Source organism: Lepisma saccharinum, chromosome 12 (assembly GCF_977018435.1).
Source record: "Lepisma saccharinum chromosome 12, izLepSacc3.1, whole genome shotgun sequence".
Classification (NCBI taxonomy): domain Eukaryota; kingdom Metazoa; phylum Arthropoda; class Insecta; order Zygentoma; family Lepismatidae; genus Lepisma; species Lepisma saccharinum.
Genome location: NC_139240.1, coordinates 44,194,416 through 44,338,594, shown reverse-complemented (window position 1 = coordinate 44,338,594; position 144,179 = coordinate 44,194,416). Strand labels below are relative to the sequence as shown.

At 37.6% G+C, this 144,179-nt stretch overlaps 1 protein-coding gene across 5 annotated transcripts; it reads right to left on the bottom strand.

Annotated features, from left to right (window-relative positions):
- Positions 1–29,801: 29,801 nt before the first annotated feature.
- Positions 29,802–142,755, bottom strand: LOC145996455 (uncharacterized). 5 transcript variants are annotated; one of them, XM_083132942.1, is made up of 7 exons: positions 103,435–103,536; positions 86,343–86,398; positions 79,694–79,809; positions 72,484–72,944; positions 69,140–69,264; positions 63,684–63,789; positions 29,802–29,907 (listed from the first exon to the last, which is right to left on the bottom strand). In XM_083132942.1, exons 1-4 carry the CDS (start codon positions 103,473–103,475, stop codon positions 72,813–72,815), a joined length of 345 nt encoding a protein of 114 aa, XP_082989068.1. In that variant the 5' UTR covers positions 103,476–103,536; the 3' UTR covers positions 29,802–29,907; positions 63,684–63,789; positions 69,140–69,264; positions 72,484–72,812. The 5 variants fall into 5 exon arrangements, with proteins under 5 accessions (XP_082989068.1, XP_082989072.1, XP_082989069.1 ...); XM_083132943.1 differs by lacking the exon at positions 29,802–29,907 and adding an exon at positions 62,669–62,726; XM_083132946.1 differs by lacking the exons at positions 29,802–29,907; positions 72,484–72,944 and adding an exon at positions 54,538–54,771.
- Positions 142,756–144,179: the final 1,424 nt, after the last annotated feature.

Sequence of the window (144,179 nt, the reverse complement as noted above, 5' to 3'; positions counted from 1 at the left end):
AAACGCACACGAAACTAATGTATACGCACTTGTTCTTCAAAGCAGTGCTGTTTCATCTGCATCTCGGTTGTAACTGGGGCTCTCAGAAATGATTTGAAAATAAAGAAATTCACCTGTATTGCAAAGCTTGGGCAGGAGAAAAATGTAAACATGCCGTTGCAATTCTTTTACCAAAGAGGCACACTGGTTTAATAACAACACAGGATAATAATAATAAAAACAATTTCATTGAAGCTATCTTCAGTCTTCACTGAAAATTAGCTTACTGCATGAAACAGCAACATTAGCATGTCAGTTTCCCTTTTCTGACTTACCTTTACCATTACAGACATTAATTAATTCTCAAACTATTTTCATCTTCGCACGTAATCGATTTGCATCTGTTCCAAATTACATACATACTACATTGTTTTCGAAGAAAAAATGTATTCATAAAGAACAATTTAAAACTTACTTTCATGGTAACAAAATCATCTTTCGGAAAATAAAGTGAACAGACTCGTGCATTCTTCGTAATTTCCTTGCCGCATTTCAGTTATGCCAATCAGTTCTGTTTTCCCTGGTGTATTTACAAATTTCATTTTGTTCATTGCACGGGATGGAAAACACATGTAAGATTTTCACTTGTCCTGACCCACAAAACGATTTAGAGCAAAAACTGAACAGTAGACGTTACTTTTTCGCATGTTCCCCATGCTTTGAAAGGCTTCAACACAGCTAAGCATGCTACGTGGAATGGTTCCTCAAAATCTCATAAGATGGCATATCGGATAATTTTAATCGCGAATGGGAGATCATGTTTGATTTATTGTTTATGATGTATCATTTATGTGAAACTGCTTTTTCAGGAAAGGAGGGGGGGGGGGACTGATCCTCTTGGGATGTCCCGTTCTTAGGTCAAACTATTATGGTCACCCTATAATGCATATTATAAAAAAGTGTTGGTAATAAAAACTTTTTCCAGATAGTGAAAGAGTAAAACAAAATTTTTATCACAAATGCATTAATTGGCACTAGAATTACGGCAGTTTAGTAATTCGAGACTGGAAATCGAATCCGGGGCTTTTTGATTGTGTTGTGGTCACAAAGCGACATGATTGTAGATCAAATATTTCCCACATTTGTGGCAGTTTCGCCCAAGAAAACGAATTCTCAAGCTTATCCATTTGTGATCATTGTGATCAAATAACGCAGAGCTACTTCACAAAAATCACTTATGCTATCAAAATGCTAGTAAAGGATATTTGAGTTTGTTTCCTGGTGGAGGTACTACAGTGCTTAGGACTCACTTTGTAGGTCCAGTCCCGATCAGTCTATCTGGCCACAAATTGGACGCAACTGTACGCCAGGCACCTTTTTTGGTTAAAATAAAAACTAACATTTTATTTTTATGAAAGAAATGTGTGTGTAATTACTGTACATAGATGCATGATCATTTATGAATATACCACCACGAGGGCCGGATTAATCTACGGGCAATTGGGGCAATTACCCCTGGGCCCTCACCAAAAGGAAACTGTGAAGGGCTTCCACCAGAAAAGTCTTTGAACCAGCTGGCTATGCTTGTGAAAAATTACTTAAAAAAATTAAAAAATAAATTAAAAAACTTCAATATTGTCGCATGTCTACTCTTCTGGATCCAATTGTAGCACAGCTCTCAGTCGATCTGTTTGTAGATATATGAAGCTCAGTATACTTTACACCATGCATTGATTTGGCTGTGGTGTGGAAATAAGACACACTTATTCAAACAATCAATTCTCAGATACGATTAAGATAATAGATAATCCTACGAAGTACATAACCTTCTTTCGTTAATAACATCGTGCAAATTTTAAGGCTTTTTTGTTTCCTAGTTTCACAGTTATTTATAACACCATTAAGCCTTGTTTCCATGATTATGAAAAACTAAATATGCTGACCAAGGCAGTAATTTATTTTATTAAAAACATAAACTAAACGTAACGTTTCAACCTTCTAGCAAGGTCTTCTTCAGACTCTGTATCAAGTACAAAAGCAACAAGATACAAAAACAGCGTATTATATATACACAAACATTACTCCCTCAAGACTATTTAGAAAGTTGTTTGGAACTTTCTAGCAGGTGACTTTCACTTTCCAACTTTACTTTCACCTAAAAGGCTAAACACAATTACTTCCATATAGAATGTGGTTGGACTTTTAATCTCACCTCTTTTCCCTTCATTTTTCTTCCTTCTCCTCTCCTCTTTCTCTCTTGTCCTTTCCACTCTTTCTAACATCTTCTTCCATTCTTTGTTTAACTTCAATCCCCCATTCCAGTTGTGTCTTCTTCACCTTTTTTCTCTATTTCTTTGGCTTCCTTCCATTTTCTCACTAGCATTCTCTTCTCCCTTCCTATCTGCTTAGCCTCATCCCACTCTATGTCATGTCCTGTTTCTCTCGTGTGTTTAAATATTGCATTTCTTTCTCTCTTAAGTCGTACATCATCCCTATGTTGTTTCAACCTGTCTTTCAGCCTCTTTTTCGTTTCTCCTATGTACACACTCTGACATTCTTTACATTTCACTTCGTAGATAATCCCTTCCTCTTCCTCTTCTCTGTTTTCCTTTTTCTTGTTTGCATTCCTCGCTATTCCTAAGATGCTTCTCCCTCCCTTCCTGTAAGTTTTAATTCCCGCTTTCTTAAGCACTTTGCATATCTTTTCTGTGGTCTTCCCCATACTCCTTATTCCAAACCATCTCTCTCTTTCTTTCTCTTCCTCTTCCAATTCTTCCCTGCCCGTTTTCTTCCTTCTTCTGTTTATGTCCAGTCTATCCTGCTTCTCATAGCCATTCTTTTCCAGCTGTTTCCATAGGCTATTTATTTTGCCTTCTTTTTCACATTCTTTCATGCATATTTTCTTGATTCTGTCCTCCATATTCTTTATAAAATTTATTTTTGTCACCTCACTTACATCACTTCTTTTGTGGCAGAACACCCCTGCTGCACACTTCTTCTGATGCCAAGCGGTTTCAATTTCTTGTCCTCTCTTCCTTTTCATCAATATATCTAGAAAAATTAACTTGTCTTCTTCTTCTATTTCAAGTTCCAATAATATCCCTCTCTCTTCATCTTGTATTTCTTTGGCAAAGAAATACAAGATGTTTTTGTATCTTGTTGCTTTTGTACTTGATACAGAGTCTGAAGAAGACCTTGCTAGAAGGTTGAAACGTTACGTTTAGTTTATGTTTTTAATAAAATAAATTACTGCCTTGGTCAGCATATTTAGTTTTTCATAGTTTCACAGCACTGATTATTCATATATCATGTTCCGACATAATTTCTGAGGTTAAGATGAAATTAAACTTGCAATTTAATGTAATAGCAGCACGTTCAGCATCAAATTCCCCATGTTTGCTTGGACTAGGCCCATAGCCATCCCATCGCGCTGCAATGTAAAGCTTAGGGCACCAAATGACGAACGAAATTCTTTAGGGACACAGCAGGGGTGGCGCCGCCACTGGAATAGTTTGACAGCCCCATTACCCGGACCCAATGGCTGAAATTGTCTACACCACAGCGGTGAGTGCCATCTAGACAGACAACTACAGGAACAAGTTGGGCTGGGTAACACTGTTTTCGCGCTTTGCATTTCTCTTTTCAATAGTGCATTTTGTGGGACGTGGTAAGGAATACGCATTTTTAGGTTTAGATTTATTTATTTTGTTTTATTTACTTTATTTAGAGTAAAATGTATAATGCAGAGTCGTTTTGGTTCGAGTTATCATAATTTCAGTAATACTGTCCACGTACGTTGTAACCGCATGATCACGTGTAATTGACACGTCAATTTTCTGACATGTCATTTCTTTTAGTTAGATGCTTGTTCTGGGTTCAAATATGCACGGTCCATCTACTGGACAATTACCGACAGGTTCATTGTGGAAATTGTAGTAACTACACTTCCTTCAAGAAAATTCCCAAAGGCTTAACACTTAAAGACACCCTTTTCTTGCCTTTTTCGCCGAAAATTCATCTACTATATCATCGAAGTCCAATTCACGAAGAAGTTCATGTTCAATGCTTAATAAACAAAGCTTGGATAAGCGATCCTGTCCCATGGCAGCACGAAGCCTGTTTTTAACTAATTTCATTTTTGAGAAAGATCTTTCTCCCCTGCAGTTTACCATTAAGACGAAATGCATTCTAAAGAGAATTTCGACATTGAAAAATGTACTGCAGAACGGGTCCTTACATTCAATATTATACATAGACAGTTCCATTTGGGATGTCTTCCTGATGTTTGATATTGCTACTGCTTACTAGGTGTGCAAACTGTATCAGCTCATTCTCTAGCGAGGGTTCCAGATACTCCTCGTAGATGCTCACAAGTTTGAATAACTGTGCCTTATTTCCATGCCACAGCCAAACCAATCCATGGTATCAGAGGTGCCCATAGGGGGGATAATGGCGCAGACTGCGACATTGAGATTTGGGGAGGTTTCCCCTTTAAATAATATAAAATTCAACATTATATGTTTCTCCAAAATATATGTGCAAATTTTACACCTTAAATGCACCGTATTTAATCCATTAGATGAAGAAAAGAGAGTGTTTAAGGGTATTATCGAGGGGGGGCAAATATCCAACTATGACATTTTAGGTATTAATTGACACGTGGGTTCTTGGGGGGGGGGAATCTGATTTAAACGTTTGGGTGGACAGTATCCAACTCTAGGTTTTAGATTATGGCGAGTAATTTATTTAGAGGAGGATTGAAAATTAAATTGAGGGGGGGGTCCAATTCTTGTATATTACTATTGTCTTAGGCTGTTGCGGAAATTCTGGTGTGGAGACTGAGAATATTTTTTTTTAGTAGGTAATATTCACTCTTCAATATAAACAGTAAGTCTAAAATGGGCATTGAAATTTTGTTGGTAGAATTGAGTATTAAATTTAAAGGGGGAGATAGGAAGCTCTTGATAAAGTGTTAATTAGATCTTACATTGTCAAGGGATTTCTGTAGTGGAGAGAGAGTTCGAACATTAAATTTTGGAGACTGTATTTAGCGATATGGAATCCACATGTCGAAATTGGTTAACTATCACTGATATACTATTAAAACCTGATACTATTAGTACTTCATACATGGTGTCCACAATGTCTACAAAATTGTACGTTTATTATGGACACACTGTACGATGTAAGTTCATGGTATTTGTTATAAGATTACCGGGTCATTCCATGTTAAATGATCCAGAATTTTGTGAAAATGTCACCCATCATCCCCGATTTTGATGAAATTTGATATGCTTATAGAACTTTTGATGCTGATTACAGAAATGACAACTTTTTTAAAATTGGTCAAGGGGTTCAGAAGTTATACGCTTTTTAAGATCTCCTTGTACGCCACATGCGACTCAACTTTGAATGACACGCATTAGGTTATAAACGATCGTATCTTCCCTCGGGTTTGCCGTAGAAACTTCAAGTTTGTTTTCTTTTGTTCAGAATAGTATCAGCTTTCATTTAAATAACGTTTCAGATGAATGCATCAATAAACATGTATTTTATATATAGTTTTATGTATTTTTTTAGAAAAATAAATGACTTAATTTCAAGAACGAATTTCATGCAATGCCCCCCCTTAAATTTCCCCCCAATTTTATATGTAGGTAGCTCAGAGTGTGTACTAACGCCTGATGGAAAAATTGGGATGGGCGGTTCAGAGACAGGGTGATAAAAAATCATTTGCATAAAATGACATTAAAAGTAAATTATATTAAAAATGCTTATGTATTTAGCACAAACAATATGTTTCAAGGTACAATATTAAATATTTATGTTCACTATGTGTGAATGTAAGCATAGGCGTAACCTGGCAGGGGCAAAGGGAAGCTATTGCCCTCTCCCAAATTTATAGATTAATTAAAATTTACCAGTTAAATATATTTTGTAATTCTCCTGGCACTTGAGGAACAAACAAATAAAGAGTAATAATTGTGATTTTTCAAATGTATTTATCAAATAATCCTGGACACTATTTTTATGTGATGGAAAACTTTGTGATTATCTCAACATGAAGATAGTTTCCAAGTGACATCCATTAAGATAGTACCTAAAAATTGTAGTCTAAGCATTGCCAAAATTTCATGTACTATAAATTGTGCCGTTCACATTTTAGATGGATATTTTGACTATTTCAAACACACTAAAGTATTTGACTTACCACTAAGTACATATGTCCATCCATTTGTGTCGTTAATGTCCACTGGACACAGCATACTTTTCGGCCAGTAGTAGGAAGTTGATGGACCAAGTGGATGCAAGAATTTAATAGCTGCATCTCCATTTTCACGTGGACTTTTGAAGAAATCCTACAAACAAGTTTGAGTCACGCACACACATGCTACTACGTACATAACTGTTTACAGTTGGAATTCGGAAAGCCACTTCTTCACAAAAGTCAAACCATACAGTTATACAAAACATATTACATCAGCACTTACTATTTTGGCTCTGACTGTTAAACAACTAGGTTTCGAAGTAAATAGTTACAAAGTTACAAGTACAGTTACTTTTTATTTAGGAGTTCTAACTGTAACTAGCTACTTTTAAAAGTAAGTATGTGTAACGTTAACAACGGTAACAGAGTAACTTTTTGCAGTAGGGAAATAGCTAAATTGGACAATTCTGTTCCAGACTATAAAAATAAAATATGTACCTTCTCCGGATGCTACGTGCAAGTATTTTCTTGGAATTGCTGTCAAGGAAGCTATGCTTTGTTGCATGCTAAATTTAGAACATCCACGCTTTACTGTAATTCATTTCTAATTGTATGTGAAAACTCCATTGTTTTTGGTAGACTGCTGCGTTCGTTTGGAATGTTGTTGTCCAGCTAGGAAACAGTCATTGTCGAGGGAGTGGATCTTTGGATCTTGTTGAGCTTGGAATGGAGGAGAAAGAAATAGGTGCAAGTGGAATCAATGACATCATATTCAAAATGCCGTGGTCAGCATACAAATCATTTTTTAAAATTATAATCGTTCAAGCAAAGCTGACTGTGTTTTCCTTAATTTATTAGCAGTAATAATGTAAATATATGAATACATATTATGTACTAGAAACATAAGTAAAATACGGAAGTCTTCATGATCATTGATTCTGTATAACTTTTACACAAATCAATGATCATTAACAGTACGTTACTGTTACAGTAACTGTAAAAGAAACTCAGTTAATTTCAAAGTACCAGTAACAATAACTGAGTTAACTTTTTTAATGATTGACTGTAACTCAGTTACTTGTAAAAAGTAACTTACAGAACCTGTAAGTTCAAAATAGTGCATACTTCCTGGTACTGTTGTGGTACTTTGCAATCGCTGACACATTGTACTGCGGGTTATTGTCATTTCACCCTAGATGATTACTAAGAAATTTATGCCTTGAATACTATTTCTACGGAATTGGTACATAATTGCCGTACTTGTTGCTTTATACTATAGAAGTCTATACAAGTATTTTTTCTGTTCCAACCAACCCGTCACAAGGATATTTTATGTGCTATGTGGCGAAAAAGCTCAATTTGAAAAAACTTTAATCAGCACAAATGTGTAGTATTACGTATCCCCATGAAGAGTAGCCAAAAAAGAACTTCCATATTGAGATAAAATGAGATAAAATGCACAAAAAGAATGTTCTCGAAGATAAATTTGCTAAACTTGGGAATGTTAATAATGATTCTATATATAATTATATAATATATAAAATTTTTAGAAAAATGAAGACTGTTGAAACTAACTTAGATACAGTGGAACCTCGATTTTACGTTACCCAGGAGACCAAGCTGAAAAACTTAATACGCGGGAAAATGTAAAATCTTGGAAATTTTCTAAGAAATTTGCTATGTTGGGACCACCAAGATTGAATGCAAAATGAAGAAAAATGCAAAATCGAGGAAATTAAATCGGGGTTCCACTGTAATTATTACTTGCAAATTTTAAATTAATCTATAAATTTGGGAGAGGGCAAGAGCTTCCCTTTGCCCTTGCCAGGTTACGCCTATGCTTACATTCACACGTAGTGAACATAAATATTGAGTATTGTAGCTTGAAACATATTGTACTTCAGGCTTTGTGCTCAATACATAACTAACTAACTCTCTAGCCTTCTTAAACCCGAAGGTTCATGGCTGCAGCAACCCAGGCCTTCCATCTTTCCCTATCTTGAGCAAGATCTATATACTCTTTTCCATCCCTATCGATTTCCCTTAGGTCCATCTCAACGTTGTCCCTCCATCTTCGTCTTGGCCTTCCTACAGGTCTCTTACCATCAGGTTTCCCAACAAGTATCCTGTAAACTCCTCTTTCCTCTCCCATTCGTGCCACATGGCCTTCCCACCTAAGTCTTCTTGATTTAATTATTCTAATAATATCTGGACATGAATACAAATTATGTAGTTCTAAATTATGTACCGTAACCTTCTCCACTCACCTGTCTCCTTCATCCCTTTTAGGTCCAAAGATTTTTCTAAGGATCTTATTTTCAAATACTCTCAACTTATGTTCCTCTTTCTATGTACGGGACCAAGTCTCACATCCATATAATACTACAGGCAAAATTACTGTTTTGTATATTTTAACTTTTAGTTTCTTAGATATTAAACGAGAAGACAAAAGTTTATGAAGAGAGAAGTAACATGCATTTCCTGAATTAAGCCTACTTTTTATTTCCTCTTTACAGGGTTCCCACGCAAACTCCAAATCCATTTTCCCTGAGATTTCCCTGAGTTTTCCAGAATCCTCATTTTTTTCAGAGTATTGAATGCACAGTAAATTACTACTATAATTTTACAATGGCCTCCTCCATTTCCCCTCAATCTTCTTTATTACTGTTGTTTTCTGATGCAAATAACAACAAAACTAGTTCAATAATATAATAAAATTACACTTCTTTGCATGTAATTAAGAACAAAGATGACCAGTTTTCTAGAACTTTAAACAACTCTGAAACAATTTCTAACATATCTGATATAGAACACTGAAATATTTTCACACTTTCATGGATGTTTATAAATGGATACAATATCAATTAATCTGTAATGCGTACAATAATAGTTAAGACAAACAAATTATTGGAATTTTTAAAACATATAAAAATGAAGTGACAATTATTAGTACCAATTTAAAAAGGAATAATAAGTTATTGAGACCGAAATATAAAACAAGAAATGTACTTAATGTCGGATACAGCAAATTAAGAAACTTTACTTCTCAGAAGCTTCAAGTTTTTATTAATTGTTCTGCAATAGCCTTTGCTTCTTCTTGCATCTTTTGTTGTTTGGCTTGTAAAGCACAGATCTCACTTGCTTTACGTTTCATTTCTTTCCTTTTGTCTTCTTTGTGATCACATTTCTTTCTCGTCTTCTGCAATGCTTCTTCGTATCTAATACGTGCACCTTTAACACTCTGGATCATATCTTTGCTTACTTCTACATTTGACACTCCTCCTACCACTTTCACTGCATCATAAACTTGCAGAATAGCCACAACAGACTCTTCTTTCAAGTTTTCTATTAAAACCTGCTTATTTACAGAAAACCCACTTTCCACATATGCATTATCATGTGATAAAATCAAAACCAACTTAACAGTGCTCCATAACTCAGAGAAGTCATCCTTGCCCTTCATGACACCTGTAAAAAAAGAATCTAGTGCATCAGTTTTGATTGAAAAGTTACAAAACTTCTCTTCAATTCCTTTTCACTACTGACATTGTGCAACAATGTCTTAAACTGGCGAATTACTTTATCACCAGTTACAGCCTTCATTCTCTTTCTCCTGAGAAGTTCCTGTATCACGTCTTCCATGCGCTGAGCACATCGCTTTGGAAACTGAGTCATTTGCTTCGGAACTAAACAACTGGCGGCTCTCACCAACCTGAACTTAAGGGACTACGTTCCACAATCTTCTCTGTCGTTGGTTGCAAAAAAATTCTACAGCTATTAAAAAACATAAGCTTCTTCTTTTCATTCACCTCTTTAGCTTCCAAAGCAGCTTTGGCACAAATTCCAATATCAATCTTTGTTAAAGGAATCAAGTTGTCAGAATTCCTGACATCAATTTGCATTAATTTAAAACTATTTTTTGCATTGTTCAAGATGTCACTTTTTATGAATCTCCCCATTACATCTCTAACAACACTTTCTAGGGAGTCATGAAGAAATGGGAACATAGGTTTGGGGGTTTAGAACATTGTCAAATATATCATTCTGGCATATCTGTTGAGAAAACTATTTCACTACATGATATTAATGTAGATCTGCTGGTCCTACAAGTAATTTCATTTTACACATATGTGAGCTATTGAGGCATGTAAAAATTCACGTGTCATGTCATGACTATAACAATAGTTGAACATGATCAAAAACTTAAAATATGAACAAGTATTTATGAACAGTACACAATTCATATATGGCACTAGTAAGTAAATATTTAAAATTCTGTTCTAAATGCAGTAAATACACAATCAACAATATTGTGCAGTATATGAACAGTACCTAATTCATATATGGCACTAGTAAGTAAATATTTAAAATTCTGTTCTAAATGCAGTAAATACACAATCAACAATATTGTATACAAAAGATGGCAGAAAATAAATATTTCCCTAAACAGGACACTCCATTTTTTTTTACTATTTTGTAAAAAAAAAAAAAAGGACGAAAAACTTAAAATTACTCCCTAATAAGGGAAATAAGATGAACACTGGTTAACTTTAGACATCAGGTTATCTTAATTATGCGTTTTCCACATCTTGAAATATATTTTACACAGTGGCGTATGCTGAGACGAAGATCAGGGCTATCTCCAAATATAGTAGTGTTTGAATTTTAAATGAAAATGTGTCTGGCAAAAAAGGGGGAGGGGCTCTTCCTCATTCATTTTGGATTTTTTGTTTACATCGAAATTTTGCCATTAAAAACAACAATAGTAGGCAATGGACATAAACTATTTCATGCTTATTTATAAAGAGGAGCGGTCTATAACATGCAATATGTAGGACCTACATGCGAGTATGAAAAAATAAGTAACTTCTTACCTTACTTGAAGGTAAACTCCATTCTCCTCTCCTTCTCCGTGAATTTTTTTGTCACTTTATCGAAGAATGTGTCCTCACATGAATTTCTGATGTTGATTAGAACCCCTTTCTCAATAGACATTATAGCTAAATTACTAAGCCGCGCTTGTCCCTGTGTTGCTCTGAGATAAGTTTTAATTCTCCTTAGAGAAGAAAAACTCCTTTCGACGGTTGCTGTTGTCGATGGAAATGTCAATATTAGTTCTGCTAGTTTATACACTTCACTAAACACTATGTCCAAATTATTGAGCTTCATATAATTTGTAATTTCATTCACTGATTTATTCTTGTACTCATCCAGAGAATAAAGCACACTTAGTTCATTTTTGAGGCGGACTCTATCAAAATCTGAGGCATACTGTTCACTCAGTTCTGCCAAAAGAGTTTGAGGAAACATTTCACGAAATGTATGAAATTTGTCTGAATCCAACAGAGACACAAATTTTAGATCGTTTTGAGATTCAAACGCACGTATATGACTAAGTGATTTTTGGTGTTTATCGCAAGCAGTTACCAAATAGTTTAAGTTACTAAATCCTGTTGTATTCCAAGGACTTTTGTCGGTAGAAAAAAGCAAACATGCCCAGCAATACAACTTATTAAGTGCACTCGACCCAGTCAACCAAAGATATTTTTGGTAGCTGGTCTCGTGAAAACGCCTTATATATATCTTATTTTTGTCTTTCTGCACGACTGTAAGGTCCGGAAGAGGTGGGAGAGGCCTACCTGTCTCTATTATTTGTATCCTATCCTCGTAAGGAAGCCGTGAGAATGGCGTCTTGGAGACAAGTTCGGCAGCGGCGTATTCTCTGGGTCATCTAGGTAATCTCAGATGACCCGGCTGTATTTCTTTCTTTTTTTTTTTAAAAAAAAAATATTCTTCCAAACCAATTTCGATGCATATTCTTTGCTTCCAGCGCGCCGCGAATGCTTCCAACCGTTTGCCGCTGAATGTCCGGGAACCTTTCTCCAGCCGGTGGAATGACGTTAGGGAATCTCACCATGACGTCATTCCACCCGCTTCCTTTTACAACCCTTGGCGAGGAGGGAAGAGAAAGAAAAGAGGGGGAGGAAACTCTGCTTCTCAGCTCAGGCGCGGCGATTCCGTGGCCAGGGTAAGCTCCTTCTGGTGAGAGTCCACCGGTCTCAACCCCTAGAGTTTGCCTTTCCCTCCGCTGGCGACCATTGACCTCCTACAACCCTCCTCCACAATTCTCTCCCGAAGGCTATGTCGTCGCTAAACCATGTGTTTTTTATGGCAGGGACATTTCTCAGGAACGGGAATTTTGGGTTCACAAATTGCCTTCTGTAAGGGAAATAGGGAAAACTTACCCGGTAAAGTGCGAAGAATAGGAAAATATGAATAACATAAGCAAACCAATTCTACGCTAATTTTCACTATACATTTACTTCTGTCTTGCTGATGTCTGTTACATAGAAATTTATCAAAAGGAAAAAGCTTAAATATTGAAGATGAAGCAAACTAAATTAAAATTCAAAACTTAAGCAATTAATGCACCTATAAGCTGACTCCCCCCCATTCTTGTATTTGCAAAAATAGTGATTGTTTCTTCTCTCTAATCTTCAAAAGCAGCGAGAGTACTTCCTTCACGGAACTGAATATTTTTTAAAGGAAAAGATATAAATAAATTATATATATTTTAGTTAATTTAAGTTACTATTCCACTTTTTTAGATTAATAGTGATGAAGGTGAACGACTAAAACATATAAGGAAAAAACACATCAGGCACGTAGCCAAGTGGAGGACTCCCCTCCCCGAAATCCTACATATATCTAATTTAAAAAGTGTATTGTGGTAATTAATTTTACTTCATTTGCAGAATTAAACACCTTGCATAATACGTTGTAATTATCTGAGATTTATCTTCAGAACTTCTACCCCCACTTTTTCAACTTTATGTGGCGGCTGCTAATAAGGGATGAGTACCCTCCTCTCCACCCCCACCCCGAAATAAATTTCTGGCTCAGGCCTGCACTGATTCGAACTTTTAAAACCTGTCAGCGCAGGGAATTTGGAGCTCGGAAAGGGATTTTTTTTATCATTCATAGGGAATTTCATTCTGAGCCAGGAACACAACAGAAGATTGGCGCGTGAAACTGAATGCGTGTGGTCGTTGGCTTTGTGCTGTGCTTGGTGTTTATTATTTATTTAGGTGTTATTTTAGTGTTTGTCGTGATAGTGCTGTGTTAAAGGATAATGGATGTGATAGAAGATTTGCTGGTGAAACCTTTTGGAACAAGATCTTTTCAGGAGAAGTTGCAAATTGTTAATACAGGTAGGCCAGTGCCATCGCTTGAACTTACTTCTATATACAAAGACAAAAATCGGGAATATGTGAGACATTTCTCGCAAGCAAATTATGACAAAACACCATGGTTGACAGGAAGTACAAGTGTTAATAAGCTTTTTTGTTGGCCGTGCTTACTTTTCGGGGCTGAAAAGAATGTTTGGACAAGTGGCGGATACTGTAATCTAAACAATCTTTGCAACGCTTGTGCCAAACATGAAAAATCAAAAAGTCATATAACTTCCTTTGTCAAGCTGCAATCTTTCGCACAGACACGTATTGACGTGCAACTGGACAAACAGCGTGCTTTGGATGTGGTACGGCACAATGAAATGGTGAAGAGAAATAGAGATATACTTGTGCGCTTAATAAATGCAGTGTGTTTCCTCGCAAAGCAAGAACTTCCTTTTCGAGGCCATGGTGAAGAAAGTGACTCCTTGAACAAAGGAAACTTTGTAGAATTGTTGCAGTATACAGCCGAGTATGACTCGCAACTTGCCGATCACTTGCAAACTGCAACGGTCTTTAAAGGCACGTCACCTCTAATTCAAAATGACCTTATTAAGGCAGTTTGTAGCGTGGTCAGTGAAGCTATAAAAGGCGAAGTAGACAAAGCTAATTTTGTAGCTATATTATTAGATGAAACAACTGACATTACTAATAAATCCCAATTGTCAGCATGCATTCGTTATGTTGACGAAAATGGCCATGCACAAGAAAGATTTTTGTTTTTCGCTGACGTTAGTGCTGACCGAACAGCCAATGGTTTGTTCACGCTTGTCCAAGATGTGATACGAGACTACCGCATTAGTAATAAACTCTGCAGTCAGACTTATGACGGGGCATCAGTAATGTCTGGAAGCACTAGTGGACTGCAAGCGAAAGTTAGGGAAGTCTATCCTCAGGCGCTGTTTGTCCATTGTCAGAGCCACGTACTGAATCTTGTGCTTCAGCAATCGGTCTGCAGAATCAAAGAATGTAGCATCTTTTTTACAACATTATCTGGATTGGGTTCTTTTTTCTCTAAATCGACGAAAAGAACCCAAGCATTAAAAGAATTTGTCGCGAAAAAGTTGCCAAAAGTTGCACCTACCAGATGGAACTTCTCTTCGCGTCTTGTCAACACAATAAAGGAAAGCAGAAGTGAACTAATAGAGTTCTTTGAGAATATTGTCGAAAGTGCTGGGGAATGGGATTCCGAGACTATGCTACAGGCGAATGGGTGCATTTCTTTCTTAAACAAGTTCCAAACTTGTTTCTTGCTCGAACTGTTTTCCAAAATTTTTTCCTACACTGATGTGTTATACAACACATTGCAAACTAAGAGTTTGGACATAGCCTATTGTTCACAAAAAATTCATGACGTGATGCAAATACTTAAAGAAATGAGAGTTGATGGTTTTGCGCAAGTATGGTACTCGACTAAGAGTGAAGTTACAGACCTGGAAAGGAAACGAAAAAATGAAGACCCAGAAACTAGTTACAGAAGATTGTTTAATGAAGTGATCGACACATTACATGGTCAACTTTATGATAGATTTGGCGATTTTCATACATTGCACTTTGTTTCCCTCTTGGATTCATTTCAGTTCCCAGTGTTTAAGAGTAACTTTCCAGAAAGAGCTTTCATGTCTCTATTGGAAAAATATGGTGCAAACTTTGATTCTGTGAGGCTGAAAAATGAACTCACCGTTCTCTATGCATCTCAAGATCTCAATTTTACTGGGAAGCCAATTTACGAGATAGTTTCTAATATGGTAAAGAACAAACTAACTGTTGCCTTGCCAGAAGTATATAAGTTGGCAACACTCATTCTCACTATACCATCCACTACAGCTTCTGTTGAACGTTCTTTTTCGGCTCTCAAAAGAATAAAATCATTCTGCAGATCAACCCAAGGACAGGACAGGTTAAGTGGACTTGCTCTGCTATCAATTGAAAAGGAGTTGCTACGTAATCTTCGGAACAACCCCACCTTTCCATTTCATGAAGCCGTTATTGGGAAGTTCACCTCTCAAATAAGAAGACTGGAGTTCAACTACAAGTAATCGGGTCCTGGGGTAAGTTGAATTTTGCACTTAAATTAATAATGAGGGTTTCTATTTCACTAGTGCATGTCTTTCATTTTATATTTCACAGGTTTTTTTTTTATTTTGCTTTATAATACTGTCTTGTTTTATTATTTGAAATTACACGTATATTAAACTGCAATAATGAGAATTAATTGATTGTGGTCGCCACAATAAGACAAACATTCCCACAAAATATTCCTAAATCCCATATGGATCCTGATATAAAATGCACGGAAACTTTTGGAGTTTGATGATCAAGGGTCGGAGATTACCCACTTGTTAGAACCAGCATACGCCACTGAAGTTCGGTGATTAAATCCATTTTCACACGCACACGGAACAAGAACACAGAACAACACAACACATGTCAAAAACACAGCACAACAAAAGGGCCTCGGTCACTGAAATTTCTTTAAAAAATGGATTCCCATCCATGAACACGCTACGCGGGCGACACAAAGAACTCGGATCTCGGACACAACAAGTTTGACCATATATCCCTTCCTTTTGCGGAAACTACCACCGACCCGCGTGGTTGAAAACACGTGCGGTGAATGGTTGCTATGACAACATGGTTTGTTTATGTTGCCAAACCTATTTCAGTGGGATGACTCGGGCCGAAACCCCCACCGCCAGGGCGAAGGTTTTGACATTTTGACAGCGGGGGAGGGGGGTTGCTTGAAACAGAAGTAAACAGGATGGCAACATGGCTGACGTCATCAGAATGTCCCATATAGCTGCGACCGCAGTCGAATTTCAAGGAAAAGCAGAGTGCCAACTTCAGGGAAAATCACTAAATTTGGCGGATTTATAATGCTTGTATGTGACGAAATTCATGGAACTGGAAGAGAGACAGGCAATGCTCGAAGGGATGGAGGGGGGGGGGGAGGTGATGTAATTTTCATGAGGCATCCCCTAGCTTGAATAATTTGCATTGACACCACCGCCTATAATTTCTTTTCCAGCGATCTAGCGAATTTCGTATTTCCATTATTGGCAACACTACAATATCGCCAGGATGCAGCGAAGTCTTCACTCTCCAGCGCTTGGGTTTGGAAGCCAGCACCAGGGACCACCAAGGTCGTCCCTGCCAGCACAAATACGTCATAGGTTGAAAGGACCGCCTGCTGGTTCAAAGACTTTATCCTCAGACGACGAAGCCTGGCGATGAATAAAGACGACCTTACACTAGCGCTTTCCCCCTTGGTCGTAACTTGAGAGTGAAGCATCGGTTAAATTTGCTAGTCGATTATTTCCCGTATTTTAATATGGGCTTCGGCGATAGCCTAGGTAGCCTAGAATATACGCGCCTGATTTTACATCATGTAAAAGATTGAAATCGGCTAATTAAATTTTAAAAAGCGCACAATTTATGAGGGTATACATTTGGTCACCAGCCCTGGAATCATATTTAAAAACAAGAAACAGACAAACAAATAGATATGAGTTCCTTGCTGAAAGAGAAATGATACAACAGCTTGGATTATCCACAGACAGGAGCATATTATTATCCCCCAGTTTTGCTTCATTGGGAACCATTAATCATTTACAAGATTTTCCCTGAGATTTGTATTTTTTTCAAATTCCCTGAGATTTCCAGGTTCTCCAGGTTTTCCAGGTGTGTGGGAACCCTGTCTTTAATATAATTTTCGTTTGTTAATATTACTCCTAAGTATTTGAATTTGGAAACTGGTTCAAACGAGTTATCAATAATTAGATTTTGATTATTACCCAACACTTGGTTTCGGCCTGTAAGCACATATTTAGTTTTCTCTTTGTTAACTTCCAAACATATCTCTTTAGCAGTTTTGAAAAATATTTTAGCATTATTCTTAATTGTATTCACATCATCCCCCGGTAAGTCTACATCATCTGCATATGCTAACAACTGAGTCACACCATTTAATTTTAGTCCTCCTTTAGTTTCTTTTACCTTCCTAACAGCATATTCTAAGGCAAAATTAAAGAGCAATGGAGATAATGCATCTCCTTGTTTTAACGCATCATGAATTGTAAATTTGTCAGACATATTAATACCCACACGAATTTTACTTTCTGTTTCACTGGTGCATATTTTTATCATACTAACAAGCTTCTTAGGTATTCCAAACTCTACTAATATATTATATAATTTATCTCTTTTGACCGAATCATATGCTTTTTTGAAATCAATGAATAGCTGATGGACATTTTGATTATATTCCCACTTTTTTTTCAAGTGTCTGTCTGATGTGAAAAATTTGATCTGTAGTTGATCTGTTACGTTAAAATCCACATTGATAATCACCTATAATTTCATTAGCATATGGCGTTAGTCTTGTTAAAAGAATGTTAGACCATATTTTGTGTTGTTGAGAGTAGAGAAATTCCACGGTAATTATTGCAGTTCATTTTATCACCTTTTTTAAACACAGGAACAAGGGGTGTAAGGGGTACCTTCCACATAGGCGCCCAAAAGTCAACCTCACTTCCACTGAGTGCACCCTGGACTAAAAACTAACGAGGCTCTGGCGACTGGCACTATGGCCAGTATAATTTTGTGTGTGTTGTCCTATTTTTTGTCCTTGTGTGTGCTGAGTGCCTGTTTACAGCCTCAGCTTTTAACAGAAGTCAGAAGATTTTAAGATTTTTAGTTATGCAACGTTAAGAGTTGTTATTTGTAATGGTAAGGGGCTGGCCCCCATATACTGTGACGGGAGCAAAGTAGCCTAAGTGCTGATGCTCCCAAATTTTTAAATTCAAATTTAAACACAGGAACAATTATGGATTCTTTCCACTGTTGAGGGATTTCTTCTTTATTCCATATTAAACAAATTAATTTATAAATTTGACATATTAATGAATTTCCACCATATTTAATTAACTCAGCTGGTATTAAATCAATGCCAGGTGCTTTGATATTCTTTAGCCTTTTAATAGCATCTTTAACTTCAGTCAAGTTAGGTTCTGGAACTAAAGGTTCTGCTGTGTGGACTTCATTTACTTCTGATTTATCTCCTACATGGACATTTAAAAGGTCATTAAAGTAGTTCTTCCATCTATTTAGAATATCGCTTTGGTCAGCTAGAAAATCACCGTCTTTATCTTTTATCAAGTTTACTTTAGGTTGCCACCCCTTTCTAAACTCATTTACACCTTTATATAAATCTCTGATATTTCTATTTTTGCTGTTTGTTTCAATTTCGTTAATTTTGCTTTTCAAGTAATCTCTTTTTTTACTTATAAAGGTGTGGTTAACTTCTCGCTTTATTCTATTATAATTGTTTAGATTTGTATCATCAGAGTTATTTAACCACCTAAGTCTAGCCTGATTTCTTATTTCTATTAGATTATGACATTCATTATCAAACCATAGCTCACTTTTTCTCGGTTCATGGTATCCTATACTTTCTTTAGCTGCTGATTCTATTGCATTACGTATGTGCTCCCAATTCTTATTTACGTCTGTTTCATTTATATTTTCATCATCATTTAAATCCTGCAAAACATCAAATCTATTTGACAGTTTAATTTGGTACTCTTTCTTAATTCTTTCATCAGTAAACATTCCTGTATCAAATTTTATAACTTTTAGATTTTGTTGCTTATGATTTATCACTGAGTGTCTTTCTCTTAAATTAACAATTACTAAATAATGGTCAATGGCACAGTCATCACCTCTATGTGTACGAACGTCAATTATACTAGTATGCCTTCTCTTATCAATGAGAATATGATCTATCTGATTATGAGTTTTACAATCTGGAGAAGACCAGGTATATTTATGGATATCTTTATGTTTAAAAGTGGTACTTTTCACAATTAAATTCTTTGAGGTTGCAAAAGTAATCAATCTTATACCATTATCATTACTTAATTCATGAAGACTTTCTTTACCAATCGTGGGTTTAAATGTCTCTTCTTTGCCAATCTGTGCATTACAGTCACCTAACAGAATTTTCATATCATACTGAGAAAATTTATCAAAGACCTGTTCTAACTGTGTATATCTGTATATCTTCCGTTGGTGCATGTATGTTTATTAAAATAATTTTACACCACCTACCCTGTAAAACTGCATATGATATCCTATCATTAATAAATTCTACTGTTTTAAGAGCCGAGATAATTCTATTATTTATGAAAAAGCCTGTTCCAAAATTATGATTTTCAGTACCACCATAGAAAAAAGTATAATTTTTAGTTTTACAATTCCCTTCTCCTGGCCACCTAGCTTCCTGGACAGCTACTACATCTAATTTATACTTAACTATCTCATTAACTGTACACTGAAATGCCCCAGGCCGGTAAAGGCTCAGAACATTCCAGGTGCCTAATTTAATATCCTTATTCCTAATGTAGATCTTATCCTTAGTCCAGGGACCTCCCAAAGTAGTCCCCACCTGGAGATCCGAACGGGGGACTATTTTACCTCCGGAATATTTTACCTTGGGAACATCCATGACCTTCTATTGCTGTTTCTTGACATGTCTTTTTACAGTGCAGAGTTGTCAGCTCTACGCCTAACCCCCAATATGAATGGAGGAACTACTACACAAGACAAACACAAACACATTAGACAGCACAATTACTACACAAGATGAACACTGCTCAATAACATTGACAAAAAAAAAATAACAATCAGTTCTATACTATTATGAACGAAAACTTTGTTGATAGGAAATTCACACTGCTGTGGACGTGAGAAAACTTTCGATTGAAAATTAAATCAGTATTTTAGAGTATACTTAATGTCAAAACTGCATACACTGCCATCTCAAATAGAATGACCATTTACCAGATGTGAATGTTACTAATTTAAGCAATCAACACCCCCAAAAGCCAGGTACTATTAAGTATGCGAAACATTTCATGAAGTCAATCTTAACGTTCCAGTACTACTCATCTGCCCAGTACAAATAATGCCTTATTACTCACCTAATCCAACCATACAAAAAGAAATTGCTTTAGCAAGGTTTCTACTTGTAAAGAAAATGTACCATCCAATATCCTATGCTAATAAAATTATACACTTTTCATATTAAGTTTTTTGTCAATCTTCGCCACTTAAAGTAAAATGGTTACTGCTCAATAATATTGACAAAAAATATTAATAACATTTTTCATATTCAGTTACATGAGTGGCACTATAGGACTTACTTATTGCCTTTTACGTGAACCTACCCGAAGTTTTCATGCTCTATGGCATGTCAGCATGTGCAACAAGCTCGGATCAAGTCATGGATCTCTTCGCTTACTTTTTGCAACATACTGTGAGTATTTGATTCAGCTTATGGAGTCAAATAACTCAAAATAATTCACATTAAAATTAGCATTTGGATTTTTGGTACCATTCCCTAGGTGTTATAAACTAAAACTTGAGTAAATTGTTCCTTGGACAAATAAGCATGATATTATGTGTTAATACAGTTCAACTAACAATTATTTCTAAAGTGTGACATTGATGCACTGAATTGTTTTACATTTTTATAAGTATCTCACTGTCCATGAGGTAAATCCTAACAACTAAATGTAAATTATTACTATAATAGAAAATGTATTTAAAGTACGACCATTTATAGGCCAACCATAAAAAAAATGAATAACTATGAGATTTACTTAACACATTAATATTTTTATACGAGGTATACTACCAATTTTAGGCCAACCTCATTAACACTGGACAACCACAAGAGTCATCAACCTTAAAATATTTTTTATTTCATGCACACAGCATACTACCACTTACGGGCCAACCTTTAAAAGCATGGAATAACTACGAGAGTTTTTTAAGCACATTATAAATTCGTGTACGAGGTGTACTACCTACTATGGCTAACCTCAATAATGGTAAGTTTGTTTCAAGAACAAACTGTACACACATCTGTAATGACAGATGAAGAAACATCATCCTTTGCTTGCATTGATGCTTCAAGAAGATTTTGTACCACATCCTTATGTGTGCTACTTGCATTTTGCAAAGTGTTCAACCAAGAAATTTTCTTGTCTTTGGAACATTTCCATAATTTTACATGTTCAATAGCAATGTTTTCCAGAAGAATCCCATCACTGCAACGTAAGGCAGATATACGAGAGTCACCAAAGTTTTTTATACATAAGTATGGACCTTCATACAGAAAACAATATTTTTTAATTGGATTATCATCCATATCTCTTTGTCTATTTCTGATAAAAACAAGATTTCCAGAAGAAATTGATATTTTATCTTGTTGCTTATTATTTAAATTGCTTAATTTTTTGGATCGAGCTGCATGACTTTTAATCTGAGCCATAAGCAGTTTGTCATTCCAAGACTGATGTGTACTACCATCATATATGACATTCCCTATTTGTCGATTAGGTTCTTTATTTAATTTTAATTCTATTGGTGCGAAACCTGTTTGCGAGGAGATCATATTGTTTAACCAATGCAAAGCCATGGTTACTTGCTGTGGCCATTTAGCATGGTTATCGATACACAACACTCTCATTAAACGGTTAAGTTCCGAATGATACCGTTCAACCATGTTGGATGAAGGATGGTAAGGTGGAGTAAACATAAGTTTGACACCATATTCTTTCATTTTAGTATTAAAAAGACATGAACGAAACTGTGGTCCATTATCTGAAATTATTTTTTCTGGAATACCCAGATGTACAAAATATACATGACACAATTTATTCAGTACCGTAACAGCATTGCTGTTTGTCACTGGATATGCCACCAAATACCTGGAAGCTGCATCCAATATAGTAAATAAGAAGCGTTCACGTTTAGGACCCATGGTGAATGGACCTTGTAAATCAATGAACAATATTTTCCCAGGCTTGTCGGTAATGTGTACTTTGGCTAAATGTTTAGACGGATGCTTGTTCGGTTTAGTACAAATGCATAAATCACAGTCTGCTACATATTGTTGTACATCTTTCTTCATACCTTTCCATTGGAAGTATCTATATATTTGAGAAAGTGTACGACTAGCACCAAAGTGTCCCGATAAGTCATGAAATTTATTCAATACTGAACCTACTAATGTAATTGGAACACAAATTCTAATTTTTTGAACGTTATGAAAGTCACTAACACACAAAATATTGTCTCTTAGAAGATAACGTTCATTCCAAGTCCTGCTTCTTGGATTATCATTAAGAATTAAAGCGTGCAAAATATATTGCCTAATTTCCTTCAATTCATCATCTTTTTCTTGGGCTATAATCAAATCATCTATATTAATGAAAGGTTTAACTACTTCCTTAAATTGCAAAGAATTTACATGATACAAGAGGTCTTCTTGCATCGGAAATGTCCTACTTAGAACATCTGCAATTATATTTTCCGACCCTTTACAGTATTGAACCTGGAAGGAATACTGTTGTAATTGTACAAACCAACGAGTTAAACGTGCATTCCATGTGTGCGCCGTTTCTAACCAGGTAAGTGCCTTATGGTCAGTTATGATAATAAAATGTCTGCCTTTTAACAGTGAACAGAACTTATCAATAGTAAATAATATTGCTAAAACCTCCAATTCTGTAGAAGTGTAAGATTTTTCATAACTTCTGAGTAATCTACTCACGAAACCGAGAGGTTTGATGTTACCATCAATCAGTTGATAGCAATATCCTGCAACACCTATTATTGATGCGTCGGTTTGAACATAAAAAGTGTGTGAAAAGTTAGCAAAAGATAAAAGTACTTGTTCACTAACTTTATCTTTTAGTGTTTTAAAAGCTGTAGAAGCTTGGTCATTCCATTGCCATTTCTTACCAGCCTTCAACAAGTCATACATAGGTTGTGCTATGATGGCATAATTTTTTATGTATTTGCTCAACCAATTAAAACAACCTAGGATTTTTTGCAGTTGCTTAACCGAATTTGGCACAGGCAAATTGACAATGGAATCTACATACTTAGGATCTTTCTTATACCCCTGCGAAGTAATAATGTGACCCAAAAATTTTATTTCTGATCTACAAAACTCACATTTATCAAGTTTCAACGTCATGCCTGCTTGCCTCAATTTTTCAAGAACTGTTCTTACATGCATTATGTGAGATGCAAAATCTTGAGACTTTATGATAACATCATCAACATAAACTACCACGAAATCCCTACAGTCCTTAAGCACACGATTTAATGCATCGACGAATACAGCTGTACCATTTACTGAACCAAATACAACTCTTTTAAAATGATATAGGATACCTTCGAACATAAACGCAGTATATTTTCTGCTGTCAGGATGTAGATTAATTTGCCAAAAAGCATTCAAAAGATCCACCGAAGTGAAGTATTTACAATTTTGGAATTCTACCAATAAGTCTTGTATTTTTATAGGATGCACTTGAATAAGCTTAACATGCTGGTTTACTCTTTTGAGATCAACACATAAACGTATACCCCCTCCAGATTTAGGAACTACTAAAAGTGGGGACAGATATTCTGAATTAGACAACTCAATAACATCCCAATCAAGCATGACTTTTATTTGTTCACGCACCTGATCTCTATAAGCAAAAGGTATAGGATAATTTTTGCCTACTATAGGTAGATCAGTATCTAAAACCATTTTGTGAACGTAATCGTTACACAAACCAGGCTTATTAGAAAATATTTCTTGATATTGGAGTAGTAACTCTATGAACGAAGTTTTTTGTTCATTGGTAAGCGAATCAGCCTTATTCATGTACTCTTCGAACTTTTGCAGGTTGAACTTGGACTTATCATCCAAGCCATTATAATTATTGACATGAGAACACTCAAAATAAGACAAATTATTGCCATCTTCAATTATTGGCATGAAGCACGTGAAAGTGCGTTCTTCATCGGAGCCACATGTTATTGTTTGATCTTTAAAATTTAATGATGCTTGAAGTGCATATAACACATCTAATCCCAAAATGATATCCACTTGTAAATTGTGAACCATCAAAAACTGAACATAACATTGTAAATTACTTATTTGAATAATCAGTTTAACCATACCTAATACTTTGGTTTTCTTATTACCAGAAAAATCCACCAATCTCACATTATCAGCAGGTGTGAGCCTGGGTCTACTGGCCTTAATATTAATTTCTTTCCAAATAGTATTAGAAAGCAGACTAATTTCTGCGCCAGTGTCGCAGAGAGCAGTATAAAATTTATCAAATATTAAAACTTTTAATTTTGCAGTAAGTGTGTTACTGCCGAGAGCATTAATTGGTGTAGGAATTTCTTTTGATTCACATTCGTCACTATTATGAAATTCTTCCCATTTCCCTAAATTAATGTTATCAGTAGTGGGATTATTAACTTGACCTTCATCACCCACTTTAAAACAAAGGTCGCTTGTTAGTTTTTCCGCAAGGACAAAACGTTATCCTCATCGGGATAACATTCAATGCTGTTTGCATCCCTAAAATGACCAACATTGACATTGTGCACAGTAGCTTGCACTTTTATATCTCTACCCACTTTATCATTAGATGTACAAGGTGTACAGCCAAAAACCATACTATACAAAAATTGTTTAACCTTAGTCATTCCCGCATAATTCCAATGTACCATATCTACACTACCTCTGGACGGGTGACCAAGGAATTTCTGGTACAAAGAGCTATCTATGCAATCATTCTCTTAAGAAGAACAAAGGGGCTATATTGTATACTTTTACTTTAAACTCGTCGTGTAATGACATCAAATATAGATTGAAATTATTCCATGTCTGCCACAATTGTTCATGAGGAAATGACATATATTTAGGAAGAGGTGGCAAACATAGTATCAAAATTTCGGCACATTTACTTTTCAATGTATTCAAGAGTTTACTGAAGGATAACTGCATTTGTTCAAAACTACGTTTCCTAATTAAATCATTGGTACCTATCATGACCAATATTTTGTGTGAGATTTTCTTAGCATTTGATACACGCCTATGCAGATCATCAATGGTTTGTCCCGAGACACACAAACCTATGAATCTGGAAGCAGATTCATTCGCATTCCATCTGTAACCCAAAATACTATTAGCATATCTAACTAACATACTGTCACCAAGTAATTGATGATCTCCTAACTTAGGAACGAACTCACCTAAATCGCAATGATGATTATTATTTATTTCGCTTGAGTGTGCATTATATTGAGCTTTGGGAAAAGGAGGATTTTCAACCGCTTTGATGCTCAAGACACCTCCTGTATCAGGAGCATCTAAGAGTTTTCCTGCCTCGAACCAAGATTTACCTGTCTAGAAATTTGATCATTTTTTACCCATGTCCTACCATTAGCATAGGATTTACGAGCAGATCCAGCATTATTATTATACCCTAAGTTTCTTAACCCATTTCTGTTAGACATACTTTGGTCATTTTGCTCCTTAAACATAGACACATTAGCTATCTTAGATTTATTCTTTTGGTTACCATACGTTTTACTAGAATCCATATACCTAATGGGATTATTTTTTAAAGACTGAAAATTTTCTATGGCCTGCAAAGTTTGTCTCAGTGTATGAATATTATTCACCACCAAGTGTTCACTTATTTTGTAAGGTAACAACGAAGATAACTGAGCAATAAGATGTGCTTCATCAGCGTGTGGTTGTATAGATTTTAGTTTTTTGTAATTCTTATTCGCAAACTGCAATAAGTTCTCCTTACTGTCTTTTTCATAAGGTGAATTTAGAACTTTAGTCAAATTTACAGATTTCCACCTATCGTTTTGATAATGGGATAAGAAATCTGCCTTAAACTCAGGATAAGACTTAAATTTTAATTTATTTTCAATGTACCAGGTACGCGCACAATCTGCGAGTAATTTAGGTAAATAATTCAAATATTCAACTCATGAATATTGTAAATTTCCAGGTTTTCCTCTACCTTTTCTATAAATTCAGATGGTATTATATCTGAAGAAACACCATCAAAATGAGGAAAATGCCTCAAATCTTGTGGTTTAATTATTGGCTTATACCTAACCTTTGATGTATCTCTCGACGGATCAACTTCCGAATGTTTAACATTTGGAACATTTGTCGGAGGAGTTATCTGAGGAGTATTGCTTACATTCTGTCCAACCCTACTAATTAACCTGTCACGTTTTAACTTATTTCGCTTATTAGCCAGTCTAGTATTACTATACGGACCATCATCTACGCATGTACTATCATGAACTGAGTTGACCTCACAATCAGTTTCCGAATCAGAAATTGCACCAGAAAGATGCGTGCATTTACCGTAGTCATGCGGAACGTAACCAACACTAGGTCGACTTACACCTTCATGGCTTTCATGATTTAGATCAATCTGCTTTGAATTCACATTTACATTCTTTGATGTCATATTTGTTCTGACCGTAACTGGAGTCAGTACATTATTGACCATGGTTGTTAAACTAGACTCGATCAGTGACATAGCCTTTCTAATGTTAACATTTAAATAAGTAACTGCACCATCATTCAACATGTCACTATTTGGAGCAACCTTAACATATTGTACATTACTATCATCTTCACTACGATTATTAACATTAGGTGGAAGTTTGGATGACAGAATGACGTGACTTCTGACATCGGATTCGTAATCAACATCGCTCTTATCAAGCTGATCACCCCTAGCTATCTTATTCTCTAATGGTCTATTCAACTGTAATTGTTCTAATGCAGTATGTACTTGTCCTAAATCCTTCCTAACTGTACACAAAGACAGATCATTCTCCTCACAAGCCTTGAAACATTTCTCAAACTTCATGTCAAATTGCCTTGACAGATCCTCTATAGCACTCTCGATTTTGTTTTCGACATCATCCGCTAACGATACCAATTCTACATTCACTTTCTTGTCTAGAGCATGCAAATCTTTTACTACTCTCTCATACCTAAGCATACATTCATTTCTAAACTGACCTATATCAATTTTGAGATCTTTAAACTCCTTAGTATGAGACTTACTTGCTTCGTTTAGTGCATGCAAAGCTGTGTCTATATTGGTATTATGCTCTGCTTGCACTTGCAAAGCAGTGTCTAGTTTACTACTATGTACCTGCAAAGTAGTGTCTAGTTTACTACTTTGTGCATTAATTAACCCTACAATGTCCGCCAGTGTGAAATTTCCTTCAACAGCTTGTGTCATTGTTAAGATATGAAAACAGACTTAGTAATTATTTATATAGATATAGAAATTGAACAATTTATATATTTCACTTCCTCCTATCACTTAAGAGACAACACGAGATTCACTATTCGAATAATAGGTACACTACAATTTCAACATCATCATCTTATAGATGGAAAATGAGTCTATATAATTTAATATTATTGAGACAAGATGAGTCTCATCAATCTTCTATATATGACGCTCTTTCCTCGGCTTATTGAATGACACGGTCATATATTTCTTAACAAGGATTAATTAATTATTTTCATATTTAAAACCATAAGTTTTTCATAAGTTCAATTCAAATATTTATGTACATCAACTTAACCTTACAAATAACTGTGTTAGTTTTAGCAGAAATAATAAAATTACCACATGTTAATTATTAATGAACAGTGTATTATAAATAAACTTCACAAGTATGAAATATCCGTTAATATACCGTATTCAGCATACATTCATGTAATCAACTAAGATTTTACATTTTAATATCACATTTTTATATTTCAAGTTCTTTTACATATAGGTCACGATCTCAAGTCAACTTATAAGCATATGGAAAATTGTTCCAAGTTTCCAAGATTTTTACGAGACGATTTGCACTAAACGCTCGATTATAACGAAGAACTATCCAAGACAAATTATGCATGCTTGCGTGTACTATAAACTTTTCACATTCAAAGTAAATAATATTTCGTATTTTCAAACTAGGCCTTTGATTTATGTAGCTACATGCGTATAATACTTATCTGAATATTCAGTTTCAAACGAAGATGGCTGCCATATTGCGTGATTCCATCGGGTCACTATTTTAATGTCCTTTGGACCTTTTATGCACTTTGCGACGCAATTTCGAGTATTAAATTCGAATATTGTACTTATCTGTGCTGCTATATCACATTAGATCGTCGAATCTTCACGTTATAATTAGATTGTTCCAATTTCAGTTTCCGAAAACTTTTAGCGACTCCATTTCCGTCTAGGTTGATCTTTCAGATGAAGCAGTGTATCCAAACTCACACTGTTACAACTTTTAGCACAGAATACAAACTTGCGAATACTTTTCAAGTGACAAATTTAGAATTGTACAGTTATTATACATTAAAATGCTTGTAAAATAAATTAGATACAATAAAATAGATATTACAATATTCTATTACATGTTTACGTATTTTATTTTCACCTTTTTCAGTTATTTTAAGTTTTACAATTTTGGTGGGAAAAAGGTTATTTACGCACAACTTAGATTTTTCCCTTTATGTGAGTTGGCTATGTTTCCAGTTTTAGGATTACTTCACAACTTTAGGATTACTCTTCAAGGCGCTCAATTTAGCAAATCGTAAGTTTATCGTCGAAATTCTGCCAAAACTTATTTCAAATGGATTGTACGTGTTAGTTATACATTTTAAATACATGTTCGTACCCATATAGTAATGAAAGAGCAAATAAAAGCTGTTGAAACCAAACATATGTGCGATTATGCATAAAATTGACAATTTATGGTAAGCATATTCTTGATACTTCACTAACCAAATTACATCGCTGAGATATATAAAAAATATTTTAAATACGTGCAGTTTACATACATACTTCCATTAAAACAAAGCCAAAGCGATGCAAATTAATTTTCTACAAATATAAACTACCAAATATGAGCTTAAATCGTAGATTTCGAGTAATAAAATTATTTTATTTTTCACATTATGATGGTACTCGTTATGATACCGTCATAAAACCATGTTTTGTAGTTATTTGTAATAAGTTAAAATTTTTATATGCTCCTTTCCACGTAAAGTGGTGTATTTGAGAGGGTTCAAATCCCATTTTGGCAATGATATACGATTGATTGTTGGTACATTTAAAAAAAATGATTCAGACAGCATTCTGAACATTTCTTTTCGATGTACCAACAGTCTCGATCATTGCCAAAATTGTACTAGAACTCTTCCAAATACACCACTTTATGTTAAGAGGAGCCTTGTATGTTTGTTACATTCCTACCCCAGTCTATTCTTATCAATATTTGGCAAAAAATGTTCAGGTGGGGGAGGTTCAAAAATTTCTTAAAATAATATTAACTGCAGTTTACTATTTCAAAACCAAATAAAAATTGCATGTTTGCAATATACTTTATTAGTTATGAAAATAGATACAATAGAGAATGCCAATGGTTTTCCTTCAATCATATGTACTCTCTACGCAGGAAGAACATGCATGGATATCTGCAGCCACTAAGCTGATAGGAGAAGACCTTGAATTTCTTCCAGATTTGGAACCTTGCTCCTCGAAAATCCATCGACACTGCTTCCACCTGGGAAAAAATATCAGATTAGTTACTACAAATTAAAACATTCAACAAATTAAAAGAAAAAAAGGTTCCACAGTGGGACACACACATTACCAAGAAATGTCCAAGTTTATTCTTTAGTTTTATGCAGAGTGCTACAAAAATTGAAACTAAACAAACAATGGCAAACAAGGTGTATACAACCTCTGCATCAACATATGTAGGAAAAAATAATGGGCAATTTACCAAGCAATACTTGTGCATCCCACTGTACAATATATATATATACTGTGTAATTTTGACAAATTAACAACAGTGTTGTCATTTTTATATCGACCAACCATCATTATTTTATAAATTAACCAGTTACTTCTCTATCTTCAAGTGTTCAAAACTGACATTGAAATATTTTTCTCAAACTTGCATTTAGTTCTACACATAAAGAACTTTCAAATTTAATGTTTAACCTTTATCATTCGGAACCTCATCCATGTCCGTTTCAATTTTAGCCTGCACTTTTCAAACTTGAAACAAAGTACAAAAAAAATCGTTAACCAATTTCATATCCCTTATGGCATTTAGTTCTCAAGTTTTATTTCCTTTCTTAAATACAGGACTTTTAGCAGACGTAAAATTTATGTAGTGGGGTCAGAACACCGGAAAATAACGAGTGTCCGAAAAGTCAGACAACCCGGTGTTTACAACCATATAACGGCATAGCGAAACGGAATGAGAAGAAACGCTTTCTGCCAAGAGAATGTCCTGTATATTGGAAAAATTTAGAGAACACATGTATGAACATGCATGTTTTAATAACAAATAAGCAAAGTGTTGCCAAAGGCGGAAACTTTTGTTTTGCAAATCGTGTGTATTGATGCACAGAATTCACGGAGGTAAATTATTGCAACATTTCACAATACCAACGAACAATTAGGATGGCTATCTATTGAATTTGACAGAAAAAGAACTTTGACGAAGTTTTAAAATCATTGCACAAGGCAATAAATGGGCTGTTCCAAAAATTGATGTTTTCACAATATTACGAGGGACACTGTTGCTGCCACGTGTCACTAACAGATGTGTTTCATCTCAGGCTACCACACTAAGGCACTTTTAACGACAAAGGAGAAAGTTGGTTATTCTTGAACATATGCAATAAATTACATACACCTTGCAACCCTGAAATGTGGGTATCCCTACAAATTAAAGCAAATGTTCGAAGGGGACGTCCGCAGATGTTTTCCAGCGAAGGGGAAACAATGTGTTTTTATCAGGCAGGTAAACGAGGCATATTATCCCGTAATAATGTTCATACATTCCTAATAATGGATGTACAGTAAAATACTGTGACTGAAATCAACTCATACATCTGAAATAATAGGTACTTTTATCAACATTCATTTTCCAGAAGAGGAGGGGGTGGCGATCATCCTTGCACTTCCTTCTGGACGTCCATGCCGCTATATAATTTTGTAGAAAATTAACTATTTAAGTATAGAATAGTATATTAAGGATAGAAAATTAAGTATTTTCAAGCCGATGAAGGTTGGAAGCAACTATGGGGAAGGGGGGTGCATTATTCTCTTTGTAATTGAACTATGCCGCTTCGTTCTCTAGCAAATTTCTTGTTATTAACACTCACATGCTTTATCCATCAGTTATGCATCCATTTCATCAGTTTTTCATTCATCCATATTGTCGTACTTAACCGTAGAAGCACAAAAGTGACATAAAATAACTAAAATAGAAATACATTTTTGGGTGGAATATAATGCAACCATCTAAAAATAGTAATGTAGTAATAGTAATAAAATAATAATAATGTCCTAGCACAATTTAGTATCATTTGGCATAATTTCACAGTTCAAACAACCCTTTTTTCATGGCTGAGTGGAGTTCCACTCTACCTCTCCCCTCCATGTTCAAGTAAGATGAGCAGGAAATGTGTTTTTGAGCAGGCCGTTGGAGGTGCCATAGCAATAGTTTATTAAGGAACTCTCCCGAGAAATCAATAGGTCTGGCAACACTGACATTGGCCATGCCGAAGGCTTCTTCCCCCTGTGTTTTTCCCCACCTGCCAGCACGATGAGGTTCTGTGCAGGTTTCTTTCCTCGTGGTTCCACTATACTGACCCAGTTTGGCGAAACCTTTGTACAAGATGAAAAATTGATGACTTATCTGGAGAGGGAGTAGTCGGAACTTGGCACTAAATGCTTCTCTTATGCCAGAATATGACTATGTTCGGATATATTCTTCAACAATAAACACTCTTTCCTGTGTAGAATATGGCATTTTGAAAACACACACACACGACGTCAGCATAAGTAGACACAATCTGGAATGCCATTCGCGGCAAACAGCAACCACCTAAGGCACAGAAAACATAATTGATACACGTTCTTCTGTACCCACATTTCAGGGGTGCAAGATGTATGTAATTTCTTGCATATGTTCGAGAATAACCAACTTTCTCCTTTGTCGTTAAAAGTGCCTTAGTGTGATAGCCTGAGGTAACACGCGTCTGTTAGTGACACGTGACAGCAACAGTGTTGCCAGTGTCCCTCGTAATATTGTGAAAACATCGATTTTTGGAACAACCCATTTAAAGTTCTTTTTCTGTCAAATTCAATAGATGGCCATCCAAATTGTTCGTTGGTATTGTGAAATATTGCAATAATTTACCTCAGTGAGTTCTGTGCATCAATATGCATCAATACACACGATTTGCAAAAAAAAAAAAAAAAAAAAAAAAAAAATCCGCCTTTGGCAACACTTTGCTTATTTGTTATTAAAACATTCATGTTCTTACATATGTTTGTCTCTCTAAATTTTCCCAATATACAGGACATTCTCTTGGCAAAAAGCGTTTCTTCTCATTCCATTATATGGTCTTAAACACCAGGTTGTGTGACTTTTCAGACACACTGTATTTCATTTCCGGCGGAGAATGTACCCTTTGAGGGCGGATACTACATTCATTCCCGAACCTAAACTGCCCCAGACCCCAAGTTTTTAAGCCCTAGTTTGTGTGTAATGGAGTCTTCAAAATGGCGGTCATGATGAAGATTCTATACCTGAAACCTGTTAGTTTACTGCAGTTATTTATCATTCATCACATCTTATTTTCACCTAATTTGCAGTTTATGACTATTATGATAAGAAATTAAAAAGAACCAATTTTCCAAATAATATTAGACATGGCAGCCAATATGGCCGCGAAAAGTCTAAAAATAACCCTTTCAGCTATTTGATCATGTTTTGGATGAGCCAGAACTCGATGGTAGCATTCAAAACAGTGTCAGACTAAGCCCATGAAATAACAATAGTTGAATTTTTGACAATCTGTATATGTACAGGGTGTTTCAAAAGTGTAACACCATAGGACAACTGCGTTATTAGTGCAGATGGCGAGAAACTGAAAGAGGGGAAAGTTGTTGGGAATATGAGGTTTTCAGAATTGTGCTTGAAATTTCAACGTACCTTCCACCATTGAGGCTGTTTGCTGGTACGAACTTCAATGAGAACTGACATCACCTAGTTGCCACATGCTTTGTCCTTAAAGGGGCATTTACGTTATCGCAACACCGTACTGTACTCGGTAAATTGAGAATGATGATGCAAAATTAGAGGCAAAGTAAGATTTGTGTGTGTGTGCAGACAAGCACACAACTACAAAACATGTAATTGTGGTTAATGTTATCTGAATAGAGGTTGTTCATTAGGGCATAGTGACATGAACAAAGGATAAAATTTCGAAATTAAAGGGGTCTTAATTTTTTCCCTTCAAATCAGGGTAGATCACCGCTAAAATATATTTGCGCTCAGACATCATCTGTTGGTGCAAATCGGAAATGCCAACAATAATGACGATTAAAAGGGTAACGGTTCACACAGAATATTAAAAATATAATGATTCGTGTGTTGCAGGTTTCTATCTTCCGTCGTCATGCTGCTTCTCCTCCAGATGCATCTAGCACACAACCAAAGAGCCAGTGGCACACATGGAGGGCGTCGATATCCATATCCAATCTTTAGTCCCATTTTTGAAGATACTCTGGACAAATGGGGACCTTCACCTCTGCTGGTTACGCTGTCTTTCCTTGTCACCACACCTTGCTTCTCTGAACTACCTTCGAGTTATCCTCCACTGTCATTGTCCGGTGGTCCTATAGGGCTGCTGTGACACATCAACTGTGGGTATGTTGCTGATGCAGTACATGGGACCTCCCTCGCCGCCGCAACAATTGATGCTTCCATTTTATTGTCATTTTTATTTCAGAACTGAAAAAGATGTTTTTTCTTCTAATTATCTTGCAAAATTCATTTTTATGTCTGTACGGAACATAATGAGGTATGATTTGTAACTGCCAATCATAGTTTCCAAAGTATTACTTTTCATTGAAAGCAATACAGAAGCTCACAGTGAAAATATGCTGGGCATTGGGGTTAATACCGTGGAAGACATAATTTAAAAGTTGTGTTCAAAACAAACACTGAAAATTTTTTCAGCTTTGTGTTTAGATCTAGTAGCCATATTCATTTCAGTTCTATAATTCCAAATGTAATGATTTGAAAGTTTCTTCAGAAATAAGTTGCCCATTTTATTTATCACAACTGAACATGTGGATATTTTTTTTCAAAATTTTTCATTTTTACATCCATGTGGAAAAAAAAATGTCAATGGTTTTGAACAATTAAATGTAATGGAAATAAGTTGTTCGATAATTAAAATTTTTAAAAATGGTGAGGTGACATGGGTTGGTTGAAATTTTATAAAATGGCCCAAATATATTTACATATTACAATGGACTGACTATTTTTTTTTAACAGTACCAGTAGCCAATATTGTCTTCATGTGATATAAAGTAGTAAAAAAAAAAACACTGTAAAATGACAAACTTCCACTGCTTGGCAAGGCCAAGTATTAGAGTTGGTGCAAAAATAATAGCTGAATTGCTTCACTGTGTGTTTTGCAAATGATTTTTTCTAATACATCACATTGATTACATTACTTGCTATGCATAAATTTAAAGCTTATTTGATGCTGTCAAGCAAAAAATGCGCATCGTTTTGTTTCAAGAGTTCAAACTTGGTCGTAATGCCATGGAAGCAACTGGAAATGTCACTAAAGTGTAGTGTGATTAAAGCATTTTTGAGCATACAGTGTGAAGATGGTTCCAAAAATTCCATACCAGCGATATGAGTGTCAAAGATGAGGAGGGTTGTGGACATCTGTCGGAAGTTGACAGCATCCATCTGAAGGTGATAACAAAGCTGACTCGCTGAAAACAACACGAGAAGTTGTAGAACAACTCAGCATTAATCAATTGACCATTGTTTGCCATTTGAAGCAAATTGGAAAGGTGAAAAATCTGGATAAGTGGGTGCCTCACGACTTGAACGAGAACTGCCAATTTAAAGTGAGCTATGCTCTCCTTTTGCACAACTACGACGACTCATTTCTTGAACGTATTGTGATGTGCGACGAAAAGTGGATACTGTACGACAATCGACAACATTCAGCAAAATAGTTGGACCAAGATAAAACTCCTAAACACTTCTTAAAGCCGAAATTGCACGAAAAGAAGGTCATGGGGATTATTTGCTGGTCTGCTGCCTGAGTCATCCACTACAACTTTCTTAATCCTGGTGAAACCATCACAGCAGAGAAGTATTGTCATGAAATTTATGAAATGCACCAGAAACTTCACCTGTGTCCAGCATTGGTCAGTCGTTCTGCACGACAATGCTCGACGGCACATTGCACAACCAACACAGCAGAAGCTGAACGAATTGAGCTATGCAACTCGGCCTCACCCACCATACTCAGCGGACCCCTCACCAAATGCCTACCACTTCTGCAACCATCTCTACAACTTCCTACGGGAGAAATGCTTCAACAACCAGGATGCTACCAAAATCGCCTTCCGAGAGTTTGTCGACTCCAGAAGCCTGGAATTTTATGATACCAGAATAAATGAACTCATTTCTCATTGACGAAAATATGTTGAATAATAAAAAAAATTGAGCCAAGTTATAGCATTATAAATCAGCCATTATTTTTGCATCAACCTGATACTGAACATTGTTTATGGAGGTATGTTTAACATTTGATCATTAAGACCTTGTTTTTATGATGAAAGTCTATTAAAAAATAATAAAAAAAAACCTGCTAGTTTTTATCCTAGATGCATGCAGCACAGATTCATGGTAGTCAGTGGTTTTGCTGTTGAAAACTAACAAAATTTTTAGTATGCTTGGATACACTATGTTACCAATCAAAGGTAATGGCAACGCTTAAAATATATGGATGGTGCCTCCATGGCAGGGCGGTTAGCACAATATGCTATGATGTCAGGGGTCCCAGGTTCGAATCCTTGCCTGGGCATTCTTTGTGCATGTCCCTTCACCAATTTAAAGGGAGCAGCCTCCGTGGAAGAGAGGTTAGCACAATGTGCTATGATGCCAGGGGTCCCAGGTTCAAATCCAGGCCTGGGCATTCTTTGTGAATTTCCCTTAATCAATTTTATCCTCATCTTTCTGATTAGCCAAATAGTGGCATAAATACAAAGTAAAATAAATCAATCAAATATGATTTAAGGGGAACCTAGCACCTTCAGCCCAAAGGGGTCCCTTCTGGCATGACACTGTATATTATTGATTTTGGAACCATGGAGATCCAATCAGTAGGGCATCTGATCACATGGGAGATGCAAGGTTGATGGTTTCAGGTGGGGGGAATTTTTCCTGTAATATACCTGCTCTCTCATTTCCACTTGGATAGAAAAGGTGGACAGAGCATGGTGCTGATTTACCTCCATGGCATGTTGCTTGATGTGCATGGTGTAGATTGCCTTTTTTATATATATGGAGTGATTCAAAAGTCCGAAGACTTTTCCCCTCCTCTGAAACGGATGTGGTAATGGCAGATCAATTTTGCCCGGGTACATCAGGTTAAGGGACTCATGTGTGAGGGTGCCACAACATGGCCACCATATTGGATCGAGGTCAAATTTTTCAAACGTCAAGGGGGCCATTACAAAAAGAAGTACCATTACAAAACTAATTAGGGGAGACCGGGGTAATTAGAACATGGGGTTATTGGAACATGTTAATGTAGAATAATTTAAAACGAAAAGACTGGTGTAATAATATTTCATACCTATGTACCTACACTAAACCTACATGCAGAAAATTTGTTATTGGAATAACTACACAAAAGTAAGTTTTATTTGACTTTTATTATACACCTGCAAAAAATGATGTGACGCATGTTTGGTGTTTCTCTGCTTCTGCATATACTGGATGTGAATGAAAGAACCCTTGCAAAATTTTCTTCACCCCTATAATAAAACATAAGGGCACACATCTTTTCATGTGAGTTTGGTTGTCTATGGGCATTTTGCCTGGTTTTTATAAGCAAAGTTCTTATTACCCCAAAAATTTCTCCAAAGGGGTTATTAGAACATTGCGTAATTTGCTTGATTTTGCTTGGGGTAATTAGAACAGTCATGGGGTAATAAGAACATCATCTTGAAATACCATGAATATGACAATAAAAATAATACATTGTCATAACAACATTTGAAAATGGTTAGGCTAAGTTCAAAGTTCCACATTTGTGCAATATTTATAATAATTTAGTCATAACAGTTATTTTTGACTGGCAATATGAAAAACAAATATCTTCAATCATATGTGTTCTTTCAGACAAGAAAGATATGATACATTCAAATTTATAATTAAATTTATTGAAATTGTGTACATTTGCATTGGCATCAAGGTTTATATACAAAGGTCAACTCTTTAAAATTGTACAATGTATAATATAATGTCATACTTGGTATTTTGTATCAACATTCAAAAAACGGTAATTGTAATCATTAGATAAGTATATTGTGATATACATAGTAAAATAGAATCAGAGGATGACGATGTAGTCCTATTCAAACTGGAAAAGTACTACGCTGTATATTACGAGCGAAAGTGGTATGTTGGTAGAATTATTAAAATCTCTAATGGCCAGTCTAAAGCAACAATCAAGTTTCTGGAGGAAAAAGAAACTGGCAAGTTCGATTGGCCACGAAGACCTGATGTTGAGGAAATTGATAGGAAGTTTATATTTTACGGACCTTTGGAGTTAAATGGAATCGGTCCATTTACCCTTCCATTGTATGACATCATTAAGAGCAAGTATGAAGCTTTCAAAAAAGAAATCAAACATTCAAATCAGTAGATCTACTGGTGACAAACTGACAAATGTTAATATGGGTCAAGTGTTCTTTGGTGTAGCTTTTGTCATGTAGCCTATATTTTATGGTTTCATATATAATTGTTTTTTGAGACTGATAAGCTTAATTTCTGTATATATTAGTTTTTCACGACAGTTAAACCTGTTAGTGTAAGTTATCTTAAGTGTTTTTAGAAGTATTAGCACTACTTGTTACAAATTGGAGTAAGTTTTCCTCCAAAAAAGATGCTTTTTTGTACTTTTTCTAATTGATATACTAGATTGTACATGTAACTATTAGAAGTTTTTTCTTTACTACATTGTAGAATGGCCTGTAACCTTTCAAATAAATCATAGAACACTGATTTTCATTCACACATGTTTGCTTCACAGCTGGGAAATTGAACTTTATGAAAAAAGACGTTAACTTGGGATTTTATTTAAACAAGCATTGATAACTCCAGAAGAAGTAGAGCTATTGTGTTCAAATTTGCAGGATAAATGAGACATTTATATATGATGTTCTTATTACCCCAACAGCAATCTAAAGCTATTCAGTTGAAATTTCTAACTTATGTTCCATTAACCCCAAATGGGGTAATTGGAACAATTTTATGGTGTCATGACAATTTTTTTTTTGGACGAGTATTTGCAATGCAGGTATGGTCATTATTTTTTTCAAAAATATACAAAAGATGTTCTTTGAAATGGTAGAAATTTTTAAAAAATCCATCAGTAACTTTCTGAGTAATTTACAGTGGAACTTCTACAGGCTGTTTCCTGTTCTAATTACCCCGGTCTCCCCTACAGCATTGCATTTCTTGGACACTTCTAATGTGTTTTCATACCCTACATAGCTCTCTTGCCATTTGAAAAATTTGACGATCCAAGATGGCGGCTGTCATGAAAGCACCCTCACACATGGGCCCCTTACCCCTATGACGCTCCAAGAGAACTGAGAACTCCAACCAGTATTATCCCTTACTTTGGAGGAAGCCCCCCCCACAGGTCACTCTCGCAGTGCCTGAAAGCACAGGTGGGAGGAAATTTGCCGGGGGAGATCAACTACCCCAAATAAAATATGACGTCAGAAACCCCATCTGAGTATAAGTAATTTTCGTATGACGCTCCAGGAGAACTGAGAACCCCAACCAGTATGTTTCCCTTGTTTTGGAGGAAGCCCCCCCACAGGTCACTCTGAATAAAATTTAAATTACCATAAATCCTTTACCACTTATGATATTTAATGCACTCTCAATGAGTTACAAACACACTGTACACAGTTCAACTATTAATCATAGAAAAATACAAGATTCTTGTTTCTTTAACAAAGAATGCTCTAACCAGATAATGAAAACGTCGCCTGTCAGTTAATGTACATTATGACATTGCACATGATTTTTGTGTAATTTATCTTGCAACACACGCCTCACACGAATGCATGCATATTTGTACACTGTTAATTTTTGGTAGATCTACCTAATTTGCGTCGACATGAGCTCATGCTAAAAGTTTGGAAAACAACAGCTTACCTTCTGTAGCCGGGAAAAGACACCATGCCGCTGTCCCACTGCGGACTATTTGGGCACGATATTTTTAACATATCACTTACGCATCTTCATTCTCCAAATCTTGAAGACGTTCCTCACCCATTACCGGTGTGGAAACAACACTCAGTCCTTGTCTCACAAATGTGTGATCACCAAAATTTTACGGGAAAAGATTATCCCTTTTCTTCACCAACAAGCTTCTTCCGCTCATTTTTTCCAGATCCAACCACTTTTTCTTTCTTTCTCTTCTTCTAACCTGTACCACCGTCTTTTTTGTACAACAGATTTAACTAGGATAATTTGTTAGTTAAAATAGTTGTATATTATCACAATACTTGCAGATGCATATGTCCAAGATATTTTTGTAATATACGTTTGAACAAACTGTCTATATTTATTCATGCGATAGCATGGAGAATATTACGCTGTAAATTTTATAGGTTTTCGCCATCACTGCAAATTGTCCTTGCGTGCAGCAGCCGTCACATCAAAATGTCCTTGTGCATAGCGAAAGCAAACTGTTTTTTGGCGGTAAATTTTACGACAATGAGATCTTCAACAACAAGAGATTAAAATTTGTTATAAAGGCACTTGCAAAACCATGACTTTGAATTTAACTTCGAAATAACATTCACGTACAATGTGATTTAAGAATTTTACAATTTATAATGACTTACAAATGGTGCCATCTAGCGTTATTTTCTGAACTTCGTATTGTACCAGTTTACGGACGTAAGTAGATTATTTAAATGTTCTGAACATTCATTACATTCTTTTAATATTAAGATGCCATATGACAATAACCGTCATATTTGGCGCCCAACAGGGGCTAACCCTTGCCAAAGACCAGTAACATATTATCAATTATTAGGTTTGGTCAATACTATTTGACTAATCATAAATACATATACTTGTTCTTAAACAGTCACATAGTTACAGATTCATTACACTTATATACACTATATATAATTCTAATCATCACCTAGATGATTATTTTATTCTACATAAGGAAGAAGAAACACCGAGCCTTGCAACAGGTGCCCCACATTCCAGTACAGGATCACTTTATGCTTCAGGCCCCCGCCACGCTATACCGAATTTTGTTCCTGAAAAGTCGCATTCCATCAGAGACTTATGAACGTTATACAGTGCTATTTGTTTTAGAAAGGAAGACTCCCTGGGGCGTATTCGGATTGTGAATATATTTCAACATATTTGAAAGAATGAAGGAAAATCTCAGGTTTTTGATCTCGTATGCTGGTTCGCCGCAGAATTACATCCACTTGACCTCCTGGCCCGCCGCAGACTAATTCACACTTAACCCACACGAGACTTTACAAAACCTTAATCCTCTCTTCCCACAACCTTACTTTGATTCCCCTTGCCGGAAGCTTCTCGCTCATCAGCAACCTCAAGTTGCTTCAGCCACTGCTCCACATTCTCTAAATTCAAACCCCTCAAGTTATTCTTCCAAACCACCAACTTGTCCTCTGAGCAACTCCACAATTTACAGTTCTGAACGGATTGGTCAACTATTTGTTCCCCTGTGACACAATCTATCAACGATAGCGTAGAATCTTTGTTGTTTTTTACACAAAGATATGGACCAAGAAAGAGTTCACAATTTTTTTTAATCACTTTATCCCCCAAACCGCTCAACGTTTGATTCTTTACGAAGACCAAGGCGCCCTCTTTAATCACTGGTTTACCATTCTCCTTGGCATTAAACTTTATCAACTTACCCCGCCTTTTTTGGTGACTAGTCAGATTGGCCATTACCAATTTGTCATCCCATGGGACATCAGTATCCTGGGCAACTACAGACGACATGTCAACCAGACGCATAGGCATGTTTAGTCTTAACTCAGCAGGAGAATAACCTGTCTGTGACGAAACAGATCCATTCAACAATTTCAATGCTTCCGGCACCTTCTCTGGCCACTTGGTATGATTCGAAGAACAGAGCACCCTCATTAAACGATTTAATTCTGAATGGTAACGCTCAACTAAATTTGAGCTCGGGTGATATACAGGAGTGAAAGTCAGTTGTACCCCCCAAGATTTCATAGCATTCCTAAAAATATTTGATTTGAACTGAGGTCCATTGTCTGAGATTATTTTTTTAGGAACTCCTAAGTGAACAAAGTAAATGTTTGATAATTTGTTCACGATCGTGTAGGCATTGCTGTTAACAACGGGATAAGCCACTAAATATCTCGTCGCTGCGTCTAACACAGTGAACAAAAACCTTTCTCGTTTTGGCCCCATTATAAACGGACCCTGTAAATCGATGAATAATAACTCTCCAGGCTTATCAGTAAAATGTGACCTGGCTACAAATTTTGACGGATGTTTGTTTGGCTTAGTTCGCTGACACAGATCACAATTTTTTATGTATGTTTTTATGTCAGTCTTCATTCCACTCCAATAGAACATGCGATAAATTTGAGCTAAAGTTTTGGCCACCCCAAAGTGTCCTTTATCATCATGACAAGCTATTAAAATTTTACCGATTAATTTCACTGGGACGCAAATCCTCAAACGCGAGTTATCATGAAAGTCCTTGATATAGAGAACATCATTCCTTATACAGTACGTTTTGACTCCATGATCTCGAACGAGGTTGGACTTTCTGTCCTGTTCCCATCAGGTTGTCAATAATCTCGGATAACTTATCATCTTGACTCTGTAAACTTATCAACTCTTCTTTCGTGAACACTTCCTCATCTGTTTGTGCACCAACGGATACATTTATCATAAATTGTGAATCAGAAATGTCAGGAAAGCTCCTACTAAGAGTGTCTGCCAAAATATTGTCTACGCCTTTACAATATTGAACAACGAAAGAATACTGTTGAATTTGGATAAACCACCTCGTCAGCCTGGCATTCCAAGAATGTGCTGATTCTAACCAAGTGAGGGATTTATGGTCGGAAACTACAACAAACTGTCTGCCTTTTAGGAAGGAGGAAAATTTATCAATCGTGTACAAAATAGCTAATACTTCTATTTCGGTGGAAGTGTACGATTTCTCATAGGACTTCAACAGTCGGCTGACAAAACCTAAGGGTTTGACGTTACCGTCAATAAGCTGATAACAGTAACCACCTACCCCAATTAGGGAAGCGTCTGTTTGAATGTAAAATGTTCTTTCAAAGTTGGGATAGCTCAGAGTGACCTCTTGGACGACCAAAGCCTTTAACATCTTGAGCGCTTTATCCGCTTCCATGGTCCAATGCCACTTGGTCTTTTGTTTCAACAACTCGTATAAATGGTGAGCCACAAGTGCATAATTGGGTATATACTTAGATAACCAATTAAAACATCCCAACAATCGCTGAAGCTGTTTCAAGTTTTCAGGTTTGCGTAGCTGGACTATACTTTCCACGTACATAGGATCTTTCTTAAAGCCACAGGTAGTGACTAAGTGCCCCAGAAATTTAAATTCCTGTACGGAAAACTTGCATTTCCCTAATTTCAAGGTAAATCCTGCCCGCTGCAACCTTTCCAGTACCAAACCTACATGCTTCATGTGCGATTCGAAGTCTTTTGATCGGATAATAATGTCATCAACGTACACTACTACAAAATCCATAAATGATCCAAGGACCCGATTCATGACATCAACAAATATGGCCGTGACATTCAATGATCCAAAAACTACTCTCTTAAATTGGTACAAAATTCCTTCAAAGGCAAAGGCCGTATACTTACGACTACTTTCGTGAAGAGGAACTTGCCAAAACGCATTTCCCAAGTCAAGTGAGGTGAAGTACTTGCAGCCAATGAACGACGTCAACAAGTCATTAATTCTCATGGGAGCAAGTTGCGTCGGTTTCACGTGGGAATTTACTTTCTTCAGATCAACACATAGACGAATATCCCCGTTGGGTTTTGGCACAACTAGCAGAGGCGAACGATGTTCTGAGACAGAAAGTTCAATTACCCCCCAAGCCAACATTACATTCAGTTGTTGCTTTACCTTATCCCTATAGGCATATGGGATAGGATAATTTCGTGCCACGATTGGTTCGTCTGTGTCTACTTCCATCCGATGCACGTATTCGGTACATAAACCCGGTTTATCAGTAAACATCAGCTGGAAGTCATAGAGTACATTGATCAAACGCGAATCTAATTTTCTACCTTCATCTAAAGAGGCATTTATTTTATTTTCAAAGTTTGATCGCTCAAGGTCCGAAGTTTCAGCCACGAAGGACATGTTGGCAACTGACAAATCTTGCTCATTGGACATTATGTCAGCAAGTGGAGTGAACTTCAAAAGTGTCCTGCCATTTGGAGTTTGGTAAAACAAAGCCTCAACATCGAAGTTCAATTCCCCATGTATACCGTAAATAACATCTAATCCTAATATGATGGGTACATTCAGTTTTTTGACAACCACAAATTGCACATAAAATTCATAACTCCCTAAATCGACATTCAATCGCGTAATACCCTCTACCGATTTAGACTTCGTGCCCAAATAATCAATTAACTTAATACTTGACGCCGACTCCAACCTAGGCCGCGAGACCGACGATGATATCAATTTCCAGATGTCGTAAGCCAGGAGGCTCAGTTCCGCACCACTATCACAGAGGGCTACGAACGGTTCACCCATAATAGAAACATTGATCATTGCAGATCCACATCTTTGATTACTAGTATTAATTGGCGTTATAGAATTTATTGATTCCCCCAGATCAAACTCATCAATACCCTCCTCTATATTTACAAATAATATGGCAGATGACTTTAATTTGCCCTCACCCCCTGCCCATTGGTAAGGGTCCTTTGTCGGTTTTCCGACCTCGACGTTTCCTTTCTATTTACTGGAAATTCTTCGATCGCATGGATCTCAGCTTCAACCACGAGTTGAGACGCTTGTTTGAAGTTAGTATGGCCCAAAACGTTAAATACACCCCTACTTCGAAGAAGGTCCACCACCCGGGCCATTCCTGCTCTGTTCCAGTGAATTTTATCGATCTTGCCTCGCGAGGGATTCCCTAAATATTCTTCATACAAATCACCCCGAATTTCATTTTGCTCTGTGAAGAACAAAGGCACAATGTCAACTACTCTAACATTTTTTCCATTATGGAAGGACATGATAAGCTCATTGATGCTCTGCCACTTTCTCCACACACTGGTACCTTTGTCGCGCATAATCCGTGCCAGTGGAGGTATCGTTAGCCAATGTATTTCCTTTGTCCTTTTAGACAAAAGATCCAACGTCTGCAATAAACTTTGCTTAATAGCTTCTTCAGACCTAAACTTGAGAATATCATTTGTCCCAATTAATATAACTACCGAGTCAGACAGCTTTTGACAAGACCGAAGTCTTTCGTTTAACTGTTCAGCAGTTTGACCACTGAACGTTAATCCTACGCCGCAGTTGCCCCTCTGATCACATTCAATTCTACAACTTGTACGATTTTGAGCTAACCTTAGCAACATGCTGTCCCCTACTAGTTGTTTATTTTCCAACAATGGTGACAACGAGTAAGATTTAGATAATGCATCTGAACCTGTACTAGTAGACACCGAAGCACTTGTGCATTTGGGAGGATCTATATTTACCGACCTCACATCACCTCCTACAACGTGAGGGGTAACTCGTTTCCCAACGACTTGTCATTTGATGTAGACACCTTGTTTAAATGGCGTGATTTGGACTTTGGACTTCTATACCACAGCCTTTCCCCATCTGAAGGAGGACTACTTGGCAATTGGTTATCCCCCAGGTTCTTTTCTTCAGAGCTAGGTGACCCTAACGCCACCATATTTACTCCGCCCCTTTGACCCTTTACCTTAGGAGAAGAAGGCCAATCCCTTTTTACTGATACATCCTTTAGCGACTCAAAGTTTTCAATAACATGAATTGCCTCCGAGAACGACGATATGTCCTGCATTACAAAGTGCTCTTTTAGTTTATAAGGTAAAAGAATGCCCATTTGCGCAATAATCTGCGACTCTTCGGCTTTAGGTTGGATCGTACACAGGAGTTTAAAGTTTTTTGAGAAAAACTGTAAGACACTCTCCTCCGAGGTCTTGATATATGGCACATTCAGAATTTTAGCCAAACATGAACTTTTCCACCTAGAACTCTCATAGTAGTTTATGAATTCTTTCTTGAAAAGATCATATGTTGTAACGCGATCCTTCCGTTCCGCAAACCAAAGCTTGGCGCTTTCTGTTAACAATTTTGGGACATACTTTATGTATTGCCCATCCTCTACCCCATAAAGCTCTAGCAGCTCCTCAACCTTCTCCAGGAATTCGGATGGAGTTACTGTAGTTATTAACCCACTGAATTTTGGAAATTTCATTAAGTCCTGAGGTTTTATACTAAAGACTTTCGCTTGAGTGTTTCTATTTATTATCGTTAGTGTTAGAGCATACCGGATTATCCTTTATTACCTTTGTCTGAGGTTCTACTAATCCTTGCAACCCTTTCATCTTTGCCTTCCCATGCCTGGTCTTAATGTAACTCTTCTTCTTTGACGTCAGATAGCAATCACCCGACCTATCCGCCTCACTTAAGGAATCTACATTTTCAGGCTGAGTGGACCTGAAGTGGTTGAATTTTGAACACCTAACTGCAGAATCTCCATCTGATTCTTCAGTAGAAGTGGCTTTGTCTACACCATGCTTCCTTAACTTCCCCGACTCCGAGTAATGATAACCAACTCGCCTTACTTCGATCCCATCAACATTTGGCTTTACGAGATCCTGATCAGAGCCCCTTGACTCCCACCTATCCAAGACCTCATTGAACCTTGCCAAAGAACTTTCCATCGATCTTAATGTTAACATAACATCAGCCGGTAAACTATTCATCCCTGCAGCACTATCCTCAACCCCGTACAACGAACCCCTCGGAGTTCCCTGAACCGATGAAAAAACTTCCTTCTTGACTACGGTTAAGTCACTATCACTGACAGCCTTTACTACCTTCTTTCCTTCAACAATCCGAACCGACGGAGTCTTCCTTACTACTACTCTATCCATCACTTTCTCCACAACCTGTTCCTCCAACAATTTAAAACTATTTTCATTATCCAATTTTAACTGTTGTATTGCCTGCTGCACACCCTGTACTTCCGAGTCTAGTCTTTTAGCCAACCCCTCATGCTTCTTTTCTAATCTCTCGGCTCTACTCATGCATTCAATCCTGTACTGGGATACTGACAATGCAAGCTCTTGAAGACCTTCACTTGTCTTCATAGTGTCTTGTTTTAACTCCAACATGGATTTATTGGTATGAGATATCAACTCAGATTTCATTAGCTCTGTGTTTTCTCTGGACGCCTGATTACTTTCCTTAATAAACAAAAGCAAGGTGTCCAGAGTCACAGGCTCCTGTTCAGTTCCCATATTCGTTTCCTATACTTAATCTTTACTAATTTGAATTACCCCTTCCAAACTATCTTAATAAGACAAGTTTAAACAAACAACAAAAGGAACTTAATTCCAACTTATTTACTTTGACTTTTTTTTATTTAAACTTATTTATTTGACTTTTTGTTTAAAATTATTTATTTTAATCTTACCCCAGCATCAAACGTTCCACCCTGAGTCTCATGGATCTTATTTATGATGCTCCAGGAGAACTGAGAACTCCAACTGGCATTATCCCTTACTTTGGAGGAAGCCCCCCCACAGGTCACTCTCGCAGCGCCTGAAAGCGCAGGTGGGAGGAAATTTGCCGGGGGAGATCAACTACCCCAAATAAAATATGACGTCAGAAACCCCATCTGAGTATAAGTAATTTTCGTATGACGCTCCAGGAGAACTGAGAACCCCAACCAGTATTTTTCCCTTGTTTTGGAGGAAGCCCCCCCCCCCCCAAAGTCACTCTGGATAAAATTTAAATTACCATAAATCCTTTACCACTTATGATATTTAATGCACTCTCAATGAGTTACAAACACACTGTACACAGTTCAACTATTAATCATAGAAAAATACAAGATTCTTGTTTCTTTAACAAAGAATGCTCTAACCAGATAATGAAAACGTCGCCTGTCAGTTAATGTACATCATGACGTTGCACATGATTTTTGTGTAATTTATCTTGCAACACACGCCTCACACGAATGCATGCATATTTGTACACTGTTAATTTTTGGTAGATCTACCTAATTTGCGTCGACATGAGCTCATGCTAAAAGTTTCGAAAACAACAGCTTACCTTCTGTAGCCGGGAAAAGACACCATGCCGTTGTCCCACTGCGGAATGTTTGGGCACGATATTTTTAACATATCACTTATGCATCTTCATTCTCCAAATCTTGAAGATGTTCCTCACCCATTACCGGTGTGGAAACAACACTCAGTCCTTCTCTCACAAATGTGTGATCACCAAAATTTTACGGGAAAAGATTATCCCTTTTCTTCACCAACAAGCTTCTTCCGCTCCATTTTTTCCAGATCCAACCGCTTTTTCTTTCTTTCTCTTCTTCTAACCTGTACCACCGTCTTTTTTGTACAACAGATTTAACTAGGATAATTTGTTAGTTAAAATAGTTGTATATTATCACAATACTTGCAGATGCATATGTCCAAGATATTTTTGTAATAAACGTTTGAACAAACTGTCTATTTTTCTTCATGCGATAGCATGGAGAATATTGCGCTGTAAATTTTATAGGTTTTCGCCATCACTGCAAATTGTCCTTGCATGCAGCCGCCGTCACATCAAAATGTCCTTGTTCATAGCGAAAGCAAACTGTTTTTTGGCGGTAAATTTTACGACAATGAGATCTTCAACAACAAGAGATTAAAATTTGTTATAAAGGCACTTGCAAAACCATGACTTTGAATTTAACTTCGAAATAACATTCACGTACAATGTGATTTAAGAATTTTACAATTTATAATGACTTACAAATGGTGCCATCTAGCGTTATTTTCTGAACTTCGTATTGTACCGGTTTATGGACGTAAGTAGATTATTTAAATGTTCTCAACATTCATTACATTCTTTTAATATTAAGATGCCATATGACAATAACCGTCATACCCCGATGTACCCACGTTAAGATGAATCTGCCTTTACCTCATCCATTACAGAGAAAAAAGGATGTCCTGGGACTTTTGAATTACCCTATATATATATTATTGGCTTTAAGTATGTTATCCAGCAGAATCGGTGGCTAACTTTCAATATCTCCACCAAAGTTCCTGGGTTCAAATCCGATGCCATGGTAAGCGAGTGTCCAATCATCTCCTCCTCATTGTTGTAATTAGCCAAACGCAGCAGAAAAGCGATGTTCTTCTTCCTTTGGCATTACGGCCCTTGTAGCATAGCCTTAGCCTTCTCAACAATTCCGGTGCAATGTTAGATAACTAAAAATAACAAGTAGATTATCCAACAAAATAAGTGCCAGTGAAACTGCATGCATAGAGAATGTTTTTCGAGAGATAGAATCGAAACTTAGGCCTTAACAAGCAAAACATTGCTAAGAAAATGTCTGTCTTCATATCCTTCACATAATGTGAAAGTTTGTTGGTGTTGTACACACAAGGAAACACTGTACAGATTATAATCAATGCCTTATCTGTTAAAAAAGTTATATTGATTTTATGTTAGTGAGAATACAATTCTGTCACCCATTTGCGAATGGGTCATTCCACACCATTTGAGCCAATTTTGAATTTCGCTTCACCATTTTAAAAAATAATAATAAGTTAACCACTCATTTCTATAATCCTTCAAGCATTCAAAACTGTGGCAGCAGTAGTAGGAGAAATCTTAGATAAGACCAAGCAATACACCCTTTTAATTGACATTTAACTGACATTTTAATAGCAGACTCTACCAACTGTCGTGGACCCGTTCACCGGGAAAGACAAGTGCTGATGCTGGGCCGCTTGCCGCCGAGTCTTGTAGCGAATGTCAGTGAATGCTCTGTATTATGGAGTGCGTTTTCAGCCTTTTGCATTGCCCAATTTTGCCTTTTCTTATGTGTGTTTCAGCCGGATATGAGTCGCGGATGATTCATACAGACGTGGAGCTTGGTCTTAAGGGTTTTCCATTAGTGCACAATAGATACTATTATGGAACCCGGTTCCGGCCTATTCTAAGGCAGTTTATGCTTTTCTTATATGCGAGGATGAGTCAAGGGGAACTTGAAGTTAATGCATTTTATTCACTAACAAGGAGACTGTTCCGGCCTATTCTAAACCAATTTTTGGATATTTATGCGTGGTTTGCAGTTGGTGATGGCATCACGAGTGGCCATTTTGGCATCGGCGGTGAGTCATATTTGGTATAATTGAGTAGCTCGAAGGGTCCTGGGTAGAGGAAAATATTAACCAATGAGAGAAGGTGGCTGCTGCGGTGGCTCAGTCGGTAACGCGTCTGACTACCATCCTAAAGGTCCCGGGTTCGATCCCCGACCTGTTCAAATCCGGGAACTTTTCTAACGGTGGAAGCGGCCCCGGCGCCTACCCAGCGTCGAATAACATGGGTACCTGGGGGAAACCCTGGGGGGTAAAGGCGGTCAGGGGCGTGATGCTGATCACATCACCCCCACTCACGACCGGATCAAGAAAGTGTGGGGCGTTAGCCCCACACCCCCTATACGCCTTCATGGCGTGGTGCTATGCACAGGGGAACACTTTACTTTTTTCTTTTTATGAGAGAAGGTTTTTAATAAATGAATCAACCAATCAGAGAAGAGCAATGAAAAATAATATTCATATTGAGGGGCCTTTTGTCCAAGAATCTACAGATAACGAGCGGAAGACTAAGTGGTCCAACAGAGTTCTCCAGTGCAACGAAGGCTCTTTAATTTGGTAAGTATCTTTTTGTGTACTATTCTTTATTTCAAGTTCTTTTACTGCCATGGAAACAAAGTTTAAACTTTTTTACATTATTTTTGAAAATATTATACAAAGAATACTAGAAAATAACACTAACAATATGTATTGTTATTGTTCCAGGTTCTGTCTCGTTCTCTAAATTCAACGAACAAACGAAGAATGGCTCCCAGCTCCAGGGCCAACATCAGTGTGGTGAGTACTGCTGAATCCCTTTTAAACAATTTTACCCTGGGATTATACACTTCTCCAGCCGATATTATTAACACATACTACAACTTTTGCGAGAATAGTTTTCTTCGACAATTACCCATATTCTGATCGACCTTGTTTTGTGAGACTGCTCACAATATACTGAATCAAATTGGGGCAGGGGAACTCATTTTTCAGTGGTTGGAGAAAGGAAGATATTTCAGGCGGTTTGCCATGCTAGGATGGGAGGTTTCCATTGATATCCCAACGCAGGTAGTCTGGGATCCCAAATCTTTTCAGTTCAATGTTCCAGTTCCTCATGGGAAGGGTTTTTTATGATGTTGTACCCGAAAGTCAAGTTGGGGTGATTATTTCTGCGGGAGGTAATGACAGGGATATCTATATCCATTGGCGTCGTCGCCTTTCAGCGTTAAATGCAGAAATTATCCAGCATTATGTTGCGAAAGTGCTCAATAGCAATGAGTCTTTTTTTTGTGGGGATTACCATTAAATGCACGGCGCATATTGTGGAACCACAACTCTCTACAGAAAGTACGCTCCATTACCGACTGTGAACAATCCCAATCAAAGACAGCGGGTTATCACTGTAATCAACAATGATGATAATTTGTGCTTACTGCGGGCAATTACACTTGGCAAAATCTATAAAGACACACAAAAGATCCGCTCGTTTACACACACGGATCATTTATTTAAAGAAGCTGCTATTCGCTTGTGTCATGAAGCAAGCGTCTACCCTTCCAATGGTTGTTTAGTGGAAGACATTATTAAATTCCAGAATAATCTTCGGTCAGAGTACCAAATTATTGTTTTTGCAATGAAAGACTGGGAAAGGGACTACGAGGTGATTCGGTCTACTCCATTCGCCCCTAAAAAAAATCAATTTGTTGTACAACAATGAACACTTTGACATAGTCAATTCAGTTCACAATCTTCTTGTGAAAAATTACTACTGTGCCAAATGTCAAATAGGTTATAATAACAAATATCAACATAGTGAGTGTACATAGCATTGTTCCAAATGTGAAGGTAGTCATTTAGAGGATAACACTAACTCTGTCCCGCGAAAATGTGAAGCATGTAACCGTACATTTCTGTCTGGAAAATGTTTCCAGAATCATTTACGTACAGAAGGCCGTAAATCCAGTGTGTGTGAAACAGTGAACCATCTGTTGCAAAGTAGTGAACATGAGAAAGCGTAATTCAGAACATAAATGTGAAAAATTCTTTTGCAAAAGCTGTAGTGCTTTTGTCGACCCTACACACAATTTTATATTCTCCCGGTCAAAGTAGATCCAATTACTAAATTTCTGTATATTTTTTATGATTTTGAATGTATGTTGGTTGAAGGGGAAGATACACAGAAACACGAAGTGAATCTCGCTGTAAAGACACTGAAGCAGCTTTCTGCGAAACGTGCAGCCCTCATATGCATATTTTCCCCCAACATTGAGGAATTTATGCATTATATTCAAACACCCAGGGAAGGGTTTAAGAAAATTGTATGCATTGCACATAATGCGGGACGTTACGATACCCATTTTGTACTGAACTATTTGATCAATAAAGAAAATACTACGCCTTCAGTAATTGAGAGGTCGTAATATTATTGAAAAGAGTGTGGGCAAGCAACTCATTTTCCGTAATTCATTAAATGTCATGGTAATGAAATTAAAAGACTTGGCTACAAGTCTGTGTCTCTGAGATGAACTGCGTAAAGGCTACTTTCCCTTTCTTTTCTCTACGCCTGAGAACCACACCCTGATATTTCCTTTTATTATGTGGATGCCAAGTCCACTAAAGAACGAGAAGAAATGCGCAAGTGGCATGAAGAAACTATTCAGGCTGGGAAAATATTTGATTTCCAAAAAGAGTTGCGACAGTATTGTATTAGTGACGTGGAAATCCTGGCAGCTGCGTGTATTAAATTTTCAAATTTAATTGAACAATTGTCGAGAATTCAGTGACACACTTGCATCTTTAGCCTCATTGATATTCAGGGCTAAATTTCTAAAAGAAAACATGCTTATCAAGATACCTCCAATGGGATTCAGGGACCAGGATACTTATTCATTAATTTGGATGAAATGGTTAGAATATACCAACAATATCACATTGAGGCATGTTGGCAATCTCAGGGAAGCGAAAGTAGGCCGTTCTAAGCTGGACGGGCTCCATGAAGAGACTAAGACCATGTACAGTTTCCTGGGCTGTTACTTTCATGCTTGCAAGTCATGTTCCCCTGAAAATAGGAATCAACCCTTTAATGAAACAGGAGAAACATTAAATCAGAGGTGGGAATGCACAGTAACAAGAAAAGCGTTGCTGGAGCAAATGGGGTACACGGTAATTGAAAAATGGGAATGTGAGTTCCATGACTGAATCAAAACCAATGCGGAACTACGCAAATTTATTGGTGAGAACTGCTACTCCCTTGATAGCCCTCTTATCCCTAAACATGCCTTCAATGGCAGACGTACAGAACTTTTCAGGGCCCTAAATGAATGCCAAGATGGCGAGAATTCATGTATGAAATTTTTAGATGTTGTTTCCTTGTACCCAGTCATGATGAAACATCGAAAGATGTCTACGGGTAAACCTGTGAGTTACTCCTCAGTTTCCCCCACTGGAGAACATTCGGGGTAGTAAAGTGCGATGTTCTCGCACCTAAAGACTTATACTTACCCATTCTTGGCATGGTGTGCAATAGCAAGTTAATGTTTGCTCTCTGCCATGCATGTGCACAAAGTGAGAATCAGGAAGAGTGCCCTCACACAGAAAAACAAAGATACTTACATGGCACATGGGTATCAGAAGAACTCAAGTTGGCTGTAGAGAAAGGGTACAAAATACTCAAAATTTATGAAGTATGGGATGTTCCTTCAGCACAAGAATCAGATGTGTTCAGAGAATACACAGATACTTTTCTTAGACTGAAACAACAGTCCTCAGGATATCCTTCCACTTGCAGTACAGAACATGACAAAGACAAGTATATTCGAGATTATTTCGAACATGAGGGTATTCAGCTTGTCAAGGAAGAAATTTGATACAATGCTGGGCTGAGTTACATATACAAAATACTCCTTAACAGCCTCTATGGGAAGTTCGGGGAAACCATTTTAAAAACTAACTCAATTTTTGTCAATACAGAAAATAAATTCCATGATATTCTATTCAATCCACAATTTGAGATTAAAAATGTCCCTATTTCTGAAAAAGCTTGCTAGTAAACTTTGTAGACTTGGAAACTGCCAGTTCGCCCCTAGTATTGTCCAATGTCCTTGTCAGCATTTATCACTGCTTATGGAAGAATGCATTTATATTCATTCATGGATCGAGTAAAAGAATCTATCCTTTATGTGGACACTGTATTCTATGTTGAGAAGCAGGATGAAAACCTGTTACCTACAGGTTCCTTTCTCGGTGAACTGACCGATGAGTTTAAAGACCCGCATGAAACCTCATGTTTTCTTGGTGGTGGACCCAAGAATTATGCATATAAAATGGAAAACAAATGATGATAAACATGTAATTAAAGTGCGCGGAATTACCATGAACTACAGGCCACAAATGGAAATTAATTTTGACTATTTCAAGCAACTTGTTAAAGGAGAAATTGAAAAGAGTGTGGTTGAAAACCTTCAAAAAATTAAACTTAAAGCTAATTTCAAGGTAGTCTCGGAAAAGGAACAAAAAACTCACCAGGCAGTTCACACGAAATGCCAAAATTTGGAGTACTATGTCTCTTTACCGTACGGGATGTAAACAAAATATAAATGGCATTTTTCAAAAAAATCTATATATATTGTAAAATAAATACTTACATATTTTCTTTTTTACACACACACACATGCACTTTGATATTATTCTCTTTTTAGTCACTATTATATTGTTTTTTATATAATTGTAGAACTGTTGAGCCCGAGTGCGGTCTCCGCGAAGTTAACTGGCATCTTCTTCCAATGTAGGGGGGTTGATGCAAATATATATACGTTGCAAAAGTTCTTTCAGCCCCCTAAACCCTTGAATATCACAGTAGGGGCACTCCTGCTTTTTGTCTTCCTGAAAACAAAAATGTACCATGTAACAAATATGTACTCTGACAGAAGGTTGTGGGTTATCTGACATCAATTTTTAAGCTCATGCATAAAGTGGCTCTAGGACCCACCAAGCCTCAATAAAATGGGAAAATAGAGTAGAAAACTTAACCTGCTTCTAAATAACAAAGAAACTCTAAAATAACCAACTTTTCCTATGTATTGAGCATAATCTGTTCTGTATATCTTTATTTTTTACCAACCATTGAAACTGATTTCACAGGGGTCTTATCGTGACGTATATTTTGATTATAGCAAATATCCCTGCAGTTGAGTGAGTGTCAGCCACGAAGTCGGATCACAATATGAGAGCCGTTATAGATTTTATAGGATTTCGAGATAATCATGGAAAATATAGGGTAACTTCGGTGAATAACGCCACCAATTGGTCATTTCGTTCTAGAACTCATACATTTTTATTGTTAGGAACATGAAACTTACATGTATAGGAGAATGAACTTTCCTCTATTGTGTAATAATAAAATATTGATTGCACTGTTATAATGAAAGCAATAAAATACTAAATTCTGTATTAATGCAAAATGGCGTTATTTCCAGACCTGTCGGGTTATAACGCCATGTTCTTAATTACAAGTAAAACATTCATATTATCTTAATTACAAGTAAAACATTAACATTTTCTTTACTAAACTGTACTAGGAAAAATAATTACTGTAGTAAGTTATTAGAAAAAGCATGAATACTTGGCACGTGCATTTGAGTATGGCAGCCACACACACACATTCGTGGTGCTACTCATCGCTGTCAGAGATCATTGCACAACCCTCGTCACACAATGTGCACAGGCCACACTTGTTGATATTGCCTGAATCACACATTTCATGATACCAAACTTTGCATTCTATGCACTGTATCCAGTTTTTACGAATTCTGGCATCATGATAGTATCCTCCACAGTCTCCACAATACAAGTCCCGGTCCTTCTTTTTGGAGCAGGTGGAGCTGTACTGCTTGTTTGTGCCTGACGAAGTGGAAGAGGATTGTTCTGCAAACAATTTCCATGTCACCAATACTCCTTTGGTATTTAGAGAGCGACGCCTGACAGTGCTCCTCTCTATGTTAGGAGTCGGTAATACCTCGTGGATGGATAGGGTACTTGTTTCTGGTGAATGGGATGATTGGGGTGTAGGCGTTTTTTCAGTTGAGGTTGCTAGTTCTCGCTCTGAGACTTCACTTGGGGCAAAAGCGTGGTCCGGAATAACATACCTGTTGAAAGGATAGATGCCTGTAGATGTGAAGCCTGCAATTGCATTCTTAGGTGTTGCAGAACGCAGCCAAGCCTGTGAGAACAGTTTTGGGAATTGCAGATTCCCAATTGCTCTGCCAGGATACTGTCGTCGATAACTATCAACTGATTCATTCCAGTACATCTTCAGAGACTTGAAGACACTCTTGTCCAGTGGCTGAAGTTCGAGAGTGCAGTGTGCAGGCAGACACAGAAGTTGAATATTCATGTCTTCAGCAGCATTTACAATTGTAATGTCAAGATGACTGCTATGACCATCTACAAGAAGCAGCGCTCGGCCAGGTAACCGGTGGTCATTGAAATGTCCAAGGAATGTAAGGAATTCAGCCTTTGTGATGTAGCCTTTAGGAGTCATAGCGTAGAGTGTTGCCTGGGGGAAGACCGTCACCAAATTCCTTCTTCCCATATTTTCCCTTGTACAAAACCATTGGAGGAATCCAATTTGATCCAGAGGCATTGGTGCATGCAACAATAGTCATAGTTTCACCTTTCTCACCGTGTGTAGCATTGTGAACTCTTTTGCTCCTTTTGAGTGCAAGAATTTTTCGATTGCTGTTGTATGTTAGTTGTAATCCCGTTTCATCTGCGTTGTAAATGAGTTCTGGTTTGGCTTCTAACTTTAAAGTTTCAATTGTATTCTCAAGGAGTGTATAAAAGTCATTCACTATTGTTTTGTTGAATTTCATGAGTCGCCCGTAGGATAAGTTTTCCACCTTTCTGCCAACGATGTCTGGATGCCTTGAACTAAATGCATAAAACCAGTCTTTTCCAGCTCTCCCATTTCGAAAAGGATTGCTTAGTTTGTTTTCTTCACAGATTCTGTAAGCGGCCTCACAAACGTCTTTTCTGGTTAAACCAAATCCAACTCTCTGTAAACGAATAATTCTCTGCCTTAATTCCAGTTCCATTTCCTGGGATAGAACAGAGTCGCGACCAAGTTTTCGAATGGGTTGTTTGTCTTTTCGCGATACCCAGTCCCTCAAAGTTCTGCGAGGAATTTGGAACAAACGTGCAGCACATGCTATCTTCATCCCATGTTTGATGGCCGCCATAGCTTGCCTCAAGTCATCTACTGACCATTTGGCCCGTATATTTCTACATTTCCTCGCCATCTGAAAGAGGAAATTAACCGAGAATAAGTATCTGTACATCTCGAAAGTAACTGAGCAAGGATAACCCTATTTTCGAAATCAACATTTCCTTAAATTTGAGTTTAAATTGAGTGGCGTTATTCCCCGACACGATGATGGCGTTATTTCCCGAAACAACAGATTTCAGTTTAACCAACTGTTATAAACTTACGATACCGACCATGAAAACCGTACACACATCATTCACTTACGTAATAAACGTATTGTGTACGTACAGCATTGTTAACATTTGAAATCTAATCCTACAATAGAAAAACACTCACCTTTGTCGGCGTGCTGAAAATGTGGACCCTTTTTCCTCGAAACGCAACTCAAACGTCTAAACTGTTCAAACTCTTTCTCTTAAATGAAGGCTCGACAATGGCAAACGTTCTTATCAGCAATGCAACCAGGCACTATTGTTTATCGCACAACGGTGGGTCACCCCTTGCTTTCAGAGTTGAAACTTTGAAATGACGTTGTTTCCCGCCTGGCGTTATTCACCGAAGTTACCCTATTCCAAAAGAAATAGCTGTTCTGGATCCAGATTTTAATTGTTTGCAATCGTGGGTGATAAAACCTCCGCGCGCATGGGAAGATCTCGATATCAGAATACAAAATGAAAATTTATGGGAAACTCAAAATGTGCACAGCCTCTCTTGGCAAGCAGGGGAAGTGATTTTTTTCCCACTATTTTATCCCGCTGTACTGAAAATGCCTCAGCCATTTATTCCTTTGGCGCAGAAAAGTGCCATTTCCTTTCTACCTTACTTCACTGCACTGTGATTAATTTGGAGCAGCTTTGATGTCCTAAATCAGCTCTACTAAGTTTCCCTTCCACCTGTACGGACACTTTCTACACCACTACAGTTTCATTCAGCACGTTGTTCCTGTTTGTGCATCAACCCAAGACAAGAACAACTCTACATCAGACTACAAAGAAGGCAGCATCTCGTCGTCAGACGAGAACTTATATTAATTGAATTCGGCTGCAAAATGGATACCATAAGCATTGCCAAGACATTACATCAAGTGAATGGTTCTGTGTGTTTTTGTTCGTCTGGTACAGACAATACGTTACCGAAAAATATCAAGTTTCAATACAGACAATGATTCGGGGCCTAAAATATATTGGACTGCAGTGTACATAGATTCGAATTGCCACGGAACATACTTTGTCAGTTTTGGTGAAAACTCTTGTGTTTTGTAACATAGTTTTTTAAACTAAACTGTAAGTGTATAACCAGAATAATTATTCCTTGGCCAATGTGTAGCAGGAACCGAAGTATGGCATACTTCCTTTGGGAAAGATTAGAAAAAGAATGGTCGTAGAGTAAGAAAAAATTTACAATTGTGTTTTTTTGACTTTTTTCAGTGTGGATGCTGTGACAGCCTAATCAATGACCAGTGCCTCATAGAAGTTGTGGCCCAGACAATAGTGTTTCACTATCCTCACCCTACTTGTGTGGAATGTGAACATGGAGAAAAAGAAGAAAGCAATCACAGATGCCTTAATCTCAAGTGCATAAAGAAAGAAAAAATGATGCAGTTGATCAACAAATACAAAGGATGTGTCTGGAGCCTATTTCAAACCAATCACAACAGAATAGTTGTGAAAAACAAACAAGCCTTTGAAACAAAAATTGACAGTCTGGATATCACTCTTGTTATGCAATTATATACCAAAATGCTATCTGATCTTCAGGACAGCTTTGCATATACATGCAACGATCTGTGGCAAGGAAACATCAAGGACTGAGCAAAAATGTGTAAGGCATATCAATAAATTTGTCACCAATGATAATAAAGTGTACTTTTCTGGTACCCCCATACAGACATTACGCACTAGGGAGTTGTACAGTAATCCCGTACGCCACAGTTTGTTTAAATACAGGGTGATTCTTTATGTAGTTTAAAACTTCAATAATTTATAATTATTTATTGGAACCACATACAGGCTTGGTTTATATGTCATTATGCAGCAAAACACTTCAAGTTTTTTATTAGAAATATGTTATGGTTCAATGTGTGCACCGTTGGTCAACCTGGACACATCCCAACGAAAGTCAATTTCCTGCCAAACATTAACCAGCATTTCAGGGGTAACATTAGCGATGGCTGTTGTGATGCGATCTTGAAGTTCATGAAGATTATGAGGTCGGGAGGGGTGTACACCCTATCTTTCACAAACCCCCACAAAAAAAAGTCGAGTGGAGTGTAATCTGGAGACCGTGGCAAAACTCTCCCTAACAGCTTCCACCACATCGTCAGCCACGGATGAACGCCCTGGAGCCTTTGTGTGTCTCACAGAACAACCTGTTTCGATAAATGTCTGGTGCCATTTTTACACTGTTGGTCTGCTGGGCGGGTCCTTGCCGTATTCTGTGCGAAACTTTCGCTGTACACTCGTTCCTGACTTGGTTTCTTCGAACCAGAACACGCACTTAGCTCTTTCCGCATTAGTGAAAGTCGCCATTTTCAACAATAGACCGGTGGCGCCACATGTGATCAACTCCGCAACTACACACTACGTGAGTCAAAACTTGAAGTGTTTTGCTGCATAATGACATATAAACCAAGTCTGTATGTGGTTCCAATAAATAATTATAATTTATTGAAGTTGTAAACTACATAAAGAATCACCCTGCATAATGAAGTCCTGTCAAAAAAGTTTCACTTTTGTGGGCAGGGGCCTATCTATATACCAGATTCTATTTGTGCTTTAGATTTGCAGCCTGCTCACATTCATGATCGTTCTTTAGAGGACGAGTTCTGGGAGGCAATTTGCAACAAGTGTTCTAAAAACTAGCAAAAAAGAGGAGCTCTTTCTCAAACAATGTCATGTTTACAAATGTATATTTGAGATAAAAAAAAAAGTGTTAGTATAACGCTACTTTGTAATAGAATAGTATTTATTCTCTGATATGTAACAATTGAAAAAGCTTTATGTATTACATACTTTGTAGTAGACTAATTTGTAAAAATAAAAATTTCGTGTGTAGAAACCATTTGTTTCATTTAAAAAAATGGTATTGTTACTAAAAAATGTATTTCAAAAGTAAATAAACCACCACAGTATTAAAAAATATACTTACAATTCGTATGGGCACCGAACTCATCCTAGGACTATCACTGAGCACTCTCACCTCAACACCCAGGTTAAACTATGCAAATTGAATCTCTCAGCAAATAATATTTTGCAATCATCACAGAGATATCTTATGCTTCTCACCTTCTAATTTTACTTTGCCTTTCTGCAACTTTTGATTATCGCGAAGATTGAGGATGTGTGATGATAGATGAAATTGATGAAGGGACAATCACAACGCACAGCCATGCCCAAGCCAGGATTTGAACCCAGGATGCCTGGCAATAGTAGCATGGTATGCTAACTACTTTGCCACGTAAGTAAACAAGTTGGAAATGGATACATATAAGTTTGTCCCCCAAGAAAAACTGTGAAAAAATCTACCCTATCTAAATGTGTAAACTGAATTTAAAAAAAAAAAGAAAAAGAATCTTGTCAAGAGAAAGAGGGGATGGAAGTTCAAGAGAATCTGTAAACCCTAATTTCTGATAACATTTCATGAAATATTTAAAACAAAGATTATTAGAGAGGCTGTCATATGCAGAGTGGATCCCTCAGCCCACACTGTTGGTGGTTGAATTTGCTTCGTCTATCCTCAAGGGTATCAAATCTTTTGTAATTATCCTTAGACCTCTCATATGATTCTCGCCTTAACTTCAACATGTAAAGTAAATTGCTCCCCTCTGGTTTGCAACACGCCATGAAGGTGTATAGGGGTGTGTGGAGTTATGGCCGCACACTTTCTTGATTACGGCCAAAGGTGGGGTGATATGATCAGCACCATGCCCCTGGCCGCCTTTAGGGGAGGGAAGAGTCGACACGCCCGCAATCTCACGCAAATGTTAAGCGAAGTGTAATAAGAGGGGCATCTTTTCTTTTTTTAAAAACAGGTTTTATAGTAATTATTTTAACAAATAACAGTGAGCATTTGTCCAGCGAAGGTTTCAACATTTTCCAAATATTTTACCTTAAACATAAACATATTGTACCAATTCCTTTTCCTGACGAGGCTATGGCAATTTTCGGATAGCAGAGATATAGGACCTGAAGAAGGTAACAGTCATTCCCGAAACGTTGTCTCGGTGTACAAAATAGATACTCATTTTACGTAAGTAATAAATAATGCTGGCTTCTTTGTAGTCTGATGTAGAGTTGTTCTTGTCTTGGGTTGATGCACAAACAGGAACAACGTGCTGAATGAAACTGTAGTGGTGTAGAAAGTGTCCGTACAGGTGGAAGGGAAACTTAGTAGAGCTGATTTAGGACATCAAAGCTGCTCCAAATTAATCACAGTGCAGTGAAGTAAGGTAGAAAGGAAATGGCACTTTTCTGCGCCAAAGGAATAAATGGCTGAGGCATTTTCAGTACAGCGGTGAATAACGCCAGGCGGGAAACAACGTCATTTCAAAGTTTCAACTCTGAAAGCAAGGGTTGACTCACCGTTGTGCGATAAACAATAGTGCCTGGTAGCATTGATGATAAGAACGTTTGCCATTGTCGAGCCTTCATTTAAGAGAAAGAGTTTGAACAGTGTAGATGTTTGAGTTGCGTTTCGAGGAAAAAGGGTCCAGATTTTCAGCATGCCGACAAAGGTTCTTTGCAACAGGTTTTATAGTAATTATTTTAACAAATAACAGTGAGCATTTGTCCAGCGAAGGTTTCAACATTTTCCAAATATTTTACCTTAAACATTAACATATTGTACCAATTCCTTTTCCTGACGAGGTGAGTGAGTGTTTTTCTATTGTAGGATTAGATTTCAAATGTTAACAATGCTGTACGTACACAATACGTTTATTACGTAAGTGAATGATGTGTGTACAGTTTTCATGGTCGGTATCGTAAGTTTATAACAGTTGGTTAAACTGAAATCTGTTGTTTCGGGAAATAACGCCATCATCGTGTCGGGGAATAACGCCACTCAATTTAAACTCGAAGTTACCCTATTCCAAAAGAAATAGCTGTTCTGGATCCAGATTTTAATTGTTTGCAATCGTGGGTGATAAAACCTCCGCGCGCATGGGAAGATCTCGATATCAGAATACAAAATGAAAATTCATGGGAAACTCAAAATGTGCACAGCCTCTCTTGGCAAGCTGGGGAAGTGATTTTTTTCCCACTATTTTATCCCGCTGTACTGTATTGTATTTGTATTTTTAATCTTTAGAAATACGAAAGAAAATATAATACACGATCGAACATAGGAGTGGCTGTGAACGAATCTTGATAACATACAAAAGTATAAAACTGAGAAAAACACAGGTGAAAGATCGTCCATTACATTGTAGCTTGTGGGTTACCAAGAAGTTCCCGTGTGTGTCTGGCTATCAGCAACTACTGAAGGAACTTCATTCACTATTGTACAGCAACTGCATCCAATGTTAACTCAATTTCAAACAGTGTGTGGGTTATCAAGTTCCACTCCAAAGCAACTCCTATGAAAGTAGAAAAAGAATGTTGGAGAATATTTACAATAATTTGTTATCCAATTGAGATGAGAGCAATTTATTTTGGGTTATAAACACTAAACTCGCTTTACTCCAGCTGTAGAGAATTGCCACCACATTTGAACACAAAGAAATACATTTCTCACCATTTCAGATGAAATTTAAAACAATACTAGACAATTCTGCAGGTTTCCAGCAGTTTTGCTAGTTTCATATTTCATACATTTTTCTATCTCAATGACGGAGTCAAATTTCAAATCCTGAATATCTCATGACCTTTGTTGCACCACAAGAGGACAGTGGAACTAACCAATGATCAAGAAGGAAAGATTTGTCAATCTGCAACTGATTTGTAACACAGAAATGCAGCTTTGAAGGTATAGCAGAAAGGGACTGCAAGACTAGACCAATAGACCAGACCACTTTCAAACTAGTGAAAATTTGATTTTACGTTTTTCAGGGAACCAAAATGAAGGAACTTAAAATGCAGGAAAATGTAAAATCAGGGAAAATTTTGTAGCATTTAGCTCTATTGGGACTGTGATTGTATATATATAATGCGAGAAAATGTAAAACCGGGAATCAAAGTCTAGCTTCCATTATAATGGTAATTCCTAATCAATGTGGATAAACTCGCACAAGAAGCTGCTCTTTCAGTCAACATTCTGTTTATATCATCTGCACTCAAAAGTAGCTGAAATCATCACCAAGATGCAGCTTCACTTAACTACTCACACACCCAAACACATTACATATATATACGTGAAATTTGTGGAAAATAGGAGTTTTGTTTTTCGTGTTACTGAATACATAAATAAAATAAGCCTTCAACATTATTTTTTCTACTGTTAAAAAATCAAAATTTTGGAAATCTGTAGCAATGCTAGAGTAGTGCAGAGCAATTGCTGAACTTGTCTACAAGTAGGAATCTATGAAAGAACTTACATTGGTCTCAAGCTGCCATCTGTAGACATCTGTAGAAATTTGGATCTTCTCAACTGTCACGTTGCAACTCTCGTCAAATCACGTTGTACTTCATAGGGTCTTCCAGCTTAAATGGAAAAAATGTATTCCAACATAAGAACAATTTTGATTTCCGTAACATATACTGAACAACTACAGTAATAACATATTCACTTCACATATCCCACATTCTTGTGTGAAAATGATGTGCTGGTTTGCTCTTTGCAAAACTTGTTTTAACTCCATTTTATGCAGATACACTAATCTTATTTTTCTCCCTTTCTGTTTTGAAAATATTGACTAACTGAAGTCAAGATATCCAAACAAATAAGAGAAAAATTTGGTTACTGGCAAGAACCACAATGCTAATGAAACAACACATAGAGGGGGTTAAGGTAGATGAGAATTTGTACACCTGAATTTCTGATATTTTGTGAAATATTTAAAATAAAAATTACACATTGAGGCTGCGCAGAACAAAGCGAGTCTCTCAGGCAACATTCTGTTGGTGGTTGAATTCTCATCATCTACACTCAAGAGTAGCAAATAATCTCTTGTAATCATCACAGAGACCTGGCTTGCTTTTGACCTTAAGCCTGAAATGTTGGAGATGGGCAGACTATGATTCTGTATTACTTTTATTGCCACACATATTAGTATTCTCACTATTTGTTTTTCAAGGAAACGTTTTGACATGGTAACAAGCTCATTTAGCAATCTTTCTCAGAGGCAGGCACACAGAGAGAAAGGGTGAGCAAAAGAGGGAAGGATTGAACCTTAGAGAAATAAGATATGCATGAAATTAATGATGAAACCTCAGTCGTCGTTATAGGTTTTCTATGTTCAGGTTACGCTACTCATTTGTATCTCCACAATTTCCTCACGATGGTGGGTGGCCACCACTCCTATACAGAGGTTAATGTAAGCAACCTCTGTATATCCATCATCCCCCCCCTCTACCCTTCAGGACATTTATATATATATAAAAAAAGTAAAGTGCTCCCCTGTGGTTTGCACCATGCTATGAAGGCATATAGGGGTATGAGGTGAGGGCTCCACTTTCTTGATCACGGCTGAAGGTGGGGGGTGAATGTGATCAGCACCACACACCTGGTGAGTCATTTTTCAAATTCTGAATTTGAAACCTTTGTGTGAACCTACTGTGCCACAAGGGAGCAATGGAACTATGTAATGCTCCAGAAGGAAGAATTTCTCAATCTGCCACTGATTTGTAACACCGGAATACAGCCTTTCAGTTCTAACAGATGAAGGTACATCAGAAAGGAGTGTTAAACTAGACCATTTTGAAACTTAGTGGAAATTCCTAATAAATTTGGTTAAACTTACACAAGAAGCTGATCTCTCAGTCAACATTCTGTTCACATCATCTGTAATCAAAAGTTGCTGCTGAAATCATCACCAAGATGCAGCTTCACTTAACCAAACACACACACATTACATATACATGCGATCAGAATTTAACAGTGGCAACTATTTATTCTCAAATGTTACAAAAGACACCTCAGTGAAACTTTTACAGCCATTCGATGTAGTCACCAGCATTTTTTCCCTCTGGGTCAACACTGTCCCATTGAAGACATGCAGAAGCAAGAGGCCACTGACCTTCAACCAACCATGAATACAATGGTGACTGAAATTTTGGAAGGAAGTTTAAGAAAATCACATACCCTACTGCACAATTATTTTTAGTGTATTGAGTGACACATACGTTTGCCGCAACAAATGAACATGAGTCACATAATTGACGAAACAATTTACTGCACTTTTGTATGAGGATAAGCTTCAAATTGAGAAGATATGCAGGCCTCTGGCATCCCAAAGACTAGCAGAATGAATTTGATTTAGTTTTTCTACCACTTTAGCTAATATCGACGATGAGGATGACTGACAACACGATGAAATTGATGAAGGGACATTCACAAAGAATAACCATGCCCAGGCCTGGATTTGAACCTGGGACTCCTGGCATCATAGTATGCTGTACTAATAACCATTTTATGACACTGGAGAGTAAGAGAAAAATGGAGTTCCTGTTCAAATGAAATATTGAAGGCAAGAGGTTTATTATGTATTTTATTCTTGCACATAAGCCTACATAAATATTTCACAACATGAACCTCTATATTTTATAAATAACCATTAAATTCTTGAAATCCCTTTCCTTACTATTTCTATATTAATGAAACTGATATTTCATAATTAATTATTAGTATTATATTATATATGTGTATGTCACATCACTTCAAAATTAATAAAAAAGAGCCTCCCATTCAAACATTATGATATGAAGAGAGAGGCCAGGTTTTAAACCCAGCATACATCACTGTTGATAAACTACAAAAGCATAAAAGTATAAACACAGGTGGAAGTTCGCCCATCACATTGTGGCTTATGGGTTCCCCAGATGTTCCCATGTCTTTCTGGCTATCAGCATCTACTGAGGAACTTCATTCAATATTGTGCAGCAACTGAATAATCCATTGTTACGCACCAGGCATGCATTTATTCCAATATCATCGGAATGAGCAATGCTACGAAAAAGATCTCCACCAGAAATGAAGAGTATGAATTTCTACCCATGTGGCAAGTGGAAGCGGTTTCCTAAGTTGATTATTAAGCCTTATACGATTTTTGAAAAATATGATGAAATATATTTGATGTCCCATAAGGAATCCCATGTATTCCTTATGGGACATCAACTTCAAGTTACGGCTCATCAAATGGGAGTTTCGACTTTTCCTACTACTATGACATAGTTCAATTGTCCTTTTTCTGTCCATGTACTTTTCTACATCATCGGATGTTTGATATTCCCGAGAGAACGAATAAAATAATGGTCCCATAAGCCTAGTGCATTTCTCCTTGCCTCCTATGGACATCCTTGCAGTGTTGCCAAACCTGATGTGCATAATAGAGCTAAATTTCACCATTAATATAGCTAAAGAGACTTTCAAGGAGCTAGATTAACGAAGGCTGCATAAAGTGCCTACTAGGGTAATTTTAGTTGTCAGAGGGGTGGGGGTGCTGCTATTACCCTTAGCTTTAAAGTGATGGTAATTTATTCTTAGTTTTCACCACCTAGATTTGGCGGCATCACCCATCTCAATAACCCAATGATGTTAATATAAAATCGAAAATAAAGGGTTCCCGGATAACAAAATTGTCATCTTCATCTTAGCCACAGCGCTATATATAAAAATACATGGGGAGGAAAGAAGATGTGGGTGACGCAGCCTATAGCTATACAAATATCACGTCACGTGCAAAATGTACACTCACGGCAAAAGTTGGTATTTATGGGCCGGAGCCAGTGGTGGCATCATAGTGGAGCAGAGGGCGGGTCCCACAGTTCACAGTCAAACGAGTGCACGAAAGAGCCAGATCTGGCTCCAAAATAGCGAAGTTGGCAACAGTGATCAGCAGCTGCCCCAGCGAGAAAGACCTAGGGGAAATTGTCCCTCCTCGCCTTAACTCAATTTTCAACAGAATGTGGATTATCAAGTTTTACACCCGAGCCGCTCATAAGTAGAAATAAGAATGATGGAGAATATTTATGATTCTCTGTCATCAAATTGAGATTCGAGGAATTTATATTGAGGTTGAAACACTGAACTGGTCTTACATCACCTGTACAGAATTTCCATCACATTTGGACAGAAAGAAATTGAAATGCTTGCTCTACCACAACGTGCCGAGTGTAAGGAAAAGCAACATTTGTAAATAAAATCAACTTTTAGTTCTCATGGAAAGAGTTGATTTGGATGCGTCGAGTCCAAAATTTCATATAAATCCAATCAAAAATGCAACAATGTATGGAAATCTATCACATCGTATATAGTGTAGTTGTATAGGTAACTGTTTGGCACAAATTCAATTAGAAAGGTTTGAGGCATACGCAGAAGGATAAGTACGCCATCTGTGATGGATAAGATGAGCTAGGCTGAAGTTTTCGTGATGTCTGCGTGGAATCTACTCTCGGGTCCAATGGACACACTTGGGACTCAACACTATAATTTTGTAAAGTGCCACTATATTCACGAAAAATTTGTATTCCCCTAAATATATCACAGAACAACATAATTAAGTAAAAGTCCTAGAATATCAATATTCCGCAATGCATAGTTCAGGTATAATTACCGATCATAAAATACATATGGACCCAGTTGGTAGTCCCAGGGTTAACACCGACAATGAATCTGGTCCAGGGATACATTGGACAAGTTTGTTTATCAACAGTAATAAGGAAGACATGTACTTTGATAGTTCTGGTCAGCATCTTATTCCAAATGTACTAAAATGTATAAAAAAAACAACAACTATATTTCATGGTGCATCAGTGATTCAAAACCCAAACTCATCAATGTGCGGGATTTATTGTATTATGTCTTTACATTATATGTGCCAGGGATTACCCCTAACCTATTTTCTGTCATTGTTTGGAACAAACTTAAAAAGAAATGACAGAATTGTATGGACAAAAATTTCAAGTGCTTTTCCATAATATAGGGTGAACCAGTACCTGTGTGGAGCAGAAAATACTGGAAAACATCCTGATCCTACATGTTCAATATATAAACTTGTAGTGACCAAAACTTCTGGCATCTCAAGCTTTACAGTCCAGGGAATAAAAGCTTTGTATAAAACTTACACCGACATTTGAATATAGCAGCACAGTGTTAAAGCTGTGTATTCTCTATGTAAAAGACAATAAACATGTATAACCTGAGTTGTGTTAAAGCTGTGTATTCTATATAAGTATAAAATATTAAATATGTACAATCTAGAATGTGAAACTGAAAAGCGTTGTGTTAACGCTATGTATTCTATATATGTATAACCTGACTTACAAAAAGTGTAAAGCGTTGTGTTAACGCTATGTATGTCTGTAAGACAATAATTATGTATATGTCTATAAGACAATAATTATGTATATGTCTATAAGACAATAATTATGTCTAACCCTTTGTAGAATACTTTGAATTTGTTTTCATTTTGTAATAGATTAGTGTTAGAACAATAAACTTGTATGTAGTAGACTTGTGCGTCTTTAGTTCTTTTTTTAAAAAATAAAAAGTTTTTCATGGTAAAAACCTAATATTGTTGGTGCAAACGGTCCTAGGTTCGATTCTTGTTACGGATCTTGCACAAAACACAAATAGGTTAATCGCAACTGTTACAGCAATTCAGAGTTGGGTCCAAAACAATATATTTATGCTCCCGTGAACTCTGTTATAAACTAAAAAAACATTGCTGCTGAAACACAAAATACAACCGAGATAGAACTTGACTAGTTTTTACATATCTAAATTTTATACTTTGTATTTTGGTTAAACACATTTCGGTACCATAGAAAACGCTAGTCAAATTCCATTCTCGTATCAAACTTGTACTTAGATAAAAAAAAATGCAATACTTACAACATGCACCTGCATAATGATTCTTCTTTTTTCTCAAACACCAACAGCAATCAAAATGCAATACTTATAACATGCATCTGCATAATGATTCTTCTTTCTTTCTCAAACACCAACAGCAATCACACCTGAAAAATTTACACAAAATCTGAGGACAAGTTCAGATTCCAAAGTTTAAATACCACCAAAAGCACAGCCAAAAGTTCAAGGACTCTTCCAACCACCCCTATTTTCCACATTGAAATGAAACAATTCTCAGCTCTCAGAAAATAAAAGTTTGTACCTTTAAATTCAAAATGATTGGGGGTCGTTAACTCTTGACATCTGATTTTAAAACTCGCAGCCTCTCTTTCTATTAGATAAAATTCTTACATCCACCCACCTTGAATTATATCACCTACAGTTTCTGTCCTTTTAACTTAAAATCATTTTTTTGTCCAAATTCTCCACCTGCCGATTGGTATCTTACCGCGTGTACAACCACACACTGATTCTTCTGCTTACATGGAGACTTTTAAATTATCATTTTACAATCTCTTGCCTTTTTCAAGGGACACAATCACCCACTGATACATTTTCTTTTCTACCTAAGATTGAAGCGGTTCGTATCTCTAACCACTTTATTTCCCCCAAAATGACTTCGTCTTGTATTTCTAACATCACAACAACCAGTCTCGGCAGAAACCCTTTCGTCTTGACCTACATCAACAGAGGCATCATTCTTGATACCTCACCTGAATATTAATTTGGTCTCTATGCTCACCGCGGAGTTCATCGTCTTCTATCTAGCATCTCAGATAAACTTCTTTCATAACATAGATTATTATTCCTTAGTACTATATAACCATATTACTTTATTCCTTAGTACACTATAATTATTACCAGTAGCTACATATCTGGGGATCGAGTACCGGGACCATCCAAAATCGTAATCGGACCTTTAGCATTACGCAATAGCAATCATAAACCATAAAATCTTATTTTCAATAAAAAAGTAAAAAAGTAAAGTGTTCCCCTGTGCATAGCACCACGCCATGAAGGCGTATAGGGGGTGTGGGGGTAACGCCCCACACTTTCTTGATCCGGTCGTGAGTGGGGGTGATGTGATCAGCATCACGCCCCTGACCACCTTTACCCCCCAGGGTTTCCCCCAGGTACCCATGTTATTCGACGCTGGGTGGGCGCCGGGGTCGCTTCCATCGTTAGCAAAGTTACCGGATTTGAACCGGCCGGGGATCGAACCCGGGACCTTGAGCATGGTAGTCAGACGCGTTACCGACTTATTTTCAATTTTATAAACATTAATTTTTAAAGTTTCATACATTACATACTTTACAGAAATGAACATGAAATCATATGCATAACATATAGTACCTCGAATATCCTTCTATATACATATTTTTCATAAATTAATACTCATACATACATAAAAGTTATAAATATGCAAATACATAAATGTCAATTATTCATAAACTAAAAGTGAAACTGGCCCTCTATTACCTAAAATTACAATACACTAATTGCTTCAATTTATTAGGCTATGTTCACACTAAGACTGACTGTCCTTATTGTATTCACCTACTACTTAATTTTCGGACTTTCCTGGCACCACATAGTAAACATAACAAAAGTGGTTAAGATGTATTGCCACCATGGTTATCTTGTGCCCAAAAATGAGAAATTGTGAAAAAATAATTTGATTCAGCTTAGTATAGCATAGAAACTACAGAGCAAAAATGGTATTAAACAGAAGACAGATGATTCATTTCTTAAGAAAATGACTTTGGAATCACCACACTTGGAATTACAAAACGACTTTACAGTAGTTAAGGGGGAACCATAGTGCGATAATCAATAATTATCGATTACCTTAATCGATAAGTGATCAATACATTTTTTTTTGAGTGAAAATCGATTTTTTTATTTGCTGTGGGTGGGGTTGTTTCCAAATAAGGAGATGTATGTTAGGGTATGTGGGTGGTGTTGTTAACCTAATATAGTGATTGATTGATTGATTCACGTGTTATTTTTATTTATAGTTTTCCAAATAAGGAGTTGTTTGTTTGCTTATGTGGGTGTAGTTAACCTAATATAGTGATTGATTGATAGGTATTCGATGTAAATGATGTTTGTAGATTGTTGTATTGTTAAACCTTATTATAGTTGTTAATATTATTAATAATAATATAGATTGATCGATTGTTGATATAGGTGATTGGTGATGTCATCGTTTGTAAGGGCTGCATGGTAGATGTCCCTGGTTGTAGTGTCGTGCCTGATCTGTGCTTGCTGTGTGTCTGTTGTCAGTTAATATAGGAGCGGTGTGTTTGTGGTGGGGAATGCGTGCTCATGCGGATCGAAAATAACCTGTGTGTGTGGAAGTGCAGGTGTCTGGATCAAATTTTTTGCTCTGCGTGACATGTGGGCCTGATGAAATATATCTCTCTGTGGGGGAGCGTTGACATCTGGAGGATGCGAAGCTCAAATGCCTCTTTGTGGGGTAGCGTTGGCATCTGGCCAGATCAAATATACGTCTCTGTGGGTAGCGTTGACATCTGGTCGGATGCGAGGATCGAATTTTTTGCTCTGTGGGGGATCGCAGGTGTGTGGATCAAATATATCTCTGTGGGGGAGTGTAGGTGTTGTTGTTGGCATGTGGGTGTGACCAATGTGGTGTTTGTGTGGGGAGGAGTCTCCCACGACTTAGCTGTATAAATGTGTTGTGGCAATGACGAGTTCAATGTGTCTGTCTCTGAGAGTGGAGAAGTTTTGCTGCTGCTGCTGAGTCTCAGGTGCGTATACTGTCTGTTTTACACATTACCAAAAGAGATTTGTGGGTTGTGATGTCGTCGTATCTGGGGACTGTAAAAAGTAGTCGTTCAATTCACTGTCCATACTGTAAAGACGTTCAAGTGGTTGATTTCCCAGATTGCGGGTATGCTCGTTACTACTGTGTGAATGTGAACTGTAGCGAGTATAGAATGTATGTGCTCCGTCGCGAAGGCAAGTTTTTTTCTCTGGAGGGTGCGAAGACAGATACATGGCGGAGAGAGACCGCAAAGAAAGAAAGTGCAGCTAAGTGAAACATTTTCTACCTGGCTACAGGATCGTGACGAAGTCGACAGAGGCAGCGACACAGCTGAGAACGAGGGCAGCGGTGGCGAGAGCTGCAGTAGACAAAGACGAAGACGAAGGAAGGACGAGTTGAAAGTGATAGCGGAAGTAGAATGGGAGGGTACCCCACTGCTAGCATCAGAATTGTTACACGAGTAAGACAAGATGGTGAGTACAATAAATAATAACACTTAAATGTTGTTAGAAAAATAAATTTAAAAAAAAGTACTTACGGGGAGCTTATGTTTGAAAAAGCAAGCGTGTAGAGGAAAAGAAGGGGAAATGAGGGTAGAGGAAGAAGGGTAGAGGAATAAAGGTTATTGTTGGGGGTAGTACCCTGCTAGATCAATAAAATCAGGGACTTGGAGGTCTTCAATAGGTTCAAATATGTCCACCAAGCTGTCCGAGGGTGAGGGTGTTTCTAACAGGTGGTGGTGGTGGTGGGGAGTAGGTGTAGGAAGAGTTTGGGGATGGAGGTGTTGGTGCATGTGGGTGAGGTGTGGGAGGTCTATGATGGAATTCTTGTTGGGGTTCTAAAATACACCCTAGGAAAAGGTTCTCATCAGCTTGAATGTAAGGGTGATCCGGTGGGACATAATAGACGTTGACCTCTCTTTCTACCACGCATCTCGTTCTCCGCACCACCCGCCCTCCTACTTCTAGTCTCCACCTCTAAAAGTTCCTGGGTGACAACCTGTAAAAAAAATAGGGAATGTAGTGAAAAAGAAGTAGTAGTTATGTTTTGTATTTACAAGTGTGTGTTGAGAGAGGTATTTTAAGTTTTGTTTTCTTTGCAGACATCGTCACCAGTTCTGTTTCCCGGGGACTACTGTCTACCATGCAAAAGAATCCACGTGATGGGAGAAAGGTGTGGTAAGAATGAGGTTGACGAGTCGGCATACTATTTGGAAGCTCTGACAAGGAAAGGAGGAGGGATCGAGAACCTAATCAAAGTATTGGAGAGCAAAGCACAATCAATCGAGAAGGATATTCAGGGACTGGTGGCCCTGTACCAGACTATGAAATTACTACAGAAGTCGTGCCCCAAAATAGAAATGTTTTTTGCAAGTGTAGTGAATGAGGAGCCCATAAGGTCCTACTACACAATGCGAAGTGCGTATGATTTGTACAAACTATTCAAGATGCAGAACTTTGCTGGAGCAGATAAGTCTCTCAAAACTAAATACAGAATGTAGTCAATGTAGCCCTGTGCCCAAAATAGAAATATTTCTTTTGTTTGTTTGTTTGCAAGTGTGTGGTGAACCCATAAGGTCCTACTACACTATTACAGAATGTAGCCAATCGAGAGGGATATTCAGGATTGGTGGCCCTGTATCAGACTATGAAGTTGTGTCCCAAATAGAAGTGTATTTTTGCAAGTGTGTGTTATGAACCCATAAGGTCCTATGATATGTATAAACTATTCAAGAAGCAGATAAGTCTCTTGCTGTAGAACGTGTGTGTAAAACCAAATAAAGAAAAGGTTTTTCTGAACACTGTTTGTTTGTTTACCTCAATCTAGAGTTTGGAATAGCTGTGTATATGTTTACTGTTTTGTTTGGGGAGAGAGAGAACTAATTTTTCAATGCATAAAGCTACTTCTCTCTTCTCTGTAAAGCAAACAACTTAACTCTTGCATATAAGTGAAACAACTGAATTGTACAACAAAAGAAAGTGTCATATCTCCTTACATTATCAATGGGATTTCTGCTTCAGTGCAGTATATCCAAGTGAGGTACTGTGAAACTGACAACATGCAGTTATACCATTAATGCTGATGGAAAGGGTATGTAGGTATTAGAAATTTAATGCAAGGAATTTATAGAATTACATTGTATAGGTACCTGATTTAGCTAACCACACATTAAAACAGGAACACACTAATAATAAAAGCTTCTGAAAGTTCATATACGAGGGGCATCCTAAAAAAGCTCCAATATACGCAGCACTAGTGGTCGGAGAGCGACACAGACACATGCAGGCAGGAAGAAGTGGCATGTAGCTGTAATCTGGTACAGTTGAAATGCAGCCGTTTTAGGACAGTTGTAGGTTAAAGATTGCAGCTCTCATACAGTCTCCCACCGACTGCGATGTAGCGTACTTTGCACGCTCAGAATTTGGCACAGAACCACCAGCAATCCTGTGAGGTATGCAGAATGGACATCGTGAGTGATAGTATGGTCAGACGATAGTGCAGACAATTCACGGAAGGCCAATCGAATGTGCACAACACCATACAGTTGAGTACACAGGAGCCCTTTGCATCACTTCAGGTGAGAGCTCTTGGACCACTCCCTGTACAGCCCTGGCCTTGAATGTACAGACTTTCATCTCTTTGTTTAACTGAAGAGGTTTCTGGCAGGGCAAGGATTTGATAGCTACACTGCGGTAGAGATAGTTCCAGTCATTGCTGTCAGACACATATACCATGGGTATACAAAATTTAGTGCCATGCTACGACAAATGCCAGAACAACAGTGGTGATTATGCCGAAAATTAGGTTAGGACTCACTGTTACTAATGCAATAAATTACAACTGATATTCTTCTTTTACTTATGCCTAATCGGTAGGGACCTTGATATTTTTTTTTTCAAATTGGTGCATTTCCTTATTTTTTATTTTTTACTATATGGTGTTATTTTTCCCAAAATTCACATTTTCAGTTTAGCACATTTTCTGGCAAATATCTGAAATTATACCTTCATGGTGTTTTTAAACTACTGTTTCAAATGGTAAGTCACATGGCTTACGCTTCTTCGTGATGAGTTTCATATCTTGAAAGTTATTTTGGGAAAGTTATTTTCCATACCACTTTTTTTTTAATTTTAAGATAAGGAATAATAATGGAATTTTTCCCCTATATACTGAAGGGTGCATAATGACCATAAGTGGCAACGCACCCAAAAAATTAAAATCAATCGATCTCACATGACAGATACCGATATATCATGGCACCAAAAATTGGCATTATCTTTTTTTGACTTGTTAGTGTTACGTTTTCCAAAATTCGCGTTTTTGTTTTAGAACATTTATCTGCCAAATATACCGGAACTTAATACTCCATTGTGCTTTTAAACTATTATTTTAAATTGTAGGTCACATGGTCTAAGTATTTTCGTGACATTTTGATATGTTTGAACAGATTTTTGAGGAAGTAAAAGTAAAATGCTCCCCTGCACTTTTCCATTAAGGTGTATAGTGGTGTGGAGTTAGGACCCCACACTTTCTTGATTACGGCTGAAGGTGGGGGTGATGTGATCAGCACCATGCTCCTGGCTACCTTTATCCCTCAAAGTTTCCTCAAGGTACCAGTTTCATATGATGCTGGGTGGGTGCCGGAGCAGTTTGAATAGGTGGAAAATATCCCGGTTCTCCCCCCCAGGGGATTGACCCCGGGTCTCTTGCATAGTAGTCAAGACGCCCTAATGACCGAGTTCCATTATTACTCGCTCGACAAATGCCGATGGTGCGCACTTAGCTTGGTAATTCAAAACATATCTCGTGCAACAAATACGAAGATGTGGCTCCCGTGTGACTGTAGATATGCACTCGATCTCCTCTTAGAACCCTGCCACTTTGCTCTGTGATGCAAATGATTTTGATAGAAGTTGAAAAAATCGTGGGAAATACATGATTTAATGTGGCTGTCGGAATTATTCCATGTACGTATAACTCTATAGTTTACTCTTCGAGTAAAATGTTGGAAAACTTGCATGTTCTATGTACACAAACATGGCCTAGAAAAGACAAGAACGTTGGATTTCATGGAATTTTTCGTTGTTTTAGGACATTTTTTTAAAAAAAATCGATAGAAACGCCAACAATTAGCATTTTATGCCAAATTCGTGTTATTTTGAACGGGCGAAAAATGTGTCCAGACATCACTGCACATTCACAAACACATCTTCGCAGCAATTACCATTTTTCAGGGTTTTCGCGTTTGCAAAAAATCAATGTCCCTACTAATTGGAATATACTTTCTGGCCACCCCAGTAAATCAGTAGATCGGAAGTGAAAATTTAGCAGGGCTGGCAGAGAAAGTCAATTCTTGAAGAAAGTGATTTGCTTTTATGATTGAATGAATCGATTCTTCTTTGTAGCTAATCAGTGGTGATTTATTCATTCTAGTTTTTTTTACTTTTAACCAGTTATTTTTTTAAAAAGAGATTTACCTACATTTCGGAGGCTGAATCTGCCTCCATCTTCAGGGTAGCATGTAGTCATTAGTTCACATAAATGGTTGTCTAGGAGGATTATTCTTGGTGGCCTAGGCTCCACCGCATCTGTCAGTCGGACCTCTATATACAAATAATTGCCAGGTAAGATTATGAGTGGCCCAGGCTCCACTTTGTTAGGTGGTCACTACGTCGAGGTCACGACCTCCTAGGCAACCATTTATGTGACCTAACGACTACACGCTACCCTGAAGACGGAGGCAGATTCAGCCTCCGAAACGTAGGTAAATCTTTTTTTAAAAAATAACAGTGGTTAAAAGTCCAAAAAACTAGAATGAATGATTCGAATATTTATTATTAGTATTTTATTTCATATTATAGGACGTTAACTTCACTCAGTGAGAGATTAATGACCATCTCTCACGAGTTTAAACAGACAGGACAGAGAGTGGCGTTACTTTCATTGCAATACTAGTGTTGCAGTAAATTTGAGGTTGCGAGCATGTACTTGCTAATTTTTATAACGTTAACTTATTCGTGAGAGTATTCAATTATATTCAATATATATCCCGTTTTGTTGGATTTTTCTTGATATCTAAGAATAGTAACTATGTATGTTAACTTGTGCGAAACCAGTAATACGTCAGAATGATGAAAGAAGACCTTCATAAGCACTGCTACATTAAATAAGGTGAAGTGAGCCAGAAGAGTAATAAAATTCCAGCAGCATATTTGCAGTCTAAAGCTCTTCTTGTTTATGCATGCAATTTTTGTTGGATGTTGCAGTCCATGCAATTTCTGTTGCATGTTGTAGTGAGATACTTTGTCGGGTGGCGATATTCGACAAAAATCGTATGTATCAATGGAACCTATTTGTTTCCATGTTCCTTCAATTTGTCCAACAAAATGCCTTCCTACGATGTCCGACAACTACGGACGGCGCCACCCACTCTTATCCCCTCCATCTGTTGACAAGTCCCCTTACTACCCCCATACTGACAATGGTGCTGATTACGAAATGAATGTGCTTTTTGGACCTTCATACTCTTATGTTTGGGTGGGAAGCAAGCCTGGAAAATTCATATTGATGACCAGCTCCCCCCCCCCTCTCTGCAACATATCCATGCCACATTTCCAAACAAAGTTTCACAATTTGGCTCATTATTCAACTTGTATGGCACCCAGCAACATGAAACATGTTTCAATCTCTTTGGAAACGTCCATTCTTTGAAGGGAACACTAATGTTTGTGCCTTCTCCCTAACAAAGTGGGAGACGAGGGGGCAAACTCCAAATTTTTATGTTGTTTTTTTTATTGAAATTCAGTGGTCCCGAGCCCAAACTCCCCTTCCTCGGTTTGGCATTCTGAATTGTACACGATTGCATGCTCTGATGTTTTAGCTGAAAAACAAAACTTGTCTGAAGTAGATTGCTCCCATAGTGCCCGAGTTATGACAATTTTCCTCCAAAAATGAAAATTACAAATTTTTCGTAAAATTTTTTTTAAAAAAAAATCAATTTTGGATTACTATTCAACTTGTATGGCACCCAAGAACATGAAACATGTTTCATTCTCTTTGGAAACATCCGTTCTTTTAAGGGAATATTAAGGTCTACACCTTCTCTCCAAAATAGTTGGAGAAGAGGGGGCAAACTCCAGATTTCTGATTTTTCCCATTGAAATTCGGGGGTTGCAACCTTCAAACCCCCCTCCTTCCTCGGTTTGGCATTCTGTATTGTACACGGTTGCATGCTCTGATGTTTTAGCTGTAAAACAAAACTTATTTGAAGTAGATTTCTCCCATAGTGCCCAAGTTATAACAATTTTCCTCCAAAAATGTAAAATTACCTATTTTTCGTAGAAAAAAAACAACACATTTTGGCTTAATATTCAACTTGTATGGCACCCAAGAACATGAAACATGTTTTATTCTCTTGAGAAATGTCCAATCTTTGAAACAAATATTTAAGTTCGCGCCTTCTCCCCAAAATAGCAGAAGAGGGGGCAAACTACACATTTTTATGATTTTTTCATTGAAATTGGGGGGTTGCACCCCCCAAACCCCTCTTCCTCGTTTCGGTATTCTGAATTTTACACGATGTTTTAGCACATGCACTGATGTTTTAGCCGTAAAACAAAAGTTATCTGAGGAAGATTGCTCCCATAGTGCCAGAGTTATAACAATTTTTCTCCAAAGAGTGTTCGAATTTAAAATTCCCGCCGAGAAGGTCAATGAAGACGAAATTCCCTGACATTTCCCTGACTTTTTTTTTGACACCTCAAATTCCCTGACTTTTCCCGTTTTTCCAGGTCTGTTGCCACCCTGAGCAAATAATCTCTTCTAATCATCACAGACAGCTGGTATGCTTTTCACCTTAACTTTGAAAAAGAAATGTTTACAGATAATTTTATGAAGGAATAAACAGGGAAAATCCATGTCATGATTGGGGGATGGCATTGATACTGTGAGCTAGGATTCACTGAAACTTCACTGAATACTATACAATTCTGCATGTTTCCAGCAGTTTTGCTAGTTTCACATTTCACACATTTTTCTATCTCAATGACGGAGTCAAATTTCAAATCCTGAATACCTCATGACCTTTGTTGCACCACAAGAGAACAGTGGAACTAACTAATGATCAAGAAGGAAAGATCTGTCAATCTGCAATTGATTTGTAACAGAGAAATGCAGCTTTGAAGGTATAGCAGAAAGGGACTGCAAGACTAGACCATTAGACCAGACCATTTTGAAACTACAGTGAAACCTTGATTTTATGTTTTTCAGGGAACCAAGATGAAGGAACTTAAAATGCAGGAGAATGTAAAATCATGGAAAATTTTGTAGCATTTTGCTCTATTTTGACTGTGATTGTTTGTATAATGCGGGAAAATGTAAAACCGGGAATCAAAGTAGAGCTTCCACTATATAACAATTCCTAATAAATGTGGTTTAACTTGCACAAGAAACTGCTCTTTCAGTCAACATTCTGTTTATATCATCTGCACTCACAAGTAGCTGAAATCATCACCAAGACGCAGCTTCACTTAACTACTCACACACCCAAACACATTACATATACGTGTGATTTGTGGAAAACAGAGTTTTGTTTTTCGTGTTACTGAATACATAAATAAAATAAGCCCTCTCAACATTATTTTTCCTACTGTTAAAAAAACTAAATTTTGGAAACCTGTAGCAATGCTAGAGTGGTGCAGAGCAATTGCTGAACTTGTCTACTATTAGGAATCTATGAAAGAACTTACATTGGTCTCAAGCTGCGTTAAAATTATTTCCACAGGCATCTGCAGAACTTTGGATCTCCTCAACTGTAAAGTTGCAACTCTGGTCAAATCAAGTTGTACTTCATAGGGTCTTCCAGCTTAAATGGAAAAAATGTATTCCAACATAAGAACAATTTTGATTTCCATAACATGTACTGAACAACTACAGTATTACATGTTCACTTCACATATCCCACATTCTTGTGTGAAAATGATGTGCTTGTTTGCTTTTGAAAAACTTGTCTTAACTCCATTTTATGCACAGAGCCGCTAATCATATATTTCTCCCTCGCCGTTTTGAAAATATTGACTAACTGAAGTCACGATATTCAAACAAATAAGAAAACAGAAAAACGTGGTTACTGGCAAGAGCCACAATGCTAATGAATCAACAGAAAGAGCAGTGACGTGCACTCAGGAGTAGCTAGTCTAGCAGAGATAGATCAATCAATCTCACGTCTCTAATTATTATTTTCAAATCACAATATTTATTGCCTTGAATGAAGCCTCAGTTCATATGCAACACTTCTTTACACGCGCTTCTCATCCCTCGATGTGATCAGCTGACAAGGCTGGATACCCTAGCTGGCTCTTCTTCCGGCTTACCAGTTCCAGGTATAGACAACTGCCCGAAGCAAAAGGGAAGATTTCTGCCTGTACTTCCCTTGCTCCCTCTCCCCCTACTTCAATGGTTGAAAACCCGTGGTTTCAGGTCCTCCAGTCTATCTCCTATATGACAGATAGGGGACTGGTTTCCCTTCGATTCCTTTGTAAATCCTCTAAACAACTCAGGGGAAAATTTTCTGCAGCACTTATGTTCTCTGATTTTACACAACCTTTTAAACTTTGTACAATATGTATGGATAATATGTGATGTAGTTTTATTTGTATATGAATGGGAACGTACTTGTATTATGTGCAGACAAAAATGTTATGATTTCTTTTCTCTTTTTTTTCAAATATAGAATATATAATGATTAAATAACAAATAGGCTATCTAGCTCTCATGTTAGTAGTGTTTTATTTAAATATGCTAATAATTTGGCATCCAATAAAAAATGGGTAAGCTAAACAGTCATAAATACGGATGTATTAATTTGGACAAGAAAACGCGCTTTCTAATTGGTTTGGTTTATTTTACTTCACCTTTCTGCCACATTTGGTTATCGCGAAAATGAGGATGAGTGATGAAATAATGAAATTGATGAAGGGACCTCAGAAAGAACAATTCAGGCTTGGATTCGAACCCGTGACGACCGTGCATTCCTGTTCCAGTGTGTTGTACTCTGCAGTGAATAATGAAATAATTTGGAATGAAAAATGTATCCCAGAACTCAAAAAGCCAAATAAATATCAGCGAAGAAAGTAGAAAAAAGTGTGTTTTGTTACCTGCTTATCTCCTCTAATATATTGAATTTTTGCCACCTCCCATCGCTTTTTCTAGCTGTACAGATTTAATCGCGATAACTAGCTAATGAGCTTATGGAATTCACGAGGGACAATCATAAACAGAGAACTCTGGACTCCTGATTTCACAGTGCCCTGCAGATGCATTGGGAGGAAATTATTTGTATTTCCCCCCCCCCCCTTTCTTTAGCGTTGCTTTCCATGACTTTACCTAAATTCTGCCATGACGATGAACGTTGATTAAATTAAACGGATACAGAGTGGTTACAAAGGAACACTCATGCACAGGCCAGGGCTCGAGCCCGGATCCTTCAATAACGAGATTGTGAGATGGAGAAATTAGGGAAATCAAGCAATGCAAATTTTTTTAGAAAAACGTTAATCACATACAAATATGGTGTTTCAAAAATCCAATTGAAATTTACGTTCCACTGAGTAAATATGCAGTTTGCTTTACCGATACCCACATATCCGAATAGTTAGAGCTTTCAACTCATCTCTGTTGTCAGCCGACCTCCGTAGAGGAGTGCAAGTGGCCCCAGATCGGTACCCGGTGAAGGCACATAGTGGTTCGGATCCCACTTTAAACTGTAGGTCCAGTCCCGATTAGCTTTTATGAACATAAAGTGGATTTAAACACCAAATCAACCAGTCACGGGGGAGTGGTTATCACTGCATGCTATTACACCAGGAGTTCCGGGTTTGAACCCCGACCTCGGAATGGGTGCTATTTGTGTTTCTCTCTCCATTCATTGTATTGTATCATCTTCGCGATTAACAAAATGTGCCAGCGACGTTAAGTAGCATAAATCAAATCATTGATTGATTTAGTTTGTTTTACTTCGCTTTTCCTACACTTTTGGCTAATTGTCAAGATGATACGATAAAATTGATGAAGGGACAAACACAAATAACACCCATGCCCAGGTCGGGGTTCGAACCCGGGATCTCTGGCTTAATAGTCAAATCAACTTGTTTTAGATTTTCGAAAGTGGGTGGGATTAACACGTGCTTCTTTTCAGTAGTCTTTCCTCATTTTGCAATCCCTTCCTTTCTTTGACGTTATATTTTTAGGAATACTAGACCCTAAAGGGGCAGGGGGGATTATGACACACACCAACCTCCCTTCGGCACGCCACTGATTGCTATCTCATCATCTACAGTCAAGAGTAGCAAATAATCTCTTGTAATCAGCACAGAGACCTGGCTTGCTTTTGACCTCAAGTCTGAAATGTTGGAGATGGGCAGACTATAATTCTGTATTACTTTATTGCCACACATACTAGTATTCTCACTATTTGTTTTTCAAGAGAACGTTTTGACATGGTAACAAGCTCATTTAACAATCTTTCTCAGAGGCAGGGAGACACAGAGAGAAGAGGTGAGCAAGAGAGAGGGAAGGATTGAACCTTAGAGAAATAAGATATGCATGAAATTAATGATGAAACCTCAGTCGTCGTTATAGGTTTTCTATGATCAGGTTACGCTACTCATTTGTAGCTCCACAATTTCCTCACGATGGTGGGTGGCCGCCACCACTCCTATACAGAAGCTAATGTAAGCAACCTCTGTATATCCATCATCCCCCCCTCCTCCCTTCACGACAGTTTATATAAAAAAAGTAAAGTGCTCCCCTGTGCTTTGCACCATTCCATTAAGGCATATAGGGGGTATGGGGTGAGGTCCCACTTTCTTGATCATGGCTGAAGGTGGGGGTGATGTGATCAGCACCACACACCTTGCCGCCTTTATCCCCCCCCCCAACCCAGATTTGCCGCATGCTAGTCAGGCAAAACATTACACACGATAATAAATTTATTTTCTGTTAAATATTGTAACAAATATAACAGTGTTCAAAACAGAAATATGTGTCTGATGTAGGCAGTGTTCTCCCAAATTGTTACACCAACAAATGTGTTTTCTTGCTCATAAACAACAACATATTAGAAGAAAGAATATAGTTCTTTATTGCATTTATTCACTCACTATATTTTTGTATGGACTTTGCTCCACTCATCCTGTCATCTTTTGCATTTAGCCTTATTTGCTTCTCCAAAATGCATGGGAAGCAAAGGCGAAGTTACACCTAGAGCTTCAGACAAGCATGTGACATTTATGATAAACTCAAGATGGAATTTTAATATACTAAGTGTGATTGCCATAGCAATAGTTATTGCTAAAATGGCATATTTCAGACATTTCTATCTCAATTTTTGAGTCCTTTTTCAAATTCTGAATTTGAAACCTTTGGGAAAAAAAAAATGTGAACCTATTGTGCCACAAGGGAGCAATGGAACTATCTAATGCTCCAGAAGGAAGGATTTGTTAATCTGCCACTGATTTGTAACACCGGAATACAGGTTTTCAGTTCGAACAGATAAAAGTATACAAGAAAGGGAGTGAAAGACTAGACCATTTTGAAACTATGTGGTATTTTCAAATAAATTTGGTTACACTTACACAAGAAGCTGATCTCTCAGTCAACATTCTGTTCACATCATCTGTAATCAAAAGTTGCTGCTGAAATCATCACCAAGATGCAGCTTCACTTAACCAAACACACACACATTACATGGGATGAGAATTTAAGAGTGGCAACTATTTATTCTCAAATAATACAAAACAGTCACCTCTGTGAACCTTTTACAGGCCCTCGATGTAGTCACAGCATTTTTTCCCTCTGGCTCAACACTGTCCCATTGAAGATATGCAGAAGCGAGAGGCCACTGGCCTTCAACCAACCATGCTTACAATGGTGACCGAAACTTTGAACCCCTTGGCTGTTTTCATTATGTATCGGGGAGAGTGGCTCAATGCAATGAAGGAAGTTTAAGAAAATCACATACCCTACTGCACAATTCTATTTAGTGTATTGAGTGACACATACGTTTGCTGCGTCAAATGAACATGAGTCATATAATTAACACGAAACAATTCACTCTGCTTTTGTATGAGGATAAGCTTCAAATTGAGAAGATATGCAGGCCTCTGGCATCCCAAAGAAGAGCAGAATGGATTTGATTTAGCTTATCTGCCACTTAACTGACATTTTCATAATTAATTATTAGTATTATATTATATATGTTAATGTCACATCACTTCAAAATTAATAAAAAAAGAGCCTCCCATTCGAACATTATGATATGAAGAGAGAGACGAGGTTTTGAACCCAGCATACGTCACTGTTGATAACCCACAAAAGCATCAAAGTATGAACACAGGTGGAAGTTCACCCATCACATTGTGGCTTATGGGTTCCCCAGATGTTCCCATGTCTTTCTGGCTATCAGCGTCTACTGAGGAACTTCATTCAATATTGTGCAGCAACTGAATCCATTGTTAACTCAATTTTGAACACAATGTGGATTATCAAGTTTTACACCCGAGCTGCTCATAAGTAGAAATAAGAATGATGTAGAATATTTATGATTCTCTGTCATCAAATTGAGATTAGAGGAATTTATACTGAGTATAAAACACTGAACTCATCTTACATCACCTGTACAGAATCTCCATCACGTTTGGACAGAAAGAAATTGAAATGCTTGCTCTACCACAATATGTGCCGAGTGTAAGGAAAAGCAACATTTGTAAATAAAATCAACTTTTATTTCTCATGGAAAGAGTTGATTCGGATCTGTAGAATCCAAAATTTTATATAAATCCAATTAAAAATGCAACAATGTTTGGAAATCTATCAAATCTTATATAGTGTAGTTGTATAGGTTAACTGTTTGGCACAAATTCATTTAGAAAGGTTTGAAGCATACGCAGAAGGATAAGTACGCCATCTGTGATAGATAAGATGAGCTAGGCTGAAGTTTTTGTAATGTCTGTATAGAATCTACTCTCAGGTCCAATGGACACACTTGAGACTCAATGCTATAATTTTGTAAAGTGCCACTACATTCACGAAAAATTTGTATTCCCCTAAATATATCACAGAACAACATAATTAAGTAACAGTCATAGAATATCAATATTCCGCAATGCATAGTTCAGGTATAATTACCGATCATAAAATACATATAGGTCCAGTGGACCCAGTTGGTAGCCCAGGGTAAACACCGACAATGAATCTGGTCCAGGGATACATTTAACAAGTTTGTCTATCAACAGTAATAAGGAGGACATGTACTTTGATAGTTTTGGTCCGCATCTTATTCCAAATGTACTAAAATGTATAAAAAAAAAAAAACTATATTTCATTGTGCATTAGTGAAACAGTGATTTAAAACCCAAACTCATCAATGTGCAGGACTTATTGTATTATGTTTTTACATTATATGTGCCAGGGATTACCCCTAACCTATTTTCTGTCATTGTTTGGAACAAACTTAAAAAGAAATGACAGAATTGTAAGGACAAAAATTTCAAGTGCTTTTCCAGAATATAGGGTGAAAATAGAACCCGTACCTGTGTGGAGCAGAAAATACTACAAAAGTATCCTGATCCTACATGTTCAATACATAAACTTGTAGTGACAAAAATAAAAATAAACTTCTGGCGTCTCGAGCTTGACAGTCCACAGAAAAAAAGCTTTGTATAAAACTGGCACTGTCATTTGAATATAGCAGCACAGTGTTAAAGCTGAGTATTCTCTATGTAAAAGACATTAAACATGTATAACCTGAGTTGTGTTAACGCTATGTATTCTGTATAAGTATAAAATATTAAATATGTACAATCTAGAATGTGAAACTGAAAAGCGTTGTGTTAACGCTGTGTGTGTCTGTAAGACAATAATTATGTCTAACCCTTTGTAGAATACTTTGAATTTGTATTCATTTTGTAATAGATTAGTGTTAGAACAATAAACTTATATGTAGTAGACTTGCGAGTCTTACTTCTTTTTTTAAAAAATCAAACTTTTTTTCACGGTAAAAAGCTAATATTGTTGGTGCAGACAGTCCTAGGTTCGATCCTTGTTATGGATATTGCACAAAACACTAATAGGTTAATCGCAACAGTTACAGCAATTCAGAGTTGGGTCCAAAACAATATATTTATGCTCCCGTGAACTCTGTTAAAAGTAAAAGCAACATTGCCACTGAAACACAAAACACAATCGAAATAGAACTTGACTAGTTTTTACATATCTAAATTTTATACTTTGTATTTTGGTTAAACACGTTTCGGTAGCATAGGAAATGCTAGTCAAATTCCATTCTCATATCACACTTGTATTTAGATTATATAAAAAAAAAAAAAATGCAATACTTACAACATGTATCTGCATGATGATTCTCCTTTTTTCTCAAACACCAACAGCAATCACACCTGAAAAATTTACACAAAATCTGAGGACAAGTTCAGATTCCAGAGTTTAAATACCACCAAAAGCACAGCCAAAAGTTCAAGGACTCTTCCAACCACCCCTATTCTCCACATTGGAAAGAAACAATTCTCAGCGCTCAGAAAATAAAAGTTTGTACCTTTAAATTCACAATGATTGGGGGTCGTTAACATCTGATTTTAAAACCCGCAGCCTCTCTCTCCATTAGATAAATTTCTTACATCCACCTGCCTACAGTTTCTGTCCTTTTAACTTAAACTCATTTTTTTGTCCAAATTCTCCACCTGCCGATTGGTATCTTACCGCCCGTACAACCACACACCGATTCTTCTACTTACATGGAGACTTTTAAATTATTATTTCACAAACTCTTGCCTTTTTCAAGGGACACAATCACCCACTGATACATTTTCTTTTCTACCTAAGATTGAAGCGGTTCGTATCTCTAACCAATTTATTTCCCCCAAAATGACTTTTCTTGTATTTCTTCCATCACAACAACCAGTCTCGGCAGAAACCCTTTAGTCTTTACCTACATCAACAGAGACTTCAGTCTTGATACCTGACCTGAACATTAATTTGGTCTCTATCCTCAGCGCGGAGTTCATCGTTTTCTATCTAGCGTCTCAGATAAACTTCTTTCACAACGTAAGATTATTATTCCTTAGTACACTATAACTATATAACATTATTCCTTAGTACACTATAATTATTACCAGTAGCTACATATCTGGGGATCAAGTACTGGGACCATCCAAAATCGTAATCGGACCTTTAGCATTACGCAATAGCAATTCATAAACCATAAAATCTTATTTTCAATTTTATAAACATTAATTTTTAAAGTTTCATACATTACATACTTTGCAGAAATGAACATAAAATCATATGCATAACATATAGTAACTCAAATTACCTTCTATATACATATTTTTCATAAATTAATACTCATACATACATACATAAAAGTTATAAATATGCAAATACATAAACATCAATTATTCATAAACTAAAAGTGAAACTGGTCCTCTATTTCCTAAAATTACAATGCACTAATTGTTCATACTAAGACTTATCGTATTCACCTACTACTTAATTTTCGGACTTTCCTGGCACTACACAAAGATGTATTGCCACCATGGTTATTTTGTGCCCGAAAATGAGAAATTGTGAAAAAATAATTCGATTCAGGTTAGTATAGCATAGAAACTACAGAGCAAAAATGGTATTAAACAGAAGACAGATGATTTATTTCTTAAGAAAATGACTTTGGAATCACCACACTTGGAATTACAAAATGACGTTACAGTAGATAAGGGGGAACCATAGCACAATAATCAATAATTATCAATTACCTTAATCGATAAGTGATCAATACATTTTTTGAGTGAAAATAGTTTTTTTTATTTGTTGTGGGTGGGGTTGTTTCCAAATAAGGAGATGTATGTTAGGGTATGTGGGTGTTGTTAACCTAATATAGTGATTGATTGATTGACAGGTGTTATTTTTATTTATAGTTTTCCAAATAAGGAGTTGTTTGTTTGATTATGTGGGTGTAGTTAACCTAATATAGTGATTGATTGATAGGTGTTCGATGTAAATGATATTTGTAGATTGTTGTATTGTTAAACCTTATTATAGTTGTTAACATTATTAATAATAATATAGATTGATCGATTGTTGATATAGGTGATTGGTGATGTCATCGATTGTAAGGGCTGCATGCTAGATGTCTCTGGTTATAGTGTCATGCCTGATCTGTACTTGCTGTGTGTCTGTTGTCAGTTAATATAGTAGCAGTGTGTTTATGGTGGGTGAATGCGTGTGCATGCGGATCGAAAATAACCTCTGTGTGTGGGAGTGCAGGTGTCTGGATTGAATTTTTTGCTCAGCGTGACATGTGGGTCTGATGAAATATATCTCTCTGTGGGGTAGCGTTGGCATCTGGCCAGATCAAATATATTTCTCTGTGGGTAGCGTTGACATCTGGTCAAATGCGAGGATCGAATTTTTTGCTCTGTGGGGGATTGCAGGTGTGTGGATCAAATATATCTCTGTGGGGGAGTGTAGGTGTTGTTGTCGGCATGTAGGTGTGACCAATGTGGTGTTTGTGTGGGGAGGAGTCTCCCACGACTTGGCTGTATAAATGTGTTGTGGCAATGACGAGTTCGATGTGTCTGTCTCGGAGAGTTGAGAAGTTTTGCTGCTGCTGCTGAGTCTCAGGTGTGTGTACTGTCTGTCTTACGCATTACCAAAAGAGATTTGTGGGTTGTGATGTCGTCGTATCTGGGGACTGTAAAAAGTAGTCGTTCAATTCACTGTCCATACTGTAAAGACGTTCAAGTGGTTGATTTCCCAGATTGCGGGTATGCTCGTTACTACTGTGTGAATGTGAACTATAGCGAGTATAGAATGTATGTGCTCCGTCGCGAAGGCAAGTTTTTGTTTATGACGGGTGGGTTGCGGATCCGGTTGTCAGATGATATTTCTGTGTTTATTGCGGGGAGTTTAGTTATAAAAGTACTTGTGATTGTACAGATTGTTTTGCCTTTGACGACGGACGTGAATGTAGATTCAAGAAAGTTGTGTAATGCAAAGTATTTCTGTTTTCGTTGTAGGTTGTTGCAGCTTCATCGTTGTTGTTTTCTTCTAAGAAAGATGAATTGTGAGCATCCGTGGATACGTTTCTGTGTAGATGTGGAGGCTGATAGTATAAATGGGGAGTTATTAACGAGTGATGAATGTAGGGAAGGGGATGTTGATATGATGTATGTCCCTCGTACGAGCATCCCAACAGCTCATTGCAAGGTAGCTGTGAGTGTTTCGTCAAAGAAAGGTGGCAGGTATGTAATGTGTGAATCGTTTGTGTTACTCAAATATCACCCGTCATATTTCACTTTAGTTTTAAGACTAGTGATATGTCTGTGATCAGAGCTTTGCAAAGGGAGAGGAGTGTGGTCCTTTGTATATCTGCGAACGAGCACGATAGGTGAGAAGGGAAAATGTCTTTGTGAGGAGAGAGTAGATGTAAAGTTTGGTCGTCAGCTTTGGTGTATGGATGAATGTAATGTCCAGTATATTGTGGAGAAAGAGATGCCAATGATGGGGAAAGAGATGGGGTTGCTGTTCCGTTCGGAAATCACGTTTCCACTCTGGAAATGTTTCTTCAGGGTAAGATGGAGATACACGGTGATGCTAGATATGGTTCGTTTCAAAACATGTGCATAGTAAACACTGCAAGGATAGATTTGCTGACCGCTCCTGCAGAAACAGCAAATCTGGAAGCATTCTATGTTATGTCGAAAATGTTGGGATTTGCTAGTCTGTTCCACGGGTGCCTCACCGAACAGCACACATTAGGGGATTTCCTTTTGAATACCACACAGCCGAACCGTAATTTGGTGAAGCCGATAGCAATGAATCCGGGGGAGGGTTTACCGCTGGACGAATTAATGTACAGTCTCTGGAGGGTGCAAAGACAGATACGTGCCGGAGAGAGACCACAAAGAAAGTGAAGCTAAGTGAAACATTTTCTACCTGGCTACAGGATCGTGACGAGGTCGACAGAGGCAGCGACACAGCTGAGAACGAGGGCAGCGGCAGCGAGAACTGCAGTAGACGAAGAAGACGAAGGAAGAATGAGTGGAAAGTGATAGCGGAAGTAGAAGGGGAGAGGAGGGTATCCCACTGCTAGCATCAGAATTGTTCAACGAGTAAGACAAGATGGTGAGTACAATAAATAATAACACTTATACGTTGTTAGTAAAATAAATAAAAAAAAGAACAACTTACTTATCTTTGAGGAAGCAAGCGTGTAGAGGAAAAGAAGGTGAAATGAGGGTAGAGGAAGAAGGGAAAAAGAAGAAGAAGGGTAGAGGAATAAAGGTTATTGTTGGGGGTAGTAATCTGCTAGATCAATAAAATCGGGGACTTGGAGGTCTTCAATAGTTTCAAATATGTCCACCAAGCTGTCCGGGGGTGAGGGTGTGTTTCTAACAGGTGGTGGTGGTGGGGAGTAGGTGTAGGAAGAGTTTGGGGATGGAGGTGTTGGTGCATGTGGGTGAAGTGTGGGAGGTCTATGATGGAATTCTTGTTGGGGTTCTAAAATACACCCTAGGAAAAGGTTCTCATCAGCTTGAATGTAAGGGTGATCCGGTGGGACATAATAGACGTTCCCCTCTCTTTCTACCATGCATCTCGTTCTCCGCACCACCCGCCCTCCTACTTCTAGTCTCCACCTCTAAAAGTTCCTGGGTGACAACCTGTAAAAAAAATAGGGAATGTAGTGAAAAAGAAGTAGTAGTTATGTTTTGTATTTACAAGTGTGTGTTGAGAGAGGTATTTTAAGTTTTGTTTTCTTTGCAGACATCGTCACCAGTTCTGTTTCCCGGGGACTACTGTCTACCATGCAAAAGAATCCACGTGATGGGAGAAAGGTGTGGTAAGAATGAGGTTGACGAGTCGGCATACTATTTGGAAGCTCTGACAAGGAAAGGAGGAGGGATCGAGAACCTAATCAAAGCATTGGAGAGCAAAGCACAATCAATCGAGAAGGATATTCAGGGACTGGTGGCCCTGTACCAGACTACAAAATTACTACCGAAGTCGTGCCCCAAAATAGAAATGTTTTTTGCAAGTGTAGTGAACGAGGAGCCCATAAGGTCCTACTACACAATACGAAGTGCGTATGATTTGTATAAACTATTCAAGAAGCAGAACTTCGCGGGAGCAGATAAGTCTCTCAAAACTAAATACAGAATGTAGTCAATGTAGCCCTGTGTCCGAAATAGAAGTTGTTCTTTTTTGTTTGCAAGTGTGTGGTGAACCCATAAGGTCCTACTAAACTATTACAGAATGTAGCCAATCGAGAGGGATATTCAGGACTGGTGGCCCTGTATCAGACTATGAAGTCGTGCCCCAGATAGAAGTGTTTTTTTTTGCAAGTGTGTGTTATGAACCCATTAGGTCCTATCATATGTATAAACTATTCAAGAAGCAGATAAGTCTCTTGCTGTAGAACGTGTGTAAAATGAAATGAAGAAAAGGTTTTTCTGAACACTGTGTGTTTGTTTACCTCAATGTAGAGTTTGGAATAGCTGTGTATATGTTAACTGTTTTGTTTGGGGTGGATGGGGAGAGAGAGAGAGAACTCACAATGAGTCTATCTATACTGATTCAAATCCAGGTCGTTCCCTCTGACGTATGATAACCACTTCGCCACAAGGGTCAGCACTAATCTGAAAAAACTAACGTATGTGTAAGGAGAAGAAGATTCGGAATGAGTCTATCCGTATTGATTAATAAATACAATTTATAATTTATCAGTCTCCTTATACATTCTCGGTATTATATGTTGATATTTCCACTGAGGTTTGGAACCCTCTGCTTGCAAGAACCATGAGTGAGGACTAATTTTTCAATGCATAAAGCTACTTCTCTCTTCTCTGTAAAGCAAACAACTTAACTCTTGCATATAAGTGAAACAACTGAATTGTACAACAAAAGAAAGTGTCATATCTCCTTACATTATCAATGGGATTTCTGGATCAGTACAGTATATCCAAGTGAAATACTGTGAAACTGACAACATGCAGTTATACCATTAATGCTGACGGAAAGGGTATGTAGGTATTAGAAATTTAATGCAAGGAATTTATAGAATTACATTGTATAGGTACCTGATTTAGCTAACCACACATTAAAACAGGAACACTCTAATAATAAAAGCTTCTGAAAGTTCATAAACGAGGGGCATCCTAAAAAAAGCTCCAATGGTGCCTATATGTAGCACTAGTGGTCGGAGAGCAACACACACACATGCAGGCAGGAAGAAGTGGCATGTAGCTGTAATCTGGTACAGTTGAAATGCAGCTATTTTAGGACAGTTCTAGGTTAAAGATTGCAGCTCTCATACAGTCTCCCACCGACTGCGATGTAGCGTACTTTGCACGCTCAGAATTTGGCACAAAGCCACCAGCAAAAGTGTGAGGTATGCAGAATGGATGTCGTGAGTGATAGTATGGTCAGACGATAGTGAAGACAATTCACAGAAGGCCAATCGAATGTGCACAACACCATACAGTTGAGTACACAGGGGGCCTTTGCATCACTTCAGGTGAGAGCTCTTGGACCACTCCCTGTACAGCCAGCCCTGGCCTTGAATGTACCGACTTTCATCTCTTTGTTTAACTGAAGAGGTATCTGACAGGGCAAGGATTTGACAGCTACACTGCGGTAGAGATAACAGTTGGGCTGAAAAGTTCATAATCTGACTCATAGATGGCGTTACTAGAATTAAATCCATGTGATTTTTACTTAGTACTAACCTTCAAAAGATACGTGTATAAATTTCACAGCAGTTCGTGAGATATAGCATTGTGAGTGAAGCAGCTTTTGTTATTGTGAAAAAATGGATAAAAAAGAATTTCGTGTGTTAATAAAGCATTGCTTTTTGGCGAAAAAAAAAATACTGTTGAAGCCAAGGCTTGGCTTGATAAACATTATTCGGACTCTGCACCAGGAAAATCAACCGTTGAGAAGTGGTTTGCTAAAGTTAAACGAGGCGAATTGAGCATCGAAGACGATGCATGCAGTGGACGCCCCAAAGAGGCTGTTACCGACGAAAACATCAAAAAAATCCACAAAATAATTTTAAATTATCGTAAAGTGAAGTTGATCGAGATAGCTGAGACTTTAAAAATATCAAAGGAACGTGTTGGACATATTGTGCATGAATATTTGAACATGCGAAAGCTGTGTGCAAAATGGGTGCCGCGCGTGCTCACAATCGATCAAAAGCAACAACGTTTTGATGATTCGGAGCAATGTTTAGCGATATTCAACCGTAATAAACACAAATTTTTCCGTCGATATATTACAATGGATGAAACATGGCTCCATAACTACACTCCAGAGTCCAATCGACAGTCAGCCGAGTGGACTGCACGTGATGAACCGAATCCAAAGCGTGGAAGATGCAACAGTCGGCCGGCAAGGTTATGGCATCAGTATTCTGGGATGCGCATGGTATTGTATTCATCGATTACCTCAAAAAGGGCAAGACCATCAACAGCGATTATTACATAGCGTTGTTGGAGCGTTTAAAGGATGAAATCACGAAAAAACGGCCCCATTTCAAGAAGAAAAAAGTGCTGTTTCATCAAGACAATGCACCGGGTCACAAATCAATGAAAACGATGGCAAAATTATATGAATTAGACTACGAATTGCTTCCCCATCCACCATATTCTCCAGATCTGGCCCCCAGTGACTTTTTTCTGTTTGCAGACCTTAAAAGAATGCTCGCTGGAAAGAAATTTAGCACTGATGAAGAGGTAATCGCCGAAACTGAGGCCTATTTTGAGGCTAAAGAGAAATCGTACTATAAAAATGGCATCGAAAAATTGTATGACCGCTATAATCGTTGTATCGCCCTCAAAGGCAACTATATTGAATAATAAAATTGAATTTTGTCAAAAAAATATTTTTTACTATGTTAGCCTACGAACTTTTTAGCCCAACTGTTAGTTCCAGTCTTTGCTGTCAGACACATATACCATGGGTATACAAAATTTAATGCCATGCTACGACAAATACCAGAACAACGGTGGTGATTATGCTGAAAATTAGGTTAGGACTCACTGTTACTAATGCAATAAATTAAAACTGATTCTTGTTTTACTTATGCGTAATCGGTAGGGACCTTGATATTTTTAAACTACTGTTTTAAATTGTAAGTCACATGGCTTACGCTTCTTCGTGATGAGTTTCATATCTTGAAAGTTATTTTGGGAAAGTTATTTTCCATACCACTTTTTTTTAATTTTAAGGAAAGGCTTTTAGATAATGGAATTTTTCCAGTATATACTGAAGGGTGCATAATGACCATAAGTGGCAACGCACCCAAAAAATTAAAATCAATCAATCTCACGTGACAGATACCTTTATCCCTCAAAGTTTCCTCAAGGTACCAGCTTCATATGATGTAGGGTGGGTGCCGGAGCAGTTTGAATAGGTGGAAAACATCCCGGTTCTCCACCGCAGGGGATCGACCCCGGGTCTCTAGATTAGTAATCAGAGGCCCTAATGACGGAGCTCCATTAATACTCGCTCGACAGACAAATGCCAATGGTGCGCACTTAGCTTGGTAATTCAAAACATATCTCGTGCGACAAATATACGAAGATGTGGCTCCCGTGTGACTGTAGATATGCACTCGATCTCCTCTTAGAACCCTGCCACTTTGCTCTGTGATGCAAATGATTTTGATAGAAGTTGAAAAAATTGTGGAAAATACATGATTTAATGTGGCTGTCGGAATTATTCCATGTACATATAACTCTATAGTTTACTCTTGAGAAAAATGTTGGAAAACTTGCATGTTCTATGTACACAAACATGGCCTAGAAAAGATAAGAACATTGGATTTCATGGAATTTTTCGTTGTTTTAGGACATTTTTTTAAAAAAATCGATAAAAACACCAACAATTAGCATTTTATGCCACATTCGTGTTATTTCGATATTTCGAACAGGCGAAAAATGTGTCCAGACATCACTGCACATTCATAAACACATCTTCGCAGCAATTACCATTTTTCAGGGTTTTCGCGTTTGCAAAAAATCAATGTCTCTACTAATTGGAAATTACTTTCTGGCCACCCCTCATATAAATCAGTAGATCGAAAGTGAAAATTTAGCAGGGCTGGCAGAGAAAATTCAATTCTTGAAGAAAGTGATTTGCTTTTATGATTGAATGATTCGATTCTTCTTTGTAGCTAATCGGTGGTGATTTATTCATTCTAGTTTTTTGGACTTTTAACCAGTTATTTTTCTAAAAAGAGATTTACCTACATTTCGGAGGCTGAATCTGCCTCCGTCTTCAGGGTAGCGTGTAGTCATTAGTTCACATAAATGGTTGCCTAGGAGGATTATTCTTGGTGGCCTAGGCTCCACCACAACTGTCGGTCACAAGGACCTCTATATACAAATAATTGCCAGGTAAGATTATGAGTGGCCCAGGCTCCACTTTGTCAGATGACTACATCGAGGTCACGACCTCCTGGGCAACCATTTATGTGACCTAACGACTACACGCTACCCTGAAGACTGAGGCAGATTCAGCCTCCGAAACGTAGGTAAATCTCCTTTTAAAAAATAACAGTGGTTAAAAGTCCAAAAAACTAGAATGAATGATTCGAGTATTTATTATTAGTATTTTATTTCATATTATTGGACGTTACCTTCATTCAGTGAGAGATTAATGACCATCTCTCACGAGTTTAAACAGACAGGACAGAGAGTGGCGTTAATTTCATTGGAATACTAGTGTTGCAGTAAATTTGAGGTTGGGAGCATGCACTTGCCAATTTTTATAATGTTCACCAATGCACATTTATGTTTCACTTCTTTGTGAGAGTATTCAATTATATTCAATATATATCCCATTTTGTTGGATTCTTCTTGATATCTAAGAATAGTGCAATATCATTGTAAACGTATGTTAACTTGTGCGAAACCAGTAATACGTCAGGATGATGAAAGAAGACCTTCATAAACACTGCTACATTAAATAAGGTGAAGTGAGCCAGAAGAGTAAAATTCCAGCAGCATATTTGCAGTGTAAAGCTCTTCTTGTTTATGCAAGCGATTTTTGTTGGATGTTGCAGTCCATGCAATTTCTGTCGCATGTTGTAGTGAGATACTTTGTCGGGTCGCGATATTCGACAAAAATCGTATGTATCAATGGAACCTATTTGTTTCCATGTTCCTTCAATTTGCCCAACAAAATGCCTTCCTACGATGTCCGACAACTACGGACGGCGCCACCCACTCTTATCCCCTCCATCTGTTGACAAGTCCCCTTACTACCCCCATACTGACAATGGTGCTGTTTAAGAAATGACCGTGCTTTTTGGACCTTCATACTCTTATGTTTGGGTGGGAAGCAAGCCTGGAAAATTCATATTGATGACCAGCCTCCACCCCCCCCCCCTTTTCTCTGCCACATTTCCAAACAGAGTTTTACATTTTGGCTCATTATTCAACTTGTATGGCACCCAGCAACATGAAACATGTTTCAATCTCTTTGGAAACGTACATTCTTTGAAGGGAACACTAAGGTTTGTGCCTTCTCCCTAAAATAGTGGGAGAAGAGGGGGCAAACTCCAAATTTTTATGTTTTTTTTCATTGAAATTCAGTGGTCGCACCCCCAAACCCCCCATCCTCGGTTCGGCGTTCTGAATTGTAAACGATTGCATGCTCTGATGTTTTAGCTGAAAAACAAAACTTGTCCGAAGTAGATTGCTCCCATAGTGCCCGAGTTATAACAAGTTTCCTCCAAAAATGAAAATTTCGTAAAAAAAATTTGAGAGAAAAATCACATTTAGGATTATTATTCAACTTGTATGGCACCCAAGAACATGAAACATGTTTCATTCTCTTTGGAAACGTCTATTCTTTGAAGGGAATACTAAGGTTTGCACCTTCTCCCCACAATAGTGGGAGAAGAGGGGGCAAACTCCAGATTTCTTTTTTTTTTCCATTGAAATTCGGGGGTTGCATCCTCCAAACCACCCCTTCCTCGGTTTGGCATTCTGTATTGTACACGGTTGCATGCTCTGATGTTTTAGCTGAAAAACAAAACTTATCCGAAGTAGATTTCTCCCATAGTGCCCAAGTTATAACAATTTTCCTCCAAAAATGTAAATTACCTATTTTTCGTAGAAAAAAAAATCACGTTTTCGCTTAATAATCAACTTGTATGGCACCCAACAATATGAAACATGTTTCATTCTCTTGAGAAATGTCCAATCTTTGAAACGAATATTAAAGTTTGCCCCTTCTCCCCAAAATAGCAGAAGAGGGGGGGAAAATACATATTTTTATGATTTTTTCATTGAAAATTCCCTGACATTTCCCTGACTTTTTTTGACACCTCAAATTCCCTGACTTTTCCCATTTTTCCAGGTCTGTCTCCACCCTGAGCAAATAATCTCTTCTAATCATCACAGAGACCTGGTATGCTTTTCACCCTCACTTTGAAAAATAAATGTTTACAGGTAATTTTATGAAGGAATAAACAGGGAAAACCCATGCTATGATTGGGAGCTGGCGTTGATACCGTGAGCTAGGATTCATTGAAACTCCAATGCTATATTCCAGATACAGTCAACTCTCGATTCTACGACCCCGGGTATAACGACCCTCTCGAAGTAACGACCCTTTTCCTGGGAACCATGAAAAATTTAGAAAAAGACAGAAAAATTTGAAAAAAAAAAGTTGAAAAATTGAAGGAAGTCGGCCGAAAAATGCGTTGTTTTTTCCTCCACTCATTCCCTTTACGAGCGCTCTACCGCTCACAATTAGGTCTGAACTAAAAATAGACACCACCACACCATGCTTGAGTGATATCCAATAGCACTTGACTTCTGCCCTCCCCTCCCTCAAGTGCACCAATTTTACCCCGCACCCGACTGCCGCTACCCAACGCGCCAGGCTTGTTTTGTCACGCTTGCTCTTGGATACGCCAAAAGAGAAGATCGAATGTGCTTGGATGTTATTTTAAATCGACTTGACTTGTTTCCTTGTCCTAAGAACTGCTGAAAACTCGCGGGGAAGGGTGGGAGCAGCCCGAAATGACTGCTGGACTTGCAGTCTTTGCCAATGTGTATGGCAGGTCAAGCTCTTTCATCGATAAATACACCACCTTGGGAGATAAGATCGCAGGAATGTTCGAAAATACAGATGTGTGGCGCCTGGAAGTCTGGCCCGTCTGTCCAGCTCTGACCTAGAGTTCAGCAGGTTCCCGTGAGTGAGCAACTCTCGGCCTTGTAGCCGACAACTTCCGGTAACCGCTTTCATTCAAAACGTGTTCTTTGTTCCCTGCAACACTTAATAAAAAAGCGAAACTGTTAGAGATAATCAAAACCACATAGGTGAACTAAAGATCGTCAACCCGCTTAATGCGTTGTCATCCAGGTTTCCACAAAAGTTTACTTCGCTCTTACGTGCATCATCATAACTCCCGTTTCCCACTTCATACGTTTTCCTAATTGTGTCGATGTCGTAATATCTGCCAAAAAAGTGTTCCGTTGGCTGACTGACTTCTCCCTCTTTTTCTATCAGCAAACGTGGGGGGGGGGGGGTGCAGATTGTTTCAGCCACGATTTTCTTGCTGATGCGGGCTGATTACAGGCGAGGGTGGAAAAGGACCCACCATCTTCCTTTCCTTTGACGTCTAAAATGGGGTAACCAGTTCTGGATATATTCTTGAAAACGAACAAGAACCATAGAACAAGTAAAAAAAAAGGTGACCCTCTACCCTTTCCCCAGCTCATTCTCCGCCACTGGTGTGCACGGCATGTTGATAATTGCAGAATTCAGTTGTTTTTTAAAATTTATTTATTATATATTTTTTTTAATGCTGTTGTTGTCTGCATAGGAAATATTGCCCGTATTATTGTCTGTTGCGTGGTAGTGGTAGTGGTAAAACGTAAAGCAAGGGTCATTTCTTTCTTCTTTACACTGCTGTTAAAAGTTCCGTCTTCGACAGTTGCGTTCTCTTTAAAATGCTGGGACTTTTCTCTTCGGCCACCTGTTGCTCGAACTTCCAGGCGGTCTCCTTGTTTTAAGGATGCAGCGGCGCCAGTGTTTTGTCTAGCGTGTGCAAAGCTCTTGCTTGCCGATAAGAGCGATGACTCATCCAGCGCGAAGAAAAAAGTTGTTGTTTTGAATCTCGATTTCCAGAAAGCAAAACAAGAGTTAAAATAACTTCATGTTCTGCGCCTTCTGATAAGCAAAACGTAAATTTAATTTACTTTTCTTCAGAACCATTCATGTGGAGGAAAAAAAAAGTGTGTTCAATGTAGGAATGGTCGCCGAGACCGATTAAAAGACATTATTCAAGGGGAAAGCGTTTGGAGGGGTGGGTGTTTGACATTGAGAATACTCCTAAATCCAACATAAAATGGGAGTAAATAACGATCGATCTACCATTTTGATATGTGAAAATGGGCCGTTTCATAAAGCTTGTTTTCAGTTCATTTTATGCTGATGGGCTAATCGGGACTAAATATAGTTTAAAGTGAAATTCAATTCCAAACCCGAATGATTATCAACTGCCATGTTGTTTAATGACCTGTCCTACAATACGCATTGGGTGAAAATAGATCAAAATAGATCGCAAGTTGCGCATTTCCTTTTTCACGCTGGATTACAATGCAAGTCAAGGAAGGTGTTTGGACTGTTCCCTTGAATGGGGAAGGAGGGTGAATGAAGTTGGTTGAAGCAAAGAAAAGTGACTTTTTTTTACGATGTATTTTACACAGTCGAACCAGAACGAAAATTACAGCCCTGCCTTTATTTTTTTTGTCTGGTACCTAGAGAGGTTGTGTTGTTTCTCCCAAGAGATCTAATCTTACCAGTTAATCTTGTAACAGACAATGCTCCAATAAACCCATATGAAATCCAACATTCATTCTGCCCGATTATCTCCCGACTTTTGCTGGCACCAGTCTGACTGGTGTCAAGATTCTTCGAGTTTCGCTTGCAATAAGGGAGAGATTGTTTTCCTTTCCATAGGTCTCAGTGGAAACGGGTTTCTCATGAACTAGAAACGTAAGAATTTCCTGGAAAAGCAACGACTGTGCACAATTGAAACAAAGTAACATTATTTTAAATTCTCTTTTGTGAAAACTTTTTCATGTTCTATTTTCCTTCTCACAACACGCATCCTGTGCATAACAGGTTGTATAACTACCAGGATAAATGGTGTTACCATCTCCTAGGCATCTTTGTGTCCGTTTGAGCTCCCTTTAAGCTGAAAATTGGTGCAAATTCCAATAACGACCCCTTCGAAATAACGACCCTTTTCCCGGGAACTGTGAAAGGTCGTTGAATCGAGAGTTGACTGTATTTCCCTCCGTTATAGAATCAACATGGAACACAATAGAGCACTTATAAATTTTCCCCACAGTTTCTTCAGCTCTGCCCCCAGAGGAAAGTTATAAAATGACCTACCACCCTACTTGGAACTATGGTGGACTAACTGAGGTCAACAGATTCAAAACAAAACAGAAAACATGCAGAACAATTTTGTTACTGACAACAGGCACAGAGCTAATGTAACATCAGAAATTGGCAGGAAGATGAAAAGAACAAGATTTCTGATAACATTCAATGTAATGTTGCAAGAACTAAGGACTGTACCTAGTCAAATTATGCTATGGAAAGTGATCTCTCAGCCAACATTCTGTTGGTGGTTGAATTTTCATCATCTACTTTCAAGAGTAGCAAATAATATTTGGTAATCATCACAGAGACCTGGTTTGCTTCTCAACTTTACTTGGAAATGTTTACACATAAATTCATGACGTAACACTGAAAACCCAAGACATGATTGGTGGGATTGACAGGATGAACAAAATGGTACAGTAAAACTTCACATTCACAGATTTTTCACTTTCCTGCACTATCCAAGCACCATAAACTCAATACAGCAAATTCTTAAAATTTATCCCACAGTTTCTTAAACTTTGTCTTCACAATAAAAGTAAAAAACTAGCTTCCATCCTTTTTTAAATTAAATTATTGATTGATTTGGTATATTTTACTTTGCTTCTCTGCCAGTTTTGGTTAACTGCGAAGATGAGGATGAGTGATGAAACTGATGAATTCGAACCCAGGACATACTGAGTTTGAAAGTAAATGCACAGAAAAATCTTGTTACTGGTGACAATTTGCACACCCTAATTTCTCAAAACATTTAATGACGTATTTCAACAAGGACTATACCTAGACAGGTTTTTCTATTCAAATTGAATCTCTCAGCCAACATTCTGTTGGTGGTTGAATTTTCATCATCTACTCTCAAGAGTAGCAAATAATCTTTGGTAATCATCACAGAGACATGATTAGCTTCCCACCTTAACTTTGAATATTTACACTCAAATTTATGAAGTGACAAACACTGAAAAGCCACTCCTAAATGGGAAGAGAGGGGTTGAATTTAGAAACTCTGGCATTCTACTGTGAGCAAGGGTACAGTGAAACTACAATTCTATATTCTCCTGCACTACACTGGCCGCGGTGGCTCAGTCGGTAACGCGTCTGACTACCATGCTAAAGGTCCCGGGTTCGATCCCCGGCCGGTTCAAATCCGGGAACTTTTCTAACGATGGAAGCGGCCCCGGCGCACCCAGCGTCGAATAACATGGGTACCTGGGGGAAACCCTGGGGGTAAAGGCGGTCACATCACCCCCACTCACGACTGGATCAAGAAAGTGTGGGGCGTTACCCCCACACCAATTATACGCCTTCATGGTGTGGTGCTATGCACAGATGAGCACCTGCACTACACAATCAACATGACCCCAACACACAAAAACGTCAAATTTTTCCCACAGTTTCTTCAATTTGGTGCCCAGAAAAAAAAGAGCTTCCACCCTATTTAAAAGTTGAACTAATTGTACTGATTAGATTCTTGTTAATTAGCGTTGCTTTTCTGACACTTTTTGGTAATTGCGTTGAGAATGGGTGATATGATGAAATTGAATGACAGACAGTCTTAAAGAACACTCATGCCCAAGCTGGGATTCGAACCCGGGCCCATAGACTAATTTAAGTCAACTAACTCACACATGAAACAACAGAAAGAGGAGGTGAAGGAACAAGAAAAATTGTAAACCCTAATTTCTGATGAAATGTCATGAAATGTTTCAAGAAACCTATACTATGACTACACAAATTATGTTATGCACAGTGATATCTTAGCCACACTCAAAAGTAACATGTTATCTTAACTATGATATGTTTATGGAAACCATGTAATATAATACATGATCAAACATAGGAGTGGCTGAGTGAAACTTGATAACCTACAAAAGTATGAAACTGAGAAAAACAAATGAAAGTTCGTCCATTACATTGTAGCTTGTGGGTTACCCAGAAATTCCCGTGTGTGTCTGGCTATCAGCAGCTACTGAATGCCCTTCATTTACTATTGTACAGCAACTGCATCCAATGTTAACTTAATTTTAAACAGTGTGTGGGTTATCAAGTTCCACTCCCAAGCAACTCATATGAAAGCAGAAAAACAATGTTGAAGAATATTTTCAATTCTTTGACATCCAATTGAGACGAGAGCAATTTATTTTGGGTTATAAACACTAAACTGGCTTTACTCCAGCTGTCGAGAATTGCAACCACATTTGAACACAAAGAAAGAAATAATTTCAGATGAAATTTAAAACAATACTATACAATTCTGCATGTTTCCAGCAGTTTTGCTAGTTTCACATTTCAGACATTTTTCTATCTCAATGATGGAGTCAAATTTCAAATCCTGAATACCTCATGACCTTTGTTGCACCACAAGAGAACAGTGGAACTAACTAATGATCAAGAAGGAAAGATCTGTCAATCTGCAATTGATTTGTAACAGAGAAATGCAGCTTTGAAGGTATAGCAGAAAGGGACTGCAAGACTAGACCATTAGACCAGACCATTTTGAAACTACAGTGAAACCTTGATTTTATGTTTTTCAGGGAACCAAGATGAAGGAACTTAAAATGTAGGAAAATGTAAAATCAGGGAAAATGTTGTAGCATTTAGCTCTATTGGGAATGTGATTGTATGTATAATGCGGGAAAATGAAAAACCGGGAATCAAAGTAGAGCTTCCACTATATGGCAATTCCTAATAAATGTGGTTTAACTTACACAAGAAACTGCTCTTTCAGTCAACATTGTTTATATCATCTGCACTCAAAAGTAGCTGAAATCATCACCAAGATGCAGCTTCACTTAACTACTCACACACCCAAACACATTACATATACGTGTGATTTGTGGAAAACAGAGTTTTGTTTTTTGTGTTACTGAATACATAAATAAAATAAGCCCTCTCAACATTATTTTTCCTACTGTTAAAAAAACTAAATTTTCGAAACCTGTAGCAATGCTAGAAAGTGTAGAGCAATTTCTGAACTTGTCTACAAGTAGGAATCTATGAAAGAACTTACATTGGTCTCAAGCTGCCAGTTAAAATCATTTCCACAGACATCTGTAGAACTTTTGATCTCCTCAACTGTAATGTTGCAACTCTGGTCAAATCAAGTTGTACTTCATAGGGTCTTCCAGGTTAAATGAAAAAATGTATTCCAATGTAAGAACAATTTTGATTTCCATAACATACTGAACAACTACAGTAATAACATGTTCACTTCACATATCCCACATTCTTGTGTGAAAATGATGTGCTTGTTTGCTTTTGCAAAACTTGTTTTAACTCCATTTTATGCACAGATACGCTAATCTTATTCTTCTCCAAATCTGGTTACTGGCAAGAACCACAATGTTAATGAAACAACACAAAGAAGGGGTTAAGGTAGAAGAGAATTTGTACACCCCAATTTCTGATATTTCGTGAAATATTTAAAATAAAAATTATACAATGAGGCTGTGCTGAACAAAGCGGGTCTCTCAGCCAACATTCTGTTGGTGGTTGAATTCTCATCATCTACACTCAAGAGTAGCAAATAATCTCTCGTAATCATCACAGAGACCTGGCTTGCTTTTGACCTCAAGTCTGAAATGTTGGAGATGGGCAGACTATGATTCTGTATTACTTTATTGCCACACATACTAGTATTCTCACTATTTGTTTTTCAAGAGAACGTTTTGACATGGTAACAAGCTCATTTAGCAATCTTTCTCAGAGGCAGGGACACACAGAGAGAAGGGGTGAGCAAGAGAGATGGAAGGATTGAACCTTAGAGAAATAAGATATGCATGAAATTAATGATGAAACCTCAGTCGTCGTTATAGGTTTTCTATGATCAGGTTACGCTACTCATTTGTAGCTCCACAATTTCCTCACGATGGTGGGTGGCCACCAGTCCTATACAGAGTTTAATGTAAGCCACCTCTGTATATCCATCATCCCCCCTCCTCCCTTCACGACAGTTTATATAAAAAAAGTAAAGTGCACCATTCCATGAAGGCATATAGGGGGTATGGGGTGAGGGCCCCACTATCTTGATCATGGCTGAAGGTGGGGGTGATGTGATCAGCACACCCCCCCCCCCCCAACCCAGATTTGCCGCATGCTAGTCAGGCAAAACATTACACACGATAATAAATTTATTTTCTGTTAAATATTCTTTTTGTAACAAATGTAACAGTGTTCAAAACAGAAATATATGTCTGATGTGGGGAGTGTGTTCTCCCAAATTGTTACACCAACAAATGTGTTTTCTTGCTCGTAAACAACAACATATTAGAAGAAAGAATATAGTTCTTTATTGCATTTATTCACTCACTATATTTTTGTATGGACTTTGCTCCACTCATCCTGTCATCTTTTCCATTTAGCCTTATTTGCTTCTCCAAAATGCACGGGAAGCAAAGGCGAAGTAACACCTATAGCTTCAGACAAGCATGTGACTCATTTATGATAAACTCAAGATGGAATTTTAATACTAAGTGTGATTGCCATAGCAATAGTTATTGCTAAAATGGTATGTTTCAGACATTTCTATCTCAATTTTTGAGTCCTTTTTCAAATTCTGAATTTGAAACCTTTGGGAAAAAAAATGTGAACCTATTGTGCCACAAGGGAGCAATGGAACTAACTAATGCTCCAGAAGGAAGGATTTGTTAATCTGCCACTGATTTGTAACACCGGAATACAGCTTTTCAGTTCGAACAGATAAAAGTATACAAGAAAGGGATTGAAAGACTAGACCATTTTGAAACTATGTGGTTATTATAATAAATTTGGTTAAACTTACACAAGAAGCTGATCTCTCAGTCAACATTCTGTTCACATCATCTGTAATCAAAAGTTGCTGCTGAAATCATCACCAAGATGCAGCTTCACTTAACCAAACATACACACATTACATATACATGGGTTGGAAATTTAACAGTGGCAACTATTTATTCTTAAATGATACAAAAGACACACCTCTGTGAACCTTTTACAGCCCTTCGATGTAGTCACCAGCATTGCGTACAGCCTGTTGCCAGCGAGTGGAAGTCATAGTATTTCTGTAGCAGTGCCTGTTCTGTTGATGGTTTGAATGGAGCAGTTTGGAAGTTTCATCTTAGGGAACAAATCAGTCTCAGGGGCTGGTAGAGCATCTGCCAGCCCCATCGAGCTAACAAATCAGTCACAGGTCGTGCTACATGCACCCGAGCATTGTCCTGCAAAATGACGGGAGCATTCAGCAGAATGTTTCTCCTCTTCTTTCACAATGCAAATTATGTTCAGTAATACTGCTCATTGATGGTCTGTCCTGGAGGTACAGCGAGAATCACCAGAACTTTCACAATCATGAGGTTCTGACTACACAACTTTACACTGCCAACTCCAACAATACTCTATTCCTTGCACCTAGTGTTGGAAGGAAGAATCCATTTACTGCGAGGTAGCTTAGGTATCAGACTAACATGTAGTAAACAAGAGAAGCACCGGTTTCCGTTGATTTGTGTAAAACAAAGTTTGTTTTTCTGTGTTACTGAATACATAAATATAATGAAATAAGCCTTCACCACATTAATTTTCCTGTTGTTAAATAATGCACTAATTATTTGCTATTTAATTATAGTCATAAGTGGTGTTTTATTTATTTCACTGCTTTTGAAAAAAGCACCATGTTCACTATTTCCCTAATACCTAGTAAGTAAATGAAAATTTCTTTTTACACAATCATTTCATTAGTCATTGCAAAAACATGAAACTGAAGATAAATATCTTTGCAAAACACAGCCTGTTCATAGCATGTCTAAACTATTAATACCGTATCAATCTCTTCTAAATTGAGATTTATAGCTAGCCTGAATTCATAACCCCTGTCGCCAGCCGTTGCTCTCTCAGGCATTCAAAGAATGTCACATCAGTAATTTACTAACCTTATTCAGTATCAATCTAATTACATACCTTATTATTTTATGGTTATTAGCTTTCTTTATATTGTATTATCGTGGTAACTTATAAATGTTCATACGAGGAATGGCAAAGCAGTTGAATTTCTGTATTTGTGTTAATAAATCTAGATCAACACCCCTTTCCTCATTTCCCGTTTACGAAATTATACTTTATCCTTTACCTAAGTCTGTCTATTCATCACACCAGTCAAGAGCTATCAACAGGAGAAGGATTTTCCCAGCGTATCTATTGGGAATCAACATGCAGCAGTTTGGCCAATCACCAGCGAGGAGAACGGAATTCGAACCCGAATCTGCACGCATCCCGACGGTTTAGCTTCCCAGGACAACAGCATGCAACAGCCATGTGAGCCAGCCAGCCTGCCAGTATTTTAGTACATGGAACAAACACTTTCCACCCTTATAAGAAGAAACTCCCAAACCGGACAAAATTCTTCAGTCCCTTTCCCCATCAATGCTCCCACAAAAGAAGAACAGAAGAGATGCAGAAAAGAAGAACAGAAGAGATGCAGAAAAGAAGAACAGAAGACATGAAGAGGGAGCAGGGAAGAGAGCAGAATACCAGAGAGAAGAATGAACACCGTAGTTTTGTCCCCACAAACTACACACAATATGCTCCTGTTCCGAAAGTGCATCGCTTTCCACAAATATCACGGTACTTCAATCAAAAGTGCAGCTTACATAATCCAAGTCATCACTGTGTGTAAACGTTCCCCAAAATCTGCCAGTCTTTATAAATTTCACCCAATGAAGAAGCAGAAATTCATCAAGGACGTATCCTAGTGTTTACACTTCTCACCTCTGTACACTTGCATTACAGAATGTACATGACCCCTCCTAAAAAGTCATTCCGCAGTGTTTACGAAAGTGCATTTTTACGTGACATGTAATGCGTCACATTCAACTCTACAACTTTCATGTAAAGCAGTTTTACACCCACAAAGAAGAACCTTCCAGTGTGTGCAACCTGTCTTTTAACGTCATGCACAGGAGTGTACTCAGTGAGTTTCAACGTCCCATGTCTCATTCACTTTTCCATAAATGCACAAACTATGCTTATCAACGGTGCAATTTTACATGGTTTAAGTGAATATGCTGCATGACAAAATCGTGTTTCGCCAGTGTCTACAATTTTGTCGACCGTTTCTCACTTAGTTCCTTGAAAGAAACGTTGAAATGAAAATCTGTGTGCAACCAGTTGTGCAACTTTTGCACGGGAGTGTACCATGTGAAAATATTTAAAAGTCGTTTATTCATCATTAAGTACACCGAACAATACTAATCAACAGTGCTTTTAACACATGCCCTTTTCTTACCAGCTTTAAAAAAAACATCGAAGCAAAATTGCTAAGTGCATCAACCTACAAAGGGAAGTCTCACAGTAACTCGACGGCATGTTTCCCCCAAGTGTACATGTGTGCTTCATGGATTCCAAATATTAATTCATACTTACATCCGTAATTCCAGTAGTGCCGAGAGTGATAACAATCCACTGAACTATCGTGACAACTCCAAACACTTCCAGTGAATGCGTGTGCATCGCAATATAAAACAAGAAGAACCCAAGTGGAAATATATTTATTATACACACGTACAAACACTACGTAGTGTATCCGCGAATTTACGGTACTTTTTAACTCAAGTGAAAATATGTGTCGTGTGAGTCCACTTGTGTTGACTACTAACGCACACGTGTGTTCACGCCCCCTTTTGGCGACCTCAGGTCATAAGCAGTCATCGTTGTTGCTTGGCCACACCTTTAACATGTTACGTCAGTTATGTCAGTGATCATCGCATGTCAATCTTCCGCATCTATTACAAAATTGACGGTACGCTCATTCCATGCATGATTATGTGAGCGAGTATCAAAGTGCAAGTTAAGCACTGTGCTATTATTTTTTTACTAAGCAAAGATGCGAGCTTGTTATTTGTTTTTCTTACGGCCAGTTACACCAGACAGTACATTTATGCCTATGGCCAGTTCTCACGTCTGAAGTATCGCCAAGTATTTACTCAATTACTATTCTGTTATCATTATTTTTTTTTCTTTTCGGTTTTGGCGGAAACTATGGTTTTATTTCATTTTTATTTTTTCTATGTTTTTAATAAAAACTTCGATTTATAAGGATAGATCAACATGGATACCTTAAATATAAATTTCAATTCTGGAAATTTTTTCCAGAGGGGGTAATCGTATCAATCTCTTCTAAATTGAGATTTATAGCTAGCCTGAATTCATAACCCCTGTCGCCAGCCGTTGCTCTCTCAGGCATTCAAAGAATGTCACATCAGTAATTTACAAATCCTTCCTGGTCTATTGGAGTTAAGGTGCTGATCAGCTGGTATTTCAGGGCAACGACCAGGGAAGGAGGAAAGAGAACAAAACAGAGAGCAACGTGTGGTGTGGGGTCTTTTGCCTGGAATCGCCGAACAATAATGAACTGAGGAGATTGAGCGATCGAACACGTTTCAATATGAACAGCTATCAGCGGGGAATTGTATCATCAGAGACAGACAGGTATTGTTACTTCCAACCATGTTGATCTAGACTTGAAGGTATAAATCCGAAAGCTTGTGTTTTGCCATTTCCAAGTGTGTAGTTAGTACCTCTCGCCCATTACCATTAGGCTTACCTTGAAGGGCGAGTGCTCAAAAGAGGAGGATGAATGATTAAGCGAGCTACATCACCCCCCTCAATGGTGAAGGTTCTTGGTTCGATCCCACGTACTCAGAGTACGTTACGATACCTAATTGCAATGGAACATACACCAGTTAGTTGTATTTTATCAAAACAAATCTCAAGTTTGGAAACTTGTAGCAATGGTAGAGTAGAGCAGAGCATTTGCTAAACTTGTCTACAAGTAGGAATCTATGAAAAACTTACATTGGTCTTAACCTGCAAGTCAAAATTATTTCCACAGATGGCTGTAAAGCTTCGGCTCCTCTACTGTCACATTGGAACTCTTGTCAAATCAAGTTGTTCTTCATAGGGTCATCCAGCTTAAAGGAAAAGATTTATTCTAAAGTAAGAACAAATTTCATTCCCATAAAATATACTTAACTAGTCAAAAAACCACTAACAACATGTTCACTTCACATATCCCACATTCTTGTGTAAAGATGATATGCTTGTTTGCTTTTGCAAAACTAGTTTTAACTCCATTTTACGCAAAGATTGGCTAATCTTATTTTTGCTGTTTTGAAAATGTTGATAACTGAAGTTAAGCGATTTAAACAAATAAGAAAACACAGAAAAATCTGGTTACTGAAAAGAGCCAGTGCTAATGAAACAGAAAGAGGGGCTTAAGGTACACCCTAATTTCTGATTAACATTTAGTGAAACACTTGAAACAAAGATGATACATAGAGAGGCTATGCTATGGAAAGTGATCTCTCAGCCAACATTCCGTTGGTGGTTGAATTGTCATCATCTACCTTCAAGAGTAGCAAATAATCGCTTGTAATCACAGAGACCTGATTCATATTTTTATTTTGTGCGAATTACTCACTTATGACAAATATTAAAAAATATATATTTTTATTATATAAATAAATAAAAATATAAGGTTCAGTAACGCATCTGACCACCATGCTAAAGGTCCCGGGTTTGATCCCTGGCCGGTTCAAATCAGGGAACTCTTTTAACGTTGGAAACAGGCCTGGCGGCCACCCAGCTTCGAATAACATGGGTACCTGGGGGAAGCCCTGGGGGGTAAAGGCAGTCAGGGGCATGATGCTGATCACATCACCCCCACTCAGGACCGGATCAAGAAAGTGTGGGGCGTTACCCCCACACCCTATACTCTTTTATGGCATGGTGCTAAGCACAGGGGAGCACTTTACCATAATTTTTAAAAGTCAATTACTTACACCAACGTAAGTCTCCTTAGCTAATATATGCTATGTTTCAGGGGTTCAACCGACCCCTTCTTCAGGCACTTAAGTCATGAATCACCACCATGCCGCGTCAAGTGTATCAATCAAGGTCTCCGAGACCTGGTTTGCTGTTTATGACAAGTTTGAAATAATGGAGATTGGCATGCCATATGACCGCCCTTCTGTATGATTCTGTATTACTTTGTTGTTGTTTATACTAGTATTCTCATTATTTGTTTTTCAAGGAAACTTTTTTTTACATGATAGAAAGTTGCAAAGTACAAGCAACCTTTCTCAGAGGCAGGCACACACAGAGAGACAGGGTGAGCAATAAAGATCAAGAACCTTAGAGAAATAAGATATGCATGAAATTAAAATAAAAGTGGAAAATCTTATAAATTCAGATTAACTACAAACTACACCTATTTTCGTGTGGGGGAAGGTAAGGGTCTTCATGTCATTTTTAAAGTATGAACGATGAAACCCCAGTCATCGTTATAGGTTTTCCATGACACTGTTACTCTACTCCTTCGTAGCTCCCCAATTTCCTGAAGATAGTGGGTCACATACAGTTGTTACGCTTCTTCCTGGGAGATTCAAACCAGAGCACATCCCATAGCATGATGCCTTAGACCACATGGTCACGGTGCAGGATTGATGCAGAATGATGCTTATTTAAATTTTACATTTCTTGTATGCACTTTGCTCCCCTCATTCTGTCATTTTGTGCATTTAGCCTTATTTGCTCCTCCAAAATGCACAGTAGCGAAGATGAAATAAGACTTAGAGCTTCACACAAACATGTGACTCTCATTTCCGAAAAACTCAAGATGGAATTTAATATATTAAGTTTGTTTTGTCATAGCAGAATAACACCAGAATACAGCTTTTCAGTTCGAACAGATAAAGGTATAGAAGAAAGTGAGTGGAAGTCTAGACCATTTTGAAACTATGTGGTAATTTCTAATAAATTTGGTTAAACTTACACAAGAAGCTGATCTCTCAGTCAACATTCTGTTCATATCATCTGCAATCAAAGTTGTTGCTGAAATCATCACCAAGATGCAGCTTCATTTAACCATACACACTAGAGGTGTGCGGGATCCCAAAAAGTCGGGACTGGGATTGGGAAAAAAATTTCCTGTCCCAATCCAGACTCCAGGAAATGAATTCCCGACTTCTCGGGATCCTGAGAAGTAAGAAAATACCAAATGGTCATTTTAAAATTCGTTAATTATTAAAGTGTTCTGCATTGCAAGTGTCATGAACTCATCAGAAATTGTCAATTTTTAATCCAGAAATGAAAACAATCACTTAAAGTGAAAATGACATGCAGAATTTGAGATTTCCAGAGCGTTGGAAAATTTTGAACATTTCCCATCTCAAAAATTTCCTATCTTACCTTGGAAATTTCCCATCCCAAATGTTGTGATTTAAACAATTTCCCATCTAGATAAAAAAAAAAAAAACTGTCCCGCAAACCCGTAATACACACATTACATGAATGTGCAATTTGTGTAAAACAAAGTCAGTTTTTCAGTGTTACTGAATATTTAAATAAAATAAACTTAAGCTGTCATCACATTAATAATTTCCCTCATTATTTGCTGTTTCGTTGTAGTCACCTATGACACTGTTTTCTTTCAAAGACACCATGTTCATTGTTTTCCTAAGAGGAAGTACAGGAAAGTTTCATTTTTTCACCGGCCAATTTCATCATGATTTCATTGCTCCCACTGACAACATATAAACTAAGTCACTAACACCCATCAGTGGGAGCTTTGAGACTTAATACGGTGAAATTGCAATTATACGTTTCGCGATAGTACGTTTTTCTTGTTAGTACGTTTTCTTCGGACTGTCCCTGGCAATTCCCATAAGGCTGCATGCTATTATATTTCAGTTATACGATTTTTATGCATTCGACGAGTTCAGTTCCAACAAGGAAAAGACTTCAGTTATACCTTTTTAACTCTACCTGCTCAAAAGAATGCTGCTCCTGGCAGGATGATAACATCTGCCACCCATTCTCATACAGGCTTTCTTATCAGCTGCAACCATAGGACCATGGGAGAGAAAGGGAGAGGCTATGCACTACCCTTTAACAAGATTGTTCTTTGCATTGCCTTCCGCACGTTATACCTGCCTGAAGCAGATCAGAGATTGATATCTTTCAAGCTGTCAGACAAGCCACTGGCGCCGCTCTTCCCAGCCTGTCGTAAACATTACAAACAAGCTGAAGAATGGGAGGGGGAGTCAACAGCAGCCTGCAGGAAGGGAGAGTTCCATTGGGTCTTCTTACAGTCGTATTTTAAGATAATACTGTTGTTGAAGAGAGACGTTGCAGAACTTTTTATTATGCAAAACAAAATCGCAGATCAACGAATTATTAAATACTGCGACTTATTTTTAATGTGTGAATGTTTTTTTACGTAAAGCAGCAATCATACACTGTGTGCCTTTTTTCTTTCTTCAAGCGCCATCTTTTGCATTGCATAAATTTGTTAGCATTTATCTAAGTAAATGCACTTACGTTACTTTAAAAAACATTGCTATTTTGCTGAAAACATCTGAGAACTGATTTTCAAAAATAAATACCAACTCTTAAACAATTTGTGGGATCATTTGTTGGTGTTTGACAGGTACAGCAGAAGCAGTGCATTTTTATTGGAAAACCTCTTGCACATGAGTGTAAGAATGAGTAGTAAAATACTCTTCAGCAATGCACACGTGCTGCTCCAATGAATACGCCATGCTGAATCAATTAAAAAAAAGAGGCACAGTAGAGGTGAAAGTGAGCGAAGAGACTTCAATGTAACCAGGGGCAGCCTAGGATTCTCTTAAGAGCCCTATTTCGGCACAAAATCTTGATATACGATTTTTCACGTAAATGTATAGCCAATACTTAGACACATGTTGCATGCGACTGTTGGCAATATTTCAACCTGCTAGTGTTGTCGTATATGGAGATATGTCCCAAAAATGGCACTTTTCACTCAATCCATAAAATCATCGGTCAAAAATTCATCAAATGTTGCACATGACCAATATTTGTTGCAAATGACAGACCGTCAGTCATCAAATGTCTAATTATGACCCTTCGATCATATCTTACATAGTTTTCTCATTCAGAAGTTCATTTCTGGAAAAATTTGAATGCTGCTTTCAGTCAGTTATTAATTTATATAACTTTTTGTACGGAGTGAACTGAATTTTAATCATTGAAAAATATCTCAATGGATGAGGCTTCATAATGCATAAAACCCGGTGTAAATATCTCTTACGGTTTTCATGATATAACTTACATTTCCAAAGTTTGTGTTGTGCGACTTTTGAAACACACCGTATAAGATGCTGAGCAAACATCGCTAAATTATTTGAGAAAGCAGGGAATGGGGTGTTGGGGGACAAAGGGTAAGAAATTGTTACTGACACTATGGAATGTTCACGTTGATAAGAGAAAAAAAAATAATTTGCTAACTTACGCTCTACTGCAATTTGAACTTAGAAACATCAAAATTTCGTACATATTACAGCAAAAGATCAGTCACCAGACTGAAATTTATAGTCGCCATGGCGACCGGGATTTTTTCGAGCTCTGATTAAGATCCACCACTAACTTAATTGTTTGTACACATCGTATGCTTTTCATGAGAGAGGTGCTATAGTCCTACTTAATAACAAATAATAGAATTAAAAGGTTCACCTTGATAGACATTACTGTTGCTCTTGTTACTGTACAGTACGTTACATGTTCGGCAGTGTTTAGTTTTAAACAAAGAAACCTCGGAGTGCACAATGATGTGTACAAACAAGTCAGTGGCAGTTTGTAACCATATGTTTGCAATTATCTCGCAAACATGTTCATTTGCAACCCCCTGTTTACTGATACCTTTTTGCTTCTACTATTGTGTACATCTCTCAGTTTGTTTGTGCTATCACTTCTGGCACACCCTGTATACTTAGCACTGACTAGTTGAGAGTTACGTGTGGTACTTACTGCTTCATGAAGCATGTCTAGGTGTTGGCTGCTCTGTCCCATCAACAGGAAATCATGAAGCACTGGATTTACTTGCAGTCAACATAGAGTCCTGTGGAGAGAAGATTCCTGCTATACTTTATGTAATAAACTCTATGTTTGACATATTCAAAATGGAGACCTTAGTTATATCTGGGAATTGGTGGTGGTTGTGGAGCAGGGGGATAATCTACCAAATGATAGCAGAACAAGCAACACTAATAAAATTGGTAACAGTATTAACCCTTGTTTCTATGTTTAATAAAACACTCAAAATGCTGACAAATTTATTGCAAATTTAAAACACGACAAACACAATGTTTCCACCCTCTAACAGGCTTTTTCTTCAGACAAAGTTTCACATTATTATTATTATTTGTCTGAAGAAGAACTTGTTAGAAGGTGAAAACTCTTATTTTACAATAAATATTGCCTTGGTCAGCATTTTGAGGGTTTTACTCTTCATACCTGTTTACTACCAATGTGTTAGGGTAAAAATATATTTTAAAAAAAAATGGAATTCTTAAAAAGTTCAGCTACCTTCTTTAAGTTGGGCCACATCATATTGAATAACATAAATACAAAACATTCGACAAATCTGATTCTGAATACTGCTTGAAACAAATTACTATGAATGCAATATGCTGAAAAATAAGAAAATAACTTTATAATAATGTGTGTGAATCACTTGCTTTGCTGCAAATTTTTTGCTTTTCAAATTATCTCACCTTGCGCAAGATTGTGGTTTTCAAGCTGTTGTCCTTTCAATGGGCGCACTATTAAAAGTTCCATACTTGTTCAACTTTAAATACAGAATTGATTAACTGCTTGCTTTTTATTAAGAGTATAATCGGGCAAAACTACTTTTTCTCGTTCCACTGTTAAGAACATCCATGTCCAAATTGGGAATAGGGCCTGGGACCATGGACTACATAATTCACCACATTTACATGAAACAATGGAAAGAGGGGGTAAAGTATCAAGAAAATTTGTAAACTTTTAATTTCTAACATTTCATGAAATGTTTCAAGAAACAATTATTATACCTTGACAGGGTTACCCTATGCAAAGTGATCTCCGAGCCACCCTCAAGAGTAACATGTAATCTTTTGCAATCATCACAGAGATTTGTTAAGCTTTTCACCTTTACTGTGATACGTTTACAGATAAATTTATGAAGTGACATTGAAATCCTATGCTGTGGTGTTGACACTGTGAGCAAGGTTCGTGAATTTTCATTCCCCTATATTTCATGAAGTTAGAAACTGTGAACCAGTAATATAATACATGATCAAACATATGAGGAGCTCTGGAGACAAACTTGATAACCACGTGACCAGACTAAATGCAGGAAATAATTGACTACCAAATGTGACTGATTTCTCACTTTCAAAAAACAACCGAGGGAGAAAACGAGAGTATATGGACTCCTTTTCTTTAAGCTATCACCAACAGGCCTCTTCTTTTAGTCCAAACACATTCCTGCATAGTTGTGTTAGGTGATAATAGATGGCAGGAGGTGCAAGTGCCCAGCGCATCAACGTATATTATGATCTAAGTGCCTAGCACATAACTTTCGAACCTGTGCTAAGGTATGTGAACATGTTTAGTTTATAGTACTGTGTATTGAATCGTGTATGTTAACATGATGACATATACCTTTAACACCAATGTTCACGTATGGGACAACTTTCAGTTCATAGTCACGTGTAATGCATCTTGTTTGTTACTTTTCAAATGTTTACAATTATGATGGTCGCAAAATTGTACAGGACAAGCTACAACCCTGTGCTCTACCTTATATGTTTGTATATCTGTCACTTTGAACTTACACCATTTTTCACACTTTGCAGATGTGTATTATTATGTATAATTCCTATACCCTATTATAGTGTTTGTATTCAATGTAGTACACTTTCACGTGTTTCAGAAACCAAAGGCAGCAACAAGGTGTTCATATTGACAAGGGAATTCCTACAAACTTATTTTCCTTGTAGGTTTGCAAATAGCACTTACATCCTCTTTCACTTCAAGTCTTCATTTAGGATTCTTAGTCATCAAATTGAGATTAGATAAATTTATATTTAGTTTGAAACACTGAAGTGGTTTTACTCCAGCTGTAGAAAATCTCCACCACATTTGAAGAGAAAGAAATTTCTCACGATTTCAGATGGAATTTCAGTTACAGTGCCTTAAGTTACCAACAAAACTAGACAATTCTGATGTGTGCGTTTCCAGCAGTTTTTCTAGTCTCATAATTTCAGACATTTCTACATCAATTATTGAGTCCAATTTCAAATCCTGAATTCCTCATACCTTTGTTGAACCCCCAGAGAGCAATGGAGCTATCTCATGCTTAAGAAGGAAGGATTTGTCAATCTGCCCCTGATTTCTAACAACAGAATACAGTTTCGCAGGTATAGCAGAAAGTGCGTGAAAGAGTAGACCACTTTGAAACTACCTGGTAATTTCTAATAAATGTGGTTAAACTTACACAAGAAGCTGATCTCTCAGTCAACATTCCGTTCATATCATCTGCACTCAAAAGTAGCTGAAATCATCACCAAGATGCAGCTTCACTTAACCACACACACATTACATATACATGGGTTGGAAATTATTCTCAAATGATACAAAAGAGAGACAGACCTCTGTGAAACTTTTCCAGCCCTAGTAACCAGCATTGTGTACAACCTGTTGCCAGCAATTTGGAAGTAGTCATATTTCTGTAGGAGTGCCTGTTCTGTTGATGGTTTGAATGGAGCAGTCTACTGCCTGAAGAATCTCTGGAACAGTTTGGAAGCTTCGTCTTAGGGATCAAATCAAAGTAACAGGGGCTGGTAGAGCATCACCCAGCCGAGCTAACAAATCAGCCACAGGTTGCACTACATGAACCCGAGCATTGTCCTGCAAAATGATGGGAGGATTCAGCAGAAAGTGTCCTTTCTTCTTTCGCAATGTGTAACTGAAGATAAACATCTTTGCAAGACAGCTTAAACTACTAAAGCCCACTACAGTAGTTCAGCTTTACATTGGTCTCAACCTGCCAATCAAAATCATTTCCCCAGACGTCTGTATAGCTTTGGCTTCGATACTGTCCGTAAGAAACATCAAATGCCATCAGCTCTCGCTGCACGTCACTCAAGGTCCGCAGTTCAGCAGCAAAGTTCGCCCTGCAAACCCCCCGCAGGGATAAGCAGAGAGCCATTTCTAGTTGGGGTGGCATAGCACGCAGGGTAGCCAGGTCATTCCTGGTCCACCCATCCAAGACGTCTGTATAGCTTTGGCTCCTCTACTGTCACATTGCAGCTGTCTAATCAAATTGTGCTTCATAGGGTCTTCCAGCTTAAAGGAAAATATGTATTCTAACATAAGAACAAATATCATTGCCATGCCTTCATGGCATGGTGCGAAGCACAGGGCAGCACTTTACTTTTTTCTAATATACTGAACTAGTGTAAAAACCACTAATAACATGCTCACTTCACATATCACACAAGATCCCACATTCTTGTGTGAAGATATGCTTGTTTGCTTTTGCAGAACTAGCTTTAACTCAATTTTACGCACAGATCGGCTATCTTATTTTTCTTCAATCTTGTTTTGAAAATGTTGACTAACTGAAGACAAAGAAATTGAAACAAGTAAGGAAAATCTGGATACTGGCAAGAGTCAAGTGCTAATGAAACAACAGAAAGAAGGAGTTAAGGTACACCCTCATTTCTGATAACATTTCGTGAAATATTTTAAAACAAAGATACATAGAGAAGTTATGCTACGTAAAGTGGATCTCTCAGCCAACATTCTGTTGGTGGTTGAATTCTCATCATCTACCTTCAAGAGTAGCAAATAATCATCACAGAGACCTGGTTTGCTGTTCACAACAAGTTCCAAATATTGGAGATGGGTACAAGTAGAAAAATTTGATTGTTTCTACGGACGACCTCGTTTTGATATCAGCCTATTTGGACTAAAATTAAGCTATATTTTCATATCTTCTGGTGGATTTAGCTAATTCATAGGTGTAGCAAATTGTCTAATCATGCTACGAATTCTAAATCCTCGTATTATTATGACTAATGTTCTTGAATGTCTGGCTTGGGAATATTCTACTCTCAGGGTCATGTGACACTGTTGATTAGTTGGGTGTGTATATATATGTATATTAGTATGCTTCTTCCTTCTCCTTCTTTCTACACTTGCAGATATTATGAGCTCATGAATTTTCTGATCATGCTCACTTTTGGTTATGCCAGTATTGCCAAGATTGGTCTGTATGGTCTCTTTTTCTATATATATAATAACCAATACCCAAAATATTTTACTATTTTTGATATACTTAAGCATAGACTAGTTTATCTAGCAAAATCTATATATAGTAGTTGAACCATGGTCTATAAAAGTGGTTTACCTTGAAATTATGCAAATGAGGTTGGTATTTAACAATTGAAGGTTACCGAGTGCTGTAGGAGAGTATGACGCAACCTCTGTGAAGGCGATGGGAGTAAATGATAGCGTACGAGGTTGTAGGTAAACATAACAAGCAAGGATGAAGTTAAAAGAAAAAGATTTTGCCCGAACAGGGGTTCAAACCTGCCCATTAAGTTAAAAGCCTAATTCTCTACCATCTGAGCTATCCGGGCAACAGGAAAGGGAATACAAGATATGAGTAAAACTGTTGGGTGTGTGTCGTTCCTCGTTGACGTAGGCGAAAAGGAAGGTGTTGATTGATGTGAAAGGAAAATTTAAAAGTTGTAGATGTTATGATTTATTGATGAGTCAAAAGTTATTATATTGTAAGTCTCTGTGGCCATGATGTTTGTAGACGTTGTGGGTGTGAGGATCCTTGCTGCTGGCTGGAGATATCTGAAACAAGTGACAGACGAGAATAAATAAAAGGGAATGTGTTAGTTATGAAGCTGGAAAGTGGGTTTGATTATATTGAGTGTTGTCGTTTGTCGTAGTAAAATGCGAGGTGAATAGGTATCGAGTGTTAGAGCATATGCAGTTGGGAATGTGGTTTCGTATGCGAGTCATGTTTAAAGAGGAGGGGTAACACATACAAGGTGAGTGAAATGCATGTAGAGTAAACATGTTTGGCAAGGTCATCGACTCTGAAGGCGAGGTTGTCGGTACAAAAAACAAGTAGTCCATAGTGTGTTGTGTAAATACAGGGTGACAGTTAATGAACTATATGAAATAAAATAAAACTGTCATAATTTCTGAACGGTTCGCATGATGACGTCCAAACTGCGTGGCTGGCCACAGGGCATGATGGGAATTTGTATGCGTATGCACACGCAACGTGTTGATGTCGGCCATTTGCAAGTGAAAATGTCACGGTACAAGACAAGATGTGGTTCATGCAAGACTGAGCTTGACCCCATCGGACCATGAGAGTGTTTGACGTCCTGGAGGAGTATTTTGGGGACCGCATTCTGGCTCTGGGATACCCAGAGGCCACTGGAAGGGGACTCGCTTGGCCGCCATATTCCCCGTATCTGAACACATGTGAATCATCTTTGTGGGGCTATGTTAAGGACAAAGTGTACAGAAATAATCCCAAAACCATTGCCGAGCTGAAAACTGCCATTCAGGAGGTCATCGACAGCATCGATGTTTCGACAGTTCAGCGGGCCATGCAGAATTTTGCTGTTCGTCTGCCCCACATCATCGCCAGAGATGGCAGACATATCGAACATGTCATAACCTAAATCCGAATGTCTGTAGTGCTGTTTACATGTGCAATACAGTTTGTGTACTACGTGGTTTGTCACTAATTTCAGTTTTATTTCATATAGTTCATTAATTGTCAACCTGTATGTACGTGACGTTCGGGAATGTGGGTTACTAAAAGTGGTTGTGAAGCAGAGGGATATTGTCAAGGTGAGTAACATGTTTTGTAGGTTTCGCAAGGTTGTTTAGTCTGTGGTATGTTGTCAATGCTGTGTGCATAAAAAAGTAGATGGTAGTGCGTTCCGTGAATAAGTAAGTGATTGTAGGTAAATGGAAGAATGTTTGTGTGCGGGGAATAGGGAGAACGTGAAGGTGAGCAACATGTGTTGAGTTGTCCTTGGTGAGAGTATATATTGGCGCCGTTGAATCCGAGTCGATGTGTCGTATCATCGTGTTTCCAACAGAGATCTGCTGGTTGTCGTGCTGTAGTAGTGATTAGGTAAGTATGCGGTCGGTATTGTACGTTACTGCAAGAATGTGTTTGGTTAGTGTGTTACGTTAGAGTATGGTAATAGACAAATGTTTGTATTGTTGCAGGTTGTATTGAACAGCTTTTTGTTTCAATTGAACTTGTAAGACAAAACGAAATGTCAAACTACACTCTATATTGGCATTTTTGCGCTGACGTGGAGATTGGAGGTAAAGGGGAGATGTTAATAACAATGGGTAAACATGACGACGTAGATCCATTTTCGATGGCGAAGTGGTTTTACAGACCAGGCGACAATTGTAGGGTTGAAACGAATGTGGAAAATGCAAAAGTACGTATGTGCGAGTTGTTTTTGCTCCACAATAGACTGCCTGCGTATAAACATTACAGTTTTGTGATGGATGATGAGTCCGTAATTCGCGAGATATTAAGGACCGGGGAATTAAGTGGTCCATTTTACATTTATGCAACAGAAGAGAATGTAAAGCAGAATTGTGTGTGTATGGAGAGGGAGAGGGTGAGTTTTGCGAAAGAAGTGTGGTCTTTAAAAAAATGCACAACGCAATATGAAATCAGGAAAGCCAAGCCAGTGAGATTAAATCTAGAGCATATATGTATACTGAAAGGTAGGCTATATGCTACGTTGGACGAGTTTGTTCGATGCAAAGCGGGGAAGCATACGATCGGAAGAGTAGGTGGATTTCAAAATTGTTTCATTTTGGATATGGGAAAGATGTCATGGTTGAAGGAGGCTATGGACTCGGCGTACGACAAATTCCTGTATGGTTGGAATGTCGTTTGGGGTTATTTAACACATTGGGGTCTCACGACAGGCGTAGCCCGTCCTGCGGTATGCAATCGCTTTGCCGATTGAACTACGGGCTATGTTCGTACTTCGTCTCATGTGCATGTTCATTCAAGCCCCTTTTGAAATTCTGACCGCTAGGTGACTCCTGTGCTATTGTTATCTCGCACCTGCGACTTTTTGTTGTCAGGTTGATGTATGCTACATTGTTTAGAATAGTGTCGTTAGATCCAGACTGCATAGCGGAAATTGTGCATGAGGATTCCGCCTCAAGAGTTTGAAGTTAGAGACGATTTTGATGATGCAGATGAATTTGAAGATTTGGAAGGTAGGTTATATTCTTAATAATTAATTGTTGACAATATAAACAGTGTTGCAAACTCTAGTATTTTATGAATGAAGTGAGAAGAGGTATTTTTTTTGGGTCTATTCATCTTGCCTCTTGCTTGATTCTCCTACATGCACTGATGTATTTATAGTTTCTCCATTTATTATTTTGTATAGTGTATGTCAAATTAAAATTTATTTTATTTCTTTAATTTTTACAGATGACTCAGAACCAACTGATACATCGTCTGGTCCTGTCCTGCAGCCACTTTTTCATACAAAAGCTAATTACCTGTAATTTGTAATTATTTTTTGTTATGTGCACATAAGAATTATTGTTATGCAAGATTCCAAAGATGTATTGATAGTTTATGTAGTTAATTATTGAAATTTCCAGATTACGAACTTAAAATATCTCTACATTAACATTTGTTACCATGTTGTACTTTTTTTCACAAAACATTGCTGAAAAATATTCAAAAATGTCTGAAAATGAAAAGAAAATTTAACAAGTTTTTGTTCACTGAAAAGAGGAAGTTGTGTAGATTTAAGAAATGTGTGGTAAATAAAAACGAAATTAAAAAAAAAATTGTATGGTTTTTTGAAAAACTACCAAAAACTGCAGTCCAGAGGTAAAAATGCTGTATTATGAGGCCAGACCCGAATGTGTTAAGTCTGTTCCACGGTCGCCTGACAGCTAGACACACGATAGCGGATATGTTCATGGGTGATATTCCGGATGATATGGATTTAGTTGAGTGTCATTATGTGGAAAAAGATAAATATTTACCGATATATAGTGTGTTCATCAGTTTTTTTGACCAGCAAGTTCAATCGAAAGAGGGTGTGTACTACTCATTTTTTCCTGGCAGTGAGAATAAACGTGTCAATTTAACGTTCGCGTTATCCTCATTGACAGAAAGAAAAGAGGAAGCGGAGGAGGAAAAAAAGGATAGAAAAGTAGAAGAGGAAGAAGAAGATGACGACGGCTGTAGGAAAAAAGGAAGGTTCAAGTGTGATCATGGAAGACTAGTGGCCACTCCTAGCATCAGATTTATTCGCCAAGGAATAAACAAAGTACGGAACATAGTATGGCGAGTGTGTTAAAAAAAAAAGAGGAGATGAATAAGTATAGACCACGTTTAAACGTAGTGGTACTTACCTTGGAAGTGATGTCTGGTGCATGTTATGGAGAGGTTGGTGATCGTTTGAACACCAGTGGTGAATGTCGTTCTTGTTTGATTATCATCGGTATTGTGATGGACTGTGCCCTTGTAGATGTTCTTGTGGCTGGCATATTTGATGTGATTCCAGTTGGGTATAGCATCATGAGACGTGCCGGTGGTCGAGAGGCAACAGAGGCATAAGAGTTGGAGGGGGTTGTTCATCCATGCATGAGATGGATGTTTGTTGTTTGTGCCGACATCACAAGCGGGGAAATCCAAAAGGCTTGCTAGGGATAGAGGGCTGCTAGATTGTGGTTGGAGTGGTGGTGGTTGTGGAGCATTGGATTTTTTTTGTTGTGGTGGTGGCGCTGTTGGTTGAAGGTGGGGTGGCAGATCCGGAGGGAAATAACTGTCCTCCCGACCCGGCAGCACCAGCAGGAACCAAAGTGGGGAGTAGTTTCCACCGGGAGGTAAATTACTTCTGTGTGACGTTCCGTCACAGAGGAAGATCGCCAAATCGCAAGACCGTCTACTTCGATGGCATCTCTTTGAATTGTCTCTACTGTTCGCACCTGGACAAGAAACAAAAATAAACATTACCGATGTATAATGTAAATTTATGTATGTATGCGAGAGAAAGTGTGTTAGAAGTATGTTTTCTTTTGTATTCACAGAACCCATCACCAAATTTTGAACATTTCCCATCCCAAAACTTCCCAGACTTACCTGGGAAATTGCAAATTGTATCCCTACACTCAGTCTCATGAATTTTTTCTTGATGGTAATATTAGGTTTTTAAAATTTGGCTACGTAACGAAGGGAAAAGATATAGAAGTGCCAAATTTCACCATAACAGAGAAAAGATGGTGTGTACAGAGCACTTCAGATACCTATTGCACATTGGGATGCATCTGCAAATAATTATAAAACACATGAGGATGAACAATTATCTGGTTTTCATGTGGAAACTTGTGACGAATTATTATTTGAAGTGAAACAATTATACCCTGAAAATAATCCATTTTATGTCATATTTTCTTATAGAACCCGATGTCAAGACAAGATATAGTTAGTGAATTACACAGACCAGTTCGTCGCAACTACAAACGACTGAGTGTGGTAACAAAAGGAGTAGACGATTTGTTTCAAGCTCATCTGATAGAAATGAGCACAGGAACTTTAAAAAATTTACATAAGATAAATCATGGTTACAAATATATGCTCACAGTTATTGATACATTCAGTAAATATGCGTGGGCTATTCCTTTAAAATCTAAGACAGGTACTTGTGTTACCGAGGGTTTTAAATTTATTTTTGAGCAAGGTAGGATACCGAATTATTTGCAAACAGATAGAGGAAAAGAATTTTACAATTCCACATTTACCAAGTTAATGCAACAACATAATATTAAACATTATTCTACATACATAGATCTTAAAGCCAGTATAGTGGAACGATTCAACAGAACATTAAAAAAATCACATGTGGCCAAATTATAATAATTCAGTACACAGAACTATTCACATGAAAGCTGGTGAGGTAACCAAGTCTGATGAGTCTAGGTTGATTTCTACTGTTTGTCAAAAATATAAATACACTACCAAGAAACCAAAATACAAAATAGGGGAACAGGTAAGAGTTAGTAAATTTAAACATTTATTTGAGAAGGGATTCACCAAAAATTGGAGTACAGAGTTATTCTAGAAAATCAAAACGAAATCCGAAATTTGTTTACACAGGGTCGTCAGAAAGAAAGAGACTGCTTTTATTTAGCTCAATCTTATTCCAAGATTCCTAAACAGTTACTACAAGATAATACCAACCTAATTTGTTAAGTTTCATCAAGATCATACTAATCTTAACATGTATATGATGATTATGTGGGGGGTGACTTAAATTATAACCAATTTTCAAAATCTTGTTCATCTTGTTGGAACAATGGAAAATTTAGAAATAAAATCAACGACTTTTTGAACGTTGAAACAATATAAAATAACCTCTAATCAAAAATAAATATGTCAAAAATTAAAACTGAAGATAATTTGAAATTACCTGTAAAAACATTTCAAAAGTTGGAAGATTGAAAACAGGGGATTCTATGAATAACACAAACGTCAAAACCAACCAACTATCGATGCACAACTATCGATGCAATCAGTGGTCTCGGTAAAGAGATTAAAGGTGTCACAGAACAAAATAAAAATCTCATAAATGAATTGGTACCTCTTACTGCTAAAAACTATGCAGATTTTCCACCTACACCTGTATCTAGTATCCATACTCCTCTGACCCTCCAACAACCACCTACTAAAGCTAGAAGTGAACCAGAGAAAATTGAGTTGGGTCCCCTGGCAATGGATTACCTGAGTACAAGCAAATTTGAAAAAGATGAAGTGTTTGGATTGTATTCAACCATGGAAACAAACGAAGGAGTAGTTTGGAAAATTGGGAAATCTAGAGTAACATTTGAAGGGGACAACATAAAAATCAATTTGGGTGGGAAAAATAGCTGGTCCAGATATCCTGGTACTCCTGGATTATGGGAGCTCACCACCAAGAAACAAGCAAAGAATTTTACAGAAGAAGATTATCAGAGTTACTCAGATATTTTGATACTATCTGATGCCTTATATCAAAATAACGATGCCAGTCAGAATAGAGTTAAATCGAGCAGTGGGGACAAATACAAGAATCTTAATAAACCTATCTGGAACCAACTCAAAACTGGTAGTGGTATCAAACAATACAATACTTTACCTAAAGAATTTGTGTGGGTAGATGATGTGAGAAAACTCATAGATTGCTGGTTATAGCAGGGGAGGAAAATGCTGGAAACAACAACTTTTACAATGAGAAAATGGGTATTGTAGACATGATTAGCAACAAACTAGCTCATTTTATTGTAAATGATCCCAAAGGTATAGGATACTTAATTAAAATTATCAATGCTCTTCCCCCTAAATTCTGGAATGTATCAGAGGGTCGAGGTTTGGTAAATGATATTATTAATAAGCTCTCATTTGAATTACATGTACCTGGCTACCAATGCTGTGGTCCTGGGACAAAACTTGAGAGTCGATTAAAAAGAGGGGACAGAGGGATCAACCCTCTCGATGCAGATTGTAAAGAACATGACATTGATCATAGCAATGGTTGTACCCAATGCTGTTATTCGTTCACCCAAAGAAGCATCTCTGCAGGCTAATCTTCCAAATGCAGTCTCTTCCAATTTTTGATCAGCCACATGACGAGCATCCAGACCTTTGTATGTGTTTTTTTTTGTTTGTGATTGAATTTAATATTTTTGTTATTCTTTTATATCGTATCAATCCCTAAGATTATACGTTTATTTTATAAAGTCTCTCTGAATGCTTCACGTTGACCAGGGCATTCACTTGTTTTTCTCAGTTGTCTCAACCTCTGAGGCATGTAAACAATGCACAGTGTTGTGCTATGCAAACCTCCTGAGCTATCCAGGAAACAGGTAGTTTCTTCTGCCTATGGAGTCGGCGGTTTGCATAGTGGCAATTAAAAACATGATTCGGCATGGAGGAAGAGCTCCATGGCCTAGTGATATAGAGGTGAGACAAGCTGAGAGGGGACTGACTTTGGATTGGAGTTGAGAAGCGAGAAGAGTTTAGGAGAGCAGTAGGGCAGAAGTGAGACGACGCTCTGGTCAACCAATTGAGAAGCCAACAGAGGACTTTGTATATTTTATTCATCATAATTCATCAGATAGACAGGTAACTATCCTAACACCCAGCCATGATTCAGGTTCAAAGGTTCACAAAACCCAATGAGTGACCATTGTCTTTTCTGCAGTTTAGTTCCTTAATTTATTTGTACCTTTCGCATTGCCAAGCGTTAACTTGTCATGCCAATGACGAGTGCTCTCATCAGAGGATGAATGATGAGTAACTTACATCACCCAGCAATTAATTGCACAAACACTGGTTCAGATCCCATCATTCTTTAGAATGATACGTGGTGGAGATGCTTTAGTGATGTTAGTATTTTAATGTATTTAAAGATTGCATAAATAATAATAATTATTTTATTTCAGGTAGTCAGGAGTAAATCAGGCAATTTTTTCCATTACCTTGTACCTCAGTACGGTTTGATTGATTTTAAGTATTTAAAAGTAAAGATAACACCTGAAATGAAATAACATAAGTTTGCAGTAAAATTTAAAATAAGATAAATTAAACAGTGCTAAAAAATTTAGAGAATAAATAAATCATATCAGATAAATAAATTAAACAGATAAATTGAGCCTAGAATCAGAAATAATTAAGTTGAGTTAAAATACCCAATAATTTAAACTAGGCAGGCTTAAAGTACATGTTAGTTTTGAGGAACTGTTTGTTTTGTTGCCAAACCAACATGAAAATCATTGCGATTTTAGTTATGTTAAATGGATTTCTTCCATACGTATAAGCTTCAAATTTTATTTATCTGTTGAAAAAGTCCTTTGACTATCCTCATAATATTATTACAACTTTATTATTAACAACATTTATTATCAGTATTTTTATAATTTTCATAATTTGTTACTGTAAATGTCAACGCAAGAAATATATTACTTATGACCATGAGTGTACCAACAAATTAGCGTTAAGTGAACTTAAAAATGATTCACCGTCCATGGACCAGCTTTACGATGACGTTGCATCAATTGTTGAATTGGTAGCGTCAAAAATAATTCACCCTCCAATACCACCACCATTCCCCCAATCCGTTATTATTCAGCTTAGTGTACAAGAAGAAGTTCAAGATTCATCCCGAAATATATTAGTCACCAAAGACGACGTTTTAGATTTGCCGAAGAATATTGTATCTGTTAAAGATAGAGTTCAGAAGTTTGCCGTAAGCAAGGTTCCAAGTTTTGTTCAAAACAGCCGCAAAATTGAGAGTGAATTGATTACTTTGCCCTGTGTCCAGCCAATTGTAAAAGTTAAAGATTTATTTGTAAATCAGTCAACAGCAAAAGACGAGGAAGTTCCAAGTTTCACTCAAAAAGCTGAAAGTAAGCCAAATTCTCAGGTTTCCGAACCAGTTGTATCTTTTACAGATCATATTTTTTACGATTATACGTTTGCCTAGAATTTTTATCATATTTATTACGTTTTAAATTTTAAGTTATAATCCATTATTGAGGTTTGATTGTATTTTATGCAAGGTTCATTAGTCTTTTATTTTGCTAGCACCTTCCCAAGTCTTTGTTATTATGCGATCACGGAAGTGTTCGAGTTTTGTAGCCACGCTGACAGAGGCGACGATTTTTTTTTCTCTCTCTCCATCCCGCCTACAACGTCATTTCAAAAGTCCTTGACTTCGTTTAGACTTTCGCAGCTCTTACTAAACCTTGTTTGTAGTAATTTAAAGTTTTGTCAACATTAGCACGTCACGCAGCAAGTCAGCAAATCATAGCGCTTCATTTTCTTCCTTTGCCCGTCGTTTTTTAACGTCCAAGCATCGTTGCTCGATGTGATACTTTCGCCCGCTATTCTGACGGAACCCGAAGCTGCCCGAACACGGCAAGCGAGCCAGCCTTGCCTTGATTTGCAGCCCTCCAAGCAACGCCGGAACGCAACGCTAAGCAGAAATACATCGCCGCTGAATTTACAAATTCTTTTATCGCGTTGAAGCCTTCCCGAGCACACTTGAAGCTCAGAAAGAATTAGCATGGAAACGACTACGAAAACTTTAGACTCTGCATATTTTTTCGAACCAGTGGCGTTCGCTCATTACATTTTCATGGGACCAGTTTAGTTAAGGATATAGCCATCAGAATTTCATTTTCACGATAGAATTTCATATCAACAATGTTAGGGATATTTTGTTTTGTTTTACATAGATAAATTTTGCCATAAAACGTCGCATTTATGCACTTAAGATTAATCACGACCAATAATTTTATCAAAGGAACAACAAGACGAGATTTTTTTTTTAGTTGTTCTCGCAAAATTTTCCCGTTTATAATAAAGATATTTATAGTTAGCAAATTTTTTGGGAAATCGACTTGCATTTGATTAGAATCAGGATAAAGCCAAACGAAATTGCGATAGAAATCAGGGAAAATGTTACAAAAGGGCAATTTTAGCATTTTATGCACATAGATTAATCAAAATTTCCAGCAACATGACCGGGCTAAGCCTCTATGATTAGCACAGGCATGTGCAGCAAAAGTCGCCACGGCACCATTAGCGTTTCCAAGTTTTAACAGTGTGGTTTACCACAAATGTTATAATTTGAGAATTTATGATTATTATTATTATTAATATTTAGTATTAGGAAAATTTTGTTCACTTACCCTACTGCGAGTCGTCTTCAAAGACTCTCCAACCCCTGCATCTGTGGAACAGGTCCCCCAGCCACAGGAAATCGTTTTCCACGGACTCCAGCTCCTGCTGGAGGAAGGCTAACCTCCTTCGTAAGTTTCTGGGGCAGGCCGCTATAATATATGATATGATATAATTTGTGTGTATATATATAATTATATTTTTTTATAAAAAAATTTAGATTTTATATTAAAAATTTTAAAAATAAAATTTCTTAGGTTTTATATATTTAATTTTTTATTTTTAAAAAATGCTAGGTTTTATATATTCAATTTTTTTTTTCAAAAAATAAGGTTAGAACAACTTATACTTAATAAAAAATTAATTATAAATATATATATATGATTAGCATTCTACACACCAAGGTACATACAGGGAGGTTATTGCAGCATGCCACCGCTTCAGCATCGGCCGCTTGCCGGTCCAGTCATGCAACAGGTGCCGGCAAATTGCGTAACAGATAGCCCGTAACAGAAACCGCTTGTTTTGTAATGTTTCCACTTTTCACAATTACAGTTACAATTACAATTGAAATAAGCACGTACCTTGTCGCACGGATGCAGGAAAAGGTGTCCTCCCAAATACAAATATTTCTGGCACCTTATTTCTGACGTCTAATCTTAGATTAGTCATCGCTACTTTATTCTCAGTTGTCGCGACAGCGCCTGCAGCTTATCGGGGGTTGGGTGAGTTGTCAGCCGCGAGATGGCGCTTCATACTGCACGTGTCGGCAGTGATGCCAACCGTAGGGACATGTCCCTACGCATAGGGACTTTTCACTAAATTTCGCCCGCGTAGGAACGTAGGGACAGATTTTGCCAAATGAGGGAAAACGTAGGTACTTTTTTCAATCTTGGTAAATTACATTTTATGAATTAGTTTATCTGGATACTTTAGCGAGGAGGAGAAAAAAGAACTAACTAACAGATCTCCATCAGAATTTTGGAACATGTTATCGGTTACCAAAAACTTTCAAGGCAAGTTCCTTTTTGAAAACATTTCCACTCTCGCGAAAATAGTGCTAACATTGCCGCATTCTAACGTGGAAACGGAAAGAATATTTTCAATGTTAAGTGATACAAAAACAAAAAAGGGAAATAAAATGGGACCAAAATTGTTAAAGAATGCAGGAAATACAGCATCACCAACCAACATCTATCTCTTCACAGCAGCAGCATGTATGACTTCAAATAACATAATCAACAGTAAACGACTCAACGTTATTCATTAGGGGTGTGCTGGATTCTTTACTTTAAAAAGTCGTTAATTCTCGACGTTTTCTGCCTTGTAAGTTTCTGGAACTTATCGAAAGTTGTAAGTTTTTATTCTAGAAATGCAAAAACAATCACTTAAAGTGAAAATGACTTGTAAAATTCGAGATTTCCAGTGCTTCGGGAAATTTCGAACATTTCCCGTCCAGAAAATTTTCCGACTTGGTCGGGAAATTGCAAATTTTTCAGTCCCGAATGTCGGGATTTAAAAAAATTACCGTCCCGATCCCGTCCCGACCCAAAAAATTCTGTCCAGCACACCCCTATTATTCATTAAGGTAAGAATTTACAATACCGGACCCTTCTGTAATTTCTATGCTACGTCTTATACTCACGAAATAATTATTCGTGATTATTTATCTCAAGTTAACATGTTGGGGTGAGGGGGAAAAAATGTTCATTAACGTGTAGAAGTTGTAAAATAAGCTTTTCAATTCTCGCAATGATTCTCCGTATACAAGTATGGTAGCCATATTTGTTGATATGAACAAATTAAAATTAGTTACGCTGTCTACAGCGTTGCCACACTGTTGATTTCATACTTGGAGAGCATGGATCGTGTAAGAATGGCGGAAGAGAACAGTAAAAAAGTTGTTAATGTTGTACAGATTGTTAGGTGGAGTGTGCAGGAGGATGGCTGTGGGCTAATTAATAAACTTATGGATTTCAGTATATTGCCCAAAGAACGTGCTTACATGTGACAGCGACAATCACGATGTAGAAGAACTGATTTGATTACAGGTAAATTTGGCAACAGTACATCAATCATAAAATTGCAGGATACGAAAATGGCCTTCGATGATGAACGTTTGCCGTTAAAGTGCTACGAAAATAATATTTTTTATCGGTTCGTAATCACAATTACCGCAAAACCATTCAGGAATAGCCCCACTGACCATTCTCGGTAAGTTTAGGTTAAGTTAGGTTAGGCAAACATAGTTAAAATTTGGGCTCGAAAAAAACATGCACGGGTAGCCCAACAAACCATTGACGGATAGCCCCACGAACCATTCAGGTACGGTTAGGTTAGGTTAGGATAGGCAAACATAGTTAAAATTTGGGGTCGTAGTAATATCAGGAATGTATATTTCGTTTTTTAAGTATTGGAAACACAAAATCTTCCGGTAAATAATAAGCAATCGTGCCGATCGCGGACCACTCAATGTCACTTATTTTGCAATTTCTACACGTGACCCCCCAAATTTTAACTTCAAATTCGTGATTAGGAGGCCTCAATTAGTGAGTATGCGAAATATTACAAAAAATCGGGGAGAGGTCCTGTATTGTAAATTCGCTCCTTCATTAATTGTGGAAGCACCGAGCAGAAAGATTTGGTAAGTAAATGTGTATATTTTATCTTCTGTTTGCATGCTCATGAGGTGTTTTTTTTTTAGTCACTTTACTTGGCGTAGGGACATTTGGTCAGTTGTAGGGACATTTTGACTACGTCTGTAGGGACATTGCCGAAAAATGGTTAGCAACACTGTCGGCTACCAGACAGTGAGTCTACGCTCATTCATGTTCACTTCTGTTCGCGTTTATCAGTACGCGTTTTGTTTATACTGTGTTATTGAGTTGGTGTGCTAGTGCTTTATTGTGTGTTAATTGTTATTCATTCATTACTTATGTCGTTAAACAAATATAGTCTTGAACATAGAGTTTTTATGTACGATAATTACGTGAAAACGAATTCTTGCAGAAAAGTGGTCAGGGATTACGATAGACAGGATCTCTTGAACCTAAGAAACGTGTTGTATTGCTGTTGAAGGAAGTCATTTTCAACATCTCTTATAACACAGGAGGTTAGTGATCATCATTATTATTACTTTTAAATATCATTTTACGCTTTCGGTTTGCTTTATGCGCCGGGATGCTGTCTTCCCTTTCTGTCAACTGAGGATAAAGTAGCGATGTCTAATCTAAGATTAGATGTCAGAAATAAGGTGCCGGAAATATTTGTATTTGGGAGGACACCTTTTCCTGCATCCGTGCGACAAGGTACGTGCTTATTTCAATTGTAATTGTAACTGTAATTGTGAAAAGTGGAAACATTACAAAACAAGCGGTTTCTGTTACGGGCTATCTGTTACGCAATTTGCCGGCACCTGTTGCATGACTGGGCCGGCAAACGGCCGATGCTGAAGCGGTGGCATGCTGCAATAACCTCCCTGTATATATTTTTATATATAGCTTTCTCTTCCAAAAATACACACCTACATTTTCAGACGTAAAATTAATCAGAATATACACATTTCAGAAATAATTATATACACTACACAGCACTGCAGTGCAGTACTAATAACTTAAAAACAGTATATGCATTTCAGACGTAAACTTCATCAGAAAACACACACATTTACACTGCACTACAAAGCACAGCACTGCACTGCTAATAACTTAAAACCAATATCCACACAGTTCAGACGTAAAAATTAATCAGAAATACACACACTTGAGAAATAATTATATACACTACACAGCACTGCACTGCAAAATAACTCAAAATCACTATCTACACTTCTATTTCTCTTAAAATCTGGATAATTGTAAATATACTGATTTAGGCTCAAAAAGTAAATTTTGTCCTATAAAAATGAGTAGTTGAATTTGATAAAAAACAATTATTTTTTATGCTATAAAAGTGGTAAAATTGGGATTTCTTAGATATTTTCCCCTTGGAAAATTAGCTGAAATCGGGGTAAAACGAAAATATACAAAATAAATGGTCCAGAACGTATGAATTACACTACTTCCAACCTTCTAAACCAAAAAAATGCCTACTTCAGTGTTATTATTTTTTTTTTCCGGGTAGCCACACAAACTATTTATGGAAAGGTTAGGTTATGCAAGCATAGCTAAAATTTGGGGTCAAGTCATCATCCTGAAAAAAAAACACGGGGTGGTAGGAAAAAGTGGCGGGGGATTATGTCATAAAGCACAAGGAACATCCGGTTCGTACATGGAAGCAAAGGCAATTGCAATATTTTTATACATAAAAACTTGAATTATCGCTAAAAAAAAGATGAAACGAAGACAGAAAATACATTCGGGAATGTCAACAATGCTACAGAAAGTGATTTGTTTCTTCTGTAAAAATGAAGAAAACAGTTTTGACTAATTGAAAGTGTTACCCATTCTACACACACAAGAACACGTGAAAATTCAAAGAATAAAATGTAAAATGACAATCGTCATCAAATGTGTACGGTGCTATAATCACTTTCATCTAGCCTTCAGGCTAAGGTAACAGAAGTACACACAATGGCAAAATTAATAGTTGGTAAATTGTCCATCATTTTCATTCAGTCCGATTTCCACAATGTGATGATCATGAATTGAATTAAAAACGTCATTAGGCAGAGGACATCATCCGCTTTGTATCAAGATTAATTCATTCCTTAAAACAACACAGGGTGTGAAATAAAGAGTAATGGAAATAGCAATGGACAGTGCTCGAAAAATTTTCTTCAAAGCTAGGCACCAGCCCTGAAAATCAGGCGCCAGGAAACCACCTACTAACAATTGAGCATACTATGTACAGTGTGTTTCAAAAGTTGCGCAATACAAACTTTGAAAATATATATCATGAAAATCATAAGAGATACTTACACCGGGTTTTCTGCACTAAACTAATCCTGTAGGCTATCACAGGGTTCATAAATTTATGTTAGCATTTATCTAAATAAAAGCAATTACAGTATTTTAAAAAACTTGTTAATTTGCTGAAAACATCTGAGAACTGATTTTCAACAATAAATACAAACTCTTAAAACAATTTGTGGGATCATTTGTTGGTGTTTGACTGGTTGTAAAACAGTTGCTTTGGGAGGTTCAGCAGAAGCAGGGCATTTTCATTGGAAAACCTCTTGCACATGAGTGTAAGAATGAGTAGTAAAATACTCTTCAGCAATGCACACGCACTGCTCCAATGAATATGCCATGCTGTATCAATTTAAAAAAACAGGCACAGTAGCGGCGAAAGTGAGCCAAGGGCAGCCCAGGATTCTCTCAAGTCTCAATTTCGGCCCTAAATCTTGATTTACGATTTTTCACGTAAATGTATAGCCTATACTTAAGACACATGTTGCATGCAACTATTGGCAATATTTCAACCTGCTGGTGTCGACATATATGGAGATATGTCCCAAAAATGGCACTTTTCACTCAACCCATAAAATCACCAGTCACAAATTCATCAAATGTTGCACATGACCAATATTGGTCACAAATGACAGACTGACATGGCACACGTCATCAAATGTCTAATTATGACCCTTCGACAATTTCTTACATAGTTTTCCTACTCAGAAGTTCATTTCTGGAAAAAAATTGCATGCTGCTTTCAGTCAGTTATTAATTTATATAATTTTCTGTATGAAGTGAACTGATAATTTCAAGCATTGAAAAATATCTCAATGGATGAGGCTTTATAATGCAGAAAACCCGGTGTAAATCTCTCTTCCGGTTTTGATGATATACATTTCCAAAGTTTGGATTGTGAGACTTTTAAAACACACTGTACAAGATGTTGAGCATCACAGTACTCAAAACATCGCCAAACTATTTGAGAAAGCAGGAAATGGGGGACAAAGGGTAAAAAATTGTTACTGAATATGGAATGTTCACAACGTTGATAAAACAAAATAAAATAATTTGCTAACTTACACTGTACTGAAATGTGAACTTAGAATCATCAAAATTTTGTACATATTACAGCAAAAGATCAGTCACCAGGATAAAATTTTTAGTCGCCATGGTGACCGGAATTCTTCCGAGCCCTGGTGATGGACAATTTGCCTACTGTTATCTTTGCCATTGACTGTACATTATATCACCATAACATATCTCCACAATATAAAAACGGCAAAGATTCATAATCTCCATAAACCATACACAATTTTTCATTTTCTACCAGATTTAGGTACTAATCTTATATTCCCCGGACAGATTTCTTCATTTTTACAGAAGAAACTACTTACGGTAATAAGTTCCTGTAGCATTGTCTAACATCTGGAAGGTGTTTTGTGTGATGTGGGAATGTTTCATAGCGGAAATTCAACCATTGACGCATAGCCCCACGAACCATTTCCGGTAAGGTTAGGTTAGGTAGGGTCACGTATAGGTTACAATAGTTAAAAATTGGTTTCGAAAAAAATATGCGTAGACCCACACACCATTCTTGCATAGCCCCACGAACCATTGACACATAGCCCCAAAAACCATTTGCGGAAACGTACATTCTTCAGTTGCAAAAACACTTTTTTTAAAAAAAAATTGCAACTACTTTAATCAAAAAAACGTGAATGCACCTTCAAGAATGTTCCGCGAAGCAGATTGGTAAGTACGAATGTCAAAAATTCACAAAACGAAAAATTTATAGGTGTCCGGGAACTCACATTTTTACCCAGATTTATAGTGTCATAGAAAATGCAACTTTCTTGCTTACATTTATAAGTACACAGCATCTGGATAAATTTTTGTTGCATATGTAGAACATACATATTTTTCAAAATCTTCTTGGACAAAGGACATAAGGCTAAAATGTCAAGAGAAAAACTGGCCATCTATTCTGTTTCCAGCTTTCAAACGAAGTAGGTGTGGCCAATAAGTTACCGAAATTTGTATTAATGCACGCGGGTCCCACTTTCTATTCGCCAACACTTGCCCCTCCCTCCGAGCGCACGTGTTAGCTTCAGTGTCAGTATTTTCCACAACGTTTCGAGACTAGAGTGACTTTCAAAAATGTGCAAATATTAGTTTTTTAAAATGAACACTGTTGTAAATACGAGAGATAAAGAAAATATAATAAAATAGAGGTAAAAACTTACCAACGATGGCAGTTCTCGTCAGTGGTAATATACCATGTAAGAAGAATTTACACAGCTGTCCGTTGTAGCGGAGTGGTTATCACTGTGCGCTACGATGCCAGGAGTTCCGAGTTTGAATCTTGGCCTGGGCATGGATGTTCTTTGTGAGTGTTATTTCATCAATTTCACCATATCATCACTCATCCTCGCGATTAACCAAATGTGGCAGAAATGCGAAGTACAATAAACCAAATGAATCATGCAATAATTTAACCAGCGTAAACAAACTCATATCCATGAGAAAAAAAAACATCCACTTTCCTGCTAACGGCAGCAAGTCCAAAATCAGCTAAAATGTGCCATCCGCTTTTTTGTTCGGCTGAATTTCCTTGCGGACCACATAAATGCTTGTTTTTAAGACACCTGTTCAGAAGTTAACGATTCAACACAATACTCTGGATCCACCGCAATTTTGGTATCGCCACTTGTTCAAAGTTTCAAATGTAGATGTTTTCAAACACTTGCTGTTGAAGCCACATCAACATTTAATGATATTTACAACCTATAAACACTACGCAAAATCTCAAGAACCACCACAGGACAAGGGAGAGGAGGGCAGGTTTTGCAGGGTCGAGGGGAGGAAAGCTATAAATAGCCGTGTGCTTGAGGGTAACAGTGTTTCGGAAGAATCTTGACCACGAGAAGTAGTGTCTCCAACTATGTTATTTTTTCCCTTACGAATTAGATACAAGAAATGTGAAGGTCTTATTACGTACACCCATGTTGGAACATTAATAAAACTTTGTAGTTGCGAAATTGGCTATATAGCAATTAGATACGATAACATCTTTGGAATATTACCGAATTGCAACGATGTTTCTATAAAGGTCGGGTAGCAACACTGAATGGCACAGTTTGCCCATCTGTAATGCCAAAAGCTTGTGTCCCCGCCCTCTACAAATTCCTTCTTGGAAGCAGTTGCCAGTGTATGCATCTGGCATTTTTCTTTGACAAGCTTGGGGAATTCAGGTTCCTGAAATCTGAGCATGTTTTATGTGGGGAGTAAGGGAAAGGAAGCGTAAGTGGATCATTTAATAAATGCTAAAGTAACATTCCGTACGATTTTAAGCATCACTGGTTGTATTTGCACCAAGCACTTTGGCTTTACTCAAAGGTTTCCCTACAATCTTTTGCAGTGTGTTGATTTTACCATTCTAGATAAAACGCATGAAGTTGAAAGTAGTGTGTGCGTGTTTGTGGTATATAGGGGCTATCCACGAGTAAACAAAAACATATCGAACGGCACAATCGATTGTCGAACTGTAGCACAACAACTTCCGGTTCACGGCGGCCGAGTAATTCAAGCGCGTACTTGTGGCATTTCTTCTCGTTTTGTATACCGGATGAAATGGATCATATAAAAACACTTGACGACGAGGAGAATAAGAGATATAAGGGCAAAGTACAGGCCTTTGCATATCAATTGGATGAGCAACTAGGAAGTAATACGGCATTATTCCAAGATGAGATCCATTTGCTGATCGTCGTTTCATTGGCGATATTTGTAGCCTACATATTAAATAGAAAGTAATTTTTCCTACAGAGCGAGAGCGCTTAAATGCATACATTTATGTTTTAAGTGAAAAAGTGCAAGATGTAGGTCCCGTCTTTTTGGGGTTTTGCACATCCGTTGTCATTACTCCGCAGTCTACTCCTGCTGATGGTCTTCCAATTTTCACGCTTGACAGCTTGAATGCAATAATTTGGCACCTAGATCTCGAGGAAATGGATGAAGAGAGATCCATGAAAGATTATTTAGCCCTGATCGTAGTTTACATCCTCCTTGTACACAATCATTCGTTCCTTTCATACATGACACAATCTCAGCTCCCTTTAGCGGCATGTTGTGAGCCTACAAACCGGAAGTTGTTGTGCTACAAGTATGGCATCCGCGCGAAGGCACTTCCTTCCGGTGGATAGCCCCTATACATCAACACGTGCGTAATCTAGAGATTCCCATGTCAATCACTGTCAGTCTAAATCATGTTTTCTGATTCTGTCTAGTCCGGTGTTTCAAGATTATAGACTTTACTTAATATTGTGAATTTGCAACACTGCACAACACAGAGTGACAGACAAGTAGCGGGAATTTCGTTAATTTGAATGAGTGAATGTCACCGTAGGTGCTTTACTAAAGATTGATTATGAATTCATAAGCAAGGATAAGGCTAGTAAATGCTTCGAACAGCATACAATGCTGTATTACTCTAGTTTCAAGACGGCATTGAATGGACTATCTATCAGGGTGCAAAAGGTCTGCGGAGGGACTACTGCCAGAATCCACCAATAGGGCTGCACTGGCTTTCTCTAGAACACGTGCTTTTGTTTACATCCACTTTGTAGTGGAAAAAAATGGACTTTAGTAATCCTATACAATCTAAGTAAGTCGGATATGTCACTGTAGCGTCACTGAAATGGAAGTGGGCAGGGCTAGCTAGTTCTCGAACAGATGTCCATCAGATTGTATATTTGTTTACTAATATAATGATTATTTTACTTTATGTTTCTGCCAGTTTTAGTGAATTCTAAAGATAAGATGAATGGTGGTAAGATGATATAGTTGAAAGCACAATCACACACAAGGATGGTACACACCACAGTCCCAGTCTACTAAATGCAGTACAGGATGTACTGCCTGGAAGAGAAAGGGGGCCCCAAGTTCTTTGTTTTATTGCGATTTCATCATGCTACGTTCACAATTTTAACATGGTTCGATTTCAATTTATGTCTGTTAAAACATACTGCGGAGTTTTAGCAATTATTTACAGTGTGTTTCCTTGACACTGCTTTTTCACTTCCATATAATCCTATACTTGGCAACATTTGCTTACGAACTGCTTCTTCTTCACATGTGTGAGGTACAAAGGGGTTTCCAGTATCGGTTCACGAATTCTAGCCATTTGGGTTTTTCTCTTATCACACAACACTACGGCAAATTTGCGTACAGTCGTCAGACAAGGATTGCCTACGTTGGAATGCTCCTTTCGTTGTTAGGTTTGGTTTTCATTGCATTTCCGTCATAATCCTATTTGCAAAATTACTATTCACTTGATACGTGATTTCGCACAACACTACGGTAACTTTGCATTCAGTCGTCAGACTAGGATTGTCTACGTGGGATTGCTCCTTTCGTGGTTAGGTTACGCTGGTTAGGTTTGGTATCCATAGCAAATCCTATTTGAAAAATTACTATTCACTTGATACGTTCAGTTGTATTACCTCAGATGTCACTACTGCTGTTCTCAAACACGAAACCCCTTCGAGGCTCAAGAGGAGGATAACAGCTACCGGTTGTAGTCCGTGTTATGCATCAAGTTTGCGAAACTGGGATTTTTGCGCAAGGTAATTCCAGCATCTCATTTCACCTATACTTCGGACTTTATCGAAATGAAAACTGTGATAATTAGTTTCAGTAAGGTTCCAAATTACATTCACTCCCAGTACTTTCTGATGCTTTTATAAACCGAAAATAACTTGCCCGTCGGAAGAAAACTTGCTTGCGTACGGTATTTTTTAAGATATTTTATCAGCATTAATAGATACTTTTTTTGGAATCCAAACATTGCTCATTACCTTAATGAAAGTTCAAATTTCGTGGCACAATCACCACCAACATTCTACGATAATTTGTCTTTCCGCCAGGAAATTTTAAAAAAATCATACAACAATCGCAACCCTTACCGAGAAAGAAGGGCAGTCTGCAATCCTTAGAATTAGATACATATCTTACTTTCAGTTTTCAGTATAAAACTTTTTATGCATTGGTAAAAATTTACTATCCTTTGGACACCTATAAATCCTTCGTTTCGTCAATTTTTGACATTCGTACTAACGTATCAGCTTCGCGGAACATTCCTTAAGGTGTATTGACGTTTTTTTGATCAAAGTAATTGCAATTCTTCACTATTTTTGTTAGAAATTTTAGAGTCGAAATTTCCCACCGATTCCGGGCTCCGCCCCTGGGGTAGTTGACCTACCGGCACCTACCGTTAACATGGCCCCGCCTCCGCTACGGTTCCCCGGGCTTTTTCTATTAACTCCCTGTTAAAAATTGGCAGGAGTCACCTGCCTCCAAATGAGCCCCAACCTTTTAAATTTGAAGAAATCAGTTTCCAGGATATGGAAAACTTACCTGAATTTCACACATTCGGCGGTGTCTCAATCTGTCGATTCTGAGAAAAAAACAGGAAGTTTAAACTTACCTGAATTTCACACAAAACACCTTCCCGGTGTTAGACCATACTACAGGAACTTATTACGGTAAGTAGTTTCTTCTGTAGAAATCTGTCCGAAAGATAGTAAACTAGTACCCGGATTCCTTCAAATTTACAGGAGAAAGTACTTATGGAAATCATTTTCTTTAGCATTGTGGAAGTTCCTCAATATATATTTGATCCATTTTAATGTGAATGCGTGTTGTTTTCTGCAAAAATCTCTGTCCGACATGCTGTTTCTGGTCCCGCCATTTGCTTTCTGCATGAGAGTGCAATGTTCCGTGTGTTAAGATGATGCAAACCCATAGCCAGTGTTTCAGCCTCGCGGTGTTTTCACTAGAACCACGTGTCGAGTATTTTTAATTTTTTTTGGAACGCGTTTACAATACCGGACCACTCTCCAATTGCTATGAAATTTTGCCTACTCACTAATTGAGACCTCCTAATCACGAATCTGCATGTAATAATTGTTGGTCAAGTATGGAAATCGATAAAAAAACGAAATAAACTATGTTTTCTTAACGTAACGTAACCCTACTATAAGAACAGCAGCTCCACGGAACAAGCCATCAAGTATGGAAATCGATAAAAAAAACGAAATAAACTATGTTTTCTTAACGTAACGTAACCCTACTATAAGAACAGCAGCTCCACGGCACAAGCCATTTTCCCCCAATGGGTGTCACTTATTGCACAACACTGTAGCAACATTGTGTTCTGACATCACAGGAGAGCTTTTTCATGTTAGGCAATACAAGGTAGCGCGTCTCTTAGCGAAAATATTATCTTTTCTTTGTATTTATGCTAATGGAACCTAACCTAACAGGCCTAACCTAACCACGTAGGCATTCCTCGTCTGACGTCAATATTCAAGGTTGCAAGATTGTTGTGCATAAAGGAAGAGCATTAACGAATTGCGAAAGAAAGATGGTTCCGACCCAAATGGGTGTCTCTTATCGCACAACACTGTAGCAACATTGTGTTCTGACGTCACAGGAGAGACCTTTTTCATGTTAGGCGATACAAGGTAACGTGTCTCTTAGCGAAAATATTAATTTTTCTTTGTATTTATGCTAATGGAACCTAACCTAACCACGTAGGCATTCCTCGTCTGACGTCAGTTTTCAAGGTTGCAAGATTGTTGTGCGTAAAGGAAGAGCATTAACAAATTGCGAAAGAAAGATGGTTCCGAATTGCTGTATATGGACAATGAACGTGGTAAATCGCAAGGTTATTTTACAAGTTCTACACGTAAATGCGACGTATTAGCATAATTTCAAATCCGGGCACGAAAGTTGACATTTTCCGGTGAACGAGGTTGCAACACTGCATAAGTCGACAAAACACACTCAGAACGCCCCCTAAACCAGTACGCTATCACGGCCATAATGTGTTACAGATTCGAAACAAGTAACAGTAAGTACTCGTAAATAGAAGAAATAGACATTATCTTAGTTAGAAATGCATTATTTCACCTTAAGAAATGTTCTGCATTCGAAAATAACACGTTAGCAATGTAAAGAAGTCCGAAATATATGATTCGTAGGTGTTTCCCTCATACGATAATAGTACCCTTCACATTATATTTTAACAAAATAATGAAGCCTTACATTCTGCTACCTTAAGTGAAGGGAAACTTAAAAACAAGTTGCCATTAAAAATGCATAAATATGTAATGTCCGTCCAATTTGGTGAAAAATAAGTTTGAAAGACACCAAAAAAAGATACACGAAAACAAGAAACTTGAAACAAGAAACTTGTGGGAGTGATAGCAGCAGCCCTCGCGTCTAAAAATTCCCAAATATTCGCATTGGGGGGATAGTTTAACTAGTAGCTATAATCCTTTGGAAAAAGTTAAAATATAAACTACACATATCGATATCTAGTTTTCATTAAATTTTATATCTTTTACATGTATCACTGTATTCAAAGTACAATAAATTATGAGGGTTAAAAAAGAATGCATATAGATATTAGATAAAACGAGGCATTGCAGTGCACCTACTAAGATGATCACGATAGCAAATTAATACCATAATGCCTATGCGTGAAATACACAAGCCATTAAAATGTTCTTTTAGGTAAAGGAAAGTACTTTCTTCCTAAATACACAGTACTTTCGAAATAAAGGGATAAACCACAAAATAATATGCTTTACTCTCTGGGATAAACATGTATAACAGTTGCAATGACGTAATAATTATATTAACTACTAATTAAAAATAAATAAATAACAACGTTTGTCATGTTCATTACAATACGTACCTTTAAAGCAAATGTTAAATATGTGTTAAATATGCAGAAACCCAGAAATAGTTTCAACACGTGCATGTGGTTTGAACGTTGCTAACAAAAGAGAACAAAGCAGATGGCAGCAGCAGCAGCTTCGAGTGGGTCGAATGTACTGCTCAGCAAAGATGAGAAAGGGCGCCTCCAGGACCACTCAGCAACCCAACATTGTTGAGTAGCAAGAACCCTGGAGGCGCTTGCTACCTGGTTGTTGAGAAGGAGCGACCGCGGCTTCACTCAACATAAAATTCTCTCGCTACCTGCGGTCAACTGTCGTGCTGTCGTCTGCAAGCCTGTTGTCTTCTGTTAGTTGCAACATGGCGCGGCGGAACTAAAAGATGCGTGGAGTAAAAAGTATTTGCAAGTTTGATTATGTAGCCCAAGCGCACGTTTAGGTCGCGCATCCAATAGCCTTAAATAGTAATAACTTTTTCGCCACTATAATCTCGGAGAATGAGTGATCTGTCAACGGATAATTATGCACTGGCTTCAACTGAAGTATATTTAAAAATACCAACAAAATAACGCAGTTAAAAAAAAGTAATGAACCCAAATACTGTTCACAACATTTTTTTTTTTTGGCTAATACGGATGAGCATGCTCTTGCAAACATGTGTTCAGCTTGAGGTGGAGACCACTTTTTATCTCGCTACGTAAGTTTCGGGTTCGAGTTCCGGTATAGGCATGGATGTTATTTGATTGATTTAATTTATTTTACTTTTCATTTTTGCCACTTTTGGCTAATCGCGAAGATGAGGATGAGTGATGATATGGTGAAGGAAAACTCACAAGGAACAGCATGCCCAGGCCGGGATTCCAACTCGGGACCCGATGTCGTAGCGCAATGTGTTAACCACTCCGGGATATTATTTGTGAATGTCCCTTCTTCAAGTACGTGTCCAGCTTCTTTTTGCAAGAAAAATTGGCATCAAGTATCGAGGCCATTTCTTGGGTGAAATACATATTTTTCAAGGGAGCGTGATATCAAGAAATGCACCGTGTGATATTTGAAAATCCATTGGAAGGAGGATTACAATAACTTAAACGATGATCATGCAGAGTTAATCATAAAGACAACTAAAAAATGTGGTATATTCATGTATAAACGCCAATTCGTACGTGTTTATTTATGTTGCTTTAAGTTACATTTTCTCGCAGCTACGAAAGCACAATCAGCAATTGATAATTTAAACTATATCAAACATTATTACGTGAAAACAACGTGAGAACACCGTTATACAATCTTGCACACATTTTGCAACTTATTACTCACTGTTTAACATTTCTGTTCGTAAGCTAACCTCCGTGGCTACGACGCCAGGGTCACGGGTTTGAATCCCAGCCTGGGCGTTCTTTGTTAGTGTCCTTTCATCATATCATCAATCATCCTCATCTTCGCGATTAGCCAAAAGTGGCAGAAAAGCGACGATAAAAAACAAAATTCAAATGAAACTATTGTTCATAAATCGTATTTA

What these genes read in the sequence shown, in the direction of transcription:
- LOC145996455 (XM_083132942.1), bottom strand. Translation starts at nt 103,475, where the DNA reads ATGTCTGTGGAAATGATTTTAACTGGCAGCTTGAGACCAAT. An exon ending in ACTGGCAGCTTGAGACCAAT is followed by an intron (nt 86,399 to 103,434) that starts GTAAGTTCTTTC and finishes TAAATTTTTCAG; the next exon opens with GTGTGATTGCTGTTGGTGTT. An exon ending in TCATCATGCAGATACATGTT is followed by an intron (nt 79,810 to 86,342) that starts GTAAGTATTGCA and finishes TTTCCATTTAAG; the next exon opens with CTGGAAGACCCTATGAAGTA.